Raw genomic sequence first — 135999 nt, 5'->3', positions numbered from 1 at the left:
AGAGTAGGAAAATGTTAATTATTTGCACACTCCTCTACGCAGAGTCTTTATTGCTTTCCATATTTGCATATTTGCATTTTTAATTCTAGGATTTCCCTCATTTCAGTAATGTAATTTGCTTTTCATCCAATAAAATGCATGAAGATTTTTCATGTTTTAAGGGCATGTTGAAGTATACCAAACTAGCCCTGTGATGAAATCCTACCAAAAAGAAAATGGCAATGAGCTAATTCTGAAGGCTGGGCTTCTTCATGTTCCCTTTAAAAAAAAAAATTTCAAAATAAAATAATTTGCCAGCATGCATCTAATTTACTATGTTTGTTTCATTTAATTATTTGCTTTTTGTTTCAGGTGCAGCCCTACGCACATTTAAGGAATCTCTATGAGCTCCCTTGCAAAGAGGGGCAAGACACAGACACTTAACATCTTTGACTTTATCATTTGATGTGCAAGAATAAAGCATGGCATTTTTATCATTTCATAATGTTTTCACATGATGTGCAATTCACCAATTCCACTTGAAATTTATCAAAATGGATAATTCAGTGAAGGATGTTGAGTTACTTGAACATGCTAAATGATGCTAAATGAGGCGTGAAAGGCAAGCCTAATCCTATACACAGTCCCCTGTCTATACATTGTGAGGTGAGTATAGAAACATTTTGTGTTTCAAGATGAAGAATTTTCTTGCATGAAGTACGACAACTAAAATGATGAGGGGCAGTTCATTTCTCTACAATGAACCCTTGTTTAATCCTTCTTTAAGCCTAAACACTTGAAGAACTTCTTTCATACTACCCCTGTCAAGAACCACCTCATATCGGGGCAAATGGAGGTAAGTTGACATTGAAGGAGAGTGAAATGAATGGAAATTTTCTTGCTCTCACTTGCATTAATCTTCAAGTTATGCTTTTACATTGAATTCATGTGGTAATTTAAGTGCCTAAGGATGACGAAGAGCGTTTCTTTCACTATCCTACACACTTATATCCTTTGCATAGCCCACTTGAGCCTGTGATTTTGTTTCTTTTAAACCCAGTTGGTGATCATCCCCCACACTGGGGCAAGGCAAGAGACGGATGAAGACCCTTGAAAGTTCGAGTGTCATTTAAAATATACTTGAAACACACATTGTGCGCAAGAACTAAAATCAAAATAGAACTAAGGGGCATGAAAAAGCAGTGTGCCGGTAAAAGCAAGGCCAATGCCCATGAAAAGAAAAGAGAAATGACTCGATGAATTGGGGGCATATAAAAAGTGATGTGCCTGATCGATGTGTATCATAAAAAAAAAAAAAATGATTTTGAGAAAAGATCTCCAGTTGAATAATCATTGGCATCAGTGATAAACTCTTGAGCCAATAAAGAAATCTGTCAAGACGACAATCAGTGGCGAAGAAAATTAGTGGTAATGTCAAGATGATCACCAACTCTTTACCCATTACACACATCTTTGAGCCTAACGATCCTTTCGTTTCTCAAACCCAAGAACCAAGCCTATGTTACGTCCCTTACAAAGTCTCTTCAGATTAAGGCACTTGAATTAACATAGGAATCCATATGTTTTAAGCATTGCTCAAGAAGTGCGAGCAAGATTATTTCTTTCTCATTTTGCAGGGTTCTTGACTTGTAAACCCGGAGATGATTTAATTGTTCTTTCAATAGCCTTGACTCAAAGAGTCTCTTTTGCTAAGCCATTGACCAAACCCACATTACAATCCTTGTCAAAGACCTCTCAAATTGGTAAGGTCGTACCGATTGCAAGAAAATTCGAACTCTTGTCGACAAGATGATGATAAGATTGAGTGATATATTCCCGCATCAATGGTCGGGACAAATAACCCCTCCTAAATGAGAGCGAGTAAAAAGCCTTTCACACCAAAAAAGCGTCTCATTTAGCATGTTCAAGAGATTCACACTATAACTGAAAATTATCCTTGTGATAATTTTTTCCAGTAGAAGCTTGATAAAGCCATCATTGAATTTTTCCTCAAAGACCAAAAATTGGCTTTGAAACCCCGAGTTTGTTCAGTCATCTTGGTGCTTGATGAGAATTCCAAGTACCCATTTATAAAATATTTTCAAATGTCTAGTGTGAACTTCAGATATTTGAACCCTTAAATGCTTGATGTGACTTCCAAGTGTTTGTCTTTCCAAATGTCCGATGTGACTTCCAGATGTTTAGTAAAATATTTTCAAATGTCTAGTGTGAACTCGAGATATTTGAACCTTTAAAATGCTTGATGTGACTTCCAAGTATTTGTCTTTTCGAGCGTCGATGTGATTTCAGATGTTCTGAATTTTTAAGTACTTGATGCAATTTCAGGTGCTTGGGATTTGATGAGAGTCCCAAATCCCCCAAAGATTTTCTTGATTCAGTTTGATTTAGGCGACCGTAGAATAGTACGGGTCCTAAAACAACATTTATTGCTCTAACAGCGACCGTAGAATGGTATGGGTCCCTGAAAGCAGTTTCCCATTCAGCGACCGTAGAATGGTACGGGTCCTGAAAATCAATTCTCCGTCAAGGCGACCGTAGAGTGGTACGGGTCCTCGACAACACCTATTCCCTATTTTAGGCGGCCCGTAGAATGGTACGGGTCCTAGAAAGTGAATCCCGTTCAGGCGACCGTAGAATGGTACGGGTCCCGGGAAGGTAAATCCCCGTTTAGGCGACCGTAGAATGGTACGAGTCCTAGACACAACCAAACACTGTCACACTGGGTGACCGTAGAATGGTACGGGTCCTGGGAAAACAGTTTCTTTGTAAAGTTATGTTACTATTTTAGGCGACCGTAGAATGGTACGGGTCCTGGACATGTAACACCGACTGCCTAGAACTACTCTATCCTTCTTGAAGGTAGGTTATTCTAGGTGCTTGGGATCTGATGAGAGTTCCAGATCTCTAAAGACTTTAAGCCTTTCAATTATCTCGAAAAGATTTCCAGATGTTTGTCGTCTCGTAGGAATCATTTCACACTCCGATAATACTTTTTGAATCTCCGATAAGTATGACAGTACGTGTTCTTCTTTGCATTTGCATTTCATTGAGCATAGACACATTGAGATTTACGTTCTTGACCAAATCATTGCATTTACATTGCATTATTACATGACCTTGCATTTCAAAAAGAATTAAATTTATTTGAAAAAGGGGTCATTAACATTTGCATATGCATTCCATATTCATTTTGCATTCATTTTGCATTTTGCATTTCATTGAGCATAGACACATTGAAATATATGTTCTTGACCAAATCATTGCATTTACATGGCATTCTTTATTGCATGACATCGCATTTATTTGAGTCCATTTCTTTCAAAAAAAAAAAAAAAAAAAAAAAGGTCATTACAATTAGCATTTGCATATTCATTTTGCATGGTTTAAATTTAGGTGTCATTTATCTTTGAAGGAAACCTCTACGAGCTTCCCTTCAAAGAGGGGCAGCTGTTGACACCTAATTTAGAAAATAAAAGATTAGAGGGAAATTTTGAAAAGAAATTTTGAATTCAAAATAATTCAACAGCCGGATTTTGGAGCCATTTCTTTGTTGGAGAAGTTGAGCGAAAATCTCCACCGGCGAGAGGTTGAGCAAAAATCTCCACCGGCGAAACAAACTCGAATTTTCGCTTTATAAATAGAGGGGTTCTTCTTCACCTTTCGGGGGGGCTTCTCTTCATTGTTCGTAAAAAAAAATAGCAAAGAGAAAAAGAGAAGAAGTCGACGTGAACAGGGAAAAGAGAGGAAAAGAAGAGTGGAAGAAAGAGAGAAAGGGGCTCGGTTCTTGAAGGAAAAAGGAAAAAGTCGGCGGAAGCTTTTTGCTTCTGCAGAAAGAGACAGGGGACAGGTGAGAGCAGAGAGAAGTGATGTGAGGGAGAGAGAAAAACAAAAATAAAGAAAAAGTTGTGCATCGTTCATCTTCCTCGTGAATTCCTCCCCTCCGCGAAGCCCCACGCCGCCGTTGCTTCCACGACCGCGACCACCGCCGTCCGCGAAGCCCCACGCCGCCGCGCTCCGTGCCCCACATCGCCGCGGTCCGAGATCTCCACCAGCATGCCTTGCGCCAGTCACCGCCACCCGTGAAGCTTCCGGCATGCTCGCTCGCTGCGCTTCCACGCCGACGCCCCGCAACTCGCCGACCCGCGTGAGCTGCAGCCCGAGAGACGCCGCTCCTGACTCGTTCCCTCAGCATCTCGTTGCTGGACGACGTGTTTCACCGGAGCCCCGGACCTCGAGCCTTTTCGCCGGCCGCTCCGTTCGACATCCGTTGCAGTCCCACCGACACCGCGTCTCCTCCTCGCCTGCATCCCGCGAGTCTTCGATCCCATTTTCCGCCGCCGATCTCTCGCCGGCGCACCAGCAACTAGGCACCGCCCCGTGCCACCTCTACCGCGCCCGCACGTTGTCCTCAGCCCGAACCGAGTTTCCTCGCCGTGCTCACCGCGCCGAAGTCCCCCGCAACCAACGAACGCACCGCACGACCTACCGCTGTCCTTGCTGCGCCTTGCCGCGCAATCACCATCTGCCGCCTTCTCTCGTTTTGCTGCGTGGTGTGGTTATCGCTGACTTCGCCGGACCTCCGACGACCATCCCTGTTCCGAACGGCGACCCATCACCGAACCACCAGCTGCTCCTCGCCATTCCTCGGTCAACCGTGAGTTAGACTAGGTGAGTTTTTATATTTGATTTCATGTTTTGTTTTTATTCTAACTTGATTTATTTTTATCATTAGGAAATTTGTCATATTAAGTTATGATAATAAAAAATATTGACCCGCGAGACGTCGGGTTAGATTTTTTATTATTTCGACTTTTTATGGCAAAATTCATGAATTACTTTGCATCATTGATTCATATTAAAATAATATGCCATTGATTTACATTGATGGATTTTTATTTTGGCGTGTTATTATTATTTGCTCATCACATATCATGCATCACATTAGGTATTTAGGTCTATACACATTTCACATTTAAAGCAATGCATTTTATTTTTTTTTAGATTCATATAAGATTAGGTTAATTTTTATTTAATAAAACAAAAAGATGAACCAAAAAATGTTATGCGTGCCATATGAGTTATAGTTTTTTTTTTAATAAAAAAGAAAATGCTAAAAGATGATCATCGCACCATTAAGTTGCTTTCTTTTTAATAAAAAGCATTATGTCATTAAAAAAAAATTAAAAAGATCATTTCATTGGTTAGTTAATAGGTTAATTCATTATTAATCTCATATCATCATTATTTAGCATAGGTTGCATATATGCATTAAAAATGAATCATCATTAAAATAAAATCATAAAAAAGCATGCATATAGAAATACCATGTCATTCATCCCATATCACGTAGCACATGCATATTTAGGATTATATAAATTAGATTGCATACATATAGTAATAAGTTTAAGTCATACCATATGAATTGCATCTCACATATCATTAAAGTAAAATCCATGCATATCAAATTTAGATTAAGATTGCATATAATTAATTTTTTTTCAAAAAAGGAAAAAGGAAAAATTAGTTGTCTTGTCATTTAGAAATCATGTTTAGGGCATGCATTTTTATTAGCATTTTTTTTTATGGAATGTTATTTTACTGATTGTGCACCCGCATGACCACCATTTGCATGTTAGTAATCTAGGTTTAAATTAATCAACATTGCCTGCAAAATATTTTTGAAATTAAAATAAAAGGTACCGAAAGGGCGTTAGATTAATCTAGCGTAATCATGTCCCCGGACCTATTGAATCTCTGGTTTGCAATAGTAAAGTATTCTCCCATACTTTACTTGGGTTTCTAACCAGCCCTAATTGGTTAGTGGCGGCTCCAAATTGAAATTGCATGTTTAAATGAATTAATTTCTATCAAGTCGCGATTGGTAGGACTTGGGAGGGTCCGAGCCAAGTCTTAGGACTTAGTAATCCATTAACCTAAACTTTAGGATTGCCCTGAAAATTTAGGTCGCGACAGTATGTTACAATAATAAATACGGTAATAATTACATGAGATAAGAATGGATTAATTCAAAATATCATTCAAATATTTGAATTAGTTCGTTACGGTAATAACTACAATAATAACTAAATGATAAAAGCATTAACTTAATTCAAAATATTTTGAATTTGAATGAGTTATGTGTTACTATCATTAACAATATGATATCTTGTTTGTCATCCAAAGATTGAAGGGCTTGAACCGAAAAGTGCAGCTTTGAGTGTAAGCTTTTTCAATCCTTCTTCGTAGTCGTAGACTGTACGCCTCAAACCAAATTCATTTGAGGGTTCAAACTTTAACTTTCCTTCAGAAAAGTAGGAAGCAACATGATTCAATATATTCACATTATAAAAGACCAGTTCATTGTTCCAGAATGACCCTTCCATGTGCCTTAAATGAAGAAGAAATACATTCAAAAATGGAAATAATATATAGCATAAATTCAAAATCCCAATAGTTGTTAAGATTATTTTAGATCAGTGCTCGAACTATTATTCACAATCAATTTGAAGAGGCGTATTTTTTTCCTATTTGTTTCTTTAATTTGAGATAATTATCAAAAAAGTCATAAACCTATTGTATTAGTATCAATTTAGTCGTAAACCATTCAGTTAGACCAATTTAGTCATAAACATTTTTACATTAGTAACAATGTAGTCCATTTGGCCAATTAGGTTGGAAATTGCCCACAATAGATTTTCTACTCATAGGACGAGTAGCATAATCTATGTCGCAATATGCTGACATCTCTTTATTGTTGTCTCGAGAAAATAATATTCCCAATACCGGACATTCTTTCAAGTATTTTATAAGCTTTAAAGCTACATTCATGTGAGACTATTTCAGGACATGCATGAATTGATTGAGAATTTATACTGCATAGCAAATGTCGGGTCTAGTCATGATCAAATAAATGAGTTTTCCGACAAGCCTTTGATAAGCATAAGGGTCCTTAAGCAAAGGATCCTTGTTTACGAGTGATGATCCTTTGTCATATTCAGCTATTGTCAACCTGACATCCTAGTCAATTGGAATAGCAACTGGCTTAAATCCCAACAATCTTGCTTCAAATAAAATTTCTAAGACAAATTTGCATTGGCTGCAATAGATGCTCTTATTTGACTTTGCAATTTCTATCTTGAGGAAGTATTTGGGAAATCCTAAATCCTTATTGTGAAATGTAGAATGCATGTACTTCTTAAATCTATCAATGGCAGATGCATCATTTCCCATAATGAGTATATCGTCCACATATACGAGTAAATAGATTGACGATGTACCTTGTCTCCATGTGAATAAAGCATAATCATGCCTAGATTGCAAAACTTTGTACTCACAAGTGCATCAATGAATTTGGCATACCATTGATGGGATGCCTATTTGAGCCTATATAGGGATTTATGAAGACAACACACATTATTCTCCCCTATCTACAAAATCCCTAATGAAGGCGCCAATCATGAAGAGTGGCAATAAAGAGGAAGGACCACATTGTGACTTCCTTTGCAACATGAGAGAAGGTTTCCGTATAATCAAATCCTTCTCTTTGTGTGAATCCCTTCGCAACTAATCTAGTTTTATAACGTTTAATAGATCCATCTACTTTGTATTTGATCTTTTATACCCATTTGCAACCTATCGTTTTTCGATGCGGAGTTAAGTGAACAATATCCCAAGTTTTGTATCTATAAGGGCTCACAATTCATCTTCCATAGACTATTGCCAACTAGGATCTCTAGTGGGCTCATCATATGATGATGGTTCCTATTGCTCAGAAATTTTGCTAATGTAGCACATGTGTTCGGGCGAGAGATAAGAAAAACTAACATAGGAGGAGATGGGGTATTATGTACTGGACTTGTGCAAAGAAGAGCAAATATAATCCATTGTCTATGTGGCTGGTGGAATTGTGCGACCTGAATGCCATGGATTAATTGGTATAGACGAAACATCATCCTATAAGGCGGAGGAGAATTACCTATCGAAATAGGTGACTCGAGAATATAGGTCTCTTAGATATTGCTAATGATGAATGAATGGATGCTTCATTTTTCGTTGCCTGTGCAGCCCTTGCTTCAATGTCAAAAGATGCTATAGGAGGAGACACCGGTGGAAGCATAATTACTAGTGCCTGTGGAGGATCATATTCACTTAAAAATAGATGATGAGATGTAGCAAGATCATCCTATTGATATGAAGGTGACTTATCTTGGAAAGGAAAAATATCTTCATGAAAATTGACATCTCTACTGACAAAAAAAGGCCCACTAAATGGATCAAGGACTAAATATCTTTTCTGTAGAGTAGGATATCCCATAAATATGCACTTCAGAGCACGAGGACCCAACTTGTCCCGAGGACCCACGGTAGACACATACCATAAGCACCCAAAAAACACAAATATGTTGAATATCTGGACGTTTCCCATATAATAATTTGAAAGGAAATCTTGCATTGAGAACACAATATGGCATCCGGTTGATTAGATAGGCGGCTGTGACCCCACACTCTCCCCAGAACATTTATGGAATTAAAGCTTGATATTTAAGAGCTCAGGCAACTTCTAATAGGTGAGGGTGTTTTCTTTCTACACTCCCACTTTGTTGGGGAGTGTAGACACAAGAACTTTCATGAAGGATTCCATTGGAAAGAAATAATGAAGAGCATTCGTGATTAAAAAATTCATGAGCATTATCAATGCGAATCCATTGTATGAATTTATTGAACTAATTTTTAATTAGGATGAAGAAGTTCTTGGGATTACAAAGTACTTGGACCTTGGATTGCATGAGAAAGACCCAAGTCGCTCAAGTATGATCTTCCACAATTGTAAGGAAAAATCGAGATCCATAACGGTGTGAAGTATGGTATGATCCCTAGATGTCCATGTATAAGAGTGAGAAAGCTTGATTAGCATGTGATGTGCTTTCTGAAAAAGGCATTCAAGACTATTTAGCTAATGACAAATAGGGCATTTGAGGTGAGGAAAAGCAACACTATGGCTTAAACGCCGATGAGATAAAGAGATATCTTTATTATTGTTAACATTTACATGAAATGCACTTATTTAAAAGAAAAGATGCAATATCAGAAGTCTTTAGAAATGTATCCCAAAAATAAAAACCCTCACGATTTCTACCTAAGCCCATCAGTGTCCTAGTTGAAAGGGCCTAAAAGAGATAGACATCGGAATAAAAAAAGACTCAACAAGAGTTGTCTTCACAATTTAGACATAGAAATGAGATTAAACTGGAAATCAGAAATGAATAAAACAGTTTTGAGTTTGATGGAAAAACTAAGTTGACATCCCTAATCTTAGTAACTGAAGTATCACTACCATTTGGAAGGCAAATGAAAGTATGAACTAAGGGCTTGGCAATTTTCGAAAAGAAACATTCATCGCAAACTATATGGTCACTAGCACCTAAATCAATAATCCATGCTTTATTTGAAATAGTAATCATCAAACCGTAAGAAATACCTGCATAACTGATTGTCTTGTCTTGATTCCCATTTGATTTAGAGTCCTCATAATTTGTTGAAGCTGGTCATTATTAAGAGGCTGATTGACCTTAACATTTGTTGCTACAAAAAAGTCTCGTTCTTTCTTATCTACCGGCTTCCCATGCAATTTTCAACAATTTTCTTTAGTGTGATAAGGTTGTTTGCAATAATCGCAAAATTTACCTTTACCTTTATTGAAAATAGCTTTGTACGATGGTGTGAAAGAATTCTGGCCATTTAATCCCTTCTAATTAGGTGCTGATGTCGCCAGTTTTGGGCCATCAGATCATGGTGCAGCAAGGATTAGATGTGAGCCATCTAATCTCACTAAAAGCCCTACATCGTCCGATTTGAAGAATGAATTTCGCATGTTCATTTGTCTCCCATGTCCTGGGCCATCTAATCGGGCAAATAAATCGTGGTCGTTCATTCGAGATTGAAGAAAGACATCATCTTCTTCCCCCATGAATCCCTAGCGCTGTGCTTGGGTTTCACAGAGGACTTCCATGGTCTTATGTCAACGCGGCCAATCATTGCTTCAGCAAAGCCTTGGCTGCAAGGACGACTCGGTCACCTATCTTGACATACTCCAACAACGCCAACCATTGAGATTCCTCTTGCATTGCAAGCTAGTATATGCGGCCGAGCGGGGAATGAGGTCCATGGCCAGGATCGACTCCGAAATGGTAAGTATGATTCGTTGAGAATAAGTAGAAATCATGTGACCTTCTCTCATTCTTTCATGGCTCAATATTGAGCTAAATTGCATTGAGAAAACTCCTACCAAGTTTTGAAGTTGACAACACTTTCTTGTTCTTGTTCTTGTTCTTATTCGAAGAATACTAGACTGTTGAAGCCATATCACAAACTTTTGTCAAATTTTATTTATTCCAGAAATTTTTCCCACTCTAATGTAATCCGACTGAAACCAAGTCTAGAACGAAGATATAATTAGACTTAGGATTATTGATCTTACGACAAGGATTCAAAGTATGAATGTTATAGTGATTTATCTTTAATATCTGGCTTTACGGAGAAGAATCTTACTTACCTTTTATAAATACATTGATGAAATCAATCACGAATTAATGAAATCAATCTTGAAGACAAGTTCCCTTTTTGGAGGCATCTACTTATGGAAACCTAAATTCGATTGTATGGGTGACTAGAATCAATCTACTTATGGAAACCTAAATTCGATTGTATGGGTGACCAGAATCAATGGATTTTCATCTTAATATTTAAACGACTACAAGATTTTTTTTTTTAATCGATTTTATCTAATGGATTGATTGGAAGAATTTCCTCTGGAGAATGCCAATGGCTAGAAAGGCGTAGAAGACTATTTAAGGAGGTCATTCAGTCCATTTGAGATAGTGCGTGAAAATTGAAATTCAAAAGTTTAAAGCCTTTCCAACCACTTGTTCTTCAATGTCAACACTTATAGATTGTATTCAAGAGAGAGAATCACATGAAGAGTGACTTAGTGAGAGAAAACGAAATCTTCAATTGAGTGTTTGCACTCGAACCATTATACTTCTCTATTAATATTTTAGTGAAATTTAGCCAGAAGGCTATCAACGTGAGAGAGTGAACATAGGCTTGATCTAAACTGAACTGCTATAAATCTCGTATGCAATTTTCTCTTTCCTTAACTCTTTTTAGCTTTATTCATTGAAATCTTCTTTTAAACTTCTCAAAATTCTAAACCATCTCTATTTGAGTTTGAATTTTCTTCAGAAGTCTGGTGGCACTTTTAGTCAGACTTTGACTCTTCCTCAGACTTTGCTCGCAACGTAATTTATTTTGCATTGAATTGTTAAATTTTTTAAAAACACCTATTCACCCCTAGGTGATAATACTAGCATTTTCAAAGTGGTCTCGGGCCTTTCTGACTTCCCCTCTACCATTTCAAGTTCATTCTAAAAGGCAAACAAATGGTAGAAGATGACCAAAATGGATAGATTTCCCTATTTGAGTTCCGATAGAGCTTGGGTTGAAAAAAAATTCGCTCGATCGAGCTTCCCATACATTTCTTGTAGGTTATCCCCAAATCTTTTGGTGTCTTTGGTTGATGGTATTCCGAACGCGACCTCCAATGTAAGGCAATTCCCGATCCAAGTCCACACCAACTGATTACATTTCCTCCATTGTCGAGCAAGTTGATCATCAAAAGGAATCGAAATGAAGCTATCCGAAAAACTATCTTTGTCTTTGGTCACCAACGCTCGCCAGAGCTCGCGACACCATACCGAGTAGTTTTCTAGTCCTGAGGGCTATTGTGCGACGAGGTGGAGCTCGAGTCCATCCGAAGCGGACATATACAATGGATCTCCAAGTTCCGGCCTCCCACCGATAAGACCTGAAAAGGGAAGAAATCGGGTCCATAAGTCGAGCAGGGATCTCCTACCAGACTTAATAGACCCAATCCATGGTAACCTGAAAATGACCAACCCGCTCCATATCCAGGGTCCACCCCAGCAACATGTGATGGGCTTTCTCCTGATCCACCATTTGCTTCGAGTTCTAAGGCTTGGATTATGGGTTGGGCCTTCTAGGTTCGTGTGGACTGGTACAAGCACCCATTGAACATTTGGGCCAGAAAAGAAAAATGTCCACGGTTAGACTGAGCTGCCCCTAAGACGTGCTCAATAGGACTTTGATTGTTCTTCATTGTCGGATGATCTTTTTTTGTTGTTCCGCAGGAATGTTGTCTCTTCTTCGATTGTTGATAGACTCTTCATCTTCTTGGGACACACTAGAAGTTGTGCTTTGGTTCTTCAGCATGGTACCCCCTGACTAAAAATTCTTCACAGGTCGGGTATTAATGATGCTGCCAAGCCAGGAAGATGAACCAAAATCAAAGGAAATTTTCTAGAAAAAGATGAAAAAAAAGGGTATAGGGGAAGCTAGATGGATGAAGGAGGCTCTAATATCATGTAGAAGTTTGGATGATAGAAAGAAGCATATAGTTTGTAGAATTTGTAACCCTTTCTATATCATTCACGAGTATAATTACATCACTATTTAAAATACAAGATGTCTAAATCTATAAGAAAAGAGAATATACAATAAATCAAATAAATGAATATTCCCCGCAATCGAGATCAGTTAAGATCATTATCTATCAGCACGAGATCAATAAAGATCACTATCTATTGGCAACAGTATCTTCAACAGAATGCGCACAAGACGGTCCATTTTATCACTAATTACAACTAGTCCATCGAGAGCTTCCTAATCCTAACCAAGCCGACAAGGTTTTTGTTCGTTCCTTCTCCTTCAGTTTTCATTTCCATGTTATCATTGACTGCAGAGAGATGCAGAGAGAAAGAGAGAGAGTTTGGTTTAGTCCCATTTGCCACGCCGTTTCCTCCATTTACCAACATGAACTTGAATTTCGTTTAAGAAAGTTTCCCTGGATTCAAAACTTCATTTACAAAGCCACCTGACGAACCATGGAAATATGTCGCCAGAGGCAGTAAATAATTTTTAATTAATGTGACATTAAAGTAATCGAAATGAAAGTTATGACACATAAATAAATATAGTATAGATATTATATCAAACTTTATTCCATTTGATTCGTATTTTATATTCGATTGTCACGTTATTTGTATGTCATGAATGGTTGCATCTAAGGGATTAAGTTAGCGTTGGTTTCACATCTTTTTTAGAGTTTTAGGCATCCATTGGTTTAATCTTTTCATACTTCATCATGGCAATGTGAATGCACTTTATAGTCAAAGTAAGGATGCATTTATTGGAAGGAAAACTTCATGATAAAGAAAAATACTTTTCGAGAAATCATTTTCAAGAAAAATGTTTTTCCTCTCCTAGTTAGAAGATTCATTTTCTTAACTTTAAGTATGTATAATTTCTTTGATCATAAATGGTTTTCCGTTGATTAATTATTTTTAGCAAACCAAATGCATGAGAATCCAAAAAAATAATATGTGGAAAGTTATTTTACTTAAACAAATACACAAGTTATCACCATGCTCCAAAAAAAAGAGGGATAATTATCCAAAAAGTCTTAAATACAATCCTAAACATTCTAATTATGCAGATTTAGTCCTAACATTTTAAAAATTTATCAATTTAGTCTTTCCAAATAATTTTGGTTTGAAATCTCTATCTTGGATGTTGGGCGGTCTACGTAGCATGACTAGCGTTAATAGGGACAATTTTTGTATTTAAAAAAAATTATGAAGTGAGAAATTGAGAAATAATGTTTTTTTTTCTTAACATCTCCTTAATTGACTCCATAAATCTCATATAAATTTTAAGACTACTTTTTTTTTTTTTACAAAAAAAAAATGTTACATTTCTAGAAAATATTTTCCAAGAAATCATTTTTTTAAAGATAATAGCAATATTTTCTAGTGTTTCACTAAAATTTGAAAATAAGATTCGAATAATATTTATTGTCATTTGGAAAGGAAAATCTTGCACGTGGGCAGTCAAGGAACCAAGCACGAATACTAGGATCCTATCCAACCTCAATGGGGGCAAGGCCACTTGCGTCTCGAGCAAGAGGGTAGGCACTAATCCCATGTGCACAGAAGTTGAAATCGAGAACCCAGTGCCCATGCATGGCTTCTTGGTGCCCTAGCCCAGGTCCACAAAGGTCAGGCCTGAAGCCCTGGTGTTCATGCTTAGATCCTTGGTATAGGGCTTAGGTCCACAAAGGTTGAGCATGGACCTTAGTGATCTAGGTCCACAATGCTCAAGCTTGGGTCACCAGCACACTAGTCTTAGTCCATGGGCACACCAATGTTTGTACTCGAGTCCCCAATGACCAAGCCTAACTCCTCGGCAAGTGGGCTCAAGTCCATCAAGGTTGAGCTCAAGACACTAGTGCTAGTGCTCGAGCAAGTGTTCATTGATGTTGAGCTAGAGTCTCGAACTTTATGAACTCAAACCTTGGCACCAAGAAGCCAAGCCCAACCTCGATAGACTTGAGGCCAAGCTTTTGTTGACTCGAGCTCGTGTGTAGAGGACAAGGGCACAAGCACCTAAGTCTCAACCCTAGCCTTAATGGACCCAACCTCAATAGACCTAGTCTAGATGCTAAAGATTTGGGCATCAACACTAGTGTCTTGGGCCCAGTCTCGATGGACCCGAGCATGGGAATAGGGACCCAAGCTTAGGCACCTTGGTCTTGGATGTCAAGAACCTATAAGGATGAGCATGTGGGACCACCCGAATCAAGGATTGCCCGGACCAAACCAAACCGACAAGTTTGGTCCTATGCCTAGAAGAATAAGTCTGATTGGTTCCATAAAAATGGAACTGGTGATTATCAACTCGGCTCCCAGTTCTAGGGGGAAGCGAACCGAACTAACTCTTTTTAAAAAATATATATAATTTCTTAAAAATAGCAATAAACCTTAATAGTAAAAACTCTAGTATTTTTTTAATTTTTTTTTACTGAGTGATCAATTCCATAGATCGAACTGGTTAGTCCGGTTCGGTTCCCGAGCCCTAGGATCTTTCGATCCGATTCCTAGTTTCCATTTCCTAGGCGGAATCAAATTGGATCGAGAACTAATCACCCCTAAGGATCTATGCCCAAGCGCAATTTTTTAATCCAAGCGTTGATATCTAGTCATATTATGGAAAATAATTTCATATTTTAATAAAATGAAATCATTTTTTTGGATTGAAGCATAGAATTTTTGTTAACCGAGAAAACATTAATTCATTTTCCTACGCGGTCCAAATACTAAAACAAATGAAGAAAATGTTTTCTGCAAAATAAACTAGCCTAAATCGACATTAGGTTTCGTTTTTAAACAACTTACCCTTTGTTTGGAAGCATGAAAATATTAGATAGGGACTTTGGTATGTAAAGAGATGAGGTGGTGAAAAGCCAAATTCCCTTATTTGGGAGGACTACCGAAAAATAAAAGGAACAAACATTTGCATTTGCCAAACGTTGCCCCAAAGCCCATTTACACTTTATTTGGCTTCGTTGTTATCTATCAGTATCAGACAAAACTGACATTTCACCTGGAAGCACCTTTTTATTTTATTTTATAATCTTTTTAATTTCCCTCCATTTTCGCACCAGTTCAATTTTAATCCTCAATCTTTCTTCACTCTCCCTTTGCACACTTCCAAACAATTAGAAGGAAAGTTAATTTCTTCACCTAATTTTTCTCTCCTACCTATTTTTTGTCTGTTAATATCTAAATTTTGCCTACAATTAGAGATTAATTTTTAATGCCTAAACAAAAATGATTTTCATTAAATTGCATAACATATAGGTATTAGGAGTGTTTGCATTAATAGTAATATAATTTATTAAAAAGTAACAAAAAAATTATCAAAAAAAAAGGAAAGTAAATTATTAATTAATTAAAAAATTATTTAAAAAGAAAAAGAAAAAAGAAACCGGGCCGGGCCGCGGCCCCTTCTTTTTTTTCCTGGCCCCAGCCCATTCTCTTTCTATCCCCTCTACCTTTTCCACTTGGGCTGGCCCATTTTTTCTTTTCCCTGGCCCGACCCTATTTCCTTCCTCTCTTTCCCAGTGTCACTCCAACGCCTCTGCAAGCGAAGTACGGGCCAGCCAAGCAAAGCAGGTGGTGGCGCGACCTGAGGGCCCGGGATCAGCTGGCCACGGCAGGCTAGCAGGAGCCATGCGCGCCCGCCGTCCGTCATTAAAAGCGAGAGAGGGAGCGTGGATGAGAGGGGAGCAAGGAGAGGGTAGTGAGAGAGAGAGAGAGAGAGAGAGAGAGAGAGAAATGGAGAGTGACCGAAAAAGGGAGATCCAGAATCCGCTTCAGCGCGACAAGAGTCCGCCTCAGCCGAGAGTTGCTTGTCTGTCCTCGACGTGAGCTTATATGCCTAAGCCGGCATCACCAAGCCGCGGCTTCCCTGTCGCCTGATTTCGAGTTTTTCCAGTGAGTTTGCCGGTTTTCGGTTCAAACTATCGATATCCGTGGCTCCCGGTTCAGGCGTGCGGGTCGACCGGGCGTAGTCTAATCTGCCGCCGCCGAGCCACGTTGGGACCCTCGGCCGACCCCCTGTTTTGCCCCTTTTTTGGGCTCGCTGGACCGTGCTTGATGACCGGTTCACGCGAGTGCCGGCCCCTTTCGTCTGTGTACTGTTGTTTTGGGTTGCTGTTTGTTGATGGTTGTGCGTCTTGGCGCAAGTTTGAGCCTCGGTCGGTTCGGTTTTCCCCGTTTAGCCAGTGTGCTCCAAACGTTCGGTGAAATGCCTAAACCAAAATTATTCAATCTAGCCTCACATTTTGACTTGTTTAAAGGGCATTTAAATTTGTTTTGCTCAGTACAAGATTATCTTATATATATACTGAGTTCGTTTCGGTCAGATTCCATTCCTACCAAATCGGCACCTCTCTTCTCTATTGTTCTGTTTTGCTCTGTGTCTCATGTTCGTTCCTGTTCCTATGGTGTTTCTATAATGCTCGCCGAGGACGACTGGAGTGAGTGGTGTTATTGTGGACGTTGGCCAGTCTAGATAAAAGTCCTTGTTGCATTAGCTTTCAGTTTTTAGTTGTCCGTAGGTTGTTGATAAACGGTGCTGTTGATGGTGTTCGCTGGTACGGGTGATAATCGTAGATGGGTCATGGCAGTGGCCAACCACAATGGCGGAATGCGACGTTCGGGTGGTAGTGTTCAACGAACAGCAATGGTAAAAGTACACGGGAAGGTGGGAGATTCAGCCTTCGAGAATATTGGATCTTGAAGCTAAGTGGTTTTTTAGGATGCGTTTGGCAACCGGCTAAATAGTGTTTGATTATGTTCTTTCGTTTTTAGAAGTAGACTTGAAACAAATTTCAATTTGGTAATTTTTTTGTTTCTAGAAATAATTGTTCCTGAAAATAAATTTGAAATAGAGTCGAAAAGTAAAAAAAAAAAAAAAAAGTTAATTTTTTGTTCTAGGAAATAATTTCAAAATCAGCCAACCAATTTTTTTTTTTTCTGTTATTATTTCCTTCTTGTTTTTCTTCCTTTTCTCTTCTTCTTTCACCGCCACAACCATTGACTGTCGTAGCCGTCGATCACCAACGATCGGCTAGGTGAGCTTTGTCAAGCTCATTGGAGGCTTTCGCATGGGCCTCCCCTGGCCACCAACGAGCCTCGCATAGTCAGGCGAGCTCGACCTCACGATGGCCTTGCGAGGTCAAGCCCTGCTAGCAACTAGACGAGCTCGACCTCACCAGATCTAGGTGAGATCGAGCCTCACCTAGCCCAGCTAAGGCTTGGCCAAGCCTTTCTGAGGGCTGGTGAGGTCACCGACTCTCATTTGGCCGATCACCAATCATCTCGAGGCCGGCGATTGGCTAAGAAAGAAGATAAAAGAAAAGAAGAAAAAAAAAGTAATAAAATTATTAAAAAAAATTAGAAGAAAATGGTTAGAATTTGTTCTTGGGAACAAAAAAAAAAAATTTTGATAAAAAATTGTTCTCCGGAACAAACCAAACACGCCCTTTGTAGATTCCAGCTGGCTTTAGTCTTTGAGGTACCTAGGCCAAGTGTTTTTTTTTTTAAGCAAGATGGATTCAATGCATTTAATTTCAATGAAATGGGCTTAGTGATTTTCTATCTGAATAGGCTTGTTTTGAATGAGCCCATTTGTGTCCATGGCTTGAAATCGAGAGCCTCCATCAGCCAATATTTAGACTGGGCCTTGGGGCCCGCCTTGGTCCCTATTTTTATGTAAAAAAATTAATTAGAATTTTTTTAAAAAATCCTGAAAAGTTAAAAAGTAGGAAAAAGGGAGTAGTTTTTCTAAATTTTAGCATTAATTCTTTTAGAATTAGTGCTTGGTTAACCTAGATTAGAATGCACATAGTTTAGGGATTCTAATAAACATTTAGGATTACTGTGGTCTTAAAAAAAAGGAAAAAATGTGAAAATCTATGGTAAAAAGTTGGACTCAAAATTGAACAAACTCCTAGGGCTTTAACAATAGGGTTTTGAATGTTTTTAAGGACAATCATTATAGTGCTATTATGCATTTCAATTTCATTTATTATTTAATTACTTTTTCTTTTGCCTCGTTAGGAATAGAACCTTAGGACTCGTCATTAGCAAGAAGGCTTATCTAGTACCAAAAGGACACTAATTGATTCATGCAATCAAAATCTTGACCTTAGATTCTCTAATTGAGTAGGAAGTGAAATATACTCTCATGCCTCATTTGGTTTCTAGCCGATCTCAATAACTTTTGACTCCTCATTTGAAATCCCTCATAATGTTAATATGACTTAACATTGAACATCCCAACGTCACGCAAGGTAAAGGCTTGAGAGAGCCCACACCTAATCAAGTCCCTTAGGCTCATTATTTAAGCACCACCCTAAATTTAGACAATTTTCCCTTCAAATGAAAAAGGTAGGTCATAGCATGCTCCCAAACATAGTGTTAATTTCATCTTTCCACCACACTTTCCCTTTCATTGCTTGTATTGCTTGAAAAAGTTTGACAATGGAAAATTTTTAAACTATCAATAACAATTTACGTCTAAATATTTTTGGAGGCGATGAAAATATTTTTTAAAGTTGTTTTTTATGTCAATATGCTTTGTTCTTCTATAATACTTTGGATCCTTCACATAGACAATGGCTGCTTGACTATCGTAATAAACTATCACCAGTATAGGAATCTTAGTGACAGTGGCTAAATTTTCCAAGAAAATTTTTAGTCATACTGCTTCTTGCACTGCGGCAGAGTATGCAATAAATTCTGTCTCCATCGTAGATAAGGCCGTACATGTCTGTTTCTTGCTATTCTAAGAAATTGCACATCCGTTGAGAAGAACACATATCCAGAAGTTGATTTACACTTATCGAGGTCTTCATCCCAATCAGCATCTAAATAGCTCAATAGGCATAAATCATTCCCTTAGTAATAAAGTCAATAGTACATGGTGCCTTTCAAGTATCTCAAGATCCTCTTCACTACTTTCTAGTGTGCTTAACCGGGATTTGATTGATATCGGCTTACCAATCCCATGGCATAACATATGTTGGGTCGAGTACACATCAAAGCATACATCAAACTTCTGACCGCACTAGTATAAGGAGCAGTTTCCATCACTTTAATTTCTTCTGGAGTCTTAGGATATATCTTAGTACTTAGGCTTCCACCTTGCATGACAGGGGTATCAATAGAACTACAATGCTGCATATTAAAATGCTCATGAATTTTCGTTATATAAGACTCTTGTGATAAAGCAAGGAGTTTCCTTGATCGATCTCTTTCAATATTAACTCTTAATTTATAAGCATCTTCTCCTATGTCATTCATTTCAAAATTGGAAGACAACCATTATTTTATGGGTGATAACCAAAATCTTGTCATTTACAGCCAATAGAATATCGTCCATATAAAGTGATAAAATCACAAATTTATCTTTGGACCGCTTGACATATACACAATGATCTTCTTCAATAATCATGAAACCAAAAGTGATTATAGCTCGATGAAAATGAAAATACCACTGTCTAGATGATTGCTTAAGACCATATATTGAGCGATGAAGCTTGCAAACTTTATGCTCTTGACCTTTAGCTATGAAACCTATTGGCTGCTTCATATAGATTTCCTCATCTAATTCTCCATTGAGAAATGCCATCTTTACATTCATTTGATATAATTCAAGGTCCAAATGTGCAACAATGGCTAGGATAAGGCGTATTGAGACAAACCTTACAACTGGTGAAAAAGGTTTCCTCATAGTCTATACTCTCTTGTTGAGTATAACATTTCGTCACAAGACGAGCTTTATACTTTTCAATGGATCAATCCACCCTTCGCTTAATCTTAAAGACCCACTTGTTTTCACTAGCCTTACAATTGGATGGTAGATCAACCAAATCACATACATAATTTGCCCTCATTGACTCCATCTCATATTTCAAAACTTTTTTCCATTCTTTCTTATTAGAGGATGAGAGAGTCTCTTGAACAGTCTTTGGCTTGGCATCGTCTTTTTGAACAATCATAAATGCTTCCCCTTCAATCTCAAAACAACGACAATGAATACTTTTATGATTACTTTTATGCAACTGAATTTCTCTTGAATTCAGTTCACAAGATGATGCAACACTTCCACTAGGTCTTGCATATTGAGGTAAATTTTCATTTCCGTCTACAACATCAGTGGGTGTGTTATTAGGGTCTTCCATTTCATATAATTGGAAGTCTTTATTAATCTCACCTCTATTAGGAAAATCGTTCTCCAAGAACGTGACATCTCATGACTCCATTTCGGTCACACTTCCATCAGCTTATTCACCTATGAACACGTATCATTTGAAGTGTTCTTACAAAGATACATTTCTTCCCTCTAGGACCTAATTTGTCATATTTATGATAAGAATCATGAACATAAGCTGCACATCTCCATGGACGTAGACTACTCAAGTCTAGTTTCCTTTTAGTCCATACTTCATAAGGGGTAGAAGTGACTGATTTTGAGGGCACTTGGTTAAGTATATAGGCATCAGTCAATAATGCATCTCCCCATTAGGAGATAAGTAAATTTGCTTGCGCCATCATAGACCTAACCATTTTCAATAAAATTCTATTCCTTCTTTCAGCTACCCCATTTTATTATGGAGTACCAAGAATAGTCAATTGTCGTACAATTCCCTTTTCATCATAAAGAGCTTTGAATTGCTCAAATAGATACTCACATCCATAATTGGTTCTCAATACCTTTATTATTTTGTTCAACTGATTCTCTACCATCGTTATATATCATTTAAAGCAGTCTAATGCTTCTGACTTATGGGAGATTAGAAAGACATAATTGAAACGCGTGAAATTATCTATGAAAATAATGAAATATAAGGCTCCATGCCTCACCCTCACATTCAAATGACCACAAATGTTAGAATGTATGAGTTGCAATGGAAATTTGGCTCTATTCCATTTCCGAATGGTTTTCTAGTTACTTTTCCTGCTAGACAATGTTCACATACAGGTAGATTAATATTAGTGAGTGACCCTAAAAGGCCTTTTCTAGCTAATCTTTGCATTCTTTGCAACGCAATATGACCTAATCTAGAATGCCAAGTACTTGCATCAATCTCAACATTACTAGAAGATGCAATTAAAGAAAAACAACCATCGACATTAATATTGTAATGATCATAGTCAATGTTTAACACTATAAAACCATTTGATACTTGACCTGAATCATAATAAATTGTTCCATACAAAATGTCAATATAATTGAGAGTGCTAGTATGAACACCTAGAGGGGGATGAATAGGTGTTTAAAATAAATCTTGGCAAATATATGCGGAATAAAATAAACTTCAAACAAATGAGTTAGGGAAGAGAATAAGAACACAGAAATTATAGTGGTTCGGCTTAATTCAAGCCTACGTCCACTCTCCCACGCTAACAGCCTTCTTGGCTGGATTCCACTATGCAATCAACAAGAGATTACAACTTTGAGTGCAAACACTTAGTAGATCACACTATCTCACTAAGTCACTCTTTTGGTATTTTTCTCACAATCACAAACGTTTAAGCTCACAAGAGACAAGTGTATGATCGAAGGTCGCTCAGACTTTGGAATTATAAATTCTACGTTCCGTCTCTTACTTGCTCATCGGTCATTCATCTCCTTAAATACTTCTCCACTTCCAAACTAGCCGTTGGGACGGTATCCCCAGAATCGTCTTTCAATATACCCATTGGACAGCTCTGTATCTAGAAGATTTGATAGCCGTTGAGTGACAAAGGTAGAATCCCAAATTGATTTTGATCGCCCATACAAACGAAATCTTGGTTTCCATAAGTAAAGCTTCTTCGTATAGAAAGTTCTTGTTTTCAAGATCCAATCGTCAATCAAATAGATTGAGTCAATCAAATCAATCTTGATGTGGAATCCAAACCAGATCACTAGCCGTTATATGATTGGGCTTGACTTACGTTCTGTCGAGTTCTGGATGTAAAGTCTGAGAGCAATAGACTTTACAATCTGAGTCTGAGAGCAATAGACTTTGCAATCTGAGTCTGAACATATTCTGCTTTTGAACAGATTTAGCTTTAAGGTCTGAACACCGTCTGAATAAGTTCAGCTCTAACATAGAGTCTGTCTTCTGATTCATCATTCACGTTCAGTCTGGAATTTGTCAGATTGAACAGACTTCTGATGTAGAACATACTTTGATACTAAAGTCTGGCAATCTTCAGACTTTGACACAGAAGTCTGGAAATCTTCAGAATATACTTTGGGCATATGTTACGTTCAGTCTTCTGGTCGTCTTCACACTTTGGCAATATCCTTTACATGTTCTATCATATGCATGGTCTATTACTTAACCATTAAACATGTTAGTAGCCTTTGATTTATTTTGTAATCTTCAAAACATCATAAGGGATTTCCCTAACAATAATCACCATGGAAATTCAATACATAACCTAAGCTAAGAATAAGAACTACGAAAAATAAGTTTCATCGAATATTTGGAGCATAAAGGACATCATGTAGAAATAGGTTTTGACCATCACGTAAAATTAATTTACATATGCCGATACCATTTACTTCAATTATTTAATTATTCCCAATATATATCTATCTTCTTCTAGACTGAATCCAACAATACTCCACAAATAATTCTCGGTCTCTAGCTATGTGATCTATTGCTATCGAGTCTACAGTCCGCATTAGATGAGTTTCAGCAAGCATTATTGTGCTAGAAGCAAAAGCATTATTTAAAGTAATAGAGTAATATGGTACCTCTTTCAGCTCAGTGCGTTCACGAGCAAAATGACCCACCTTGTCACAATTGTAGCACTTCATCTTGGCCTTGTCCTTCTTCCCACCACGCTTCTTACGTTGGAAGGTCTTAGCCCTCTTAGGTGCTTGATCAGTCTTCTTCCATTTGTTGTTAAATTGAGAATTTCTTTTGTGCTTGAAGCCCAAAATTTTGTGCGAACTCGATTTAGCAACATAAGCATAGGGAGAGGATCTCGCAGCCTCTATGTGCTCATCCTCTAATTCTAAATGATGCGCTATATCATTAAAAGTGACAATATTCTCATTATGCATCATATTGATATTCATATGCTTCAAATTGTCAAGAAGAGATCTTATAATAGCCTGAACTTGTTGTTCATTAGTGAGAAAGTGACCTGCCGACTTCAGTAGACAAATCATGTTTGACATCTCTCGAAGATGCTGCCTCATCGTTACATTTGAGCACTTTTGATATATATCAAACTTGATTGCGAGTCTCATCAGCTTAGTGGCAGATGTACCCCCAAACTTATCTTTCAAAGCAACTCACATAACTTGAGCTTTATCATAATTTTCAAACTCACACATGAGATCATCTTGCATACAACTCAGCAACGTGATGCGAGCAATGCTATTTTTCTAGTCGAACGACACTAAACTGATTTTTCTATCATTTATATACTCTGTGCCCGTATTTGAAATCTTAAGATTTTCATGATAATCAAGAGTTGCCAATGAGTTGAAAATGCACAATGTAACTCGAAAATAATCAACTATGGGTCAATTGTACTAAAAATTCCTAAAAGCTACCTAGTAGGTTAGGTCACGCTAAAATTGTGCCTAGTTAAAATTAATCGTGAATTTAAACCCGATTTCAAAAATTGAAAGTTCAGTCATGTCACAATTCATTTTAGGAACGTTGACTCATCCTCCAAAGATTTTTCTGCAAACCTGAGATTTCGGTGAAAAATCAAAGTTAGGTTATTTTGGATCGGGAAAATTAGATGGCGGTTTTTGGTCACATTTTTTGCCATCAAGTTGGTTCACTTGACGAGCAAAAATCATGAGATGGACGATGGCACCTTGGCTGATTTTATAGACTCCAATTTGAGCCAAATTGGAGGGGAATTGAGTGAAATTGGAGGCCAAATGCCACAAAATTCGTAGCTAAGGGATGCTGCAACATTTTGGACCATTTTAATGGCTTGTTGGGGAAGTTTGGGTGTACAAATGGTTGAGGATTGAAGGCTAAAGGTGGTGGGGGCAAGCAATGAGCACAATGGGATATTTTGGTTGACATTGAGGCCAATTGGGTCCCCCCTTACTTCAGCAGCCTTCTTTTTCTTCATTGGGCCTCATTTATCCATTGTTGAGGCATTTGAGAGCTTGAAAGAACCAGAGAACCAGCTAGTAGCCTCTCCTTGATCGTCGACCATCGCCCGAAGCCGCTAGACTAGTCGCACGCTGCCCACGGAGCCGTCCATGTGTCCCTCGTGCTCGCTTGCTCTTCCCACCTCCTACTCATGCCCAGCCGCCATCCTGAGCTGTCTAGGCCACCGTTGTAGTTCACCTGGCTGCCATCTGTCACCATCCGCCACTGACCTCTGCCAACCCATTTGGCTTGTTTTAGCTTAAGCCAAGCTCTGACCAGCCTTCTCGGCCCAAGAAGTAGAAGCCGAACCTCAGATGTGGGTTGAGGCTTCTAGGCCTGTTTTAAGGACTGTTTGGACTTCCGTTGGTGTCACCACAGGCTCAAGTGTTGATTACCTTCGTCGTGGACCCGCTAAACCGATGAGTTTACTTGCTAAACTATGCTTAGGGAGTTAATGACGTTTAGCAGATAATTAGTTTAGACTAAGTATGGATTAGGTGGTTGGTTAGTCTATATTAGTGATATAATTGTTTAATTATGCATGTTAGGTGGTTAGAATAGACTAATTAAGGGCTAATTAGATTGTATTATTTATCTAGATAAGTGCAGTAATTTTCTAGGCCCGTTTAGGTGGTTAGATTAACGTTTCCGGCCTAAGTTAGTATTTATCGTATTTAAATTGCATATTTAATTATTTTTGCTATTTATTTAATTATTTTATATTTTTCAGAAATTATACCAAGTATAGCTGATGACTGGAATTTCGTGCCAATTGTAGTGGTGTATTTAGTTTATGCAATTGAATGTATATTGTGCAAATTGACTGGTTATTGAAATTTTGGTTATTTACTCCAAAATTGTGAAATTTCGGTATTTAATTAGAAAATCACGGGTATCGGGTTTTGACACCGAAAATAGTTTTAAAGACTATATCAAACAATGTGATTTTAAAAAGGAAGGGTATCAATTTTTTTTTTGTTCAAATTGACCGTGTACCCATACACGATTATTTTACCGTGTGTTTTTAATATGAAGAAAATAGGCCAAATTCATTATTTTAATCGAGGCATTTGAGTGCAATACACGGTGTTCTTGGCTAAGATTGAATGATCGTGTGTTGGTTAAAAGAACTTGTCCCCGATGTACGTCGGGTAGACGTTGCCCCTATATGGGATGCTCTATCAATGGATGCTGGATCGTGGTAGAGGCCGGACTGAAGCTCCTTCGAGAATGCCATCCCCGATGTGTGTCGGGTGGACATTGCCATGCTCAAGGGATGAGGCGATTCCTGGTTATGCTAGAAGATCACTGAACATCGAGTAGGCCGTGCTCATTGGGCCGTGATAAAAATTGGAACACATGATTGAGTGAAACTGACACACCTGATTATAGGAAAAAATCGTGTAGCACGGTATGGGACGTGTTATAACGATTTGGCCTTATAATCGAGACCCCTGTGGCTATGTGAGGTGTGGCGTTCCAATTGATTGAGTATTATTACTGCTTATGTCTACAATATGAACTGTGCTGACATGCAGGGAGGAACTAAGGGGAGGTGAGTCTCTGTGGTTATATGGCTAGGCATATTTTCTTCCTAGTCGGAGTTTAAGGGGTGGACTTACGGAGATGTTGTCTCACCCCTTCATGGGCTCAATTCTTTTCAGGTCCGTAAATGGCAGTTCCTCCAGTGTGTTCTGGGAAGCCATGTCACGCCCCGATCCTCCGAGCACATGCTCATCCCTTCTTGGTCGATTAAGAGCGACGTCCCAAAACACATTGCCGACCCATTCTTTTTAGTACACATGTGAAAGCATATAAATATCTCTAAATAATAAAACAATGGGATAGGAAAGCAGGGCCAAACTTTTCAAACCATAACAAGTCTATTATAACAAAATGGGTTTATACACAAGACCAGACTAATTACAAAAATATCGGCTCAAAAAAAGGAACTGTCCTATGACTAACTAGCCATACAGGTTCACTGATTATGCTTCTTCCACCTTCCCAAACTCTGGGACTCTTAGCTCTCCATGGCCATCACCTAGGGACCTGGAAATGTTATCTCACAATGGGGTGAGACAACGTCTCAGCGAGTTCTACTTCTTAAGACCCAATTAGGAAAGAAAATTATGCCCTAAGGCTGCCTAAGCACAATCAAGTGTCAGAGGGCTTACCTTGGTCTCAGTTCTTTCCTGTAAGTCAATTTAAATCATAAATACTGACAATCACAGCTTCCAATGAAACAGATCGAACCATCGATCAATCGACTCAGTCGATTACATATCATCAAAACCACTACCCAGCCATCTCAACTATTCAATCTCACTTCTCAATCATGAATCATGGTCCTAAGAACACAACTTATCTTTAAGTAGTAATCACGGCCCAGTGGATGCAACCTTTAATAGGTGGCAGATCACGGCCCTATTAGGCACGTCCTCTATTAAGTGGTGAATCACGGCTCAATGGGCACGACCTTTAACATGTGGCAAATCATGGCCCGATTGGGCACGACCGACTCCAAATTCGATGGTTAATCTCGGCCCAACTGGCATAGTCATCCTTTGGCGGTTTTCTAGATCACTCACAACCTTTCACAATCAATTTCCAATTGAATATCGACATTAATCAATTTTGGGATAAATCCCTACATAATCGCCAATTCACTCAACTTTCATGATCCAGTGCTCAAATAGAGAGCACCACTGCAATCAACACAAAATTCCGATCACCAGCCATCCTGGTTGAATTTCTGAAAATAAATAATTCATTAAATAATTATGGAAATTAATAAATAAATACCAATAAATAGACTTAGGCTCAGAAAAGCCTAATTGGAAGCCAAAACGGATTCAGAAAATTACCGAACCACTCTAGTTAAATACTAGAGCTTGTCTAGGCTCTACTTGTACTAACTATCCACCTAACATGCATCGGTAAATAATTTAAATTCACTAATCTAGTCTAATCTAACCACCTAATCCATCTTAGCCTAAACTAATCAACTTCTAAACATAATTAACCTACTAAGCGAGGATTAGTGAGTGAAACTCATTGGTTTATTGTGAAGACCGGAATACCCCGATGATGGCGCGATGACGACCGAATTCCAAATTGCAGCAGCACCAACAGGCTTGGACCGGGCCTAAAATTAGCCTAACAAATCTCAGCCCAAGTTGAGATTTGTTCTTGATTTAGGCCGGGCTTGCTTTGCGGGCTTCAGCTGCTGAAAATGGCAATTTGTTGGGTTCCAAATGGGCTGAAATGGGCTGACTTCAATTTTGGTTTGTAGGGGAGTTGGGCTGCAGAGAGTTGGGTCGTTGAGGCGGGCTGAGGAAACAAAACGCGTGGGCTGCAGGTCTTCGTGGGCTGCTGTAGATTTGGGCTGAAGACACGTTACTGGAGAAGACCATGCGGAATGGAGTTGCTTCGGGTGTGGCAGACGGCGTGATCTGCTGGCAAGACATGAACGAAGATGCTGGACTGCTCGGTGGAATAAAACAATTGACGGTGGCTTCGCTGGCAGGGGAAATGGACGCTGGCTGCTTCGGTGCTGCGGGACACGTGGGGAGGGGTCAACCTTGGGGCTTCAAGGGAGAGAAGTTGATTGGTGGGACGTCTCGCAGAAGCTGAGCACGGATAGAAGTAAGATGCGTGAGGAGCTGAGTTGCGAATGAGAGAGGAGCGATCGAGGGCTAGGCTTTGCTGAAGAATTTGCCGAGTTTGATCGAGAAGTGGGCTGGTGTGGCTTTAGCAGAAGCTGGGAAGCGCGAGGACGATGCTTCGGTGGGTTGTGGACCGAATGGTAGAGAGCCAACGGAGGAGTCAACAAACCGGCTCTTCTGGTTGACTCTGGTGGATGCTTCAGTGGGTGAAGCTGCAGGAGATGGCAGCAAGCTGCCTTCGTGGCAGAGAAACAAGCGAAAAATTGAGCAGCTTCGATGGTTTGACGCTATGGGGAAAATGAAGAAAAGGCAGCACAGAGGGGGGGATCGGATAAGGGAGAGGGACGCCAGCTGAGCTTGTACGAAGAAGGGAGGAAAAGGGACCGGTGAAGTGTATGTTAGAAGATTGGGATCAAGGGCTTAAAGTGAATAATTTATCCTCTCCATTAACTCCTTGTCCCCTATTACTTCCCAACCAAATAAATCCCATAAATCCACCAAATTGATGCCAAAATGCAGCCCTCAAACCATAGCTCCGAATTTCACTAATTTTATACTTCAATTTCATCTTCAATTATCCAAATCGAGGTCCGATTCATTGAAGAAAAATCCCCAACAATTTTCTGTAAGTCCCCAACACTAAAAGGCTTGACTTGGAAGTCCAAATTTCCTTTAATTTGGCCCATCCGAATTTTCTCTAATTTTCCACAACGTCCGAAAGGGTTTTCTGTAAAAACCTCATAACTCCGAAATTTTTTTGGAGGATGAGTCAACGTTCCTAGAATAAATCATGACATGACAAAACTTTCAATTTTCGAAATCAGGTTCAAATTTGTTAATTTCAATTTGAATTGATTTTAGCAATACCTAATCTATCGGGTAGCTTTTATGAATTTTTAGTGTAATTGACCCGTGATCAATTTATCTCAAGTCACAATGTACTTCTTCGACTTATTGACGACCCTCAGTTGTCGTGAAAATTTCAAGGTTTCAGTTACAGATACCGGATACCAAAACGATAGAAAAATCGGTCTCGTGCCGATTGATGAGTATTTTGCAATAGTAGAATCACCTATACTCTGATCACATATCTCAATCAAATCAACCTATCTCCAATCTCTGATTGATTTCGACGATGTCGTAATGACCATTGTAGATCAATATAGTTGAGAAATCAATTCCTAGTCAAATTCTCAAGTCTATCGCATTAAAATCCCTTAATAGTTTCCCCAGATAATTTAGTTATCTCGTGAGTAATTAGCTCAAAGAATAGCACTATTGGCGCGTCGATGAAAAACCCAATTTATTTAATTGATTAAATAAATTCTGAAAATTCAAGCTGTCACAAGCCGATGGGGTATACGGAGTAGAGTATTGACGTCCCTATCCCCGGGAGTCCCTGGCTCCATGAGCTCATAATGACCACTATCTTGGTCGATGAGGGCTAATCACAGTTTGTACCTCATCGATTTAGGGTGTGGTTTTACTATGAGATCAATGGAATCATGGAAGGTCCCTTGTAGGGTTCCAACATCCCTACCGTTGTGATCAACGTCGTGGAAGACCCATATCCCCTGGAGGTCTCAAAGGTCTCGGCCAAAGAGTCTTGTGCCTAGTTAGCTGGGTGGCTCTTCTTTTTGGTTTAGACCTTTGTTTATAGTCTGGTGTTGTATATAAACTTAGCTTGTTTATGAAAAGTGTTTTGTGAAAATGGTATCCTGCTTTTCTATCACATATTTGTGTTATCTGGGGATTTTATTATACGCTTCGGCATGTGCATTAAAATAAATGGGTCGGCGATGTGTCTTGGGACGTTGCAATTTTATCAACCACCGAGGAATGTGCGGGCACTCGAGATTTGGGGCGTGACACATAGCCTCTTTATTCCATCAAGAATATGATTGACCAAAAAGAATTATTCTGACATTTTCCAATTAAATTCGACTAGCGTAGCTCATAAAACAAAACAATAAAAAAAAATCAAAATTTGCAAATTTGCAATATGAGGATGTGATTAAGTACAAAACATCATAAAAAATATATTTTTATATTTTACGATATTCTCTAAAGATTCATTATGTTTTATGGTAATCAACTACACACGATGTCATAAAATGCATTTTTATCTAATTTTTCAAAATTGCACCACCATTGTACGACATTTTATTGTAATTGAGTGCAATATATTGTAAAGTACAAGAAAATATGAAATTTAAATCCTACAATTACCATGGTATACAATAAATTTTGGACGATATGTCATAAGTTCAAAACTTAATAAAATGTGGATTTTTTTATCTATATATTATATATATATTATATATTTTAATTTTAATGTAAGCAAGTGAATGTCATAAGTTTCTTGTTTTATTTAATGACATATAGATATTGCAACATTTACCAAGAGGAGACGTTGTAAAATGTGGATTTCCATTATTAAAAAATCTAGATTAACTAAAAAAAGAAAGAAGAAGATCATATTGCAAAGTAGTTCATAGAGGAGGGATGGGATGAAGATTTAAATTCAAAAGAAGTAGTTAGGAGGAGCAAAGAATGGTTTCTAAATTTCATTTTCTTCAATGTGAATTTATTTAGTTTTTATGGAAAGAATCATATTACCTACAAACTTCTAGTAGCCATTTCTTATTGGAGTGAAAATTGTGGTCAACATGGCACCATTAGAAACTTAGCATAACAGTACCATCACCCTAGCAAAACTCTTTTAATTTCTTTTGAATTTTATGGTTAATTATGAATATGTCTGGCTTAGCTGACCATTCTCCATCCAATGACGGAGTGACGATTAACTAAGAACCCCACATTTTGGTTGGAAACCGGTTGACTTTTTCAACCGGTTTCTATCTTTTACCCTATTTTTCTATTTTCTTTTTTTCATATTTGAGGAGTTCTATTTAATATCTTAAATTTGTCAAATTTAAGTTCTCATGTCCTCATTCTTCAACCACAAACGCTTGAAACAATTTACTTGTTCTAATCCTTGCATCACAATAGAACTCGATTTTTCCTTTTGTTCTGGACTCGATATTCCCGTGTGATGTAAAGAATCTAGCGCTTCAAGGAGATGTAAAAAGATTATGATCGAGTACAACTTTTGTTATTTCCTACTTACGAGGCCTAACTAGATGTACTCTAACCATTGCTGGACAATTGCATTTTTTTTCTCGGTCTTGAATTAACCTACTTCTTTTCAACTTGTACCCTTGACAATTGCAACAAAGTACTGCACCACATTCTTCCTTGCTACCTTTTCTTTTGTATGTGTTTAACACTCTAATGCCAAATCCTGCTTCTTTAGCATAATTGTTATAAATGCATAAGCATCATCATAAGAATTAAACTTCATGCCTATGCAAGGTTCAATTTTCATGGTCTCTGGTATTGTGGCGCTTTCATGATTAGCATCTTCGGTTGCATTGTTCATCTTGTCCTCATCACCACCATTATTTTCATTGGCAAAGTTGCTTTCAATACGAACTCCATTAATCTGAATAAGATGTCATGAAAATATTAAGAATTATATGTCATACAAAGTAAAATTTGGACAACAATGAATATTCCTACTTTCTTGCAATAAGAAAAGTAGATATTAACGAAGTTTTCTTCATAGTTATGATTTATTCAATTGCGAAATCGTACAACAGTCAAAGTTCAAAGTGTACAAGATAATTACACATATTGTTAAAAAAAAAAGATAATTACATTCCCATTTTTTGAGTTATTAGTTTTTTTTTTAGTTGGGAATATATCTACATAATATTTTCTTTAGGCCAAAGAATAATACACACTATTTTAAAAGTTGCAATTCAATTCTTCATATATTTCTTATTATTTGAAAAATATTGTAGGATTTGTTTTTTATTATGTGAATATTATTACTTTGATTTGTTTCTCGATTTGAGCTTGCATAAAAAATTATATAAATCTTGGGAAAAAAAATAGAGTAAAAATGGAACTGGTTGAGGAAGCCAACCTTTCAAGAGCTGGATGTTAAAGAAGGGGGACATGAGAACTTAGATTTGACAAATTTAAGATAACAACTCCTTAAATATAAAAATAAAAATAAAAAATAAAAAAGGGTTAAAGATGGAAACCCACCCAAAGTATGTGGTTGAGAGAGTATTGTCGGCTAATCTTTTTCCATTATGAATCTACTTCTAAAATCCATATGAAGGTACGGGCAGGGAAACGATAAATGAAGCTAAGATTACAGTGCTGAAAGTGGCCCTTCCGCCAACCATGGATCAGAGTCTTTGCATGAATGGAGGAGAAGGAAGAGCTAGTTATGCCCAGAATTCCTTCGTCCAGGTCACTCACTCTCACTCACTCTCTCTCTCTCTCTCTCCACCCTCGTATCATACTGTGGTTGCCCACCGCCGACGCCTCATCCGGATCGGTGCCACCAGCTTGCCACCACGCTTGCCGGCACCGATCTGCAGGCTGGGCTCCACTGCTGTCAAGCTCTCAGCAAGTTCGGCATCACCATCAAGACCTTTATGATTGTGGAGGCGGTGCCGAGCCTCCATATCTGGAGGCTTGTTCCCTTCAGATCTGGAGGATTTTCACCAGCAAATCCAAACACAACTCTTTTTGAACCCAAGGCAACACCTACAACCTTCAGCCATGACTTGTTGTGGACCGAACCGCGATGGCCTACCTCACTCGACAATCATGTCATTCCGTCATATTCTTTGTTGTAATCACCTCTGAGACAGCAGAACACGCCTGAACCCAATCCAAAGTTTGAGCCTATTTGACATTCCTAATCGTTTCAATCAAAAGCGATGTAACTCACTTGCAAGATGTTGCTCTTTTTTTTCATAAACCTTGCAAGAGGTTGGTTTAAATACAAAAGAAAAATGAAGATTCAAAACATGCATATTATTGGTTTCAATGCTGTAACTGACTTGATGTCCATGCGCACAAATACAGAAACAGGTTATGTCCCGAGCAATGCCAGCACTGCAAGAAGCCCTTAGAGAGCTCTATCTAGATAGCTTCCCTGAATGCTTGAAATTGGCAGATTTGGTGTTAAATTTGTTAGACGCAAATTGCGCAACCCCAAGATCTCCATAACCAGAACAAGAACATGCACAATTGAGTAGAAAGATTAACGCACCTGGATCCATCGAATATAGAGCGGAAGCAGAAAAGGATTACCCACATATATCAAGGGGATCCACGCATCAAGTCCTTCTCCTCTATTGCCCTCCGTATCACTGGCTCAATGAGGCGGCCCCCTCACGTGTAGCGTTAGGTAAACGCCCCTTAGGTGAGGATACATGTGAGAATTAGGGTTAGAGGAGAGACTTGAGCACTATTTATAGAGTTTCTAGCCAGTCCCTCTCATTACGGGCCAGGCTCAACTCGGCCCACACTAAACCCCATATTTAGACTAATTAAGAAACCTTCTATCTCACCTTAGACCAACCCTGTTTTACGGTAGCCGTAAAAACAGTAAATTACAATATCAATTAATTTAGTCCACATTAGGAAAAACTCTTATAAAATTATATCTCGATTTTGAGTCTATATACGATACCCGATCCGTACAAAATATTTACATGCTGAAATAAGAAAAAACGTGCACGGAGCATTTGATGAAAAATGGCGCAGGATAGGAGCCGAAGGGATCCCGCCCATGATCTGCGCTTCGCGTTGGAAATGAAGAGGGACAATCCATGGGATTCTCCTTTGTCAGCATGAAATGAGGCCGAAGGGTTGATCGTCCAATTCTTCTACGAGCAATGCATGCACATGGCCATGTGCATGCATTGCTCGTAGAAGAATTGGTTGGTCAGCACATGTAGGCGCCGAACTCTCTCCCTCTCTTTGTTCAACTTTTGTGGGTTTCTTTTGTATTTTATTGATAAAGAAAGAGGGAAGGCAGAAGCTACTCTACGTGTCAGTGCATGCTGGTCATCCGAGAGCGTGGTCATCCGCTCACACGCTCTCATTAATTGCATGGAGGCGCATGCTTTGAAGATCGGCGCCGTTCTGACGATTCTGGAGTACAATATTATTTTGTTTCCTTCCCTTCCGCCGATAAATGGAGAAGACGTCTGGAGCTCGAGAAGCAGCGAAAGAATAGAGCTTCGCAGAGAGCAAAAGAAAAGAGCTCGAGAGAGAGCGAGAGCAAAAGAGCCCCAGAGAGAGTGAGAGGCTTGAGCTCCGAGAGGTTTGTGCAGAAGTTGAGTCCAGTGAGTGAGTTGAGTTATTAAACACTGTGGGTATCGGATATAAAGTAAGACTGGGAAACACTCGAGTGCATGTGTGATTGTAATCCTGTAATTCTTCGATTTATAGTAGATTGATTTGCTAGCTCTCCCCGTGGACGTAGGTTCCAACATTCGGACCAAACCACATAAATTTCTGATGTCCTTGTCCTTTTATTATTCCTCGTTTTATTTCAATCGATTTCTATAGCTCCCGACATAATTGCAAAATTCTGATCCGCTTTCGCTGCGACGCCGATTAATTACAACATTTGGGATGCTCTTCAGGTCCCAACGCACTGCTGTTTTTGAGGGAAATGATCGATTCCATTGATGCGATACGAAAGAAACTAAATAAGACGGAACCCACGTTTCAGATTTTCCTAAACGATCTCTTCGATAACGATTTCAACAACTTAATCAGATCAATCCCGAGCTTTTACGAGTAGCTGAGGGGAGAGAAGGGAGGAGATTTCGGGCCTTGTTTCATAACGGCAATGCCCGGGAATTTTTATGGGAGGTTGTTCCCCAACCATTCTCTTCATTTCATACATTCTTCATATAGTGTCCACTGGCGCTCTCAGGTTAGTTAGTATGAATTCACTTTAGATTGATTTGTTTGGTCTTCTTTATTTGCTTCATGCAAATTATGTTACTTCTGCACCTTATCAGGTGCCCGCCAACCTTGTTAGTGAGTTCGGATCGCCCTTAAACAAAGGCCATATTTATCTGGCAAGGATAACCCCGAAGAGCGTGTACGAGGCATACTTGGACCTTTTCAACAGGGACATGACTGTGTTCCTCAAGTCTCGTTCGGAAGAGCTAGTCCTTGGAGGTCGTATGATGTTCACAATGATCGGAAGAGATGCGAGTGTCAATTTGTCCGAGGATCAAGTCTCTAATATATGGGAATTGCTAGGAATGACAATAAGCGATATGGTCCAAGAGGTTTTACTCTCTACAATCTCCGTGTGCTTCCGCGCTAGTGCGTGCCTGCGTGCGTGCCCGTCGAATGCATTGTGTGAATTATTTCGCATAAGACTCTGTTTGATTGGTGTGGCCCAAATGACTCTGCTTCAAACAATTGCCGGTAAAAGGAAGCTCATAAGATTTTCATTACTTAGTTATGAATGGCAACTCCCCACGTGGTTTGGTAAATTGACACTCCAATTTCCACAGGATAACGGTAGTCTAGTAAAAATAGTTTTTAGTTCTGTCTACTGTTCTGGAATAATTGTTTTATGTGCAGTGCTCCGATTTATCATCGCTTTCTTCTCACCACCAATTTTTGGTCTTGTGCTTAAAGGGAATAATCGAAGAGGAAAAACTAGATGATTGCAACATGCCCTTTTACCTACCTACTCCTGAAGAAGTTAGATATGTGATTCAAAAGGAGGGCTCATTTGACATCACTAGGTTCGAAACATTTAAAGTCACCTGGGACGCCGAAATGGGCGACGGCGATTTACAAATGAGAGGCAAATATGCGGCAGCAACCGTTAGAGCGGTCTCAGAGTCCATCCTAACAACACATTTCGGAGAAGAAGTCATGGATGGTTTGTTTGAGAGGTTCGCTAGCAAAGTTTCACAGTACATGAAACTACATAAAGGAGAATATTTCAACATCCTAGTTTCAGTAAAGAACAGATGGATATCAACCCTCATGCAATCCAGTTAGCCCTTAACTCGAGTGAAAACAATGTCAAACATATGTAGAGATGTGTGTCATGGAATAAGCGAACTTTTCTTGGATGAGCGCACGAAACAGCTTTCAGTTGTTATCAAGCTTCGGAAATCAGTTCGGTTCTTATTGTATATTACCGGTAGATTCAAGCTTTGCGGGGTCAATCCCCCTCGAAGTTCACTTGATTGATCAATCAAGGAAGCCAGTTTACCAAAATAGTAGCAAGTGTTATAATATCAATAACGCAATCTGCATTTAGTTTATTATTCTCACATTCAGTTACTTTCGTTAACGTTTATTGTTCAATTTAAGTTGCACGATAATTGCCCACTGTATAGTGATTGCCCAAAGGGCACGATAGCATCTCGGTGCAAGACATTATATGAAGGTGCACGAATGGGGATATAAATAGGTCTAAGCCAAACTATCTAATGATCTAAAAGCACGCCCTAAATAAGTCTAAGCCAAACTATCTAATGATCTAAAAGCACACCATCGTGTTTAAGAGGGCGATTGGCTAGAAATACCCTTTCACCGACTATTCGACATTCGACAATTCAAGTTATCAATCAAACTTCATCAATGGCGAAAGTTAGCACAGAATTCTTTACATTTCCACTTTTGATCCAGATTATGCATGAGTTTTGTTCGTTCATGAATAATCGGGTTCTTCAATCCTTTTAGCTCCCAAACATTTGGTATCGGAGCTATTCATATCTTTGCCTTGATGATTTTCGTGGGGTTTTTAATTGAATTAAAAATTGGAGCTATATAAGGGCGAGAGAGAAATTGGCGATTCCAGCCAATTTCCAGCAACCCACGGCCCGGTTTTGGACCAATGAGATCGCACCACCATAGGCAACGAAAGCCCTAAATTAATTCGGCTTTATGCTGATCGCTGGAGGGGAATTCAGTGGTAGAAGTCATGTTGGTTAGGGTTTGCATTATTGATGAGTTTTATTGTTATTGGGCTACCCATGTTAGGCTAACCCAACCCATAACTCAAAAGAGCCCATAACCCACAATTTAAAGAAAATAATCGTCAAGGCAATTATTTTGAGGGTTACTTCTTTAAAAGAGAAAAGAACGTGTTTTTTTTTCTAAGTGGGGAACTATAGAATTGTGTATTCTAAAGGAAAAGAAGAAGAACAAAAAGGCCCTCTTCCTGTGAAGAAAATTGTTTGCACTCGATCTCTCTCAAGATGTTGCAATATGTCCATTTAATCTGTGAAAAAGAAGGCACGTTCCATTGTGTGATGTAATTTCCAATTAGTGATAAAGGTATTCCTAGGCCTGTTTTTGTATGCGGTTTGATGTTACTTGATAGTTTAAGTTTAGAATTTCGCAATTAATTTCCATCATTAGTATCAGAGCATGTGTTCATGTTTCCTAATCGTTTAACATGTTTAATAAACGAATTGTTGGCTAGAAATTGCAAAATGACGCTGATGAATGCTCCAATACGAAAAACCGACACCCGACCATACTATTCAGGGTCATTTCTCGATGTTCCTTGCATTAAAAATTTATTTTGAAAGTGTCATAGTTCTCTTTTAGATGAGAAAAATGAGTGGCAACACGTCGCCAACGGAGGTTGAATGCTCCTACATGCGTGGCTGGAAGGGACGATCATTGGCCCGTGCACGGCACACGCAAGGGACTCCCCCAAGCACGTGCTCAACACATGCATAGCAACTACTGGCACACACTTGCATGGATAATTACCTTTTTGCCTCTGCCACTTTCCGTAAAATTGTGGTTTGGCCCCACAACCAAACAAACCCAACTAACTCGTTGACTCGACCTTGCTAACCCCTTGACCTACATTCGCCTCCATCGTTGACCGTCGACCCAACGTTTTACAGGGGTTGACCATTGACCTAAAAAAAAATGCTAATGAATTGTATTATAGATTATGTGTAGTCCATTTTTTTTGTTATGCAATTGTTGTGGGAACAATGTTGCATTTTGTACGCACGCTTATATTCGTATGAATGGATGAACAGAATGCAAAAGTTGAAGGGCTAAGAGCGAAATTAATTAATTATCGGTGGAATGACGATAATATAGTGACATATATGGTCAATGTCAACGAGATGATACAAGAAATCATCTAGAATGGTTACCCTATACTAGACTTTGAGAATGTGTCGATCCTAAGGAACACTCTTCCATGTGAATTGCAAGTAATGTTAGATAGCCTATAGGAGGCTAACGTTGTTCCAGCTTATAAACAACTTACAATAGAGTTTCCAAGAGAATACTATAGGATTGAGGCAACCAAGACTTCAACCCTCAGGCTGAATGTAACTTGATACAAAATGAATGCACCATGGAGGAGACATAAGGGATCTCCAAGGATCTTTTCATGGTTCCCAATGTGACCGTAAAACTTTCAAAGGAATTTTCTAAGAAATTTGAAAAATCTTTCCCTATTTATGAGATAGTTGAGTATCATTGAATTTATTTATTTATTATTTTTCTTAGGTTGGTTTTAGATATCTTACTTGTAAATATCTCTTTCCATATTGATGTTGATATCGTTTTACTAGACACGTTACTTTGTGTAAATGGTATGTTTAATTAATTAAAGTTCAATCTTATTTGCATTGTATAGGAAGTTCAAGAAAGTTTTAGTGACTTTGGAGAACTTATTTTTGCTAGAGAAATCCCTTATGATGTTTTGAAGATAACAAAATAAATTAAAGGCTACTAACATGTTTAATTGTTAAGTAACAAGCTATGCAAATGTTAGAACATGTAAAAGAAATTATCAAAGTTTATACTTAGAAGAACCATAAGAGAAACTCTATGCTAAAGCTGAACTTATTCAGACTGTGTTCAAACATTAAGGTTAAATCTATTCAGAAGCAGAATATGTTAAATTTATGTCCAGATTGTAAAGTCTATTGCTCTTAGCTTTACATCCAGAATAAGACAAAACGTAACACAAGCCCCAAATGTATAATGGCTAGTGATCTTGTTTGGATTCTACATCAAGTTAAATTTGATTGACTCAATCTAATTTATTGACAATTAGATCTTGAAGACGAGAACTTTCTATACGAAGAGCTCTACTTATGTCAACCGAGATTTTGTTTGTATGGCAATCATAATCAATTTGGGATTCTACTTCTATCACTCAACAACTACCAAATCTTCTAAATACAGCTTTGTCTAATGGGTAAATTGGAAGACGATCCTCAAAATACTGTCCAACGGCTAGTTTGGAAGTAGAGTATTTAAGGAGATCAAGGACCGATGAGCAAGTAAGAGACGAAGCGTAGAATATAATTCAAAAGGCTGAGCGACCTTCAATCACACACTTGTTTTTTGTGAGCTTAAACATTTGTTATTGTGAGGAAATACCAAAAGAGTGACTTAATAAGAAAGTGTGATATACCACTAAGTGTTTGCACTCAAAGTTGTAATATCTTGTTGATTGCATAGTGGAATCCAATAAGAAGGTTGTTAGCGTGGGAGAGTGGACGTAGGCTCAATCTAAGCCAAATCACTATAAACCTTGTGTTCTTTTTCTCATCCCTAAACTCCTTATTTTGTAGTTAAAGTCTGAACTCGCTCAAAGTCTATTATTATTCAAACTCAATTTCAAAATCTGATCCTTAGTTAGACTTTACTTAAAATTGATTTTATTCCGCATTTATTTGACAAGGTTATTTTAAACACATATTCACCCCCTATAGGTGTTAATACTAGCACTTTCAATTGGTATTAGAGCTAAGTACTCGATTTATAAAAGTATTTTTACTTTTGAGCTAAAGATCTTCTATGACTAGTATCTTGGCACCAGGACTTATGGAAGGACAAAGCAACACCAGGCCACCATATTTTGACGGAAAGGAATACAATGTGTGGAAGAAGAAAATGAAAGCATTGCTAAGATCTATATATCCCTTGCAATGGGATGTCGTGGAAAAAGGAATCTATCCCATTGATGCATCTATATCAAATAAGAATTGCAAAGACAAAGAAACCAAACCCCCTGCTCCTATGTCTCGGACAGAGATATCCAAAAGAGAAGCTCTTGATGCAAAAGCCATTTATTCTTTATATTGAGCTTTGTCTTATGTTGAATATAATATAATTTCTTCATATGAAACAGCTAAGGAAGTCTAGGATAGACTTTATGTTACTTATGAAGGGACTAATCGTGTAAATGAGACAAGAGTAAATTTCCTGCTTGGCCAATATGAAACCTTCAAAATGAAGCCAAAAGAGTCGATTGGAGATATGTTCGATCATTTTACAGAAATTGTAAACAGTTTGGCGTATCAAGGTCATCCAATTTCTTCCCCAATGAAGGTCAACAAACTTTTGCAAGGTCTCTCAAAAGATTGGAACCATGTCAAGACCTCAATTCGAGAGATTTAGAGGATTATGTCACTCTCCGTTGATGAATTGATCAGCACTCTTCAATCTTATGAAGTGGAACAAATCAATGACAAAGATCCCAAATGTAAGAAGTCCATTGCTTTAAAATCTAATGCTAATTTTGATGATACAAACTCAAAAAAATGACATGGACAACGAAGAACTTGCTTTTATGATCAAGAAATTCAAAAAGCTGAGTGGAAAATGGAGGAAATTCAATGAAAGAAAACAATACAAGCAAAATGGCTAGAAAAGAACGATGAAAGAAGATGATGAATAAGGAAATATATGCTTGGTGGCACATTCAGACTCAGACTCAAATTCTGAATCAAAATCAGACTCAGAATCAAAGTCTGACTCAGACATAGACTTAGAATTCGATGAGAAAATCGAGATAAGCCATTTAAAAATTCCTATCAAAGTTTCAAAGTATATAAATGAGCTTTGCTTAAACCTCAAATCTTCTCTTAAAAGGATCTCCAAACTAAGAAAGGAGAATTCTTGGCTTAGACAACAGAATCTTTCTCGAAAAGAAAAGTTTGAAATTTTACAAAAAAATTCTACAAACAAAAGAAAATCGAGATTTACTTGTCAAGAAAATGATTATTTAAAGAAAGAATTTTCAAATATTACGACAAAATTTTCAAATGGTTCAAAAACATTAGAGCATATCCTTTCCATACAAGTACCTTACTATAATAAGTTAGGACTTTGTTTAAAAAAGGAAAGTGATTCTCTAATAGATTTTCCTAAAGTCAATGAGAGACTTAGACAAAGACCTCCTAAACTTGCTTATAAGAAGCATTTTCAAAGGATTTTTACAAAACCTATTGGTCGAAATGCCCTTAAGTGTTCAAATTGTGGAAATTCAGAACACTTTGAGAAAGAATCCTAAAGTCTGGAGATCTATTAAGAAAGATTATATGAAAACAACATACTCTACTAACTCTCATGGACCCAAGAAAATATGGGTACCAAAGAAATGATGAGCTATTTTTGCAGGAAATAAAGGAAAAGAAGAAATTGGTAAGGAATGTATTTTTTTTTTTTATTTGAGCACATAATTCTCATTATGCTTGATATTCGATATATCCTTGGTTGATTGAGATTTTATAATGATCATATTTTGTTTTATTGAAGAAAGAATCGTATGATTTGTTTTTGTGATTCGTGAGTTACGATTTGATCTAATATGTGTGATTGATTTGATATCTTTCTTAGAGATAATGCAAATTATTTTGTCATATTTTGCAAAATGAAAATCTGTTTTATGTGATATTAATTTATTGTGCAAAGATGTTCTTTCCTTAAATACTTTGTTATGATGAATTAAGAAAGAATATCTATTTATCTATGGAGATTTTCTATTTTACTCTAACGAAATGGAATGATCCAAATTGATGGATACCAAAAAGGAAATGAGTTGATTGCAGGAAATTCAATAAGGTAAGAATGATTACGAATCTACACAAATCATGGTGCAATCAAAAAAGTATCTCATGCGAAGATGGCAAGTTTGATTCGTAAAATCAAAGGAAGGAAGCTCAAAAACTCTCTTCCCTGTGCAAAGTTTTTGCAAATTATTGAGGAAATCCTTTATGTGTCGTACAAAAGGAGGAGAAAGCCCTTTTGGACTACTGTTTTTTCTCTTCCCTACTTGGTTATAGAGTGTATTGAGCGTATTTTAAAGCAATTCCTTTGGAAGGGTCCTACCCTTGGACGGGGCGGGGCTAAAGTTTCTTGGGAGGATGTCTGTGTTCCTAAGGTGGAAGGTGGTCTGGGTATTCGAAGGTTGAAGGACTGTAATAAAGCGTATATGCTTAAGTATATATGGATCTTATTCATAGATAAAGAGTCCCTTTGGTGTCGGTGGATACATTCAAATTTCTTAAAAAGAGAGAATTTTTGGGTCACGGCTATCCCAACAGTATGCTCTTGGGCTTGGAAGAAAATCCTTCAATTTAGAAGAAATATCAAGTTATCCTTCTGTTGGAGAGTAGGCAATGGTCGTTCAATCTCTCTATGGCACAACAATTGGCACCAGGAAAGCCCTTGGAGCCTCATCATCCCAGACTCTCTTATTCTTAGTTCGGGCCTTTCTAGGAAAGCAACGATGACAGACCTCCTTGCACCAGCAAATTGTGCATTCAGATCTCTATTGGAGTGTTGGGGCTTCTCCTTGCTAATCCTGGTTGATTCTCCTAACAGGTTCTCTTGGCATGAGTCCTCTTCCAGTTCCTTTTCAGTAGCCTCAACCCGGGAGGCATTAAGACCTGGAAAGAACTGTGTCCCTTGGGCTCACTTTATTTGCAATAATGCCATTGCTCCCAGATACCAGTTCAACCTTTGGCTGATTACCAAGAACCACCTTCCTACTCAGGTTTTACTCATTTCTCATGGAAGAATTGATTATGAAGTGTGTGCCTTTTGCAATTATGCTCCTGATTCGATTGACCATCTCTTCTTCGAGTGTCATGTTCCTGCGACGCTTGCTTTCTTTTGGGCGGGGAGATATAATCTTCCCTGGCGTAATAGGTTGTGGGTGGAGATTCTCCTTTGGGCTCTGAAATATTTATCTAGCAATGACTTCTTCCACTCTATTGTCCGTTTCTCTTTTGGGACCATGTGCCATCTTATCTGGAAGAAAAGGAATAGTATCATTTTCTAGGGCAAAGTGCTTGAGGTTGCGACTTTGAAGAATCATCTCATAAAAGTTGTCAGGGATAAAGTACTAACCTACAGCAAGGTGCCTGACAACTTGACCAATAGGAGGCTTCAACGTGGGTGGGGATTTGATCCTTCAGTCTTCGTTACTGGCTCGGCTGAGCTTTAATAGGATGTTGGGTTTGTTCTTTGCTAGCTTGATTGGTGTTGGGGTTTTGCTCTTGTCCTTCATCTAGACATTGTTGCACATGTTGCGCTTGTGCTATTTTGGATGTGTACCCTTTTGCTTCCTTCGAACTTGGGGCGTTCGCTCTTGTTGTTGCCGATTGTATCAGTTGTTCCTTCTTTCTTTTACACTAGCTCCCTTTCACTCAGTTTGCTTGTGTGCTTTTTGAGTGAAAGTTTGTGGCATTGGTCTTTTGTATAGTTGGCTTTTCCTCTTTCTATTCTATTAACCTTTACCCAAAAAAAAAAAAAAAAAAAGAGGAGGAGAAAGCAAATCCAAGAGAAAGGAAAGAATCATGATTATCTCAAAAAGGCAACAAATTGAGGGGGAGCATTGACCAATTTTGAAAAAGTCTTTTTGAATTGATCATGATCTTGATTATTATGGAAGGAAGGAAAAGGTAAATGTGTTAGAACTTATTAAGTTCTACGAAATTCGGTTAGTGCATCTTTTATTACCTTTTGTCATCAACAAATCTTTTATTGATATTATCATTTTATTATGACAAATGGGTCAAGTGAATTTTATAATACATCCATGATTTTTATTGGATATTTGCTTATACATATGATCGACGTGAGCTATATTGCATATCTTTAATATTGTATTTACTTTATTAAAGTTTTTTTTTTTTTTTTGAAATTGGGCAAGACATATTTATTATCGTTTCATATTTCTATGTGATACTATTTCCATTGTTATTGCTTTTTGATTATGACAAAAAGGGGGAGAGAATATAAATATGCATATGTGTTGATTGATTGATATTACTTATTGCATAATATTGAGTTGCGATTATTTTTCTATATATTGTTATGCTCAATCTATTTGCTGTCTTTTGATTCAAGTCACATTTTTTTGAAAATCTAAAATTTGATGATTGATTTATTAATATTTTAGAAAGTGTAATTACACCTGCATATTCAGATATTGTTTTGTCATTATCAAAAAAGTGGGAGATTGTTAGGAAAATCCCTTATAATGTTTTGAAGATGACAAAATAAATCAAAAGCTACTAACGTGTTTAATTGTTAAGTAATAGACTATGCAGATGATAGAACATGTAAATGATATTATTAAAGTCTATACTTTGAGGAATCAAAAAACAGACTCTATGCTGAAGCTGAACTTATTCAAACTGTGTTCAAACCTTAAGGCTAAATCTATTCAGAAGCAGAATATGTTCAGATTTACATCCAGATTCAGATTGTAAAGTCTATTGCTCTCAAACTTTACATCCAGAATGAGACAAAACATAACACAAGCCCCAAATATATAACAGCTAGTGATCTAGTTTGGATTCTACATCAAAGTTAGATTTGATTGACTCAATATAATATATTAACAATTAGATCTTGAAGACAAGAACTTTCTATACGAAGGAGCTCTACTTATGGAACCAAGATTCTGTTTGTATGGACGATTAGAATCAATTTGAGATTCTACTTCTATCACTCAACTATCAAATATTCTAGATACAAATATGTCTAATGGGTAGATTGGAAGACAATCCTCAAGATACTATCTAACGGCTAGTTCGAAAGTGGATGAGTATTTAAAGAGATCAAAGACTGATGAGCAAGTAAAAGATGAAGTGTAGAATTTATAATTCCACAGTCTGAGCGACCTTTAATCACACACTTGTCTTTGGTGAGCTTAAACATTTGTGATTGTGAGAGAAATACCAAAAGAGTGACTTAGTAAGAAAGTATGATCTACCACTAAGTGTTTGCACTCAAAGTTGTAATCTCTTATTGATTGCATGGTGGAATCTAGCAAGAAGGCTGTTAGAAGAGAGAGTGGACATAGGCTTGATCTAAGCTGAACCACTATAAACCTTGTGTTCCTTTTCTCATCCCTAAACTCTTTATTTTGTAATTAAAGTCTGAACTTACTCAAAATCTATTATTTTTCAAACTCAGTTTCAAAATCTGATTCTTATTCAAACTTTACTCGAAATTTATTTTATTCCGCATTTATTTGCCAATGTTTATTTTAAACACCTATTCACCCTCTCTAGGTGTTAATACTAGCACTTTCAATTTTTAAATAGATGATTATATTAATGATAATTTCAAGTTAGGAATTTTGGATGATGATTGGAGACAAAATGACATTTCGATTTTGAGACCTTATTTGAAATTATTCATTAATATGATTAATTGATACAAAATAGATGCAAAATAGATATATAAATGTTAGGCATTAATGATTTGTGCAAATATGTCTGAAATGTTCAAATATAATGGCTTCAGCTTCTAAGAATATAATGGCTAAACTGAACAAAGGAAATAAATTGAATGGCAAGAATTATGAGATATGGAATATGAAAATTCAATATGTGCTAAAAAACAAGAAGCACTAGAAGTTCTTAACCAAGTTATGAAAGAACTTAGGGATAAAAATACTGCACAACATGAGGGAGATAAGAATGTATTTGCTGCTTGGAAAAGGAAAAACTCAGTTACTCGCTTCACATTGCTGATTAGCATGGACAATGATTTTATGTGAGAGCTTATGCACTTTGAGAATACCGAAAATATGTGGGTAGCGTTGGTTACTAGATTTGGTCAAATGCCTTTGATCAAATTGAGATAGCTCACTATCAAGTTTGACTCATACAAGAAGTCTCATGGATAGACCGTGAAAAAATTTAAGGCGGATGTCAAATATGATTAATGAGCTAAAGGATGCTAGCCACATTCTAACTAACGAGTAGCAAGTGCAAGCAGTGATATGTTCATTGCCTTAAAGTTAGGAACACATGAAAGTGGACCTAACCCATAATGAGAACATCAAGACATTTGAGGAGTCTAAGCTAAAAGAGGATTGCCTCCTAGTGGCTAAGCTAAAAATATATATTAATTATGCCAGTTCTAGCTCACAAGGGGCTTCGAGCTTCAAGCGTAAGCGTATGGATTTGTTCAAAAAGTGGAAAGACAAGAGAGCAAGCTCTTCAGGTAAGAAACCAAGACTTGACCAACATAGGAGATGAAACATTCTTGTGTGAAGAAAATGTCAAAAGTGAAATGTTACAATTGTAATAATAGGGGTCACTTTGCTTGCAATTGTGGTGAGCCAAATAAGGTAAACACCCTTTGTATTCTTATGAGTACTACTTTTGTATCAAGTTCAGTTTTTTCTAATAAAATTTAATCATTTGTGAACTGTAGATTTAAGAGTAACAGACCATGTAGAGAATGATAGAGATGCCTTCATGGAGTTCTGATGAGTTTCAACTAGAATTAAATAGATCTATGTAGGGAACAACTCTAGAGATGAAGTAAAAAAAAAAAATTGGCACCCACCAATTAAATATGCGTGGTGGATACACTTTGTTCCCACATGACATATTATATGCTCCGGAAATTTATCGGAATTTAGTGTCTATTTTAGTAATGACTCGACTTGATTTGAATTTGAACTTCCATGATAGTAGTATGCATTTGTATTTGAGTATAAATTACTATGGTAGTGGATACTTTCTAGATCATTTTATTGTGTTGGATGTTGACTATATTAATGTTAATATTTGTTATTCCCTCTTCACGTCTTCTAATTCATATTATAATTATGTGAATATATGGCTTGTTAGACTTGATCATATTGGCTAATAACGAATTAATAGATTAGCAAAAGAAGGTTTATTGGGCAATATTTAAAAAAGTTGATTTGCCTATTTGTGAGCATTGCCTTGTGGGAAAAACAACAAGGAAACCATTTGGAAGATGAATAAAAGTTGAATTTCCTTTGCAATTAATCAATTCTAACATTTATGTCTAATAAATAGAAGAGCAAGGCATAAGGTTGTGTATTTCATCATATTTATAAATGAATGTACTCGATTTAGATATGTCTATTTGTTATCTCATAAATCTGAGACATTAAGTTGCTTTAAGAAATTTATGAGCCTAGTAAAAAACAAATTAAATAAGAAAATAAAAGCATTGAGATTCGATTGGGGTCGAGAATATTTATCTGATGAGGTCGGAAATTTATATGATGAAAAATGAGTAAAAAGACATTTTTCTATTTCGTATACTCCTCGACAAAATGATGTTGTTGAAAGGAGAAACATAACCCGTCTAGAAATGATTAGGTCCACCATGACGCAAGCTAACTTACCAATTGATTTTTGGGGTGATGCTTTGTTAACCGTTGCCTCTATACTTAACTAGGTGTATTCTAAATTAGTTACTTCTATAGATAGATAGAAAACTCTATTTGAGTTTTCTTAAACATTGGGGATGTACTGCCTATACTCACGAACCCTCTCATAAATATGGGAAATTTAGTCCTAAAGACAAAATAAGTATTTTCATTAGATTCTCAAAACACTCGAAATGGTATGTATTTATAAGTGAACAAGAAAGTGAGAGTATGATTGAATTTGAATCACAAAATGTTACATTCTTAAAGAATGAATTTCCTAAATAGGTGAAATGGGCGAAGACCATTGCCTATTTGAAACTTTGGATCAAGGTAATGAACTAAATGGAGTTCATCCAAGTGGAAGTAATGTGAGAAGTGATGAATTAAATTAAACTCAGTCTTAATTAAAATCACATGATGAGATGATATCATCATTATCTAATTCAACTGGGAGTTTAATGGAGAATAATGTGCATAGTGTATAATTTCACATATGATGAACTAGTCGTAAGAGCATTCCTCATCAACATTTGGATATTAAAAGGGAAACTTTCATAGTCGCTTCACAAGATGAAGATGAGCTAAGGAATGTAAATGAGGCTCTAAATTACCTTGATAAGAAAAATGAATACATTCAAGAAAAGAAAAAATTGAGTCAATGAAATCAAACTAAGTTTGAGAATTGGATGATCTTCCAAAAAGATGCAAGGCCATTGAAAACAAGTGAGTTCTCCAAATAAAATGCAAATTGATGGCTCAATAGAGAGATATAAGGCACGCATTGTGGTGAAAATGTATAATCAACAAGAATAAATTGATTTTGAAGAAACATTTTTTCTGTAATGAGATTTACCTCAATTCACCTTATTCTAGCAATAGTGACAAGTATAGATCTTAAATTTATCAAATGGATATAAAGACTACTTTTCTCAATCGAAAACTAGAAGAAGAAACTTACATGGAACAACTTGATGATTTTATTTCAAAAGGCCAATAACAAAAAGTATGTCGACTTTTAAGATTGATAAGCAGTTTTCGAGACAATGATATATACGTTTTCATAATGCCATAATGACATATAATTTTATAATGATTGATGAAAATCATTGTGTATATATCAAAAGATCCAAGGATCAATTTGTGATATTATCATTATATGTGGATGATATGCTAATTGCTAGAAGCAATATACAGTTTGTAAATACTATTAAGAGTTAGTTATCTTCTAGCTTCTAGATGAAAGATATGGGAGAAGCTACATATATTCTTAAAGCTTTCAAAGATTGTTTGAAGAAATCATTCTCTTTTGCTAAAAACATATATAAACAAAATTCTTAAATGATTCCATATGCAAGACTATAAACCTATAGATATTTATATTGCGAAAGGTAAATGATTGAACCATAAACTATGTCTCAAGACTTCACAAGAAAATGAACAAATGAAACGCATTCATTCTGCTAGTACTGTTTGAAGCTTAATGTACGTTATGATGTAAACAAGACGTGACATATATTTTGCAGTTAGAATGGGAAGTAGATACTAATCAAATCTAGGTCAAGCACATTGAAGTACCGTCAAAAGAATCTTAAGGTATTTGAAGGGTACTACTGATTATATGCTGAATTATTAAGGAAGAGATATGCAGTTTGAAGGCTCTTCAGATGTTGACTCGAAGGAGATTTAAAAGGAAATCTACCTTTAAATTTGTATTCTTACAGAATAATAGTGTCATATCTTAGAGTAGTAAGAAACAAATATATATAGTCTTATCCATGATGGAAGCCAAGTTCGTGGTAGTATTAGTTGAAGTACAAAAGGGTGTTTCGCTTAAAAGATTTTTGGATAATTTAGGTGTTACTAAGAATGCCGCAAGCTCATTGTTAGTTAATTGTAATAGCCAAGTAGCAATAACTTACATCAAGGATCTAGAATATAATTGCGAAACAAACATATATATACCAAGTACAATTTTGTCAAAGATATGATTGCACAAAAAGATGTAAACTTACAATACATATTTATACATAGAATGATAGTAAATCATATAACAAAGCCTATTCATAGAGATGTTTTTCATGGTCATGTAAAATCTCTAGGACTGTGCAGAGGTTGATATCTGAATATTGTAATTTCCTTAAGTGTTTACCATTGACGAAGCTTTCTATCATCGTTAATGCTTATCAATTTATTTGATATCTATGCATCTTGATACTTAGTGCATTATATTGAGAAAGTATGTCAAACAAATAGAAGATTAGCCCATTCACATGGACCATCATTTCTATTTACTATGTGATAAATAGAGATAAGACAATTCTAAATGTATTATCTATGAGATAATAAAGAGCTCAAGCTTAAAATATAGATGTCGCCTTAAATATTAGGTGCCCGGCAACTTCGTCAATGAGTTTGGATTGCCCTTAAATAAAGGCAATATTTATCTGGAAAGGACAAGCCCCAAGAGCATACTCGAGGCATACTTGGACCTTTTCAAGAGGGATATGACTTTGTTCCTCATGTCTCATTCGCAAGAGTTAGTTCCTGGTGGTCATATGGTGCTCACAATGATCGGTAGAGATGTGAGAATCAATTTGCCTGACGATCAAGTCTCTAGTATATTGGAATTGTTGGGAATGACAGTGAGCGTCAGGGTCCAAGAGGTCTCATTCTCTATTATCCCTGTGTTTTTGTGCATAGATGCGTACTTGGGTGCGTGCCTATCGAATGCACGTGCGTGAATTATTTTGCGTAAGAGTTTCTCTTGTTAATTGGCGTGGCCCGGAATGACTCTCTGCTTCAAACAATTGCTGGTAAAAAGAAGATTAGAAGAGTATCATTACACTTAGTTACAAATGGCAACTTCCCATGAGGTTAATTATATTGACAGCCCAATTTCCATAGAAAAAACTTACAATTAAGTGCCTATAACAGGAACTCTAAAAGCTTTACCTGAATCTTGAAAAAATAAAGGCAATCTAATATGATTTGTTTTTAGTTCTGTCTGCTATTCTGCAATAATTGTTTCATATGTAGTGCTTCGATTTAGCATCGCTTTCTTCTCACCAGGAATTTTTCTGTTTTTCTGTTAAAAGGGTCTAATCGAAGAGGAAAAACTAGATAATTGCAACATGCCCTGTTACCTACCTACTCCCGAAGAAGTTAGGCATGTGATTCAAGAGGAGGGCTCATTTCACATCACCAAATTCGAAACGTTTAAAGTCACTTGGGACGCCGAAATGGGCGTGGCGATTTACGATCGAGAGGCAAATATGTGGCAGCAAGCATGAGGACAATCGCAGAGCCCATCCTGGCAATGCATTTCGGGAAGGAGTCGTAGATGGCTTGTTTGAGAGGTTTGCAAGGAAAGTTTCACAGTACATAGAACTATGTAAATGAGAATATTTCAACATCCTAGTTTCAATGAACAGATGGGTGTCGTGCCTCGTGCAATCCATCTTTTAGCCCTTAACTCGAGGGAAAGCAATGTCGAACATATATATGAGCGTCATGGAGCAAGCGAACTTGTTTTGGGTGAGTGCACAAAACATTTTTTAGTTGTTATCAAGCTTCTGAAATCAATTTGGTTCTTATTGTATATTACCGGTATATTTGAGCTTGGCCGAGTCAATTCCCCCTGGAATTCACTTCATTGTTCAATCAAGTAAACCGGTTCATTAGTTGACTGGGCAGCATTGCATAGAAATATTAGCAAGTACCTTGAGTTTTTGATGCTACGGTGGTATGACTGATATTTGTTAAGATCCTTTTACGTCAGTCACCCACTGTTCATTTCGCTTATTCTTTCAATTTTTTTGTGTAATTATTATTCACATTCAATTTGAAGGGACATATACTTTTGATTTATTAATTTGTTTAATTTTGTAGGACATTTATATTTCCAACTTTCTTTTAATAGCGAAACATCTAAAATTATTTGAAAATACGAATATTGATAGTGCAATTGTAAATTATTTGTTCTATAATTTTTTGAGATTAAATCACCCTATTTCATTTAAAATGTTAAAGAGAAAGTCATAAGTCCAAGTCTGAAGTACTAAATAAGTGGCGCATGGAATGGGCTATACTTATTCTTTAGGTAAAAGTATCTTACACACAGATTTGATGGGTCAAGCAAACATCTTTTGCTTATAAACCATAGGACCACGGTGCGCCTAACACATCATGGTGAGGAGTTTGATCCTCATGCTAAAGACTAGTCCTCAGCCAGTGATCATTAGAATGACTACGAAGGGGCTCCCTTCTAATGATTAGTCCTCATGCTAAAGACTAGTCCTCAGCCAGTGATCATTAGAATGACTACGAAGAGGCTCCCTTCTAATGATTAGTCATCATGCTAAAGCTCAGTCTTCACCCCCTTTCAACCAGCCATAGGCGAGGGATGGCGAGTGGCAACTGACCACAAGTTAGGCGAGCGAGGGCAATGCCCTCACCAAATTGGTGCAAACGTTAGCGCTGATCATATCACGTAAAACGATCGATATCCACATTAGCAATGTTTTTTCTTCATATTAGCCACCATAAAAAATGTTCGGGATTAAATTAATAAAATTGAAAGTTTATGACTAAATTAGCTATTATACGATAGGTTTAAGACTCTTTAGATAATTTTTCCAAAAAATATATTATGGCAAACAAGTGAAACAAAATGCATACAAATGACATGGCAAATCCAACAACGAAAAAGTCGTAGCAAATGAGCATGTGAGTGATAAATAAATAAAAAAAGGCATGCCAATGACATGGCAAATCACAAAACGATATGACATGAAAAATGAGCAGAAATAAAATCAATACATGTGACATGGTAAATCTCGAGACAACATTACATGGCAAACGAGCATGGATATGGAGTGGCCAAATTTGTTTTTCCAATTAGCCCGATGTTTATTAAAATTGAGCCTTGTTATTTTCTTTCAAAAACTCGAAGAAGTAAGAAAAAAAAAGATTATGGGCATATATTTGTTTGCCATGAAGCAAGGCAATTACATTTTTCACTTTCCCGATAGAATTTTAAATATTATTTAAAATCTCCAAAAAAAAAATTTAAAAATTAGATAGAATTGGTATTTAATTAATAACGGAAAATTTATCCAAAAAGTCCTAAACTTGTTGTGCATAAACCAATTTAGTCCTAAACATTTTATTTGTACCAATTTAATTTTAAACTTTTAACGATTTACCAATTTAATTATAAACATTTTGATGATTTGCAATTTAATCATAAATCTTTTGAAATTTTTCCAATGTTCGTTCTAGTAAAAATCCACATAATAGGTTTAAAATTAAAGTGACAAATATTCAAAATATTTAGGATTATTGATATAAAAAAGTTTAGGACCAAATTGATAAATTGTTAAAAAATTCATGATTAAATTGACATAATTGAAAAAAAATAAAATAAATTAATTATCGTATAATAAGTTTATAACTTTTTAATAGTTCATATTCGTTTTCCTTGACTCTTGATCTAGAACACGTACTAAAATTGGACTAGAGTAATTACAGTCATTTGAAAATTAAGGGCGTGCATGGAAACGTTTCTAAGAAACGTTTCCGGCACACTTTTGTACGGAAAGTGTGCCCGGGAACAAAAGAACAGAAACGCGTTTGGTTGCGTTTTGTTCCACATTTTTTTGTTTCTGGAACGAAATAGGAACGAGAAAAAGAAACAAAAAAAAGTTGTTTCTCCGAAAAGAAACACTTCTTGGAAGAACAAAAGAACAAAAACGACTCTTCTCTCTCTTCTTCTTCTCTTCTTCTTTTCTTCTTTTTTTCTTATTTTTCTTTGGCCGGTCGCCGGCCTCGGCCATGGCCGGCGGCCGGCCGTCGAGGCTCGGCCTCGCCCAGAATCCGGCGAGGCCGAGCGTCGCCGGCCGGCCCCAGGCTCGGCGTCGCCGGCCCCCGCGAGGCTCGGGCTCGCCGGATCCGGGCGAGCTCGAGCTCGCCCGGCCATGGCGAGGCTCGGGCTCGCCGGATCTGGCGAGCCCGAGCTCGCCCGGCCAGGCGAGGCTCGGCGTTGCCCGCGCCGGCGAGGCCGAGCCTCGCCTTGGCCGGGCGAGCTCGGGCTCGCCAATCCGCGAGCCCGAGCCTCGCCATGCCGGGCGAGCTCGAGCTCGCCCGGATCCGGCGAGCCCGAGCTCAGCCGGGGCCGGCGACGCTCGGCCTCCGCCGGATCTGGGCGAGCCCGAGCTCGCCCGGCCAAGGCGAGGCCGGCGTCGCCCAACCACGGCCGGGCTCGGCCTCGCCGTGGGCCGCGAGCTCGCCGTGGCGGGCGAGGCCGCCCCCCGTCGGCCGGTCGCGGGAGGCCGGTGACCGGCCGAAAAAAAAAGAAAAATAAAAAGAAAGGAAAAATAATAAATAATAAAAAATGTTTAAAAAATTAAAAGAAAAAAAAAATAATAAAATTTAACCAAACGTGTTTTGTTCATTTTTTATTCCGGACCAAACGTTACCAAACGCGTTCTTTTGTTCAAAATTGTTCCCGAACGTAAACACTTTTTTTTTGTTCCGGGGAACAAAAAAGCACAGAACTAAATCCATGCGCACCCTAAGCCACCTCCGGCGAAAAGCGAACTCGTTGAAGCTCGACTAACGAGGTGAGACGGCTTCTAATCTGGCAAAGCAGAAGTTGACGGCACCGTCACTCTGGGCTTTCTGTTCCTTTTCTCTTTCTCTTTGTACTTTTTGCTTGGTCCTTTTATGCTTTTCGTACAGAGGCTCTTTACTCCATGAGATACGAACAACCAAAAGGGCTTTTCTACTCCTTCTCTCTTTCTCTTTGTACTTTTTGCTTGGTCCTTTTACGCTTCCACTTCAATCCGATCAATGTAGCACGTAACACAAAAGAACCAAAAAAATTAAATTTTACGAATTTACAGTGTAAGGATGTCATCGAGTACAAAACATTACAAAATATGCTTTTCTTTATCTACGATTTTATGTAAAGATTTATTATGTTTGATGGTTATCAAGCTTACATGATGTCATAAAATCCATTTTTATTTAATTTTACAATGTTGCATCACCATTGACGACATTTTAGTCGTAACTAAGTGCAACATATTATGAATTTCAAGAAAATGTGAATTTTTAATACTACGATTACTATAGTATATAATGGATTTTTTTATGGTAAGTCATAAGTGCTAAACTTTATAATTTTTTTTTTTTGTCTAGACCATTACTTAATTTTAATGTAACCAAGTGAATATCATAAGTTTCTTGTTTTATTTAATGAGATATAGATATCTTGACATCTACCAAGTTTGAAACGCTGTAGAATATGAATGTTTGTACTTTGTGAGAATTACGATGTTTCATTTAAGGGTGATCGGTTCCTGATCCGATCTAGTTCCATCTAGGAATCGAGAATTGGATTGAGAGGACCGGTTCCCAATTTTTGGGAGTGGGAACTAGACCGCACTGATCGGTCGGTGCGGTCCAATCTAGGTAGTTGTTGGTTCGAGAAGTCCCACATGCTCACCCCTAGTCTTCTTCCTTGTTTTCATCTATTGTTTCGCTTGCGAGAGATTGCCCTACCTGTCCAATTTGTTTGAGTGGTCCCCCTACCTATAAAAAATCATCTGAAAAATTAGGCCAATTATTTCACTGATTTTGGATCCCGTAACGAAATATCTTTCACAAAGTATTATATTTTATTTTTTATTAAAGGAAACTCGAGTACTGTGCTAACTTTGAACAGAGAGGGTCAAATACAAAAGAGGCTATATATCATATAATCCCAAATTTAAAGAAGTCACTTAATGTGCCTAACACGAGCTTAATACCAACAATAATCAATGTCAAAATCTAATTGACGGTCTCATCTAAACTCACTTTAACATAATAATGAAAGTCCATTAAAATTAAAGCGGTTTATATAATATCAAAGATGATTTGACAACACTGGATATTAACAAAAGCACTTGGAAAGCACCGCTTTCTAATAATTTCAAGGTCACAATTTCGAAATCTAATCAACGACTCCGGACAATGAGAATAACACCTAGTAAACACTAAGCTAGACTAAGCAAAGATAAAATGTAAGATAAAGTAGTTTTGTGTGTTGTTTGGGAGGCTTTCTATTGGATTGCCTATGGTATTTATAGGCCAATTTAGTAACCATCAATGATCGGTTGCTTCCTCCCGAAGAGTCACTCCATATTCCATGTTGAATTGCCTTATCCACATCTAGTTTCTGACTTGGTCAACGATGTTCTCATGGCTTGTCCAGTAAGAATTAACTAATTCTCTTGAATTTGGTGCCTTTTTAACCATTCCTGCCTAAATTCACCGTCAATGTTATTTCTTCAAAAGTGTCTCCTAGCTTCGACACATGGCAACCAACTACTTCACTATAGAATTATGTATCTTTGCTTGTATGTCCATAGAAATCTAGTCAAAGGATTCTTGAAATCCTTGACCATCCTTTGTTTTTAGAACCACTATGGGTTGGGTTGATGTAAATTATAGCCTATATGCAGCAACGGGGTGATTTTAGAGTTTTCTACCCCTCGTGGCTAGCACTTGTTTGTAGGGATATTTTTGGGTCTCAACACTACCCCTTAGAGAAAAACAAACTTTATTCAACCTTGATTCATGAGTTGAGACGGGACTTCCAATTGGGAAAAGCAAAAGCTAACTACACTGTCCCTCTTGGCCTTTTATTTCTTTTCTCTTTTTCTTTTTATTTTTATTTTTTGCTCGATCCTTTTCTCCTTTTGTATGTAACATTATATGGGACCATTGAGAAGGCAAATAGACCTTGAAAAGATTCAAACTCAGGAAATCTTGCTCTAATATAATGTGAGATATAATGAGACCACCGCTCGGCTATTCTAAAAATTTTAATTGTTAGGTTTTTTATTTTGTCCACGAGCTATTAGATGAAGATGTGATTCAATATTTAAATATTCTATCGATGCATAGCCTCTTTATTCCATCAAGGATATGACCAACCAAAAAGAATTATTTGGACATTATCCAATTAAATTTGACCAACGTAGCTCGTAAGACAAACAAATAAAAAAATCAAATTTTGCAAATTTATGATATGAGGATGTGAATAAAACATCATATATATATATATATATATATATATATATATATATATAAAGATTAATTATGTTTGATGGTAATCAAGTACACACAATGTCATAAAATGCATTTTTATCCGATTTTGCAATGTTGCACCACCATCGTACGACATTTTATTGTAATCGAGTGCAATATAGTGTAAAGTACAAGAAAATATGAAATTTAAATCCTACAATTACCATGGTATACAATGAATTTTGGACGGTATGTCATAACTTCAAAACTTTATAAAATGTGGATTTTTTTTATCTATATATATATATATATATATTATTTTTAATGTAACTAAGTTGAATGTCATAAATTTCTTGTTTTATTTAATGAGATACAGCTATTAAAACATTTACCAAGAGGAAACGTTGTAAAATGTGGATTTTCGTTATAAAAAAAAAGTATATTAACCGGAAAAAGAAAAGATCATACTACAAAGTAGTTCATAGAGGAGAGATGGGATGAAGATTTAAATTCAAAAGAAGTAGTTAGGAGGAGCAAAAGACCATACTGGTTGAGGAAGCCAACCTTTCAAGCGCTGGAAGTTGAAGGAGGACATGAGCGCGTCAACCCAACTGTTGACATTTAACCGACTCTCACTTAATCCAAGCGTGGGAGACTACTATACCCGCCTACCTGGTAGTAGTTAGAATCGAAGCTTTGATGTGGTGTCTACCTTCACCACCATGAGGCTCCCTAATTCCCTGTCTATCTTTGTCTTCCTGACAGAGAGGGAATAGGAGGACAGGCAGGATCTCTCACTCCAAGGTGGTTCTCTTGCCTATTTTCTCCGCAATCTTTTTAAGAACATGCTCAGGTCCGAAGCGCTGGATGTTGAAGGAGGACATGAGAACTTAGATTTGACAAATTTAAGATAGTAAATACAACTCCTTAAACATAAAAATTTTAAAAAAAAGGGTTAAAGATGGAAACCCACCCAAAGTGTGGTTGAGAGAGTATGGTCGGCTAAAATCCATATGAAGGTACGGGCAGGGAAACGACAAATGAAGCTAAGATCACAGTGCTGAAGTGGCCCTTCCTCAAACCATGGATCAGAGTCTTTGCATGAATGGAGGAGAAGGAAGAGCTAGTTACGCCCAGAATTCCTTCGTCCAGGTCACTCACTCACTCTCTCTCTCTCTCTCTCTCTCTCTCTCCACCCTCGTATCGTACTGTCGTCGCCCACTGTCGATGCCTCATCCAGATCGGTGCCAGCAGCTTGCCATCCCGCTTGCTGGTGCCAATCTGCAGCCTGGGCTCCGCTGCTGTCAAGGTCTCAGCAAGTTCGGCATCACCATCGAGACCTTTATGATTGTGGAGGCGGTGCCGAGCCTCCATATCTGGAGGCTTGTTCCCTTCAGATCTGGAGGATTTTCACCAGCAAATCCAAACGCAACTCTTTTTGAACCCAAGGCAACACCTACAACCTTCAGCCATGACTTGTTGTGGACCGAACCGCGATGGCCTACCTCACTCGACAATCACGTCATTCCGTCATATTCTTTGTTGTAATCACCTCTGAGACAGCAGAACACGCCTGAACCCAATCCAAAGTTTGAGCCTATTTGACATTCCTAATCGTTTCAATCAAAAGCGATGTAACTCACTTGCAAGATGTTGCTCTTTTTTTCATAAACCTTGCAAGAGGTTGGTTTAAGTACAAAAGAAAAATGAAGATTCAAAACATGCATATTATTGGTTTCAATGCTGTAACTAACTTGCTGTCCGTACGCACAAATACAGAAACAGGTTATGTCCAGGGCAATACTAGCACTGCAAGAAACCCTAAGAGAGCTCTGTCTAGATAGCTTCCCTGAATGCTTGAAACTGGCAGATTTGGGATGCTCTTCAGGTCCCAACGCACTACTAGTTTTGAGGGAAATGATCGATTCCATCGATACGATACGAAAGAAACTAAAAAAGAAGGAACCCATGTTTCAAATTTTCCTAAACGATCTCTTCGGTAATGATTTCAATACCTTAATCAGATCGATCCCGAGCTTTTACGAGGAGCTGAGGAGAGACAAGGGAGGAGATTTCGGGCCTTGTTTCATAGCAGTAATGCCCGGGAGTTATTATGGGAGGTTGTTTCCGGCTCATTCTCTTCATTTCATACATTCTTCATATAGTGTCCACTGGCGCTCTCAGGTTAGTTAGTATGAATTCACTTTAGATTGGTTTATTTGCTTTTCTTTATTTGATTCATGCAAATTATGTTACTTTTGCACCTTATCAGGCGCCCGCCGACCTTGTTAGTGAGTTTGGATCGCCCTTAAACAAAGGCCATATTTATCTGGCAAGGACAACCCCCAAGAGCGTGCACGAGGCATACTTGGACCTTTTCAAGAGGGACATGACTTTGTTCCTAAAGTCTCGTTCGGAAGAGTTAATCCTTGGAGGTCGTATGATGTTCACAATGATCGGCAGAGATGCAAGTGTCAATTTGTCCGAGGATCAAGTCTCTAATATATATGAACTGCTGGGAATGACAATAAGCGATATGGTCCAAGACGTTTTACTCTCTACAATCTCCGTGTGCTTCCGTGATAATGCGTGCCTATTGAATGCATCGTGTGAATTATTTCGCATAAGACTTTCTTTGTTTGATTAGTGTGGCCCAAATGACTCTCTGCTTCAAATAATTGCCGGTAAAAAGAAAAGGGCCACTCCTCATGAGGTTTGTTATATTGACACCCCAATTTCCACAGGATAAGGGTAGTATAGTATAAATAGTTTTTTTTAGTTCTGTCTGCTGTTCTGGATTAATTGTTTTATGTGCAGCGATCCGATTTATCGTCGCTTTCTTCTCACCAACAATTTGTTGGTTTTGTGTTTAAAGGGCCTAATCGAAGAGGAAAAACTGGATGATTGCAACATGCCCATTTACCTACCCACTCCTGAAGAAGTTAGGCATGTGATTCAAAAGGAGGGCTCATTTCACATCACCAGATTCGAAACATTTAAAGTCACTTGGGACGCCGAAATGGGCGATGACGATTTACAAATGAGAGGCAAATATGCGGCAGCAACCATTAGAGCGGTCTTCGAGTCCATCCTGACAACACATTTCGGAGAAGAAATCATGGATGGCTTGTTTGAGAAGTTTGCTAGCAAAGTTTCACAGTACATGAAACTACATGAAGGAGAATATTTCAACATCCTAGTTTCAGTAAAGAACGGATGAATATCAGCCCTCATGCAATCCAGCTTTTAGCCCTTAGCTCGAGGGAAAACAATGTTAAACATAAGTAGAGATGTGTGTCATGGAATAAGCGAACCTTTCTTGGGTGAGCGCACGAAACATCTTTGAGTTGTTATCAAACTTCGGAAATCAGTTCGGTTCTTATTGTATATTACCGGTAGATTCAGGCTTCGCGGGGTCAATCCCCTCGAAGTTCACTTGATTGATCAATCCAGGAAACCAGTTTATCAAAATAGTAGCAAGTGTTATAATATCAATAATGCAATCCACATTTAGTTTACTATTCTCACATTCAGTTACTTTCGTTAACATTTATTGTTCAATTTAAGTTGCACAATAACTGCCCACTGTATAGTGATTGCCCAAAGGGCAAAATAACATCTTGCTGGAAGACGTTATAGCAAGGTGTGCGAATGGGAATATAAATAGGTTTAAGCCAAACTCTATATTGATCTAAAAGCACACCATCATGTTCAATGGCAAAGGTTAGCACAGAATTCTTCACATTTCCACTTTCAATCCAGATTGGACATGAGTTTTGTTCATTCATGATAATTGGGTTTCGTCACAATGACGTCGGCTGGCGTGTGGTGAACACACAGAGCGATTACCCCCGCGTGTGGCTCACACGCTCCAGCGGTTGCCAGGGCGCGTGCAGCGCACTATGCCTACGCAAACCGCCTCAACACTAGGCCATTTCTTCTAGCCGTGCGTGGTAGCGCATCCGACAGCCCTCGAAGGCATATCACGGAGATGGACAAACCTTGATTGCCACATATTAAGTACTATCCCAAATTTTTTAGGAGTCCTTTGAAGCTCTGGAGTTCCGTTCGTTAAGAGGAGCATATTGTTTCAAGGGGAAAAAAGTGAAGAAACGTATTTCTCTCTGAAGAGCGTTACTATTCAGATATTCCCTTTTTTATTTTATATATTACAGTAACCACACTCTTTTATGGGGCCCTTCACTTATGGGCTGGGTTTTGGCCCAACATAGACGGATGGGCTTAAGTGTTGCTTGCGGTCATGCTTACTGGCACCATCCTTATCCCTTTTCAACTGGTTCCCTCAGCAGCCCATACAGCCTGGCCGTGATCATGGCCTCCATTGGCTGTCAAGGTCTCGGCTAGCTTGGCATCACCTTCAAGATCTATATGATGATGGATGCTGCACCGAGCCTCCAAACGCAATTATCTCACGTGCTGCCCAGATGATCGTCTAGTACATAATCATTCCTATTCACTCCAAACACCCGAGCCAGCAGTCGTAGGATTCTTTTTTTTTTTTAATTCACACCTCACAGGTATAACGCACCTGCAAGAGGTTATTTTTTTCCCATAAAACCTTACAAGAGGTTGGTTTAAGTGCAAAAGAAAACTGGAGATTCAAAACATGCATGTTAATGGTTTTGATTCTATAATTTACTTGCTTTCCATGCGCACAAACACAGGAACAGGTTATGTCCAAGGCAAAGCCTGTATTGCAAGAAACCCTAAGAGAGTTCTATCGAGAGAGCTTCCCTGAATGCTTGAAACTGGCAGATCTGGGATGTTCTTCAGGTCCCAACACACTACTATTGTTAAGGGAAATAATCGATTCCATCGATGCGATATGTAAGCAACTAAATAAGAAGGAACCCATGTTCTAAATGTTCCTAAACGATCTCTTCCGTAATGATTTCAATACCATATTCAGATCAATCCCAAGCTTTTATGAGGAGTTGAGAAGAGAGAAGGGAGGAGATTTTGGGCCTTGTTTCACAACAGCAATGCCCGGGAATTTCTATGGGAGGTTGTTCCCTAACCGTTCTCTTCATTTCATACATTCTTCATATGGTGTCCACTGGCGCTCTCAGGTTAGTGATTATTGATATTTAGCCTCCACATGAGTTCACGTTAGAATGATTTATTCGCTCTTCTTTATTTGATTCATGCAAATCATGTTACTTCTGCACCTTATCAGGTGCCCTGCAACTTCGTCAGTGAGTTTGGATCGCCCTTAAATAAAGGCAATGCCAAGCCCCAAGAGCGTACTCAAGGTATACTTGGACCTTTTCAAGAGGGATATGACTTTGTTCCTCATGTCTCGTTCGGAAGAGTTAGGGTACGTTTGGTTCAGCGTTCCCAATGGTCTTTGAGCCTCCAAAACCCTTTGAGAAAATGCTGGACTATTTGGCAACCATTTTAAAGTAGTTTTCAAGTGAAAGCTGTTGACACCTAAATTTTGATTAGGTTTTTAATTATGCCTTAATTTCCTTTATTTTCGGATAATAAATAAAAATAATAAAAACAACAAAAAATACCAAAACAAGAAAAAAAATACAAGAAAAGAAAACAAAAAAAGTAGCCAAAGGGGGCTGGGCCTTTGAGCCCGGTCCCTCCTCTTTTCTCGCGTAGGCCCCCCACGGCCTGGCCCACATGACCTAGCTTGGCCTCCTCTTCTCTCCTCTTGTCTTCTTCTTCACCTTTGTCTTCTTCCTCCATGGATGAACAACACGCGCAGGGAGCTCCGACGTGCGCGATGCTGGACGGAGAGACTGATGGTGACGGGACATGCAAGTGGGGGGGCTTGGAAGGGATGTCGGTTCGGCCACACTTAGGGCCGGTCCGCACACGCCGACCGGCGGCCAAACCATCATCGATCGTCACCCCTTTTCGCCTATAAATAGGCCCCCCGACGAAGGCCAAAAAAGGGAACAACGAGCACAGCCAAGAGAGGATCCAGGGTAGCTAGCTTCGATCGCTTCCTCTGAGAGACATTGGAAGAGGTCCGAGAGCCGGCCAACCCGAAGATCCAAATCTAGCCAAAGAAAATGATCGGAGAGAGTTGGCTCCGGTAGAGAGAGGCTAGGGCTGTGAGCAAAGAAGTCCAAATATGGGAAGCCGAAGACTTGCCGTCGTTGCCCCGTCACGACCACTGCCACCTACTGCTGTTCCCCACCCTAATGCCGTCGCAGTAGGCCTACTATCTCACTGACCAGCAACGCCGCTGTGTGGTATCCACACTGTGGATAGGTAACAAACTGCCGATCGACTTGCCATCACCACCATCACCGCCGTTGTCACTATCAAACCCGTCGTCGCTGCCACCGCTGCCGTCTGCTAAGTGACGTCTCGGTCTCCCTCACCAACGCCGCTAAGGAGCAAGGAGGAGGGGAGGCCAGGAACTGGGTCAATTCATGGGTTTGTCTAACCCGGTCCCTTTGTTTTCGGGTAGGGTTTTTCTGGGTCACGCTTGCATGCGTGGGCTGGGTAGACATTGGGTTGGAATTTTTTATGAAAGTGGGCCAAAGTGGGTTTGGCTTTTTTTTATTTTAAATAAAAAATAAAATCCCGGGCGGGCCGCGTTGCGTGCCCTGTGCGAGTTTCAAGTAGACAACCCTGGTCGGATCCAACCCGAGGATCCGATCCAGGTTGCCTTTTTAATATTATAGTATAAAATAATATTTTTAAAATAAAAAAATAAAAAATAATTTATTTTCTAGAAAAACCAAAAATATAAAAAAAAATATCCATATTTTTCCAAAAAAAGCCAAAAAGTCAGAATAAGCCAAAAAAATATATTTTTATTTTCAGAAAAAAGATCAAAAAATGAGAAAATGATCCAAAAATGTTTTTCTTCTACGAGATGCATGGAAAACCCCTCAAAAATCCAAAAGCCTTAGGGTTTTAACAAGATTAGGTACTGAAAGGGTATTAATGATTAACTAGTGTAATCAAGTCCCCAATCCTAATTTCTCTAGTTGCGCAGGAGCAAGTATTTCTCCCAATACTTCACTTGGGTTTCTAATCGACCCACCCCAAATTGATTAGTGGCGATTTCGTTTTAAAATTAACTCACAGGTTAAAAAAAATGAAACCATTAAGTCGTAAATTGGTGGATTTGGGAGAGTCCGGGCTACGCTTAATAAACATAGCCGAACCATTAACCTCCGCAAGGCGCCCGCCTCAATCGAGCACCGAAAAAAAAAAAAAAAAAAAAGAGGTCGCGACAGCTTGACGACTCCGCTGGAGACTTGAAGACTTAGGCTTTTTTTTTTAATCTTGTTTAAATGCTTTGCTAATTTGGTTTTCTTTCTGTACAGGTTAGTAGTTCTTATTTTATGATGTTAAAATAAAATATTCTGTGATTATAAAATGTTGTGCATGCTTTACTGTTTTCACACTACACATGACACACATAACCCGACCGCCGGACCTGGGCCACATAGGAAATCTAGGATGGTGTTAAGAAAGATATGGCTTCAAACGCAAGACTGCGCTGTAGAGGTTGCCTTTCTTTTCCCCGAATTTCTTTAGCTGAGGTTAAGAGGGTACGCTACCAACGCGAGACTGTGATGGGCGGATACCTTTTTAATTTCAAACAAGCCTTCTCAGTTAGAAATCGAACCGCACATCCCATGCGCATGTTCTTGTGTTTGCCATTTTCTTTAAAACCAAAGTAATTTATTTACTTTTGCTCAGTCTTTTTTATTGGCCCATGGCAATTTAGGGTAGGTTTTTTGAGTCCTAGTTTATATGCGATGGGAGAAGACAATATCCAGTTTACTCCCGCTCCGAAAGCGGAGCTCTTTAGATAGTGGGGCCAATTGGACCAATTTGCCCAGGAGTACATGAAAGCCAAAATCGGTCACCTCTTATCATTGTTCCAAATCTCTGTTCATCCTGAAGTCCTACAGGCCATGGCACATTTCTGGTGCCTAAGGATATCCACTTTTATGTTCGGTGGGTTCGAGCTAACCCCAACTCTGGAGGAATATAACATCATCACTTGAAAGTCTCTTGAGAATCGGCTTGTTAGGCCACCAACAGGCATTGACCCATTGCATGGGTTAGCATGGCTTTTAAGAACTGAAGTCCATGTTGTGAGGCGAACTCTTGAAAACAACCATAACACCTGCCCACTAGCATTTTTGATTGCCTGTTTTGAAAATCAACCCCATGACCCAAAAAAGTGAAATTTTCCTTCTAGTCTTTTTCAGGTTCATCATTTTTCCCCATCAAATAAACGCTATAAGTCCCTCAATGGCATGAGTGGTTGATCAGGTCTCGAGAGGGCAAAATTGTGTCAACATGATTTTAGCCGAAACGTTTTTGTCTCTTAATCATTTTAAAGAAAACACAGAAAAAATCATGCGAGCCTCCTTGGAAATTTTGCAGGTTTGGTTCTTTTCTCACCTAAGCGAATTTCGATGCCTCATGCAATCATCCGAAAATGATTTCGAAAATCCATTACAGAAATTTGTGATCCTAAAACCATATATTCCCAACCAAAGCTATTTTAACTGGATAAATTTCTTAAGAGACCCCACTCCTGAGACATTCCAATGGTGTGCTGGTTGGTATGAAAAGAGAGCTCGCTTTACTTACAAACGTAGCCATCCAATTCCATTGCTCGCCTCACCGGCGGCACTTCTTATTACCCATATAGGGTGGCTTGATAGTATGGAGCCCTTCAAGAAATCCCGCCGCTTTCCAAGAGAAAAATACATCCACTCCGTTTTACCCATCCAAGCTGTGACTACGCATTCGAGATTGGCATTATCGAGGAAACATGGAGCAAGTGCCATCGCAAAAGAATCGTGGTACCTGAAGGACTTGAGAGAGAAGAAAAAGCCCACCTCGCCTCTACGCCCTACATCCACAACCATCGTATCCCGACAAAATGGAAGCCATTGGTCCCTCACTCAATCAACGAGAGCAACCAGCATGAGCAATGCAAAGGGATTTGGGAATAGACTGGATACATATCTCAGAGCCAATCCAAAGAAGCAAGCATCCTCGCAAGAACAAGGCTCCCCGTCGCATATAAAATGGCAATCATGTGCCCCTTAGTGTTAATATTGTGAAAGTTTTTTCCCATTGTTTAGAGACTTTTGTTTAATATCTAGTATTTCATTATGTCATTTTAATTTCAAGTTTTAGATGTCAGAAGTTGGCGGTCTATAAATCCTCTTTTGATAAGTAAAAGCAGTTAGACTATTGCCATGGGTCAATCTTTGTCTACTTTCATGCTCATTCATGATTTTTGCGATACCAGGTAATTATGAATTGTCGACTATCAACCACCCGCGAATGGCCTCACATAATAGGGCCTGATCAAAATGATGTACAAAATCTTCTCGCCAACATTGAAGATGGCGTAGGACAGATGTCCATTGTCCTTTGACAACTCCCAAAGCAAATGGAATCCACTCAAATCAAACCCAACTCCGTAGCTGCTTTAAGCACCGTCATGACACCCGCGAATTTGCTAGAGAATAGCCAACACCATAGATAGTTTGAAAAGATCATGAAAAAGTTAAACCGACTGCAGGGGTAGAATCCCATGGACCTGTCCAATTACGCCGGCATTGAGATCCCTGAAGAGCTCAAAGCACCTGAATGCGAAAGGTATGCTGATACCTCCCTCCTAGAGACCTACTTACAAGCCTACTTGATCCGAAGGATGATTCAATCGTACCAATCAAGCTTGACTAGCCCCACCTTGCGATGGTACATTGTCAAGAAGATTAGTCCCCTTAAGACCTAGGGGAACTAATTCATATTTTCCACCAAGAATATAATATTGACATCAGCCCTGACATTGCCTTGCCCTATGAAGAACCAATGGTTGCGGAGCACGAGGAGCCGTTAGTTGCTAAGATAGGAGAAGAAGATGTCAATGAAGCCTAGCATGAAAAATGGGCGATTGAGCAACATCCTATTACTGAAAAGTTTCCCGCTGGGAAAGGCAAGGAGCCTGTGCACGAGGTCAAAGACATAAAGCCTGTTCAAGACTGGGCACAATAGGACAGCTCCCCAAGCTTACTGCAAGAGTTAAGGTCCAAAGAATACTGACCCTCATCAACCTAGAGAGGGAAGTAGAGAGTGAAGCTCCACTATCTCTCACTTCCCTTGACAAAGTCCAACTGGTGAAACGAAGGGCTTTACTCAAAAGGTCTAGACTAGAAGCCAAGAAAAGAAAGCATAAACAATTCAATTCAACATCTACCACTAAGTATAGGCAAAATTTGATAGCCAATGACCCACCGTGCCAAAACTTTGAGCACCCCTTCAGTACAATCTTGAAGACTACCAGTCCCTTGGATACAATCCCAATGACTACCAATGTTATAAATATGAAATCGGTCATTCATCATATAACTGCTACCTACCCACACATAGGGTCGAAAGCTTGTAAGAAGAGGGAACATCGTCCTTATCCGCTATGATCCCAATGAACTACTAAGCTTGTCACCTAACCATGAAGATAGCTTAAATGCCTCATCCTTGTTTGGTGATTTTGACCCGAAAGAAAGTAATGGGATAATCTCGGCAAAGTCCAGTTTCCCTGAACTAGAAAAATTCACCACTACAACGAATATGCAATGGGAAAACCAGTGGCCTGACCAGGATGCATCAAGCCCGTCTTGCACTCATAGGATCATGACCCCTAGAGAGATGTGGATACCTAATCTCCGCAAGTATAATGGAACGACTTGCCCCGTGGCTCATTGCAATATCTCCACGCTGAAATGAGTCGATACTATAGCTTGATGTCATTCGCAACTCGAGCCTTCCGAGAAAGTCTTACAGGGTCTGCATTACAATGGTTCATCACAGCAGATATCTACCTCATGAGAGATTGGAATGAGTTGTCTTTTGCATTCCTGCTTCAGTATCAAAGCCAGATTGGAACTTAACTGCCTTGCGAGAACTTGGTTCACTTTAGAAGAAGACCAATGGAGGATTTCCGAGCATATGCAAGGAGGTGGAAGGCTTTTATGATGCAAACCTACCCTCAATTGGCCGAAGAAGAAATGATGAAGTTGTTCATAGGAGCTTTACCTCGCAAGCATCGTTGTTTGTTACAGGGTTGCTCTTCCGTAGTTTCAATGAAGTGGTTCTCTCATGCGAATACTTTGAGTCTACTAGAGGCAAAGAGCTCTCAAGCGCTTGATTTCAGAGCCAACACTATCAAAGTGCTCTTTTCTCGTAGGATTTTTCATAGGTTTTGCTTGTTTTTATAATTTCATGTTTCTTATCATATCTAGTGTGCTACTGTTGCATTTTCTATTCCAATAATCTAATGTACGGTTCTAATATTTTGTTTTGAGATCATGAAGCGATATTCCAAAACAGCCTGGTGATACTATCCAATCATGAAAAAAAAATATCATCCAAGGAGAATATTGAGGGCTGGGCTTCCTCATGCTTTCTTCCCCCCAAAGATATATACTTTTGAAAAAAAAAGAATATTTCATTACCAAAAGCTTTTGTCAAAACAAGATGTTAAATTTAATCATGTTTGTCTTTCTGACTCACTCATTTTATGTCTTAGAATATCATCCCCTTTGACTTAGTGAGACAGGAAGCATTTGAAGTTGGCACATCGTGTGAACTTGCCAAATTCGAAGACACCCTTTCAAGGAAGCAGGGGCAAACAGAAAAGATCCCATTTCAAAAGGGTAAGTCTTATTCCCTTAACATAATATCAAAAATGACGTCCTCTCTTTTCTATCCACAGGAGATGAAGGATGGGACGTAATAGGCACATGCATACTATCGAACTTGAAGGATGCATAACATGATAGCTCAAGGCAGGATGTCACAAGTTCATTGATGGGACTTCCAGCTTCAACGAGCCAAGAAAAGAAATTTCTTATCTTCCTTTGAATTGACTACTATCAACAAGGAGGAAATTCATACAGTTGAAACGATCTCTAGCCCCTATTCATACGATGACTTAGGGCCTAGAAACCTCACTTCGTGCTCCAGGCGCATGCTCTCCCAAGAAGTAATTGCCATCAGAGAATTTGAGGTTTTGATTGTCCATCTCATATTCCATAGAAGCTTGAAGTACATGACTTTGCTCAATGCTGCTAATGGTTATATAGTTAAAGACAAAAGAAAATTCCATAGAAGAAAGGTGTTGAAGATGAATCAACGACCATCAATCATACATACATGGCCACAAATGAGGAAGGCCAATCAAAAGAAATGTCGAACTGTGTTGAGACAAAGATGCCGTCATTGACATTCAAGTATCCCTAGGAGTCAGCAAATACAAACTCTGGAGAAGAGTAATTTGGAAGCATTAGGATTCAAGAGCCAAACTTAATATTTGATTTGGGCAAATCAAGTGACCCGTATTGAATTCACCTGACTTCGTATAAAAGACATGTCATCCATAAGAAAATTAAGGAGAATAATTGACCTAACAAAATGATGGACGTAGGACTTCGTGTCCTCCTCTTACTCCAGGTCCACTCGATCATCTACAAACCAGGGATCACCATCATCTGCAAACTAGGAAAGATCACCTGATTGTCAAAGATGTGGAAAACAAATCAATGAGAGGGGCAAAAGCATAAAGGCCCGTCAAATCAAGGATCAGATTCACAACCTTGGCGGATCCTTCTTGTGTCATCTCTCTATTCATAAAGACAATCATCGACACCCATTTGTGAATAGCCCTTTTGATGTTCAGAACTCAACACATTTGTAAATACAATTCCACCAAGTAAACACCCCTAAAGCTGTTAATAGGGTTTCTTGAGTAAAAACCATTAATTTATTTTGAGAGTACAAAATCCATCATATTTGAAATGTTGCATGTGTTCTCTAAATGGAATTTTGCATGATGATTTTGTTTATCTAGATCACTGATTCCACTGAGGATTATCAAAATAGATAGCTGAATGAATAATACAAGATTGATTGAGCATGTTGGATGAGGTGCGTCAGAATGACGAAAGGCTAGCCATATCTTACACACAATCCCTCATCTATACACTTGTGAGATGAGTGCAGAAGATCCCATGACTGCAGGGTAAAGAGTTCTCTTGCGAATGGTACGATAACCAAAATAGTGAGAGACATTTCATTGCTCACCCCTTTGAGCTCCTTACACTGGTGAAATTTCTATCTTACCCCTGTCAAGAACCACCCCCACACTGGGGCAGATCGGAGGCGAAGCAGCGTCACAAGGTGAGAAAGGGGATAGAAATTTTCTTGCTCGCACTTGCATCAATCTTCGGGTGTCTTTATTGCATATGAACACTCACGTTAATTTAAGTGCCCTAGTATGACAAAGAGCAATTCTTTCTCTACGCAATTATATTCATTATACAAACCAATTGAGTATGTAATTTCACCCTCACATGGAGGCAAAACAGAAATTACTGCCATTTAAGCAGCATAACCCAGAGTGCTATCTGAAGATGAAGACTCAAGAGTCTAACAAAAGTGTCGTGCCTAAACCTGCCTAGGCCAGTTTCTCTAACAAAAATGAAAAAAAAAACTAGGGACATAAAAAAGCAGTGCACCTGGTAAGAGCAATGTCAATGCCTATAAATGAAGAACTGGAATGAAAAGTAGGGGCATAAAATAAAATAAAAAAACAGTGTGCCTGGTAAAAGCAAGGCCAATGCCCCCTAGTAAAAAATACAGCAAAGAAAAAGTTGTTGTAGTGGTCCAAAGAACCTCCATCTAACAGTGAGAAGAAAGACCGGTGACAAATGTCAAGACAGTCACCAACTCTCACCCTTTTACACTCGAGTCAAGTCTACATCGCGTCCCATTGTAAAAGTCTCTTTAGACTAGAGGCACTTTAATTAACGTAGGATTTCATATGTACATAAGCACCGCTCGAAGAAATACGAGCAAGATTACTCTATCTCCTTTCATAGGGTTCTTGACTTGCAAACCTGGAGATGATCGTGCGGCATTTCGTCCATCGGCTTCGACCTTGATGGTCTCCTTTGATGAGCCGCTGACCAAGACTTCATCGCAGTTTCGACAAAGACCTCTCACATTGGTAAAGTTGTACTGTTTGCAATAATACTCGGACCCCTATTGACATGATGACAGTGAGATAGTGTGGTCTTTATAAATTCTGCATCAATGATCAGGATAGCCTTTTCCATGAGAGTGAGCGAAAAGTCCTTTTAGGCTGAAGGTCCCTCATCTGGCATGCTCCAGACATCTACATTAAAGGTTCGGGTCCTGGAAAAGCGATTCATTGTCAAGGCAACTGAAGAAAGGTTTGGGTCCTAGACAAACCACTTATTACTTCAACAGGCGACCGAAGAAAGGTTCGGGTCCTGGAAAAGTAATCTCCTCGTGTCACTTGGTATATGCCTTGATACTTGCCAAACTCGGGGTTTACACCCTATCTTACTCACTCTCGGTAAGTAACCACAAGTATCTTCTTATCCGTATTAGTATGTGTAATGCTATATTGCTCTTTTCTGCATAGCATACTTTGCCCCAAATAAGATATAATCTACTGCATATACATAGGTATCAATTTGTCTTTGAATGCAACCTCTGCAAACTCAGCTTCAAAGAGGGGCAGCAATTAACACCTAAATTTTGATTAGGTTTTTAATTATGCCTTAATTTCCTTTATTTTCGGATAATAAATAAAAATAACAAAAAAAAACCAAAACAAGAAAAAAATACAAGAAAAGAAAACAAAAAAAAACAGCCAAAGGGGGCTGGGCCTTTGAGCCCAGCCTACCCAACCCCTCCTCTTTTCTCGCGTAGGCCCCCCACGGCCTGGCCCACATGACCTAGCTCAGCCTCCTCTTCTCTCCTCTTGTCTTCTTCTTCACCTTTGTCTTCTTCCTCCATGGATGAACAACACGCGTAGGGAGCTTCGATTCGCGCGATGTTGGACGGAGAGATTGACGATGACGGGACATGCAAGTGGGGGGGGGGGCTTGGAAGGGATGCCGATTCGGCCGCACTTAGGGCCGGTCGGCGCACACCGATTGGCAGCCAAACCTTCGTCGACCGACACCCCTTTTCGCCTATAAATAGGACCCCTCAACGAAGGCCAAAAAAGGGAACAACAAGCACAGCCAAGAGAGGATCCAGGGTAGCCAGCTCCGATCGCTTCCTCTAAGAGACATTGGAGGAGGTCCAAGAGCGGGCCAACCCGGAGATCCAAATCTAGCCAGAAAAGACAACCATAGAGAGTTGGCTCTAGTAGAGAGAGGCTAGGGTTGTGAGCAAAGAAGTCCAGATCTAGGAAGCCGAAGACTTGCTGTCGTTGCCTCATCACGACCACTGCCACCTACTGCCATTCCCTACCCTGATGTCGTTGCAGTAGGCCTACCATCTCACTGACTAGCAACGCCACCGTGCAGTATCCTCGTTGTGGACAGGTAACAAACTATTGATCGACTCGCCATCACCACCGTCACCGCCGTCGTCACTGTCAAACCCGTCGTCGCCACCGCCGTCACCATCTGCCCGGTGACGTCTCGATCTCCCTCACCAATGCCGTGAAGGAGCAAGGAGGAGGGGAGGCCAAGAATTGGGTCGATTCATGGGTCTGTCCCCCTCGGTTCCTTTGTTTTTCGAGTGGGGTTTTTCCAGGTTAGGCTTGCAACACGGGCTCGTCTGGGTTGCCTTTTTAATATTATAATATAAAATAATATTTTAAAATAAAAAAATAAAAAAAATAATTTATTTCTAGAAAAACCAAAAAAATCAAAAATATCCATATTTTCCCAAAAAAGCCAAAAATTAAGAAAAAGACAAAAAAATGATTTTTATTTTCAGAAAAAAAAAAAGATCAAAAAATGCTTTTATGTCCAAAAAATGATAAAATGATCCAAAAATGTTTTTCTTCTACAAATGCATGGAAAACCCCTCAAAAATCCAAAAGCCTTAGGGTTTAAACAAGATTAGGTACCGAAATGGCATTAGTGATTAACTAGTGTAATCAAGTCCTGGATCCTAATTTCTTTGGTTGCGTAGGAGCAAGTGTTTCTCCCAATACTTCAATTGGGTTTCTAATCCATCCACCCCAAATCGATTAGTGGCGACTCCGTTTTAAAATTAACTCATAGGTTAAAAAAATCAAACCATTAAGTCATGAATTGGTGGACTTGGGAGAGTCCGGGCTACGCTTAATAAACATAGCTGAACCATTAGCCTCCGCAAGGCGCCCGCCCTGATCAGGCGCCGAAAAAAAAAAAAGAGGTCCCGACAAAAGCCAACATTGGGAAGGCTGAAAGCCCAATGGTAGTATAGACTAGTTTTTAGCTTTCTGCATTAGGCCAAATACTGAAACTTATTCTTTTACTCCAAAACTATCCTCACTCATTTTCAAATTTCTAATTTTGATCTTCTTCTTTTTTTTAAATGCCAAAATAATGCTAAAAAAAAATCAAATATATATAAATGCTAAAAAAATTAAATATATTTTTTCTTTTTAAAAAAAATATTTATATTTAAAAAGTTGCATACATTATTTTTTTCAATATTAAACAAATAAAAATTAAAAAAGAAATCTGATGAAGGGTTTGGTTTTTTTAAATATATATGTATGTATTTGATTTCTTAGCATTATTTTCAAATTTATATTTAAAAATTTGCATATATTATTTTTTTTCAATTCTAAAAAAGAAATATTAAAAAAAAATTCGACAAACGATTTTGTCTTTTTTAAAAAAAAATTATATATATGTATTTGATTTTTTAGCATTATTGTGAAAAATTATATTTAAAAAGTTGCATACATAATTTTTTTTTTAAAATTTTAAGCAAATAAAAATTAAAATATTTAGATGAAGGGTTTGGTCTTTTTTTTTTTTAAATAATTATTTGTGCATTCGTTTTTTTAGTATTATTGTCAAAATTAATATTTAAAAAGTTTCATACATTATTTTTTCAATTTTAAACAAATAAAATTAAAAAAATTAATATTAATCACCCAAAAGCTTTTCAAATGTGTTTTCTACCAAATGTCATTTCTCTCAAAGTTGCTTCACAAAACATAGTTTGCCAAATGATATTTGCATTTACCTAAAGTCCTTTAGGCTAAACTGTTTTGCATTTTCCTAATGGGGTTTCAAAATGCTGAATCAAACGTACCCTTAGTCCCTAGAGGTCATATGGTGCTCACAATGATCAGCAGAGATGGAAGCGTCAATTTGCCTGACGATCAAGTCTCTAGTATATTGGAACTGCTGGAAATGACAGTGAGCGATATGGTCCAAGAGGTCTCATTATCTGCTATCTCTCTGTGTGTTCGTGCATAGATGCGTACTTGTGTGCGGGCCTATTTATGCATGTGGGTGAATTATTTTGCGTAAGAGTTTCTCTGGTTAATTGGCGTGGCCCGGAATGACTCTCCGCTTCAAACAATTGCTGGTAAAAAAAAGATTAGGAGAGTATCATTTCACTTTGTTACAAATGGCAACTTCCATGAAATTAATTATATTGACAGCCCAATTTCCATAGAAAAAACTTACAATTAAGTCCCCATGACAGGAAATCTAAGAACTTTACCTCAATCTCAAAAAAATAAAGGCAATATAATATGATTTGTTTTTTAGTTCTGTGTGCTATTCTGCAATAATTGTTTTATGTGTAGCGCTTCGATTTAGCATCGCTTTCTTCTCAACAGGAATTTTTCTGTTTCTCTGTTAAAAGGGTCTAATCGAAGAGGAAAAACTAGATAATTGCAACGTGCCCTGTTACCTACCTACTCCCGAAGAAGTTAGGCATGTGATTCAAGAGGAGGGCTCATTTCACATCACCAGAGTCCAAGCGTTTAAAGTCACGTGGGACGCTGAAATGGGCGACGGTGATGTACAAGTGAGAGGCAAATATGTGGCAGCAAGCATGAGGGCAAACACAGAGTCCATCCTGGCAATGCATTTCGGAGAAGTCATGGATGGCTTGTTTGAGAGGTTTGCAAGGAAAGTTTCACAGTACACGGAACTACATATAGGAAAATATTTCAGCATCCTAGTTTCAATCAAGAACAGATGAATACCATGCCTTGTGCAATCCATCTTTTAACCCTTAACTTAAGGGAAAGCAATGTCGAACATATATAGAGATGAGTGTCATGGAGCAAGCGAACTTGTTTTGGGTGAGTGCACAAAACATTTTTTAGTTGTATCAAGCTCCTGAAATCAATTTGGTTCTTATTGTATATTACCAGTAAATTCGAGCTTCGCAGAGTCTATCCCCCTTGGAATTCACTTAATTGTTAAATCAAGGAAACCAGTTCATCAATTGATTGGGAGGCATTGCATAGAAATAGTAGCAAGTACCTTGAGCTTTCTTATGCTACGGTGGTATGACTGATATCTGATGTCTTGCTTGTCATCCAAAGATCCTAGGGCTTGAACCAAAAAGTGCAGCTTTGAGCATTAACTTTTTCAATCTTTCATCAGGGTTGCTAAACTGTGCACCCGAAACTAAATCCAATTTAGGGTCCAAACTTCAACTTTCCTTAAGAGAAGTAGGACGCTACAAGAATCTATAATCACATCGTACAAGACCAGTTCACTATCCTTATATGACCCCTCCATCTGCCTTAAATGAAGAAGAAATACATTCGAAAAATGGATATTTGGTAAGATCCTTTTTCATCCGTGACCCACAATTCATTTCTTTTATTCTTTCAAATTTTTTGTGTAATTATTATTCACAATCAATTTGAAAGGACATATACTTTTCATTTATTAATTTCTTTAATACTATAAAGCATTCGTATTTCCAACTTTCTTTTAATAACGAAACATCTAAAATTATTTGAAAATATGTTTATTGATAGCACAATTGTATATTATTTGTTTTACAATTTTGGGGATTAAATTACCCTATTTCAATTTAAATGTTGAAGAGAAAGTCATAAGTCCAAGTCAGAAGTACTAAATAAGTGGCGCATGAAATGGGTTATACTTAGGTAAAAGAATCTTATAAACAGATTTGATGGGTCAAGTGAACATCTTTTACTTATAAACCTTACGACCATGATGCGCCTAACACATCATGTTGAGGAGTTTGATCCTAATGCTAAAAGGCAGTCCTCAGCCTGTGATCTTTAGAATGCCTATAAAAGGCTCCCTTCTAATGATCAATCCTCATGCTAAAGCTCAGTCTTCACCCCTTTCCAATTGGGCATAGGTGAGATATGGTGAGTGGTAGCTGACCACAAGCTAGGCAAGCAAGGGCCACAACACCCTCGCCAAATTGGTGCAAGGGCAACTCTCACCTGCCTCTCCTGTGGCAGGTTGCGGATGGCTGGCGATCAGCAGCCACATGCCAAGAGAATAAAAAAGGGGAAGAATAAAAGAATAAAAGAATAAAAATTTATAAAATTTATTTAGGTTAGCACTGATCATGCTAACTGATCATGTCATGTAAAACGATTAGCAGCCATGTTGGCAATGTTTTTTCAAATTAACTATTGTAAAAAATGTTTGGAACTAAATTGATAAAATTAAAAAGTTTATGACAAAACCAACCATTGCACGGTTTAAGATTTTTTAAATAATTTTTCCAAAAAATATAATATGGCAAACAAGTGAAACAAATGCATACAAATGACACGGCAAGTCCAACCCCCCAAAAAAAAAAAAAAAAAAAAAAGACATGGCAAAGGAGCAAGATAAAAAATGCGTACAGATGACTTGGTAAATGACGAGATGAGATGACATGGAGTTATAAAAGAAAAAAAGCATACCAATGACATGGCAAATCACAAAACGATATGACCTGGAAAATGCAGAAATAAAAATGAATACATATGCTATGGTAAATCACGAGACGATATTACATGGCAAACGAGCGTGTATATGGAATGGCCAAATTTGTTTTTCCGATTAGTCTGATGTTTATTAAAATCGATCCCTGGTTGTTTTATTCTAAAAACTCAAAAAGTAAGAAAACAAAAAAGATTATGGGCATATTTGTTTGCCATTAAGCAAAGCAATTACATTTTTCACTTTCCTGATAAAAATTTAAAAATATTACTTAAAATCTCTATAAAAAATTGAAAACTTAGATAGAATTATTATTCAATAAATAACAGAAAATTGTCCCAAAAATCCTAAACCTATTGTACAGAAACTAATTTAGTCCTAAACCTTTCAATTATGCCAATTTAGTCCTAAATATTTCAACGATTTATCAATTTAGTCATAAATATTCTAATCCAATTTAGTTTAAAACATCTTGATGATTTGCAATTTAGTCATAAATATTTTGAAATTTTTTCAATGTTCCTTCTAGTCAAATATCCACATAATAAGTTTAAGACTAAATTGATAAATTTTCAAAATTTTTAGGATTATTGACATAAACAAATTATTTAAGACTAAATTCATAAATCGTTAACAAAATTATGATTAAATTAATACAATTGAAAGGTTTTAAAATTTAATTGGTTACTATATAATAGGTTGAGGACTTTTTTTGGTTACTATCCCTAATAACAATGGTCCATATTCATTTTCCTTCATTCTTGATCTAAAATAAGTACTAAAATTGGACCGGAGTAATTACAAGTCATTTGAAAATTAAACCACCTCACTAACGAGGTGAGACATCACTTCTAATCTGGCAAGGAAGAAGTTGACGGCGCCGTCACTCTGGGCTTTCTATTCATTTTCTCTTTCTCCTTTTACTTTTTGCTTGGTCCTTATATCATTTTCGTATAGAGCCTCTTTATTCCAGGAGTTATGAACAGCTAAAAGGGCTTGTTCAGACGCTTTCCACTTCAATCCTGTAAAACAAAAGAACGAAAAAAAAATCAAATTTTTCGAATTTACAGTGTGAGGATGCCATCGAGCATAAAACATTACAAAATATGCTTTTCCTCTTTATTATATTTGATCGTTATCAAGTTTACATGATGTCATAAAATGCAATTTTATTTAATTTTGCAACGTTGCACCAACATTGACGACATTTTATTTATAACCGAGTGCAACATCATGAAGTTCGAGAGAATGTGAATTTTTAATACTACGATTACAATAGTATATAATGGAATTCTGATGGTAAGTCAAAAGTGCTAAACTTTTTAAAATGTGAATTTTTTACCTAGATCATTACTTAATTTTAATGTAACCAAGTAAATGTCATAAGTTTCTTATTTTATTTAACCAGATATAGATATCATGACATCTACCAAGTTTGAAACACCGTACAATGTGAATGTTTGTATTTTCTGAGAGTTATGAAATTTCATTATAATAAATTGGAGGGTAACAAGAAAAGAAAAACAAAAGAACCACACTGCAAAGTTGTTCATAGAGGAGAGACGGGATGAAGATTGAGATTCGAGAAAAGTAATTAAGAAACACAAAAAACGGTTTTTAATTTTCATTTTCTACAAAGGGAATTCTTTTAGTTTGTTGGAATTTAGATTGCACAAAATCATGATTTTGATATTGATGATAGTTTTAGGTTAATGATGTGCATGGAAAATTGTCCAAAAAGTAAGTAATCTATTGTACGGTGGCCAATTCAATCACAAACTTTTCAATTGCCTCAATTTAGTTATAAATCTTTTAACAATTTGTTAATGCAATCATAAACATGTCAATTGTGTCAATTTAGTTCTAAACATGTTAATGTTTTGCCAATTTAATCCTAAACCTTTGAACGAATTACCAACGTGGTCTTTCTGGTTAATTTTGATTAGAAATCACTAGCCATTCTACATAGCGCCACTAGATCTGACATGGATAATTTTTTGATTTTAAAAAAAAAATTCCTTATTTTTTATTTTTTTTCTTCAATGTGCTGGCGAGGTCGCCAGCCCCTAGATGAGGGCCAGTGACCCTCGTTGACCTTTGGGCAAGAGTTGTGAACCCTTGCTGATCACGAGCGAGGGCTCATGAGCCTTTGCTATGGCCAATAAGGGCGTTGTAGCCTCCACAAGGCGAGCCTTCACTAGATATAACATTGTGACCCTCACTTGTAGTCAACAAGGGCTTCACAGCCTTTGCCCACTGCTCGATAGCCCAACCAACCCAATTTAAAAAAGGAAAAGAAAGGAAAGAAATGAAAAAGTTAAAAATAATAATAATGATGAACAAAATTTCTTAAATTTAAAAAAAAAAAAATTATCTACATTAGCAATTTTTTTTGTTAAAATCAACTGAAAGGACTACATTGACAATTCTTTAAAAGGTTTATAACTAAATTGGTATAACTGAAAAATTTATAATTGAAATAGCCAATATACAATAGATTTATGATTTTTTGGAAAAAAAATAAATTTGTGGTATGTATTTGGTAGAGGATGGACATGGGCCAAGGTAGGATAGTTTAATGGTGATAAGCTTATAGACAATGGAATAGAGAAAATATTGTTTCGCAAAGATTAGATTAACAAAATGGTGTTACATAATTGTAGGACATATTGGTGTTGCTGGAGGGGTACAAGGGGTACAAGTCCCCTCACTTTCTCACGTGAATGAACAAAACCTTTTTATAAGCAATCTTCTCCGCCTTAGCATTACAACCGCCGTAGAAGATAGCACAACTTCAGCCAATTCTATTGTCCTTTTGCAGCCATATTTCAACCGACTTTCTTTTCTTCATTATTAACCTAGCTAAATATTTTTGACTTAAACTCTTCTTTGCTTGCTGCTCAAGTCCATCTAGTTTAGTCTAGACTGGACTAGAGATTTCTTTGTCAAAAAGGGATCACTAATTTACAACATAGTTTTTATGGAAAGGATCAAAGAACCAATAAAAATTCCCCTTCTATTGGAATGAAAATTGTGGCCAACATAGCACCGTTAGAAACGGCACCGGTCACGCTAGCAAGACTCTCTCTGAAATCCGTGCAGGCAAAAGGTAAATGGAGCTAAAATGCAGAGTACTGAAGGTGTCTTTTCCTCAAAACATGGATCATACTCTTTGCCGTGTTCTGTGAAATGTGGTGACTTGCTAAGTGGTCCTATGGTTCTCATTCTCGACCAGTCTATCAACAACACACGTTTAGCAAACAAATCAACAACACGCGTTTAGCAAACAACTTGACTTCCATTCGGATCGAACAATAGGATGGTCTTCTTCCCTATTCTCATCTATTGTTTCGCTTGCGGGATCCCACTACCTGTCCAGTTTGTTTGAGTGCTCCCCCTACCTAAAAAAATCATTTCAAAAATTAAGCCATCCCTAGAGAAAAACCAACTTTGTTCTACCTTGACTCACGACGTGAGACGGGACTTCCAACTGGGAAAAGGACGAGCTGACTACACTGTGGCTCTTGGCCCTCTATTTCTTTTCTCTTTTTCTTTTTCTTTTTAGCTCGATCTTTTTCTCTATTTCGTTTGTAAGATTTTATGAGATTATTAAAAAGGCAAATGGATCTTGAAAATATTCGAATATAATGTGAGATATTGTGAGATCACTGCTAGCTATTCTAAAAATTTACGTCGTTAAATATTTTTTTATTGGCAAGTTGTTAGATGAAGATGTGATACAATATTTAAATATTCTATCGGGGCAGAGTCCCTTTATTCCATCAAGAATATGACCAACCAAAAGAAATTATTCAGAAATTTTCCAGTGAAATTTGACCAACGTAGCTCGTAAAACAAAACGATAAAGAATCAAATTTTGCAAATTTACCATATGAGGATGTGATTAAGTACAAAGCATCATAAAAAAAATATTTTTTTATATTTTACGATATTATCTAAAAATTTATTATGTTTGATGGTAATCAAGTACACATGATGTCATAAAATGCATTTTTATATGATTTTGCGACGTTGCACCACCATTGTGCGACATTTCATTTTAATCGAGTGCAATATAATGTAAAGTACGAGAAAATATGAAATTTAAATACTATAATTACCATGGTATACAATGAATTTCTGATGGTATTTCGTAAGTTCAAAACTTTATAAAATGTGGATTTTTTTATCTACATTATTTTTTAATTTTAATGTAACCAAGTGAATGTCATAAGTTTCTTGTTTTATTTAATGAGATATAGATATTACAACATTTATCAAGAGCGAAACATTAAAATGTGAATTTTTATTATAAAAAAAAAAATGCAGATTAACCAAAGAAAAAAAAAAGATCATACTGCAAAGTAGTTCATAGAGGAAAGATGGGATGGATGAAGCTTTAAATTCAAAAGAAGTAGTTAGGAGGAAAAAGAATGGTTTCTAATTTTCATTTTCTTCGATGTGAATTTATTTAGTTTTTATGGAAAGAATCGTATTACCTATAAACTTCTAGTAGCCATTTCTAATTGGAGTGAAAACTGTGGTCAAAATGGCACCATTAGAAACTCAGTATAACAACACTGTCACGCTAGCAAAACTGTTTTAATTTCTTTTGAATTTACGGTTAATTATGAATATGTCTGCCTTAGCTAACCATTCTTCGTCAAATGATGGAGTGACGGTCAACTATGACCCCACATTTTGGATGGAAACCGGTTGAAATAACCGGTTTCCATCTTTTACCCTATTTTATTTTTATTTTTATGTTTGAGGAGTTCTATTTAATATCTTAAATTTGTCAAATTTAAGTTCTCATGTTCTCCTTCTTCAACAACTACTAGCACTTGAAAAGATTTATTTGTTCTAATCCTTGCATCATAGTGCAACTCGAATTTTCTTTTTGTTATGGAGTCGATATTCCTGCGTGATGTAAATAATATAACGCTTTGAGGAATTGTAAAACAATTATGATTGAGTATAACTTTTGTTATTTCCCAATTATGAGGCCCAACTAGATGTACTCTAACCATTGCTAGACAACCGCATCTTTTTCTTGGCCTTGACTTAACCAATTCATTTTCAATCTTGTACCTTTGATAACTACAACATTTTTCCTCACTACCTTTTCTTTTGTACGAGCTTAACACTCTAATGCCAAATCCTACTTCTTTAGCATAATTGTTATAAAATGCATAAGCCTCATAATAAGAATTAAACTCCATACCTATGCAAGGTTCAATTTTCACGTCTTCGGTATTGTGGCGCTTTCATGATTAGCATCTTCGGTTGCAGTGTTCATCTTGTCTTCATTACCAGCATTATTGTCATTGGTGAAGTTGCTTTCAACACAAACTCCATTAATCTAAATGAGATGTCAAGAAAAAATTAAGAATTATATATCTAAAATTATATAGATACAAAATAAAATTCGACAACAATGAATACTTTCTGCTTTCTTGCAATAAGAAAAGTAGAGATTAACGAACTTTTCTCTACAATTATGATTTATCCAATTGCAAAATCATACAATAATCGAAATTCAAAGCGTACAAGATAATTACACATTCTGCCAAAAAAAAAAAAATAGAAGAAGAAGAAGAAGAAAATTACATTCCTATTTTTTGGGTTATTAAGTTTTTTTTTTTTTTATTTGGGAGCAATATCTACACTATTTTTCTTTGGCCAGAGAATAATTTATACTATTTTAAAAGTTGCAACTGAATTATTCATATATTTCTTATTATTTGAATAATATTGTAGGATTTTTTTTTTTATTGTGTGAATATTATTTCTTTGATTTGTTTCTAAATTTGAGATTGCAATAAAGAATAATACAAATCTCGGAAAAAAACAAAAAGGAGTAAAAATGGAACCGGTTGAGGAAGCCAACCTTTCAAGCGCTAGTCGTTGAAGAAGGAGGACATCAGAACTTAACTTTGACAAATTTAAGATATTAAATAAAACTCCTCAAACATAAAAATAAAAATATATATATTGTCAAAGATGGAAACCCATCCTAGGTCCGTGGTTGACGGATCACGGACAGCTAAGCTTTTTCCATTATGAATCTACTTCTAAAGTCCATATGAAGGTTCGGGCAGGGAAACGATAAACGAAGCTAAGATCAGAGTACTGAAAGTGAAAGTAGCCATTCGTCAAACCATGGATCAGAGTCTTTGCATGAATGGAGGAGAAGGAAGAGCTAGTTATGCCCAGAATTCCTTCGTCCAGGTCACTCTCTCTGTCTCTCTCCCTCTCTCTCTCTCTCTCTCTCTCTACCCTCGTATCGTACTGCCGACGCCTCACCCAGATCGGTGCAACTAGCTTGCCATCACGCTTGCTGGCGCCGTCTAAATTGCTTCTTGACTGGCTCCCTCCCCAGCCCATATGGCCTTGCAAGTTCTGGCCTCCACTGCTGTCATGGTCTCAGCAAGTTCGGCATCACCATCGAGACCTTTATGATTGTGGAGGCGGTGTCTGGAGCCTCCAGATCTGGAGGTCTGGAGGCGGTGCCCAGCCTCCAGATCTGGAGGCTTGGCCCCTTAAGATTTAGAGGCTCACGGCTATTGAGGAGATGGAACTCAATACACGTCGAGCTTCGGCAAGGTGACTAGCCCAATACCCATGCCGTCATGCTTAGAGAGAGAGACCCTACTGGAGAGGGGTCGTCATTCGGCTTGGCAGTTGCGCTCGCGGTTGTCATCTTTGGCTGTGGTGGTCACAGGCGTTGTGATGACGGCAAAGGCTGAGCACAGATGGAGAAGATTTAGGTTGTTGTTGCTTCGGGTTGGCGAGAGATTAATCTGGTGTTGTGTGAGCCTACCTTACCAGGTCAACTTCCACTTTATGCGTCTTTCGCACCAGTAAATCCAAACTCAACTCTTTTTTGACCTTAAGGCAAAACGCACAGACTTCAGCACATCTAACGCATTCGGCTTGGCAGTCCACATGTTGTGGACTGAACCGCGATGGCCTACCTTACTCGACATTCGCATCGTTTCATGAAATTCCTTGTGATCACCTCAAAGACAGCAGAACACGCCCGAGCCCATTCCAAAGTTTGAGCCTATGTCACATTCCTAATCATTTCAATCGAAAGCGATATATATAACACACTTGCAAGTGGTTGCTTTTAATTCATAAACCTTGCAAGAGTCTGGTTTAAGTGCAAAATGAAAATCGAAGATTCAAAATCATGCATGTTATTGTTTTCAATGCTGTAACTGACTTGATGTCCATGCGCACAAATACAGAAACAGGTTATGTCCCGAGCAATGCCAGCACTGCAAGAAACCCTTAGAGAGCTCTATCTAGATAGCTTCCCTGAATGCTTGAAATCGGCAGATTTGGGATGCTCTTCAGGTCCCAACGCACTGCTGTTTTTGAGGGAAATGATCGATTCCATCGATGCCATACGAAAGAAACTAAATAAGACGGAACCCACGTTTCAGATTTTCCTAAACGATCTCTTCGATAACGATTTCAACAACTTAATCAGATCAATCCCGAGCTTTTACGAGGAGCTGAGGAGAGAGAAGGGAGGAGATTTCGGACCTTGTTTCATAGCGGCAATGCCCGGGAATTTTTATGGGAGGTTGTTCCCCGACCATTCTCTTCATTTCATACATTCTTCATATAGTGTCCACTGGCGCTCTCAGGTTAGTTAGTATGAATTAACTTTAGATTGATTTGTTTGCTCTTCTTTATTTGATTCATGCAAATTATGTTACTTATGCACCTTATCAGGTGCCCGCCAATCTCGTTAGTGAGTTCGGATCGCCCTTAAACAAAGGCCATATTTATCTGGCAAGGATAACCCCGAAGAGCGTGTACGAGGCATACTTGGACCTTTTCAACAGGGACATGACTGTGTTCCTCAAGTCTCGTTCGGAAGAGCTAGTCCTTGGAGGTCGTATGATGTTCACAATGATCGGAAGAGATGCGAGTGTCAATTTGTCCGAGGATCAAGTCTCTAATATATGGGAATTGCTAGGAATGACAATAAGCGATATGGTCCAAGAGGTTTTACTCTCTACAATCTCCGTGTGCTTCCGCGCTAGTGCGTGCCTGCGTGCGTGCCCATCGAATGCATTGTGTGAATTATTTCGCATAAGACTGTTTGATTGGTGTGGCCCAAATGACTCTCTGCTTCAAACAATTGCCGGTAAAAGGAAGCTCATAAAATTTTCATTACTTAGTTATGAATGGCAACTCCCCACGTGGTTTGGTAAATTGACACTCCAATTTCCACAGGATAACGGTAGTCTAGTATAAATAGTTTTTTTAGTTCTGTCTACTGTTCTGGAATAATTGTTTTATGTGCAGTGCTCCGATTTATCATCGCTTTCTTCTCACCACCAATTTTTTGGTCTCGTGCTTAAAGGGAATAATCGAAGAGGAAAAACTAGATGATTGCAACATGCCCTTTTACCTACCTACTCTTGAAGAAGTTAGATATGTGATTCAAAAGGAGGGCTCATTTGACATCACTAGGTTCGAAACATTTAAAGTCACCTGGGACGCCGAAATGGGCGACGGCGATTTACAAATGAGAGGCAAATATGCGGCAGCAACCATTAGAGCGGTCTCAGAGTCCATCCTAACAACACATTTCGGAGAAGAAGTCATGGATGGCTTGTTTGAGAGGTTTGCTAGCAAAGTTTCACAGTACATGAAACTACATAAAGGAGAATATTTCAACATCCTAGTTTCAGTAAAGAACAGATGGATATCAACCCTCATGCAATCCAGTTAGCCCTTAACTCGAGTGAAAACAATGTCAAACATATGTAGAGATGTGTGTCATGGAATAAGCGAACTTTTCTTGGATGAGCGCACGAAACATCTTTCAGTTGTTATCAAGCTTCGGAAATCAGTTCGGTTCTTATTGTATATTACCGGTAGATTCAAGCTTTGCGGGGTCAATCCCCCTCGAAGTTCACTTGATTGATCAATCAAGGAAACCAATTTACCAAAATAGTAGCAAGTGTTATAATATCAATAACGCAATCCGCATTTAGTTTATTATTCTCACATTCAGTTACTTTCGTTAACGTTTATTGTTCAATTTAAGTTGCACGATGACTGCCCACTGTATAGTGATTGCCCAAAGGGCATGATAGCATCTCGCTGGAAGACATTATATGAAGGTGTGCGAATGGGGATATAAATAGGTTTAAGCCAAACTCTCTAATGATCTAAAAGCACACCATCACGTTTAAGAGGGCAATTGGCTAGAAATACCCTTTCACCGACTATTCGACATTCGACAATTCAAGTTATCAATCAAACTTCATCAATGGTGAAGGTTAGCACAGAATTCTTCACATTACCACTTTCGATCCAGATTACACATGAGTTTTGTTCATTCATGAATAATCGGGTTCTTCAATCCTTTTAGTTCCCAAACATTTGGTATCCAAGCTATTCATATCTTTGCCTTGATGATTTTTCGTGGGGTTTTTAATTGAATTAAAAATTGGGGCTATATATGGGCGAGAGAGAAATTGGCGATTCTGGCCAAAATCGGGCAACCCACGGCCCGGTTTCGGACTAGTACGATCGCACCACCATGGGCAACGAAAGCCCTAAGTTAATTCCGCTTTATGGTGATCGCTGGAGGGGAATTGAGCGGTAGAAGTAGTGTTGGTTAGGGTTTGCATTATTGATGGGTTTTATTGTTACTGGGTTACCCATGTTTGGCTAACCCAGCCCATAACTCAATAGCCCATAGCCCACAATTTAAAGAAAATAATCGTCAAGGCAATTATTTTGAGGGTGACTCTCTTTCTAAATGGGGAACTATAGAATTGTGTATTATAAAAGAAAAGAAGAAGAACAAAAAGGCCCTCTTCATGTGAAGAAAATTGTTTGCACTCGATCTCTCTCAAGATGCTACAATAGGTCCATTTAATCTGTGAAAAAGAAGGCACGTTCCATTGCGTGATGTACTTTCCAATTAGTGATAAAAGGTATTCTTAGGCCTGTTTTTGTATGCGGTTTTGACGTTACTTGATAGTTTAAGTTTAGAATTTTGGAATTAATTTCCATCATTAGTATCAAAGCATGTGTTCATGTTTACTAATTGTTAAACATGTTTAATAAATGAATTGTTGGCTAGAAATCGCAAAATGAGACCGACGAATGCTCCAATACAAAAAACTGACACCCGACCATACTATTCAGGGTCATTTCTCAATGTTCTGTGCATTAAAAATTTATTTTGGAAGTGTCGTAGTTCTCTTTGAGATGAGAAAAATGAGTGGTAACACATCGTTGAATGCTCCTACACGTGTGGCCGGAAGGGACGGTCATAGGCGCATGCACGGCACACACAAGGGACTCCCCCAAGCATGTGCTCAACACATACATGCGGACTGTAGACACATGTATAGCAACTACTGGCACATGCGTGGCACACACTTGCATGGATAATTACCTTTTTGCCCCTACCACTTTCCGTAAAATTGCGGTTTGGCCCCATGGCCAACCCAACCCGATTGACTCGTTGACTCGACCCTGCTAACCCCTTGACCTACATTGGCCTCCATCGTTGACCGTTGACCCAACCTTTTACATGCGTTGACCATTGACCTAAAAAAAATGCTGATGAATTGTATTATAGATTATATGTAATCCATTATTATTTTTTTTTTGTTATGCAATTGTTGCAGGAACAATGTTGCGTTTTGTACGCACGCTTATATTCATACAAATGGATGAACATAATGCGAAAGTTGAAGGGATAAGAGCGAAATTAACTAATTATCGGTGGAATGACGATGATATAGTGACATATATGGCCAAGGTCAACGAGATGATACAAGAAATCATCTAGAATGGTTACCCTATACTGGATTTTGAAAATGTGTCGTTCCTAATGAACACTCTTCCATGTGAATTGCAAGTAATGTTAGATAGCCTATAGGAGGCTAACGTTGTTCCAGCTCATAAAAAAACATACAATAGATTTTCCGAGAGAATACTATAGGATTGAGGTAGCCAAGACTTCAACCCGCAGGCTGAATGTAACTTGGTACAAAATGAATGCACCATGGAGGAGACATAAGGGATCTCCAAGGATCCTTTCATGGTTCCCAACATGACCGTAAAATTGTCAGAGGAATTTTCTAAGAAATTTGAAAAGTTTTTCCCTATTTATGAGATAGCTGAGTATCATTGAATTTATTTATTTATTATTTTTCTTAGGTTGGTTTTAGATATCTTAGGTGTAAATATCTCTTTCCATGTTGATGTTGATATCTTTTTACTAGACACGTTACTTTGTGTAAATGGTATGTTTAGTTAATGAAAGTTCAATCTTATTTGCATTATTTGTAAGAAGTTCAAGAAAGTTTTAGTGACTTTGGAGAACTTATTTTTACATAGATGACTATATTAATGATAATTTCAAGTTAGGAATTTTGGATGATGATTGGAGACAAAGTGACTTTTCGACTTTGAGACCTTATTGAAAATTATTCAGTAATATGATTAATTGATGCAAAATAGATACATAAATGTTAGGCATTAATAATTCATGCAAATATATCTGAAATGTTCAGATATAATGGCTTCAGCTTCTAAGAATATAGTGGCTAAACTGAACAAAGGAGATAAATTGAATGGTGAGAATTATAAGATATAGAATATGAAAATTCAATATGTGCTAGAAAAAACAAGAAGCACTAGAAGTTCTCAACCAAGTTATGGAAGAACCTAGGATAGAAATACTACACAACATGAGAGAGATAAGAATGCATTTGCTGCTTGGAAAAGGAAAAACTCAGTTACTCGCTTCACATTATTGAGTAGCATGGACAATGATGTTATGCGAGAGTTTATGCGTTTTGAGAATGCCAAAAATATGTGGGTAGCGAACATATTCCGAAAAGCCAATTTTGTCCTCTCGTAGGTACTGTTCACGCGGTTCCTCTCTATTGCGTTCTCGCTGGTATTGTTCATCCGGCTAGTGTGCTGCTCATTCCTGGAGTTATAGCCATCCGTTTTGGTTGAAATTTGGAGGGTAGGTTCCTCTCACCTGCCTCTTCATCTCCACCGAACGAATTTGTCTAGTTTCACCTATAGCTCCAGATCTCGCAATCCTTAGGTGGTGTGTGCGAGCAGCTCGTCTGGTTTGCTTGCTGCATGGAGCGGGGGTCTCGGCTGGTTCTTGGGCCCGTGCATTAGAGGGTAGGGTTGCCTATAGCTCCTTCATTGTTCCTCCAAGCCATTCCTCCTCTCTCAACCCACAATCCTAGGTTCGGGGCTTAGGGGCTCGCAAATTGAGTTATCTCGCCTTCTGTTGATTCGACCGTGGGCTTTGATTCTTGAGGGTAGAGGCTTCGAAGATTAGTAGGCCTGGTCTCCTTTCTACCTCTCTCGAAGCTTTACTCCTTCCTTCCCTTGTTTTGGTCTTATATCTCGAGTTTCCATGAACGGGCTTCTCCTGTTCTTCTTGCGAGTCGAGCTAGCTAGTGCAGCCTACTCAATGGTCTGTTGGGCCTTCTCAGATCAAGAGCAACTAGCTTCTCTCTCTCCTTGGTGCCGTTAAAGTCTCCTAGGTACTCCGTTCTACACCGTATGGCTTTTTTGTTGTGATCGTTAGATTGCATTCAAGGTATTTATGAAATGGCCTTAACCACGATTGGCATGGCTAGTATGTCCCGCGAGGCTTAGCCTTCTACGGCAACATCTTAGGGCCGGAACCCCTCGGTCCCTACTCTGTCTGGCCCTTCCAAGGTTGACCAAGCTGATCGAATCGGTAAGTGCCAAGGGCTTGCTACAACCCCTCCCCATGCTGGTCGTTCTAGAAGGCGAAGCCGAGCGCGGTCCTCTTCCAAGAGACCGAATGGACCTGTCCGTGATCTTGGGAACCAGAAGGCATCCCCCACTCGCACTTGGGCAAATGTGGGCAAGCTCGCTTCCAAAGGTTATGACCTTGTCTAATATCCCCCCCCACTTTTGTGGACAATAAGCCCGTTGTTCACCTTGCGGAGGAAGTATTGGAGGCATTTGATTCGAAGTGGCACGAATGCCTTATTGGCTATTATGTTGGGAAGAAACTTCCCTTCTAACTCACCGAACAAGCCTTGGTGTGAACATGGGGCTCGAAGTTAGTGGAGGTTATGCCGGATAATCAATGATTCTTTTTCTTCCACATCTCGGACCCGGAGTTCTAAAGAAAGATCCTTGAAGATGGACCTCTCACGGTTGCAAGGATTCCCCTCATTTTGTAGCAATGACAACCCCTCTTGGACTTGAAGAAGGATAAGCAAACCGCCGTTCTGGTGTGGATTAGGTTGAAAAACCTTCCGCTTGATCTATGGTCAGCTCCAGCTATTGGGGGAATTGCTAGTGCCGTTGGTAAACCTCTCTATGTTGACCAACGCACGGAGTAAGGAAGATGCTCTCCTTTGCGAGGGTTTGTGTTGAAATCTATGCAAATCAACCGAGGTGTTCCTCCGTGGATGTTGTTTTGAATGGGATTATACGCTCGATTGCAATTAATTTTGAGTGGAAACTTGTTGAATGCCCCTCCTGTGGTACATTCGGGCATATAAACGAGACTCCAGCTGCTGTGGCGGTCGAAGAAGAAGTGGGGAGATGACCTCAGCCCTCCACCGAACCTGCTACCCCTATTCAAGCATCCAAACCTGCCCTTCAGCCCTCCACCGAACCTACCTCAGTTGTTGTTAGAAACCCTGAGGAGCCGCAACTTCGCTAGTATGAGGTTAAAGGGAAGAAGAAAAAGGCACCGAATGAAGGCTCCTCTTCCTGTTTGCTCTCCTCCTCAGAAAGGGGAAGCCTACCTTTCCTCAAGGAGTCCACCTCGGAGAAGGATATTGCCCCCTACCACAGCATGCAAGGCATTGAGGAGTGTCAGGGGGTCGAAGTTGGTATCCCACCCTCATGGCCCTATTAAGGAGGACCCCAACTCAGTTTCAGAGATTCCCGCCACTCCTGAGAAGGTGTTGGATCAAGCTGAAGCCTCTAACTTCGGTTTGCTTGGGGCTGCTAGGGAATTAGAAGTCTCAGATAACTACTCTGAGGATGATTTGCTCTTGCTTCTGCCTTCCCTGAGAGCCCCTCCCTCTTCAAGGATGGTGGATACTATCCACGAGAAGCTTGTTGCTCTTGATCCAACTCCCCTTTCATCTGAGGCTACGACGGTTCCGGTGGCCAATCGGCCGAATAAGCCATATAAGCGGAGGTAGGCCTCCGCTCCTCTTTCAGCTCGGCTACGTCTTTATATCTAAATATATATTTATTTATGTTCTTCGGTTTTTGGAATGTGAGGGGTCTTATGGACACTCTTAGGCAAGCTGAGGTTAAAAACCTTGTATATACTAAAAAGCTTTGACTGGCTGGTTTGTTGGAGACCAAAGTTCCCGATGCCCTCTTTGGTTCCATTTCTAATAGATTGGTCTCTAGATGGAATTGCGTGACTAATTATGAATTCTCTCATGGGGGTAGAATTTGGATTGGTTGAAACCCTTATTTGGTGACCTTTGAAGTGATTTCTTCCAATAGTCAAGTGATACATGGCAGGTTGAGATTTCTTATGACCGGCATTTACTATTATGTCTTTGTGGTATTGCTGAGCATACTTTTGTAGCCCGTAGGCCTCTGTGGGTAGACCTAGTATAGTGGAGTTATGTGTTTCAATCATCCGCTTGGCTAGTGGCAAGAGATTTCAATGCTATCAGAGATCCTTCTAATCGGATTAGGGATTCTAACACTTGGATTCCTAGTTTTGATGACTTCAATCAATGCTTGTTTTAGTCTAAGCTAGAAGATCTTTGATATATTGGCTTTCGCTTTACTTGGTCTACTTCCTCCGGGGCTAACCGCAAGGCTAGGAAAATCGATTGAGTGCTTGTAAATGCCAAATGGAGCCAATATTTCTCTTATTCAGAAGCTTCTTTTCTTGTGTCTAGTATTTTTTATCACACGCCTATGGTGGTTAGAATGATGCAGCTGGTGTTTTCTAGAAGACCTTTTAAGTTCTTTGACTTCTGGACCAAGCACTCGTCTTACCATAGCATTGTCTCACAAGTTTGGGAGACTCTGTGTGTTGGTGTACCTATGTTTAGGCTGGTGAGTAAAATGAAAGTTCTTAAAGGCCATTTGAAACAGGTCAACAGAGAGTCTTTCTCTAATATCTCTAAGAGGGTTGCAGCAGCGAGAAGTGTTCTTAGGCTAGCCTAGGTTGGCTTGTAGCATGATCCATCTAGTGAACTTATTGCTGATTTGGAGAAGACTCATCGGAGGACCTTATTAGAGTTGAGGAGCTAGAAAGAGTCATTCTTTAGGTAGAAGTCCAGGATCAGGTGGCTTAAAGAAGGTGATTGAAATACCAAATTCTTTTACTATTCCGTTAATAGGAGACAACTAAGAAACACGATTCTTTCTGTTATGGACAGTTCTAGGAATATTATCTCTAAGCCAAGTTTGGTGTAGCAGACTTTTGTCTCTCATTTTCTGGAGCTCTTAGGATTGGAACCCTTGTCTTCCAGCCCCTCCTTGCGGGATACTCGAGAGGTCATACGATGCCCTCTTAGGGATGATCGGATCAAATTCCTCTCCCATCCGTTTACTAATGTGGAGATTCATGATACTTTGTTCTCCTTGCATTGCGGGAAGGCTCCAGGGCCAGATGGTTTTGGTATCAAATTCTTTAAGCACAATTTGGAGTTGGTAAGACCTTTGGTCACTTAAGCGGTTAAGGATTTCTTTATCATGGGGAGACTTCTCAGGGAAATTAATAATACAATTCTGGTGTTGATCTCGAAAGTTCCTAATGCGACGTTAGTCAATTATTATAGGCCTATTGCCTATTGCAACACCTTATACAAGTGCATTACCAAGGTCTTAGCTAATCGGATTGTCGCAGTCCTTAATGATATTATTAGTCCGTATCAAAATGCTTTCGTTAAAGGCAGGTGTATTAGAGAAAATATACTTCTTGCCCAGGAGTTATTTATTGGCTTCAATCTTGATCCATACGAGCCTAAGTGTGTGGTGAAGGTGGACTTTCGGAAAGCTTATGACATGATGGACTGGGACTTTCTTGAGATGGTGATTTATGCTTTTGGTTTCTCGGATCATTTTATTCGGATTATCATGGTCTGTGTTCGCACTCCCAAGTTTTCAATCTCCTTGAATGGAGAACTTCATGGGTTTTTTCCTAGTGGCAGGGGCCTTCGCTAAGGGGATCCGATATCCCCCTACCTATTCACCTTGGTTATGGAACTATTTTCTGGGATCCTAAGTGCGCGGGCCAATAAACCAAGTTTCAAATTCTTCTGGAGATGTTAGACTTTGGGTCTCTCCCACCTCTTCTTTGCAGATGATGTTCCCTATTTTGCAGTGCCGACTTGCCTTCCATATCTCTCTTGAAAGATGGTTTAAATACCTTCTCTGCATGGAGCGGTCTTAAGCCCAATTCAAATAAGAGTGAGGTTTTTCTTGCTGGAGGAACGGCAGCTCTGCGTAGTGAGATCCTCCTTGCTCTTGGTTTCATTGAGGGCATTCTGCCAGTGCGGTACTTAGGACTTCTGATTATCTCCTCCGGCTCGAAAAGGCGGATTGTGTCTCCTCGGTTGATCGTATAACCAACAGGGTTCAATCGTGGACTCAACGCTTCCTCTCCTTTGTTGGTCATCTTTAGCTTATCAGGTTAGTTCTGCATACAATCCAAGCCTATTGGGCGAGTGTTTTTACCATCCCTGTTGCTGTGCTGGATCGCATTGAGCAAATCTTGAGACAGTTTCTCTAGAAGGGCCCCAGACTAGGGAGGGGTGGTGACAAGGTCTCCTGGGATGATGTTTGCTTTCCGAAGGAGGAAGGTGGCGTAGGGATTCGTCGGTTGAGGGATTACAATAAAGCAGCTATGCTGAAACACATTTGGATCCTGTTTATGGACAAGGAATCCTTGTGGTGTAGGTGGATCCATTCAATATTCCTGAAAAGGAAGAGTTTCTGGATGGTTAAACAACCCACCTTTTGCTCTTGGGTGTGGAAGAGAATCCTCCATCTTAGGACGGACTTTCGGCATTCTTTTCACTGGAACATAGGGGATGACCATTATGTGTCCTTCTGGTTCGATAATTGGCACCCGAGAGGCCCCCTCAACCTTTTATTTTCAGACTCCTTGATCTATAGTTCTGGTTTACTCAAGCTCGCTACTGTGGAGGATCTCTTCTCACCGATTGGTCAGTCCATTCGAACAGTACTAGAGTCTTGGGAGCAGCCCCTCCCTTTTTTATCACAAGTACCAGATCGCTTTACTTGGGTAGGAAGTACTTCCGATTTATTTTTAGTGGCGTCGGCATGGCACCTAATTAGGACGAAGAAGCCTCGGGTCAAGTGGGCTCTTTGATATGGAATAATGCTATTACCCCCAAGATATTACTTCAATCTCTAGTTTATCACCAAGAATCGACTTCCCAACCAGGTCCTTCTTTTATCTTATGGCAGGATTGGAGATGCGGTTTGTGCTTTTTGCAAATTGATGCTGGATTCAATTGATCATCTGTTTTTTGGTTGTAGCATTACAGCCAGTTGCGCATTTCTTTGGGTGGCTCGATGCAACCTTCCTTGGCGTAATAGCAGTTAGGCCGACAACCTTCGCTAGGTTTTGAAATCTTTACCCGATAAGGACTTCTACCACTCCATTGCTCGGTTTTCCTTTGAAGCGTTGTGCCATCTCATTTGGAAATACAGGAATGAGATGCTTTTTAGGAACCTTACATTCACGGTCTCAGCCTTGAAGAATCACCTCATTAAGTTGGTTAAGGATTAGGCCTTGACTTTTACAAATGTGGAGGATAATCCAAGAAACAAAAGACTTCAATGTAGCTGGGGGATTGACCCTTACATCTTTCATTCATCCTCGGTGGTTACTTAGGAGTCTATTGCGGAGTGTCTACTGCATGGGATTCTTCTCTTCCTCTGGCTACATCCTACCTTGTTCTTGGTTGCCGCTTTGGGCTCTATCATTTTTGTGTTGGGTTTTGGGCTTGGGTTTCCATTGTTTAGCTAACCGGTCCGCCTTCTTTTGTTTTGGTCATTCTTTAGGAGGTGGCCGTCTTTGTGCTGTTTGTGCCTTCTAGCTTTTGCCTTGTTGGATTTTCCTTTATTTCGGCACCCTTCCACTCATTATTCCTTGTTCGTTTTGAGTGTAAGCTTTGGTGTTGTTTGCTTGTACATATTGGCTAAACTTAATACAATTACCGTTCAAAAGGCTAAGAACAAAAGGTATGTTGACTTTTAATACTGATAAGCAGTTTTCAAGACAATGATATATACGTTTTTATAATGCCATAATGACATAGAATTTTACAATGATTGATGAAAATCATTGTGTATATATCAAAAGATCCAAAGATCAATTTATGATTTTATCATTATATGTGGATGATATGCTAATTGCTAGAAGCAATATGCAGTTTGTAAATATTATTAAGAGTTGGTTATCTTCTAGCTTCTAGATGAAAGATATGGGAGAAGCTACATATATTCTTGGAGTAATGTTTTCAAAGATTGTTCGAAGAAATCATTATCTTTTTTGGTAAAAACATATATAAAGAAAATTCTTGAACGATTTTTACCAAAAATAAAATAAAATCTTGAACGATTCCATATGCAAGACTGTAAACTCATAGACATTTCTATTGCGAAAGGTGAATGATTAAACCATAAACTATATCCCAAGACTTCACAAGAAAATGAACAAATGAAATGTATTCCTTCTACTAGTGTTGTTGGAAGCTTAATGTATGTTATGATGTGTACAAGACGTGACATATGTTTTGCAGTTAGAATGGGAAGTAGATACTAATCAAATCTAGGTCAAGCACATTGAAGTGCCATCAAAAGAATCTTAAGGTATTTGGAGGGTACTGCTGATTATATGCTGAGTTATTAAGGAAGGGATATGCAGTTTGAAGGCTCTTCAGATGCTAACTAGGGGGGAGATATAAAAGGAAATCTACCTTTGGATTCGTATTCTTACTAAATAATAGTGCCATATCTTAGAGTAATGAGAAACAAATATGTATAGTCTTATCCACGATGGAAGCCAAGTTCATGGTAGTATTAACAGAAGCACAAAAGAGTGTTTGGCTTAAAAGATTTTTGGATAATTTAGGTGTTGCTAAGAATACCGCAAACTCATTGTTAGTTAATTGTGATAGCCAAGCAATGATAACTTACATCAAGGATCCGAAATATAATTGCAAAAACAAACATATATATACCAAGTATAATTTTGTCAAAGATATTTTTGCATAAGAAGATGTAAACTTACAATACATATTTATACATAGAATGATAGTAAATCATATAACGAAGCCAATTCCTAGTTTTCATGGTCATGTAAAATCTCTAGAACTGTGCAGAGGTTGATGTCCAGAATATTGTAATTTCCTTAAGTGTTTAACATTGATGAAGCTTTCTATCATCGTTAATGCTTATCAGTTTATTTTATATCTATGCATCTTGATACTTAGTGTATTATATTGAGAAAGTATGTCGAACAGATAGGAGATTAGCACAGAATTCTTCACATTACCACTTTCGATCCAGATTACACATGAGTTTTGTTCATTCATGAATAATCGGGTTCTTCAATCCTTTTAGTTCCCAAACATTTGGTATCCAAGCTATTCATATCTTTGCCTTGATGATTTTTTGTGGGGTTTTTAATTGAATTAAAAATTGGGGCTATATATGGGCGAGAGAGAAATTGGCGATTCTGGCCAAATTTGGGCAACCCACGGCCCGGTTTCGGACCAAAGCAATCGCACCACCATGGGCAACGAAAGCCCTAAGTTAATTCAGCTTTATGGTGATTGCTAGAGGGCAATTGAGCGGTAGAAGTCATGTTGGTTAGGGTTTGTATTATTGATGGGGTTTATTGTTATTGGGCTGCCCATGTTAGGCTAACCTAGCCCATAACTCAAAAGAGCCCGTCAAGGCAATTATTTTGAGGGTTACTTCTTTAAAAGAGAAAAAAATGTTCTTTTTTTCTAAGTGGGGAACTATAGAATTGTGTATTCTAAAGGAAAAGAGGAAGAACAAAAAGGCCCTCTTCCTGTGAAGAAATTATTTGTGAGACATCCTGATTTTCAAGTCTGATTTCGATAAGACGAGTTGGACTTTTCATCGACATACTTATAGCATTTTTCTCTGAGTTGGCCACTCACGAGTTGACTAGCCTATCGAGTGAAGCCGTTAAGTAATCTAAACACAATAGACATGAGAATTCGACCAGGAATTAACTGTTCGATCGTGCTAATCTGCAAGGGTCATTACGGCACTGACAAAATCGATCAGAAACTAGAGCTAGGTCAATTCAATAGAGGTGTGTGATTAGTGCGTGGGTGATCTCACTTAATTGAAAAATTTCTGTCGAACGGCACTAGATTGATTTTTCTGTCATTTTCGTACCTTGTATCCGTATTTGAAATCTTGAGATTTTCACGACAACTGAGAGTCGTCAATGTGTTGAAGATGTACATTGTGGCTCGAAAATAATCGACCACGGGTCAATTGTATTAAAAATTCATAAAAGCTACCTAGTAGATTGGGATGCGCTAAAATCACGTTGAATTAAAATTAACTGCGAAATTGAACTTGATTTCAGAAATTGAAAGCTCTGTCATGTTACGATTCGTTTTAGGAAAGTCGACTCACTTTCCGAAAAAATTTCGGAGATTTTGGGATTTTTACAGAAAATCAATTTAAAAAACGAATGGAAATTCGGTTTAGCTCATTTGAAGGGAATTTCGACTTCTAAGCCGAGCTACTTGGATGATAGGAATTTGTGGAAGTGTGTGGGATTTTTCTTCAATGAATTTGGACTTCAAATTTGAGAATTTGAGGATGAAATTGAAGTTTAAACTAAGTGAAATTCGGAATTAAGGTTGAGGGGCTATATTTTGCTATCAAATTGGTTAATTCTTGGATTATGTTTGTTGGAAAGTATTAAGGGGACAAGGATTCAATTGAGGAGATAAACATGTTGACTTCTTTCCCCCAAGCCAGCTGCTCTCCACGGACGCAGCTTCTCTTTCAATTTCCACGGAGCCCCTTCCTCCACGTTGCGAAGACCGCTGCCTCGGTCTCCTTCGTGCACCTCTCCTTCGTTGCCGACGCTAGCAACTTCTGTTTTACTTTTATTTTCCCTTCAGTTCATCCCTCCATCCTCGTGTCTTCTTCATACGATCCCAAATTTCCCACTCATACGCCCACTTCAATCCACGCTTCTCTTCTCTGCGACCGAAGACCGTCGCTTCTTTGCCACGTTCGAGTTCCACTCTCTGCGACCGAAGACCGTCGCATGTGAGTGATAAATAAATAAAAAACGGCATGCCAATGACATGGCAAATCACAAAACGATATGACATGAAAAATGAGCAGAAATAAAGTCAATACATATGACATGGTAAATCACGAGACGATATTACATGGCAAATGAGCATGGATATGAAATGGCCAAATTTGTTTTTCCAATTAGCCTGATGTTTATTAAAATTGAGCCTTGTTATTTTCTTTCAAAAACTCGAAGAAGTAAGAAAACAAAAAAGATTATGGGCATATTTGTTTGCCATGAAGCAAGGCAATTACATTTTTCACTTTCCCGATAGAATTTTAAATATTATTTAAAATCTCTAAGAAAAATTTAAAAATTAGATAGAATTGGTATTTAATAAATAACGGAAAAATTATCCAAAAAGTCCTAAACTTGTTGTACGGAAACCAATTTAGTCTTCTACTGATTTTGTTTTAAACTTTTAACGATTTACCAATTTGATCATAAACATTTTTCAATTTAGTTTTAAACATTTTGATGATTTGCAATTTAATCATAAATCTTTTGAAAATTTTCCAATGTCCCTTCTAGTAAAATATCCACATAATAGGTTTAAAATTAAATTGGCAAATCTTCAAAATATTTAGGATTATTGACATAAATAAAATTTTAAAAATAAATTGACAAATCATTAAAAAATTCATGATTAAATTGACATAATTGAAAAAAATTTAAGATTAAATTGATTATTGTGTAATAAATTTATAACTTTTTAACAGTTCATATTTGTGTTCCTTGACTCTTGATCTAGAACACGTACTTGGACCAGAGTAATTACAAGTCATTTGAAAATTAAGCCACCTCTGGAGAAAAGCGAACTCGTTCAAGCTCGACTAGGTGAGACGGCACTTCTAATCTGGCAAAGGAGAAGTTGATGGCACGTCGCTCTGGGCTTTCTATTCCTTCTCTCTTTCTCTTTATACTTTTTGTTTTTGGACAAGCTTTCTCTTTGTACATTTTTTTTTTTTTTTGGTAAGGAATTATTTAATTTTTTGGTAAGGATCTCTTTGTACTTTTTGCTTAGTCCTTTTATGCTTTTCGTACAGAGGCTCTTTATTCTTTTCTCATTCCATGAGTTACGAACAACCAAAAGGGCTTTACCATCGCACTGAGTGGCGCTGCTGGTTTCGAGCTTTCTTCCCTTCATAAATGGGAGAAGTTCGAATCCCCAGCACATCGCAGGTGGACTTACCCACTTCACAGGGGTGGTGGGTTTCTTTGTGGGCCTTAGGATTTGCCCGCCGGTTGTCGGCTTACGAGTTTCCTGGGTCATCGAAAAGAAAAACAACCAAAAGAGCTTTTCTATTCCTTCTCTCTTTCTCTTTGTACCTTTTTCTTGGTCCTTTTATGTTTTTCGTACAAAGGCTCTTTATTCCATGAGTTACGAACAACCGAAAGGGCTTTTCTATTCTTTTTCTCTTTCTCTTTATACTTTTTGCTTGGTCCTTTTATGCTTTTCGTACAGAGCCTCTTTATTCCATGAGTTAAAACGACCAAAAGGGACTATCCAGGTACTTTCCACTTCAATCCGATCAACGAAGCTTATAAAACAAAAGAACCAAAAAAATTAAATTTTACGAATTTACAGTGTAAGGATGTCATCGACTACAAAACATTACAAAATATGCTTTTCTTTATCTACGATTTTATGTAAAGATTTAGTATGTTTGATGGTTATCAAGCTTACATGATGTCATAAAATCCATTTTTATTTAATTTTACAATGTTGCACCACCATTGACGACATTTTAGTTGTAACCGAGTGCAACATATTATGAAGTTCAAGAAAATGTGAATTTTTAATACTACAATTACTATAGTATATAATGGATTTTTTTTATGGTAAGTCATAAGTGCTAAACTTTATAAAATGTGATTTTTTTTTATCTAGATCATTACTTAATTTGAATGTAACCAAGTGAATGTCATAAGTTTCTTGTTAAATACTTGTTTTATTTAACGAGATATAGATATCGTGACATCTACCAAGTTTGTAACGCCATACAATATGAATATTTGTATTTTGTGAGAATTATGCTGCCCTTTCTTTCAAGAATTGGATTGAAAGGACCGGTTCCCAATTTATGGGACCGGGAACCAAACCGCACCGATCGATCGGTCTGGTCGAACCTAGGTGGTTCCTGGTTCGAGCGGTCCCACATGCTCACCCCTAGTTTCATTATAATAGTGATGCGGGAGCATCCAACGTAGCTCCACTCACCCCATCACGCATCAAAATATGATAGTCTTTTTCACTGTTCTCATCTATTATTTTGCTTGCAGGATCGCCCTACCTGTCCAATTTGTTTGAGTGCTCCCCCTACCTATAAAAAATCATCTGAAAAATTAAGCCACCTATTTCACCGATTTTGGATCTCGCTACGAAATATCTTTCACCAAGTATTAGATTTTGGTTTTTATTAAAGGAAACTCAAGTTATGTGTTAACTTTAAACAGAGATGATCAAATAAGAAGGAGGCTATATATCATATAATCCCAAATTTAAAGAAGTTGCTTAATGCACTTAACACGAGCTTAATACCAACAATAATTAATGTTGAAATCTAATCAACGGTCACATCTAAACTCACTTTAACATAACAATGAAAGTCCATTAAAATTAAAGCGGTTTATACAATATCAAAGATGATTTGACAACACTAGATATTAACAAAAGCACTTGGAAAGCACTACTTTCTAATAAGTTCGAGGTCACAATTTTGGAATCTAATCAATGACGCCGAACAATGAGAATAACAACTAGTAAACACTACTCCTAGATGGATATGAGGACACAACGTCGAAATCTAATTGATTACATTGGACAATGGTAATAACACTTAGTAATCATTGTTCCTAGATGGATATGAGGACACAACGTTGACATCTAATTAATGACGCTAGAAAATGTGTTAGCACTAGAATCTAATCAACAGCGTACCCGGAACATAGACATTCGCCGGAATTGAATCTACGATGGGGATCTTAAGCTACAACTAAGCTAGACTAAGCAAAGATAAAATGTAAGATAAAGTAGTTTTGTGTGTTCTTAGGCTTTCTATTGGATTGACTATGGTATTTATAGGCCAATTTAGTAACCATCGGTGATCGGTTGCTTCCTCCTCAAGAGTCGCTCCATATTCTATATTGAACCGCCTTATCCACATTTGGTTTTTGACTTGTTCGATAATGTTCTCATGGCTTGTCCATTGAGAATTAACTGATCCTCTTGAGTTTGGTGCCTTTTTAACCATTCTTGCCTAAATTCACCGTCAATGTTATGTCTTCAAAATTGTCTTGGCTTCGACACGTGGCAACCAACTACTTAATTATAGAATTATGTATCTTTGCTTGTATGTCCATAGAAATCTAGTCTAAGGATTCTTGAAATCCTTGACCATCCTTTGTTTTTAGAACCACTATGGGCTGCGCTGATGTAAATTATAGCCTATATGTAAATTTATGATATGAGGATGTGAACAAAACATCATAAAAAAACATATATACATATGTATTTTATATTTTTCGATATTCTCTAAAGGTTTATTATGTTTGATGGTAATCAAGTACACATGATGTCATAAAATGCATTTTTATCTAATTTTGCAACGTTGCACCACCAATGTACGACATTTTATTGTAATCAAGTGAAATATATTGTAAAGTACAAGAAAATATGAAATTAAAATCATACAATTACCGTGGTACACAATGAATTTTGGACGGTATGTCATAAGTTCAAAACTTTATAAAATGTGGATTTTTTTAATCTATATATATATTTTAATTTTAATGTAACTAAGTGAATGTCATAAGTTTCTTGTTTTATTTAATGAAATATAGATATTGCAACATTTACCAAGAGGAAATGTTGTAAAATGTGGATTTTCTTTATAAAAAAAATGTAGATTAACCAAAAAACAGAAGAAGAAAAGATCATACTGCAAAGTAGTTCATAGAGGAGAGATGGGATGAAGATTTAAATTCAAAAGAAGTAGTTAGGAGGAGCAAATAATGGTTTCTAAATTTCATTTTCTTCAATGTGAATTTATTTAGTTTTTATGGAAAGAATCGTATTACCTATAAACTTTTAGTAGCCATTTCTTTTTGGGGTGAAAATTGTGGTCGATATGGCACCATTAGAAACTTAGCATCACAGTACTATCATGCTAGCAAAACTCTTTTAATTTTTTATTTTGAATTTACGGTTAATTATGAATATGTTTGGCTTAGCTGACCATTCTCTGTCAAATGACGGAGTGACGGTCAACTAAGGACCCACATTTTGGTTGGAAACCGGTTGACTTTTTCAACTAGTTTCTATCTTTTACCCTATTTTTCTCTTTCCCTTTTTAATATTTGAGGAGTTCTATTTAATATCTTAAATTTGTCAAATTCAAGTTCTCATGTCCTCCTTCGTCAACAACCAACACTTGAAACGATTTATTTGTTCTAATCCTTGCATCACAGTGCAACTCAATTTTTCCTTTTGTTCTGGACTCGATATTCCTATGTGATGTAAAGAATTTAGCACTTTAAGGAGTTGTAAAATGATTATGATCGAGTACGACTTTTGTTATTTCCTACTTATGAGGCCTAACTTGATGTACTTTAACCATTGCTGGACAACTGCATTTTTTTCTCAGTCCTAACTTAACCTACTTCTTTTCGATCTTGTACCCTTGACAACCGCAACAAAGTATTGCACCACATTTTTCCGTGCTACCTTTTCTTTTGTATGAGTTTAACACTCTAATGCCAAATCCCGCTTCTTTAGCATAATTGTTACAAAATGCATAAGCATCATCATAAGAATTAAACTCCATGCCTATGCAAGGTTTGATTTTCATGTTCTCTGGTATCGTGCTGCTTTCATGATTAGCATCTTTGATTGCATTGTTCATCTTGTCTTCATCACCACCAGTATTTTCATTGGCAAAGTTGCTTTCAATACGAACTCCATCAATTTGAATGAGATGTTAGAAAATATTAAGAATTGTATATCTAAAATATATAGATACAAAGTAAAATTTGACAACAATGAATACTCCTAATTTCTTGCAATAAGAAAGGTAGAGATTAACGAACTTTTCTCCACAGTTATGATTTATTCAATTACAAAATCGTACAACAATCGAAGTTAAATGCGTACAAGATAATTACACATTCTGCCAAAAAAAAAAGATAATTAAATTCCTATTTTTTGAGTTATTAAGTTTTTTTATTTGGGAATAATATCTACATAATATTTTCTTTTGGCCAAAGAATAATATACACTATTTTAAAAGTTGCAATTGAATTCTTCATATATTTCTTATTATTTGAAAAATATTGGTGGATTTGTTTCTTATTGTGTGAATATTATTATTTTGATTTGTTCTCAATTTGAGCTTGCAATAAAGAATTATATAAATCTCGGCCAAAAAAGAAAAAGAAAAATAGAGTAAATTTGGAACTAGTTGAGGAAGCCAACCTTTCAAGCACCGGATGTTGAAGGAGGACATGAGAACTTAGATTTGACAAATTTAAGCTATTAAATACAACTCCTTAAACATAAAAATTAAAATAAAAAAGTTAAAGATGGTGTTGTACTTAATTAGTATGTCCATGATGGGGTGCGATTGAAACGCACCGTTTCGTCTTGATATACTACATTGAAATACACCTTTTGAAAAGATGTGATGGAGTCATATAAAAGACTCCTAAAGACAAGCGTTGGCATGGTGAGCAGAATGTACGCTTAGAGAAATTCCTCTCATTTTCTTGTCCCCTTTCCATCAAAAGAAAAAGAAGGCATTCCATTTCTTCTTTACAAGAACAATTGGCATTTACACTGTGGAAATCTGATGTTTTCCTTGTGATTACATTCAAACCAACGTGAGGTAATATTGTTCGTGATTCATCCACAATTCAACGATCGTTCTGAGGTAAATTGTTGACTGCGCATCGGAAATAGGTAAGTCGTCTTCCGCCGACTTGAATTCCTACATTGGTATCACAACCAAGTTGTGATTTCTGCCTTGTTTTTCATCGAATTTTCTCGTTTACCATTTGATATCGAGATCAAGAGTATGAAATCTACACTGTTTGGATGCTTATTCCTTAGAATTGCTATTTGAATCGTTGAAAATGAACCGAAGCAAAGAACGGGTTCGGGGTCGCAAACACCTGTATGGTTTTTGGCCATTTTTCGAAATACTTTTTCGGCCAAAATAAATTTTTAAACGTATAAGGTGAAAGTACTTGTCGAGACGAGTTTGACGATGAGTAGAGCATCACCAGAGGACGCCGGATGTGCCTACACGTGTGGCCAGAAGCTACTGTGCGTGGGATACACGCACCTGACACACTAGGCATGCCAGCACATGAACGTCACTCATGCGTTGACGAAATCACGCGTGCTAACGTCACCGTGACGTCATCGAGACGTCATCCAACAGTCGATAACTGCCGGATGACGTCATCGCCGGCAGAGTTGGCCGGCCGGTCACCGGCACAGTTGGCCGGCCAATTGCTAGCCTGCGATCGACGGCCGAGACCCGACTCGTCGGGAGACCCGACCCAATCCGACCGTTGACCGGTCAACTGGTCGGACCGATGGACCGGTCAGGTGGTCAAATCGATCAGACCGGTTGCCGGTCGGACTGGTCGGACCGGCGAGGAGCCGTTTGGCTTGCTCGCACGTGCGTCACACGTGCCGCACACTCAGGTGGCACGTGTGGGCGCGTGTGAACTCTGATTGGAGCGTGGTTGGTGGCATTTGGTTTGTATTATTGAGCTCTACACTGTGGTATAATTATTTTATACTTTTGAGTTTTATAAATGTATAAAAATGTATACATAACCCTAAGTACGCGTATTTTTAGGGTATAAATGCATAGTTTATTCATTTGTAGCTTGTATTTTCTTATGTTTTAGGAAATACAGTAGCTAGCCTATATGAAAATGATGTCATATATGTTGTGTAGAGCTTGGTTCAATGGTATTATGTATATAGTTTAATATACTTGTAATTTTCTAGTTCAAGAAAATTCGAACAATGGTAGGAAATCCTTGTATTTCCGTTCCATGTTGAATTTCGGTTTTGATTGTAGTTGCAGCATAACTATTTTTTGTACGTTGGTTCACATTATGTTATGTTTTAATGTTAATGGAAAAATGTAAAAAAGTACATGTGGTCATGTAATTATTTTTTATAGTGGAAGTTCGTAGGTTGGTAGAATTCGAAGGAGTTCTCACCTAGAACTTAAAATTTGCACAAATTAAACTAATTAATAACAATAGAACAATCGTACATAGGAGCTAATTAGGAACATAGTGAACTTTTCGTTTCTGTGTCTTTTGTTGAATTATCATTAATTTGGTTTGTCTTTGCTGCAAATTAATGTGTGTTACTCTAAAAAGTGTGCTAATATTGATTCTACGTTTATTATATCAATGTGTTATAGCAATTGATTATGGCTTCGGCATCCAAGACCATAGTGACTGACCTTAATAAGGGTAAGAAGTTAAACAGTGACAATTATGATATTTGCCACCGAAAGGTTCAATACATCCTTAAGAAGCAAGAGGTTTTGGACACTCTCAACCACACCATAGATGAACCTGAGCATGGAACTTCAGCTCAACATAGGAGATATCTAGAAGCTTATCAAGCTTGGAAAAGGAAAATAGCATTGCTTGCATCACGTTGCTAAGTTGTATGCAAGATGATCTCATGTGTGACTTTGAAAGTTATGATAAAGCTCAAGTTATGTGAGTTGCCTTGAAAGATAAGTTTAGGGATACATCTGCCACTAAATTGAGGAGACTCGCCATCAAATTTGACACATACTGAAAGTGCCCAAATGTAACGATGAGGCAGCATCTTTGGGAGATGTCAAATATGATTGTGAGCTAAAGTCGGTAGGTCACTCCCTTACTAATTAACAACAAGTTCAGGCTGTTATAAGGTCTCTTCTTGACAGTTGGGAGCATATGAACATTAATATGACGCATAATGAGAATATTGCCACTTTTGATGACATAGCGCGTCATTTGGAAATAAAGGATGAGCGCCTAGAGGCTGCGGGATCCTCTACTCATGCTTATGTTGCTGAGTTGAGTTCGCGCAAAGTTTCAAGCTTCAAGCACAAAAGGAATCATTAATTCAACAACAAAGGAAGATGATTGATCAAGCACTTAAAATGGCTAAGGCCTTCCAACATAAGAAGCGTGGTGGGAAGAAAGACAAGACCAAGATGAAGTGTTACAATTGTGGCAATATGGGTCACTTTGCTCGCGAACACACTAAGCCGAAAGAGGTACTCTGTTACTCCATTACTTTAAGTAATCCTTTTGTTTCTAGCACTGTAATGCTTGTTGAATCTCATCCAATGTGGACTGTAGACTCAAGAGCAACAAATCACATAGCTAGAGACCGAGAAGCATTTGTGTAGTATCGTCATATACAGCCTGGAAGAAGATGGATATATGTTAGGAATAACTCAAGAATTGAAATGAACGGTATCGGCACATGTAAATTAATTTTACGTGGTGGTTAAAACCTATTCCTACACTATGTCCTCTATGCTCTAGATATTCGACGAAACTTGGTCTCCGTACTTGTTCTTCTTAGCCTAGGTTATGTATTGAATTTTCATGGTGATTGTGTTGACATTTTGTGTGGAACGGTGTATTATGGTTCGTGTCATGTATCGAATGATTTTATGGTGTTAGACATTGACTATAATTAGTACAATTTAATGTCGATGGTTGTTTTTTCTTTAATTGCATCTTTTAGTAATGTTAAGATTGATGCAAGTACTTGGCATGTTAGATTAGGTCACGTTGGGTTGCAAAGAATGCAAAGATTACTAGAAAAGGCCTTTTAGGGTCACTCATTAATGTTGAACTACTCGTATATGAACATTGTCTAGCGGGAAAAGCAACTAGAAAACCATTTGGTAAAGGGACTAGAACCGAATTTCCATTGCAATTCATACATTATGACATTTGTGGTCCTTTGAATATGAGGGCGAGGCTTGAAGTCTCATCTTTCATCACTTTCGTAGATGACTTCACGTGTTTTAGTTATTATTATTATTTTTTTAATCTTTCATAAGTCATAAGCATTAGACTGCTTTAGACAATATAAAACGATGGTAGAGAATTAGTTGAACAAAACAATAAAGGCATTGAGAACCGATCATGGACGTAAGTATCTATCGGAGCAATTCAAGGCTTTTTGTGATGAAAATGGAATAGTACGACAATTGACTATTCATGGTACTCCATAACAAAATGGGGTAGCTGAGAGAAGTAATAGAACCCTATTGGAAATGGTTAGGTCTATGATGACATAAGTAAATTTACCTATCTCTTATTGGGGAGATGTGTTATTAACTGTTACCTATGTACTTAATCGAGTGCTCTCAAAATCGGTCGCTTCCACCCCTTATGAATTGTGGACTAGTAAAAAACCAGACTTAAGTAGTCTACATCCATGGGGATGTGTAGCTTATGTTCATGATTCATTTCATAAATATGGCAAATTATGTCCTAGAGGGAAGAAATGTATATTTATAAGATCTTTAGAACACTCAAAAGGGTATGTGTTTATAGGTGAACAAGCTGATGGAAATGTGACCGAAATAGAGTTACGAGATGTCACGTTCTTGGAGAATGATTTTTCGAGTAGAGGTGAGATTGATAAGGACTTCCAATTATATAAGATGAAAGATCCTAATAACACACCTACTAATGTTGTAAAGGGAAATGAAGATTTACCTCAACATATAAGATCTAGTGGGAATGTTGCATTGCCTGGCGATCTGAATTCAAGAGAAATTTAGTTGCGTAAAAGTAATCGTAAAAGTATTCATCATCATCTTTTGAGGTTGAAGGGAAGTATTTATGATTGCTCAAAAAGATGATGTCGAGCCTAAGATTGTTCAAGAAGCTCTTTCATCCTCTAATAAGGAAGAATGGAGAAAAGCTTTGGAAGATGAAATTTAGTTAATGGAGGCAAATCACGTCTGGGACTTGGTTGATCTACCACCCAATCGCAAGGCCATTGAAAACAAATGTGTCTTTAAGATTAAGCGAAGGATAGATGGATCCATCATAAAGTATAAGGCTCGTCTTGTGTAAAGATTATACTCAACAAGAGGGTATAGATTGCGAGGAAATCTTTTCGCCAATTGTAAGGTTTGCCTCAATATGCCTTATCATAGCTATTGTTGCACATTTGGACCTTGAATTACATCAAATGGATGTAAAGACGACATTTCTTAATGGAAAACTAGATAAAGAAATCTATATGAAGCAACCAATATGTTTCAATAAAGTATGCAAGTTTCATCACTCAATATATGGCCTTAAGCAATCATCTAGATAGTGGTATCTTCATTTTCATTAAGCTATAACGACTTTTAGTTTCACGATGATTGAATAAGATCACTGTGTATATATCAAGCGGTTCGAAGATAAATTTGTAATTATATCATTTTATGTGAACGATATTTTATTGGCTGAAAATGATAAGATTTTGGTTATCACCATAAAAGAATGGTTATCCTCCAATTTTGAAATGAAGGACATGTGAGAAACTGCTTATATATTAAGAGTTAAGATCGAAAGAGATCGATCAAGGAAACTCCTTGTTTTATCACAAGAGTCTTATATAATGAAGATTCTTGAGCATTTCAATATGCAATACTGTAATCCCATTTATACCCCTGTCATGCAAGGTGAAGGCCTAAGTATTAAGATGTGCCCTAAGACTCCAAAAGAAATTAAAGTAATGTAAATTGTTCCTTATACTAGTGTGGTTGGAAGTTCGATATATGTTATGATGTGTACTCGACCCAACATATGTTGTGCCGTGGGATTGATGACTGATATCAATCAAATCTTGGTTAAGCACACAAGAAAGCAGTGAAGAGGATCCTGAGATACTTGAAAGACACCATAGATTATCGATTTTTGGATATGCGTTCTTGCTTAATGGAAGTGCAATTTCTTAAAATAGCAAGAAACAGACATGCACGGCTTTATCTACGATGGAGGTAGAATTTGTTACATGCTCTGCCACAGTGCGAGAAACAGTATGGCTAAAACGTTTTTTGGAAAATTTAGTCACTATCACTGAGGTTTTAAGATCGGTGATAGATTATTGTGATGGTCAAGAAGCCATTGCTTATGTGAAAGATCCAAAGTATCATGAAAGGACAAAGCACATTGACATAAAGAACAACTTCATTAGAGATATAATAACGCATAAATAAGTGATCCTTCAATACATTTTAACCAATAGAATGGTTGCTGATCCATTTACGAAAGTTGTTCCTAGAGACATATTCTTGACCCACAAGATGTCACTAGAATTGCGTAGAATGTGATATGTGTTATTATAGAGGATCATTAGTTTATGTATATGTGGACATATGTATTGTACTTATTTGTTTATTAGTGACTTGATGTTCTTTCAATAAGTACAAATCCATTATGAGACTAGCACATACACACATATATTATTGAAAAGTATGTCAGTAGGTAATGATTGGCTCACTCACACGAGCAATCACCTCAAGTGTTATAGTTAGCATGTTGAGATGAGGTTTTATGTACAAATAAATGCTGAAGAGCAAGTTTAGTACATAAAATAATATGTCGCATTGATTGGAGTCAAGATGAGGTCTGTGATTTGTTATAATTAGACCGAGCATGATAGTCTCATAATTATGTATGCCTGTAAAATGCCGGATGTGAGTTATTAATTGGGCACTATAGAAAGCGAGCTAATATAACATTCGAGCTAAACATGAGTACATGAGAAGTACGTGACTATGTTTAGGCTAAGATCCGTATAGTGAATATATTTAATAAATAACATACGCTCTTATAGAAAGAGAAATCCACTATAGCATGTAATTCGTACTACGTGTGTATTGTACGATCAATAAGGGAATGTGAGTAAAATTATCCCTATTTACTCATCGTGTGAGCCCTTGAGGTAATTTATAATTTATCTCATTTTGTGCCATATGTAACTTCTAACTATGTTCTAGAAGTGAAATATCAATGTTGCTACTTTAGCATGTTACCGGCGGCCATGAATAGATATGGCCTTATGGGACGTGTCTAGGAAAGTAGTTGTTCTGAAATGGAGAGAGACATGAGTGCGAAGGAAGATTATTGTTGTTTTAAATCTATCACATGTATTTACTAGTTAACCAATTATATCGATTTATGTGGTTGCGGATATAATTGTAAATACACGGTGTTTTGAGAATAGTCAAGTATAGCCTTTAAGAGATAGGTATACTTGGATTGATGTAACCAAATATGTCTCGGGCACTGTGAGACATCGATTATTTATTTCTTTTCGGGGTTATAGCCATTATTTATTTATTTTTTGTAAAAGGTTATATCCATTATTTCATCCTTAACAGGTTCATAATTTGAGCTCCCAAGTGTAGGTGTACTCATTAGTCACACTACTTATTTGCTAGTATGAATTGTTTTGTAAAGTTGATGAATGTTGAATGCCTTATACTCTTGAAAGAGCGCTATCAAGTCCATCATGTTTGAGTGGGAGATGTTGTACTTAATTAGTACATCCATGATGGAGTGCGATTGGATCACACCGTTTCGTCTTGATATGCTACGATGGAAAGACACCTTTTAAAGGGTGTGATGAAGTCATATAAAAGACTCCTGAAGATAACCCTTGGCATGGTTGGCAGATTGTATCCTCAGAGAAATTCCTCTCATTTTCTTGTCCCCTTTCTATCAAAAGAAAAAGAAAGCGTTACATTTCTTCTTTACAAGAACAATTGGAATTTACACTGTGAAAATCAGATGTTTTTCTCGTAATTACATTCAGATCAAAGTGAGGTAATATTGTTCGTGATTCATCCGCAATTCAACAATCGGTCTGAAGTAAATTGTTGACTACGCATCGAAAACAGATAAGTCGTATTCTACTGACTTGAATTCCTACAGATGGAAACCCATCAAAGTGTGTGATTGAGAGAGTATGATCGGCTAAGCTTTTTCCATTATGATCTACTTCTAAAATCCACATGAGTTGAGACGAGACTTCTAATTGGGAAAAGGAGAAGCTAACTACACTGTTACTCTTGGCCTTCTATTTCTTTTCTCTCTCTCTCTCTCTCTCTCTCTCTCTCTTTTCTTGCTCAATCTTTTTCTCCTTTGGTATGTAAGATTATATGGGACCATTGAGAAGACAAATAGACCTTCAAAAGATTCAGGCAAATAGACCTTGAAAAGACTCAAATTCAGGAACTCCTGCTCTAAAATAATATGAGTTACAATGAGACCACTGCCCAGCTATTCTAAAAATTCTAACTATTAGTTTTTTGTTTTTTGGTCTGCAAGCTATTAGATGAAAATGTGATTTAATATTTAAATATTCCATCAATGCATGGTGTGACATCCCGAATTTCTGATTCTATTTTCAATTGAATGAGTTGGGCTTTTCATCGACGCACCTATAGTTCTTTTCCCTGAGCTAATCACTAACGGGATAACTAATCTATCTGATAAAGCCGTTAAAGGATTTTTAACACAATAGACTTGAGAATTTGACCAAAAATCGATTGATCAACCATGCTAATCTGTAAGGGTCAATACAACACTATCAAAATCGATTAGCGATCGTAGATAGGTCGATTCGACTAAGGTATGTGATTAAAGTATGGGTGATTCCACCTAATTGCAAAGTTCTAGTCGAACGACACTAAACTGATTTTTCTGTCATTTATGTACCTTGTGCTCGTATTTGAAATCTCAAGATCTTCACAACAATTGAAAGATGCCAATGAGTCGAAAATGTACAATGTGACACGAAAATAATCGACCAAGGGTCAATTGTACTCAAAATTCCTAAAAGCTACTCGATAAGCTAGGTTACGCTAAAATCGCGCCCAGTTGAAATTAACCATGAATTTAAACCCGATTTCAGAAATTGAAAGTTTTATTATGTCACAATTCATTTTAGGAACATCGACTCATCCTCCAAAGATTTGTTTACAAACTCGAAATTTCGGTGAAAAATCAAAGTTAGATTATTTTGGATCGGGAAATTAGATGGCCGTTTTTGGTCACATTTTTTGTCATCAAGTTGGTTCACTTGATGAGAAAAAATCATGAGATGGACGATGTCACCTTGGCTGATTTTATAGACTCCAATTTGAGCCAAATTGGAGGAGAATTGAGTGAAATTGGAGGCCAAATGCCACAAAATTCGTAGCTAGGGGGCGTTGCAACTTTTTGGACCATTTCAATGGCTTGTTGGGGAAGTTTGGGTGAACAAATGGCTGAGAATTGAGAGGTGAAGGTGGTGGGGGCAAGCAATGAGCACAATGGGACATTTTGGTTGACATTGAGGCCAATTGGGTCCCCCCTTGCTTCAGTAGCCTTCTTTTTCTTCATTGGGCCTCCTTTATCCATTGTTGAGGCATTTGAGAGCTTGAGAGAACCAGAGAACTAGCTAGTAGCCTCTCCCTGACCGTCGACCACTGCCTGAAGACGCCAGACTAGTCGCACGCTGCCCGCGAGCCATCCACGCGTCCCTCGTGCTCACGTGCTCTTCCCGCCTCCTACTCGCACCTAGTCGCCGTCCCGAGCTACCCTGGCCACTGTCGCAGTTCATCTGGCCACCATCTGCCACTGTCGAGCATCGTCGTCACCCGCTACAACCTCCGCCAACCCGCTTGGTTTGTTTTAGCCCAAGCCAAGCTCTGACCAGCCTTCTCGGCCTATGAAGCAAAAGTTGAACTTTATCTGTGGGCTGAGGTTTCTGGGCTCGTTTTAAGGCTCGTTTAGACCTCCATTGGTATCGCCGTAGGCTCGAGTGTTGATCACCTTCACCGTGGACTCACCGGCCCGCTAAACCGGTGAGTTTACTTGCTAAACTCTACTTAGGGAGTTAATTACATTTAGCGGATAATTAGTTTAAACTAAGTATGGATTAAGTGGTTAGTTAGTCTAGATTAGTGATCTAATTATTTAATTATGCATGTTAGGTGGTTAGAATAGACTAATTAAGGGCTAATTAGATTGTACTATTTATCTAGATACGTGTGGTAATTTTCTAGGCCCGTTTAGGTGGTTAGTTTAACGTTTTCGGCTTAAGTTAGTATTTATTGTATTTAAATTGCATATTTAATTATTTTTGCTATTTATTTAATTATTTGATTTTTTCATAAATTATACCAGGATAGCCAATGACTGGAATTTCGTGCCGATTGTAGTAGTGTGCTTAGTTTATGCAATTGAGTGTTGTTATATTGTGCAAATTGACCGGTGATTAAAATTTTGGTTATTTATTCCAAAATTGTGAAATTTCAGTATTTAATTAGAAAATCCTGGGTGTCGGGTTTTGACACAGAAAAAAATAGTTTTAAAGACTATATCAAATAGTGGGATTTTAAAAAGGAAGGGTATCAATTTTTCTGGTTCAAATTGACCATGTACCCACACACGATTATTTTACCGTGTGTTTTTTATATGAAGAAAATAAGTCAAATTCACTATTTTAATCGAGGCATTTAAGTGCAATGCACAGTGTTCTTGGCCAAGATTGAATGATTGTGTGTTGGTTAAGAGAACCCGTCCCCGATGTACATCAAGTAGACGTTGCCCCTATATGGGATGCCTTATCAATGGATGTCAGATCATGGTAGAGGTCAGACCGAAGCTCCTTTGGGAATGCCGTCCCCAATGTGTGTCGGGTGGACATTGCCGTGCTCAAGGGATGAGGCGATGTCTGGTTATGCCAGAAGACTGCCGAACGTCGAGTATGCCGTGCTCATTGGGCTGTGATAAAAATTAGAACACATGATTGAGTGAAATTGACGCGCCTGATTATGGGAAAAAATCATGTAGCACACAGTATGGGATGTGTTATAACGATTTAGCCTTATAATCGGGACCCCTGTGGCTGTGTGAGGTGTGGCGTTCCTATTGATTGAGTATTATTATTGCTTATGTCTGCAATATGAATTGTGCTGACATGTAAGGAGGAACTAAGGGGAGGTGAGTCTTTGTGGTTATATGGCTAGGCATATTTTCTTCCTAGTTGGAGTTTAGGGGGTGGAATTACTAAGACGTTGTCTCACCTCATCATGGGTTCAATTCTTTTCAGGTCCGTAGATCGCAGTTCCTCCAGTGTGTTTTGGGAAGCCGTGTCACGCCCCGATCTTCGGAGTATGTGCTTATCCCTCCTTGGTTGATTAATAGCGATGTCCCAGAACAAATCGCCGACCCATTCTTTTTAGTACACATGTGGAAGCATATAAATATCCCCAAACAATAAAACAATGGAATAGGAAAGCAGGGCCAAACTTTTCAAACCACAACAAGTCATACATGGGTCTCGATTTTAAGGAATTGTCCTATGACTAACTAGCCATACAGGTTCGTTGATTATGCTTCTTCCACCTTCCCAAACTCCGGGACTCTCGACTCTCTACAGCTGTCACCTAAGGACCTGAAAATGTTATCCCACAACGGAGTGAGACAACGTCTCAGCAAGTTCTACTCCCTAAGACTCGATTAGGAAGAAAATTACGCCCTAAGGGCTGCCTAAGCACAATCAGGCATGAGAGGACTTACCTTGGCCTCAGTTCCTTCCTACAAGTCAATTCAAATCATAAATACTAACAATCACAGCATCCAATGAACAAATTGAACCATTGATCAATCGACCCAGTCGATTATATGTCATCAAAACCATTTCCCAATCATCTCATCTATTCAATCTCACTTCTTAATCATGACTCAATGAGCATAGTCTATAAAATTCTCAATCATGAATCACGGTCCTAAGGACACAACCTATCTTTAGATAGTAATCATGGCCTAGTGATGCAACCTTTAATAGGTGGCAGATCACAACCCTATTAGGCACGACCTCTATTAGGTGGTGAATCATGGCTCGATGGGCGCGACCTTTAACAGGTGCCAAATTACGGCCTGATTGGGCACGACTGACTCCAAATTCGGTGGCGAATCTCGGCCCAACTAGTACAGCCATACTTCAGCGGTTTTCTAGATCTACTCATAACCTTTCACAATCAATTTCCAATTGAATATCGACACTAATCAATTTTGGGATAAATCCCTACATAATCGTCAAGTCACTCAATTTTCATGATCTAGTGCTTAATTAAATAAACAGAGAGCACCACTGCAATCAGCATGAAATTCCAATCACCGCCATCCAGGTTGAATTTTCGGAAAATAAATAATTCATTAAATAATTATGAAAATTAATAAATAAATACAAGTAAATAGACTTAGGCTCGGAAAATCCTAATTGGAAGCCGAAACAGGTCCGAAAAATTACCAAACCACTCTAGTTAAATATTAGGGTTTGTCTAAGCTCTACTTGCACTAACTATCCACCATGACGGTGGCATGACGGCGGCCGAATTCCGAATTGCAGCGGCACCAACGGTTTTGGACTGGGCCTAAAATTGGCCCAACAAATCTCAGCCCAAGTTGAGATTTTTTCTTGAGTTGGGTCGGGCTTGCTTCACGGGCTTTAGCTGCTGAAAATGGCAATTTGCTGGGCTTCCAAATGGGCTGAAATGGGCTGACTTCAATTCTAGTTTGCAGGGGAGTTGGGCTGCAGAGAGTTGGGCCGTTGAGGCGAGCTGAGGAAACAAAACGCGCGGGCTGCAGGTCTTCATGGGCTGCTGCAGATTTGGGCCGAAGACATGTTGCTGGAGAAGACACGAACGAAGATGCTGGACTGCTCGATGGAATAAAACAATTGATGGTGGCTTCGCTGGCAGGGGAAATGGAAGCTGGCTGCTTTGGTGCTGCGGGACACGTGGGGAGGGGTCAACCTTGGGGCTTCAAGGGAGAGAAGTTGACCGGTGGGACGTCTCGCAGAAGCTGAGCACGGATAGAAGTAAGATGCGTGAGGAGCTGAGTTGCGAACAAGAGAGGAGTGATCGAGGGCTGGGCTTCGCTGAAGAATTTGCCGATTTTGATCGAGAAGTGGGCTGGCGTGGCTTCAGCAGAAGCTGGGAAGCGCGTGGACGATGCTTCGGTGGGTTGTGGGCCGAATGGAAGAGAGCCAGCGAAGGAGTCAACAAACCGGCTCTGCTGGTTGACTCTGGTGGATGTTTCAGTGGGTGAAGCTGCAGGAGATGGCAGCAAGCTACCTTCGTGGCAGAGAAACAAAGCGAAAAATGGAGCAGCTTCGATGGTTTGACGCTATGGGAAAAATGAAGAAAAGGCAGCACAGAGGGAGGGATCCGAATTTCACTAATTTTATACTTCAATTTCATCTTCCACTATCCAAATCGAGGTCCGATTTCACTGAAGAAAAATCCCAAACAATTTTTTGTAAGTCCCCAACACTCAAAGGCTTGGCTTGGAAGTCCAAATTTTCTTTAATTTGGCTCATCTGAATTTTCGCTAATTTTTCGCAACGTTCGAAACAGTTTTCCGTAAAAACCTCGGAATCTCCAAAAAAAATTCATAGGATGAGTCAATGTTCCTAAAATAAATCATGACATTACAGAACTTTCAATTTTTGAAATTAGGTTCAAATTCGCGGTTAATTTCGATCTGAATCAATTTTAGTAGCTTTTAGGAATTTTTAGTGCAATTGACCCGTGATCAATTTATCTCGAGTCACAATGTACCTTTTCGACTCATTGATGACCCTCAGTTGTCGTGAAAATCTCAATATTTCAATTACAAGTACCAGGTACCAAAACGATAGAAAAATCGGTCTAGTGCCGATTGACGAGTATTTTGCAATCAAGTAGAATCATCTATACTTTGATCACATATCTCAGTCAAATCAACCTATCTCCGGTCTCTTATCGATTTCGACAGTGCCGTAATGACTCTTGCAGATTAACATGGTCAAGAAATCAATTCCTAGTTGAATTATCAAGTCTATCGCATTAAAATCCCTTAATGGCTTCCCCAGATAGTCTAGTTATCTCATGAGTGATCAGCTCAAAGAATAGTACTATCGGTGCATCGATGAAAGGCCCGATTTATTTAATTGAAAACAAATTTTGAAAATTCAGGCCGTCACAAGCCGATGGGGTATACGAAGTAGAGTACTAACGTCCCTATCCCCGGGAGTCCCTAGCTCCATGAGCTCATAATGACCACTATCTTGGTCGATGAGGGCCAACCACAGTTTGTACCTCATCGATTCAGGGCGTGGTTTCACTATGGGATCAATGGAATCAGGGAAGGTCCCCTACAGGGTTCCAACATCCCTGCCGTTGCGATCAACGTCGTGGAAGACCCAGATCCCCCGGAGGTCTCAGAGGTCTCGGCCAAAGAGTCCTATGCCTAGTTAGCTGGGTGGCTCTTCTTTTGGTTTAGATCTTTGTTTATAGTCTAGTGTTGTAAATAAACTTAGCTTGTTTATGAAAAGTGTTTTGTGAAAATGATATCCTGCTTTTCTATCCCATACTTGTGTTGTTTGGGAATTTTATTATACGCTTCCGCATGTGTATTAAAATAGATGGGTCAGCGACGTGTCTTGGGACGTTGCAATTTTATCAACCACCGAGGAATGTGCGCATGCTCGGGGTTTGAGGCGTGACACATGACCTCTTTATTCCATCAAGGATATGACCAACCAAAAAGAATTATTCTGACATTTTCCATTTAAATTCGACTAGCGTAGCTCGTAAAAAAACAATAAAAAAAATCAAAATTTGCAAATTTACAATATGAGGATGTGATTAAATACAAAACATCATAAAAAATATTTTTATATTTTACGATATTCTCTAAAGATTCATTATGTTTGATGGTAATCAACTACACGCGATGTCATAAAATGCATTTTTATCTAATTTTTCAAAATTGCACCAGCATTGTACAACATTTTATTGTAATCGAGTGCAATATATTGTAAAGTACAAGAAAATATGAAATTTAAATCCTACAATTACCGTGGTATACAATGAATTTTGGACGGTATGTCATAAGTTCAAAACTTAATAAAATGTGGATTTTTTTATCTATATATATATATATATATATATATATATATATATATATTAATTTTAATGTGAGCAAGTGAATGTCATAAGTTTCTTGTTTTATTTAATGAGATATAGATATTGCAACATTTACCAAGAGGAAACGTTGTAAAATGTGGATTTCCATTATAAAAAAGTGAAGATTAACTAAAAAAAAAGATCATATTGCAAAGTAGTTCATAGAGGAGAGATGGGATGAAGATTTAAATTCAAAAGAAGTAGTTAGGAGGAGCAAAGAATGGTTTCTAAATTTCATTTTCTTCAGTGTGAATTTATTTAGTTTTTATGGAAAGAATCATATTACCTACAAACTTCTAGTAGCCATTTCTTATTGGAGTGAAAATTGTGGTCAACATGGCCCCATTAGAAACTTAGCATAACAGTACCATCACACTAGCAAAACTCTTTTAATTTCTTTTTGAATTTTATGGTTAATTATGAATGTCTGGCTTAAATGACCATTCTCCATGAAATGACGGAGTGACGATCAACTAAGGACCCCACATTTTGGTTGGAAACCGGTTGACTTTTTCAAACGGTTTCTATCTTTTACCCTATTTTTCTATTTTCTTTTTTTCATATTTGAGGGTTCTATTTAATATCTTAAATTTGTCAAATTTAAGTTCTCATGTCCTCATTCTTCAACCACAAACGCTTGAAACGATTTATTTGTTCTAATCCTTGCATCACAATACAACTCGATTTTTCCTTTTGTTATGGATTCGATATTTCTGTGTGATGTAAAGAATCTAGCGCTTCAAGGAGATGTAAAAAGATTATGATTGAGAACAACTTTGTTATTTCCTACTTATGAGGCCTAACTAGATGTACTCTAACTATTGCTGGACAACTGCATTTTGTTCTCGGTCTTGAATTAACCTACTTCTTTTCGACTTGTACCCTTGACAACTGCAACAAAGTACTGCACCACATTTTTCCTTGCTACCTTTTCTTTTGTATGAGCTTAACACTCTAATGCCAAATCCCGCTTCTTTAGCATAATTGTTATAAATGCGTAAGCATCATCATAAGCATTAAACTCCATGCCTATGCAAGGTTCAATTTTCATGTTCTCTGGTATTGTGGCGCTTTCATGATTAGTATCTCCGGTTGCATTGTTCATCTTGTCCTCATCACCACCATTTTTTTCATTGGCAAAGTTGCTTTCAATACGAACTCCATTAATCTAAATAAGATGTCATGAAAATATTAAGAATTATATGTCATACAAAGTAAAATTCGACAACAATGAATATTCCTACTTTCTTGCAATAAGAAAAGTAGAGATTAACAAACTTTTCTCCACAGTTATGACTTATTCAATTGCAAAATCGTACAACAATCGAAGTTCAAAGTGTACAAGATAATTACACATTCTGTAAAAAAGAAAAAGAAAAGATAATTACATTCCCATTTTTTGAGTTATTATTATTTTTATTTGGGAATATATCTACATAATATTTTCTTTTGGCCAAAAAATAATACACACTATTTTAAAAGTTGCAATTCAATTCTTCATATATTTCTTATTATTTGAAAAATATTGTAGGATTTGTTTCTTATTGTGTGAATATTATTACTTTGATTTGTTTCTCGATTTGAGCTTGGATAAAGAATTATATAAATCTTGGGAAAAAATAGAGTAAAAATGGAACTGGTTGAGGAAGCCAACCTTTCAAGAGCTGGATGTTAAAGTAGGGGGACATGAGAACTTAGATTTGACAAATTTAAGATAACAACCCCTTAAACATAAAAATTAAAAAAAAATGGTTAAAGATGGAAACCCACCCAAAGTATGTGGTTGAGAGAGTGTTGTCGGCTAAGCTTTTTCCATTATGAATCTACTTCTAAAATATGAAGGTACGGGCAGGGAAACGATAAATGAAGCTAAGATTACAGTGCTGAAAGTGGCCCTTCCTCCAACCATGGATCAGAGTCTTTGCATGAATGGAGGAGAAGGAAGAGCTAGTTATGCCCAGAATTCCTTCGTCCAGGTCACTCACTCTCTCTCTCTCTCTCTCTCTCTCTCTCTCTCTCTCTCTCTCTCCACCCTCGTATCATACTGTCGTTGCCCACTGCCGACGCCTCATCCGGATCGGTGCCACCAGCTTGATCACGCTTGCCGGCACCGATCTGCAACCTGGGCTCCACTGCTGTCAAGGTCTCAGCAAGTTCGGCATCACCATCGAGACCTTTATGATTGTGGAGGCGGTGCCGAGCCTCCATATCTGGAGGCTTGTTCCCTTCAGATCTGGAGGATTTTCACCAGCAAATCCAAACGCAACTCTTTTTGAACCCAAGGCAACACTTACAACCTTCAGCCATGACTTGTTGTGGATCGAACCGCGATGGCCTACCTCACTCGACAATCATGTCATTCCGTCATATTCTTTGTTGTAATCACCTCTGAGACAGCAGAACACGCCTGAACCCAATCCAAAGTTTGAGGCTATTTGACATTCCTAATCGTTTCAATCAAAAGCGATGTAACTCACTTGCAAAATGTTGCTCTTTTTTTCATAAACCTTGCAAGAGGTTGGTTTAAGTACAAAAGAAAAATGAAGATTCAAAACATGCATATTATTGATTTCAATGCTGTAACTAACTTGCTGTCCGTACGCATAAATACAGAAACAGGTTATGTCCAGGGCAATACTAGCACTGCAAGAAACCCTAAGAGAGCTCTGTCTAGATAGCTTCCCTGAATGCTTGAAACTGGCAGATTTGGATGCTCTTCAGGTCCCAACGCGCTACTAGTTTTTAGGGAAATGATAGATTCTATTGATACGATACGAAAGAAACTAAATAAGAAGGAACCCATGTTTCAAATTTTCCAAAACGATCTCTTCAGTAATGATTTCAACACCTTAATTAGATCGATCCCAAGCTTTTACGAGGAGCTGAGGAGAGACAAGGGAGGAGATTTTGGGCCTTGTTTCATAGCAGTAATGCCTGGGAGTTATTATGGGAGGTTGTTTCCGGCTCATTATCTTCATTTCATACATTCTTCATATAGTGTCCACTGGCGCTCTCAGGTTAGTTAGTATGAATTCACTTTAGATTGATTTATTTGCTTTTCTTTATTTGATTCATGCAAATTATGTTACTTTTGCACCTTATCAGGCGCCCGCCAACCTCGTTAGTGAGTTTGGATCGCCCTTAAACAAAGGCCATATTTATCTGGCAAGGACAACCCCCAAGAGCGTGCACGAGGCATACTTGGACCTTTTCAAGAGGGACATGACTTTGTTCCTGAAGTCTCGTTCGGAAGAGTTAATCCTTGGAGGTCGTATGTTGTTCACAATGATCGGTAGAGATGCGAGTGTCAATTTGTCCGAGGATCAAGTCTCTAATATATATGAACTGCTGGGAATGACAATAAGCGATATGGTCCAAGAGGTTTTACTCTCTACAATCTCCGTGTGCTTCCGTGCTAATGCGTGCCTATTGAATGCATCGTGTGAATTATTTCGCATAAGACTTTCTTTGTTTGATTAGTGTGGCCCAAATGACTCTCTGCTTCAAATAATTGCCGGTAAAAAGAAAAGGGCAACTCCTCACGAGGTTTGTTATATTGACACCCCAATTTCCACAGGATAAGGGTAGTCTAGTATAAATAGTTTTTTTTAGTTCTGTCTGCTGTTCTGGATTAATTGTTTTATGTGCAGCGATCCGATTTATCGTCGCTTTCTTCTCACCAACAATTTGTTGGTTTTGTGTTTAAAGGGCCTAATCGAAGAGGAAAAACTGGATGATTGGAACATGCCCATTTACCTACCTACTCCTGAAGAAGTTAGGCATGTGATTCAAAAGGAGGGCTCATTTCACATCACCAGATTCGAAACATTTAAAGTCACTTGGGACGCCGAAATGGGCGATGACGATTTACAAATGAGAGGCAAATATGCGGCAGCAACCATTAGAGCGGTCTTCGAGTCCATCCTGACAACACATTTCGGAGAAGAAATCATGGATGGCTTGTTTGAGAAGTTTGCTAGCAAAGTTTCACAGTACATGAAACTACATGAAGGAGAATATTTCAACATCCTAGTTTCAGTAAAGAACGGATGAATATCAGCCCTCATGCAATCCAGCTTTTAGCCCTTAGCTCGAGGGAAAACAATGTTAAACATAAGTAGAGATGTGTGTCATGGAATAAGCGAACCTTTCTTGGGTGAGCGCACGAAACATCTTTGAGTTGTTATCAAACTTCGGAAATCAGTTCGGTTCTTATTGTATATTACCGGTAGATTCAGGCTTCGCGGGGTCAATCCCCCTCGAAGTTCACTTGATTGATCAATCCAGGAAACCAGTTTATCAAAATAGTAGCAAGTGTTATAATATCAATAATGCAATCCACATTTAGTTTACTATTCTCACATTCAGTTACTTTCGTTAACATTTATTGTTCAATTTAAGTTGCACAATAACTGCCCACTGTATAGTGATTGCCCAAAGGGCAAAATAGCATCTTGCTGGAAGACGTTATAGCAAGGTGCGCGAATGGGAATATAGATAGGTTTAAGCCAAACTCTCTATTGATCTGAAAGCACACCATCATGTTCAATGGCGAAGGTTAGCACAGAATTCTTCACATTTCCACTTTCGATCCAGATTGGACATGAGTTTTGTTCATTCATGATAATCGGGTTTCATCACAATGACGTTGGCTGGCGTGTGTGGTGAACACACGGAGCGATTACCCCCGCGCGTGGCTCACACGCTCCAGCAGTTGCCAGGGCGCGTGCAGCGCACTATGCCTACGCAAACCGCCTCGGCACTAGGCTATTTCTTCTAGCCGTGCGTGGTAGCGCATCCGATAGCCCTCGAAGGCATATCACGGAGATGGACAAACCTTGATTGTCACATATTAAGTACTATCCCAAATTGTTTAGGAGTCCTTTGAAGCTCTGGAGTTCCGTTCGTCAAGAGGAGCATATTGTTTCAAGGGGAAAAAAGTGAAGAAACGTATTTCTCTCTGAAGAGCGCTACTATTCAGATATTCTCTTTTTATTTTATATATTACAGTAACCACACTCTTTTATGGGGCCCTTCACTTATGGGCTGGGTTTTGGCCCAACATGGACGGATGGGCTTAAGTTGGCTTAAATTAAAAACCCATCAGTGTTGCTTGCGGTCATGCTTACTGGCACCATCCTTATCCCTTTTCAACTGGTTCCCTCTGCAGCCCATACAGCCTGGCCGTGATCATGGCCTCCATTGGCTGTCAAGGTCTCGGCTAGCTTGGCATCACCTTCAAGATCTATGTGATGATGGATACTGCACCGAGCCTCCAAACGCAATTATCTCACGTGCTGCCCAGGTGATCGTCTAGTACATAATCATTCCTATTCACTCCAAACACCCGAGCCAGCAGTTGTAGGATTCTTTTTCTTTTTTTTAATTCACACCTCACAGGTATAACGCACCTGCAAGAGGTTAATTTTTTCCCATAAAACCTTACAAGAGGTTGGTTTAAGTGCAAAAAAAGAAAACTGGAGATTCAAAACATGCATGTTAATGGTTTTGATTCTATAATTTACTTGCTTTCCATGCGCACAAACACAGGAACAGGTTATGTCCAAGGCAAAGCCTGTATTGCAAGAAACCCTAAGAGAGTCCTATCGAGAGAGCTTCCCTGAATGCTTGAAACTGGCAGATCTGGGATGTTCTTCAGGTCCCAACACACTACTATTGTTAAGGGAAATAATCGATTCCATCCATGCGATATGTAAGCAACTAAATAAGAAGGAACCCATGTTCTAAATGTTCCTAAACGATCTCTTCCGTAATGATTTCAATACCATATTCAGATCAATCCCAAGCTTTTATGAGGAGTTGAGGAGAGAGAAGGGAGGAGATTTTGGGCCTTGTTTCACAACAGCAATGCCCGGGAATTTCTATGGGAGGTTGTTCCTTAACCGTTCTCTTCATTTCATACATTCTTCATATGGCGTCCACTGGCGCTCTCAGGTTAGTGATTATTGATATTTAGCCTCCACATGAGTTCACGTTATAATGATTTATTCGCTCTTCTTTATTTGATTCATGCAAATCATGTTACTTCTGCACCTTATCAGGTGCCCTGCAACTTTGTCAATGAGTTTGGATCGCCCTTAAATAAAGGCAATGCCAAGCCCCAAGAGCGTACTCGAGGCATACTTGGACCTTTTCAAGAGGGATATGACTTTGTTCCTCATGTCTCGTTCGGAAGAGTTAGGGTACGTTTGGTTCAGCATTCCCAATGGTCTTTTAGCCTCCAAAACCCTTTGAGAAAATGCTGGACTGTTTGGCAAACCATTTTAAAGTAGTTTTCAAGTGAAAGCTGTTGACACCTAAATTTTGATTAGGTTTTTAATTATGCCTTAATTTCCTTTATTTTCGGATAATAAATAAAAATAATAAAAACAACAAAAAATACCAAAACAAGAAAAGGAAACAAAAAAAGTAGCCAAAGGGAGCTGGGCCTTCAAGCCCAGCCCCTCCTCTTTTCTCTCGTAGGCCCCCATGGCCCGACCCACATGACCTAGCTCGGCCCCCTCTTCTCTCCTCTTATCTTCTTCTTCACCTTTGTCTTCTTCCTCCATGGATGAACAGCACGCGCAGGGAGCTCCGACGCGCGCGATGCTGGATGGAGAGACTGACGGTGATGGGACATGCAAGTGGGGGGGCTTGGAAGGGACGCCGGTTCAGCCACACTTAGGGCCAATTGGCGCACGCCGACCGGCGGCCAAACCATCGTTGACCGTCACCCCTTTTCGCCTATAAATAGGCCCCCCGACGAAGGCCAAAAAAGGGAACAACGAGCACAGCCAAGAGAGGATCCAGGGTAGCTAGCTCTGATCGCTTCCTCCGAGAGACATTGGAAGAGGTCCGAGAGCCAGCCAACCCGGAGATCCAAATCTAGTCGAAGAAGATGACCGGAGAGAGTTGGCTCCGGTAGAGAGAGGCTAGGGCTGTGAGCAAAGAAGTCCAAATCTGGGAAGCCGAAGACTTGCCGTCGCTGCCCCGTCACGACCACTGCCACCTACCGCTGTCCCCCACCCTGATGCCGTCGCAATAGGCCTACTATCTCCGACCAGCAACGCCGCCGTGCGGTATCCTCACTGTGGACGGGTAACAAACTGCCAATCGACTTGCCATCACCACCGTCACCGCCGTTGTCACTGTCAAACCCGTCGTCGCTGCTGCCACTGCCGTCTGCTCAGTGACGTCTCGGTCTCCCTCACCAACGCCGCTAAGGAGCAAGGAGGAGGGGAGGCCGGGAAGCTGGTCGATTCATGGGTTTGTCGACCCGGTCCCTTTGTTTCCAAGTAGGGTTTTAGAGGTCGGGGCATGCGTGGGCTAGGTAGACATTGGGCTGGAATTTTTTTATGAAAGTGGGCCAAAGTGGGTTTGGCTCTTTTAAAAAAAAAAAAATCCCGAGCTGGGCCCGCGTTGCAGGCTTGTCTGAGTTTCAAGTAGACGACCGGGTCGAGATCCCACCAAGGATCCGATGCAGGTTGCCTTTTAATATTATAGTATAAAATAATTTTTTTAAATCAAAAAATCAAAAAATAATTTATTTTCTAGAAAAACCAAAAATATAAAAAATATCCATATTTTTCCAAAAAAAGCCACAAAGTCAGAAAAAGCCAAAAAAAATGATTTTTATTTTCAGAAAAAAAGATCAAAAAATGCTTTTATGTCCAAAAAATGAGAAAATGATCCAAAAATGTTTTTCTTCTACGGATGCATGGAAACCCCTCAAAAATTCAAAAGCCTTAGGGTTTAAACAAGATTAGGTACCGAAATGGCATTAATGATTAACTAGTGTAATCAAGTTCCCGATCCTAATTTCTCTAGTTGCGCAGGAGCAAGTATTTCTCCCAATACTTCACTTGGGTTTCTAATCGACCCACGCCAAATCGATTAGTGGCGACTTCATTTTAAAATTAACTCATAGGTTAAAAAAATCAAACCATTAAGTCGTGAATTGGTGGATTTGGGAGAGTCCGGGCTACGCTTAATAAACATAGCCGAACCATTAGCCTCTGCAAGGTGCCCGCCTCAATCGAGTGTCGAAAAAAAAGAGAGGTCGCGACAGCTTGGCGACTCCGTTGGGGACTTGAAGACTTAGGCTTTTTTTTTTTTTAATCTTGTTTAAATGCTTTGCTAATTTGGTTTTCTTTCTGTATAGGTTACTAGTTCTTTTTTTATGATGTTAAAATAAAATATTTTGTGATTATAAACTGTTGTGCATGCTTGACTGTTTTCACACTACACATGACACACACAACCCGACCGCCGGACCTGGGCCGCCATAGGAAATCTAGGATGGTGTGAAGAAAGATACGGCTTTGAACGTGAGACTGCGTTGTAGAGGTTGCCTTTCTTTTCCCCGAATTTCTTTAACTGAGGTTAAGAGGGTACGCTGCTAACGCGAGACTGCAATGGGCGGATACCTTTTTAATTTCAAACAAGCCTTCTCAGTTAGAAATCGAACCGCACATCCCATACGCATGTTCTTGTGTTTGCCATTTTCTTTAAAACCAAAGTAATTTATTTACTTTTACTCAGTCTTTTTTATTGGCCCATGGAAATTTAGGGTAGGTTTTTTGAGTCCTAGTTTATATGCAATGGGAGAAGACGTTATCCAGTTTATTCCCGCTCCCAAAGCGGAGCTCTTTAGATGGTGGGGCCAATTGGACCAATTTGCCCAGGAGTACATGAAAGCCAAAATCGGTCACCTCCTATCATTGTTCCAAATCTCTGTTCATCCTAAAGTCCTACAGGCCATGGCACATTTCTGGTGCCTGAGGATATCCACTTTTATGTTCGGTGGGTTCGAGCTAACCCCAACTCTGGAGGAATATAGCATCATCACTAGAAAGTCTCTTGAGAATCGGCTTGTTAGGCCACCAACAGCATTGACCCGTTGCATGGGTTAGCACGGCTTTTAAGAACTAAAGTCCATGTTGTGAGGCGAACTCTTGAAAACAACCATAACACCTGCCCACTAGCATTTTTGATTGCCTGTTTTGAAAATCAACCCCATGACCCAAAAAAGTGAAATTTTCCTTCTTGTCTTTTTCAAGTTCATCATTTTTCCCCATCAAAGAAACGCTATGAGTCCCTCAATGGCATGAGTGGTTGATCAGGTCTCGAGAGGGCAAAATTGCGTCAACATGATTTTAGCCGAAACGTTTTTGTCTCTTAATCATTTTAAAGAAAACACAGAAAAAATCATGTGAGCCTCCTTGGAAATTTTGCAGGTTTGGTTCTTTTCTCACCTAAGCAAATTTCGATGCCTCATGCAATCATCTGAAAATGATTTCGAAAATCTATTACAGAAATTTGTGATCCTAGAACCATATATTCCCAACCAAAGCTATTTTAACTAGATAAATTTCTTAATAGACCCCACTCCTGAGACATTCCAATGGTGTGCTGGTTGGTTTCATGAAAAGAGAGCTTGCTTTGCTTACAGACATAGCCATCCAATTCCATTGCTCGGCCTCACCAGCGGCACTCCCTATTACCCATATGGGGTGGCTCGACAATATGGAGCCCTTCAAGAAATCCTGCTGCTTTCCAAGAGGAAAATACATCCACTCCGTTTTACCCATCCAAGTCGTGACTACGCATTCGAGATTGCCATTGTCGAGGAAACATGGAGCAAGTGCCATCGCAAAAGAATCGTGGTACCTGAAGGGCTTGAGGGAGAAGAAAAAGCCCACCACGCCTCTACGTCCTACATCCACAACCATCGTATCCCGACAAAATGGAAGCCATTGGTCCCTCACTCAATCAGCGAGAGCAGCCAGCATGAGCGAGCAGAGCTTATGCAAAGGGATTTGGGAATAGACTGGATACATATCTCAGAGCCAATCCAAGGAAGCAGGCATCCTCGCAAGAACAAGGCTCCCCGTCGCATATAAAATGGCAATCACGTGCCCCTTAGTGTTAATATTGTGAAAGTTTTGTCCCATTGTTTAGAGACTTTTGTTTAATATCTAGTATTTCATTCTGTCATTTCAATTTCAAGTTTTAGATATCAGAAGTTGGCAGTCTATAAATCCTCTTTTGATAAGTAAAAACAGTTAGACTATTGCCATGGGTCAATCTTTGTCTACTTTCATGCTCATTCATGATTTTTGCGATACCAGGTAATTATGAATCGTCGACTATCAACCACCCGCGAATGGCCTCACATAATAGGGCCTGATTAGAATGATGTACAAAATCTTCTTGCCAACATTGAAGATGGCGTAGGACAGATGTCCATTGTCCTTCGACAACTCCCAAAGCAAATGGAATCCACTCAAGTCAAACCCAACTCCATAGCTGCTTTAAGCACCGTCATGACACCCGCGAATTTGCTAGAGAATAGCGAACACCATAGATAGTTTGAAAAGATCATGAAAAAGTTAAACTGGCTAAAGGGGTAGAATCCCATGGACCTGTCCAATTACGCCGGCATTGAGATCCCTGAAGAGCTCAAAGCACCTGAATGCAAAAGGTATGTTGATACCTCCCGCCCAGAGACCTACTTGCAGGCCTACCTAGTCCGAAGGATGATTCAATCGTACCAATCAAGCTTGACTAGCCCCGCCTTGCGATGGTACATTGTCAAGAAGATTAGTCCCCTTAAGACCTGGGGGGAACTAATTCATATTTTCCACCAAGAATATAATATTGACATCAGCCCTGACATCGCCTTGCCCTATGAAGAACCGATGGTCGTGGAGCACGAGGAGCCGTTAGTTGCTGAGATATGAGAAGAAGATGTCAATGAAGCCTTGCATGATAAATGGGCGATTGAGCAACATCCTATTGCTAAAAAGTTTCCCACTGGGAAAGGCAAAGAGCCTGTGTACGAGGTCAAAGACACAAAGCCTATTCAAGACCAGGGCACAATAGGACAGCTCCCCAAGCTTACTGCAAGAGTTAAGGTCCAAAGAATACTGACCCTCATCAACTGGTGAAACGAAGGGCTTTACTCAAAAGGTCTAGACCAGAAGCCAAGAAAAGAAAGCCTAAACAATTCAATTCAACATCTACCACTGAGTATAGGCAAAATCTGATAGCCAATGAGCCATCGTGCCAAAACTTCGAGCACCCCTTGAGTACAATCCTGAAGACTACCAGTCCCTTGGATACAATCCCAATGACTACCGGTGTTGTACAGATGAAATCGGTCATTCATCGTATAACTGCTTCCTACCCACACATAGGGTCGAAAGCATGTAAGAAGAGGGAACATTCGTCCTTATCCGCTATGATCCCAATGAACTACTAAGCTTGTCACCTGACCATGAAGATAGCTTAAATGCCTCATCCTTGTTTGGTGATTTTGACCCGAAAGAAAGCAATGGGATAATCTCGGTAGAGTCCAGTTTCCCTGAACTAGAAAAATTCACCACTACAAGGAATATGCAATGGGAAAACCAGTGGCCTGACCAGGATGCATCAAGCCCGTCTTGCACTCATAGGATCATGACCTCACGGAGAGATGTGGATACATAATTTCCGCAAGTATAATGGAACGACTTGCCCCATGGCTCATTTGCAATATCTCCATGCTGAAATGAGTCGGTACTATAGCCTGATGTCATTCACAACTCGGGCCTTCCAAGAAAGTCTTACAGGGTCTGCATTGCAATGGTTCATCACAGTAGATATCTACCTCATGAGAGATTGGAATGAGTTGTCTTATGCATTCCTGCTTCAGTATCAAAGCCAGATTAGAACTTAACTGCCTTGCGAGAACTTGGTTCACTTTAGAAGAAGACCAATGAAGGATTTCCGAGCATATGCAAGGAAGTGGAAGGTTTTTATGATGCAAACCTACCCTCAACTGGCCGAAGAAGAAATGATGAAGTTGTTCATAGGAGCTTTACCTCGCAAGCATCGTTGTTGGTTACATGGGTTGCACTTCCGTAGCTTCAATGAAGTGGTTCTCTCATGCGAATACTTCGAGTCTACTAGAGGCAAAGAGCTCTCAAGTGCTTGATTTCAGAGCCAACACTATCAAAGTGCTCTTTTCTCGTAGGAGTTTTCATGGGTTTTGCTTGTTTTTATAATTTCATGTTTCTTATCATATCTAGTGTGCTATTGTTGCATTTTCCATTCCAATAATCTAATGTACGGTTCTAATATTTTGTTTTGAGATCATGAAGCGATATTCCAAAGCAGCCTGGTGATGCTATCCAATCATGAAAAGAAAATATCATCCAAGGAGAATACTGAGGGCTGGGCTTCCTCATGCTTTCTTCCCCCCAAAGATATATACTTTTGAAAAAAAAAAGAATATCTCATTACCAAAAGCTTTTGTCAAAACAAGATGTTAAATTTAATCATGTTTGTCTTTCTGACTCACTCATTTCATGTCTTAGAATATCATCCCCTTTGACTTAGTGAGACAGGAAGCATTTGAAGCTGGCATATCGTGTGAACTAGCCAAATTCGAAGACACCCTTTTAAGAAAGCAGGGGCAAACAGAAAAGATCCCATTTCAAAAGGGTAAGTCTTATTCCCTTAACATAATATCAAAAATGACGTCCTCTCTCTTCTATCCACAGGAGACGAAGGATGGGACGTAATAGGCACAGGCATACTATCGAACTTGAAGGATGCATAACATGATAGCTCAAGGCACGATGTCGCGAGTTCATTGATGGGACTTCCAGCTTCAACGAGCCAAGAAAAGAAATTTATTATCTTCCTTTGAATTGACTACTATCAACAAGGAGGAAATTCAAACGGTTAACGATCTCTAGCCCTATTCGGACGATGATTTAGGGCCTAGAAACCTCACTTCGTGCTCCGGGCACATGCTCTCCCAAGTAATTGCCATCAGAGAATTTGAGGTTTTGATTATCCATCTCAGATTCCATAGAAGCTTGAAGTACATGACTTTGCTCAATGCTGCTAATGGTTATATAGTCAAAGACAAAAGAAAATTCCACAGAAGGAAGGTGTTGAAGATGAATCAACGACCATCAATCATACATACATGGCCACAAATGAGGAAGGCCAATCGAAAGAAATGTCGAGCGTGTTGAGACAAAGATGCCGTCATTGACATTCAAGTATCCCTAAGAGTCGGCAAATACAAACTACGGAGAAGAGTAATTTGGAAGCATCGGGATTCAAGAGCCAAACTTAATAGTTGATTTGGGCAAATCAAGTGACCCGTGTCAATTCACTGACTTCGTATAAAAGACATGTCATCCATAAGCAAATTAAGGAGAATAATTGACTGACAAAATGATGGACGTAGGACTTCGTGTCCTCCTCTTACTCAGGTCCACTCGATCATCTACAAACCGGGGATCACCATCATCTGCAAACTAGGAAAGATCACCTGACCGTCAAAGATGTGGAAAACAAATCAATGAGAGGGGCAAAAGCATAAAGGCCTGTCAAATCAAGGATCAGATTCCCAACATTGGCGGATCCTTCTTGTGTCATCTCTCTATTCATAAGGACAACCATCGACACCCATTTGTGAATAGCCCTTTTGATGTTTAGAACTCAACACATTTGTAAATACAATTCCACCAAGTAAACACCCCTAAAGCTGTTAATAGGGTTTCTTGAGTAAAAACCATTCATTTATTTTGAGAGTACAAAATCCATCATATTTGAAATGCTGCATGTCTTCTCTAAATGGAATTTTGCATGATGATTTTGTCTATCTAGATCACTTATTCCACTGAGGATTATCAAAATAGACAGCTGCATGAAGAATACAAGATTGATTGAGCATGTTGGATGAGGCATGTCAGAATGATGAAAGGCTAGCCATATCTTACACATAGTCCCCCATCTATACAATTGTGAGATGAGTGCAAAAGATCCCATGACTGCAGGGTAAAGAGTTCTCTCGCGAATGGTACGATAACCAAAATAGTGAGAGGCATTTCATTGCTCACCCTTTTGAGCTCCTTATACTGGTGAAATTTCTGTCTTACCCCCGTCAAGAACCACCCCCACACTCGGGCAAATCGGAGGCAAAGCAGCGTCACAAGGTGAGAAAGGGGATAGAAATTTTCTTGCTCGCACTTGCATCAATCTTCGGGTGTCTTTATTGCATATGAACACTCGCGTTAATTTAAGTTCCCTAGTATGACAAAGAGCAATTCTTTCTCTACACACTTGTATTCATTGTACAAACCAATTGAGTCTGTAATTTCACCCTCACATGGAGGCAAAATAGAAATTACTGCCATTTAAGCAGCATAACCCAGAGTGCTATCTGAAGATGAAGACTCAAGAGTCTAACAAAAGTGTCGTGCCTGAACTTGCCTAGGCCAGTTTCTCTAACAAAAATGAAAAAAAAAAAACTAGAGACATAAAAAAGCGGTGCACTGGTAAGAGCAATGTCAATGCCTATAAATGAAGAATTGGAATAAAAAGCAAGGGCATAAAAAAAAAAAACAGTGTGCCTGGTAAAAGCAAGACCAATGCCCCCCCAGTAAAAAATATAGCAGATAAAAAGTTGCTGTAGTGGTCCAAAGAACCTCCATCTGATAGTGAGAAGAAAGACCGGTGACAAATGTCAAGACAGTCACCAACTCTCACCCTTTTACACTTGAGTCAAGTCTACATCACGTCCCACTGTAAAAGTCTCTTTAGACTAGAGGCACTTCAATTAACGTAGGATTTCATATGTACATAAGCATCGCTCGAAGAAGTACGGGCAAGATTACTCTATCTCCTTTCGCATGGTTCTTGACTTGCAATCCTAGAGATGATCGTGCGGCATTTCGTCAATCGGCTTCGACCTTGATGGTCCCCTTTGATGAGCCGCTGACCAAGACTTCATCGCAGTTTCGACAAAGACCTCTCACATTGGTAAAGTTGTACTGTTTGCAATAATACTCGGACCACTATTGACATGATGACAGTGAGATAGTGTGGTCTTTATAAATTCTGCATCAATGATTAGGATAGCCTTTTCCATGAGAGTGAGCGAAAAGTCCTTTTAGGCTGAAGGTCCCTCATCTGGCATGCTCCAGACATCTAAATTAAAAATGAATGTTGTCTTTCAAAATCTTCCCCAGTGGAATTCGAATGATGCAAAACTAACAAAGTTGTCATGCATGAATTCCATTTTGAACTTATGAATTTATAGCATATACAATCATGTGTGCTTATTGTGCAAATAGCAGACATGCTCTCAGAGATCGGAGATATTGCCAAATAAGCATATCCCTATCCCATTTGTCTTAAAGTACCTACCACTATCTAGGTACTCTCTTCTTGACACTCGACCTATTCGAGTCGTCTCTTGAGTTTGGGTGCTTGCAACTATCTAAGTATCCCCTTGTCTTTGAGTACCCACCACTTGCCGGGTACTCCCTCTTATCAACACTCGACCTGTTCGAGTTGTCCCCAAAGTATTGATACCTGCGAACGTCCAGGTATCCTCTAAGAATTTGTACTTGTGATCATCCAAGTACCCCTTTGATACATGTGTTAATCCACGTATCCTCCAAGAGTTTGTACTTATGATCATCTATGCATCCTTTCGATATCTGTAAGCAATCCGGTATTTTTTAGCATCTAGTACTTGTGATCATCTAGGTACTCCTTCAACGCTTATGAATATCCAAGATACGTCTTCGACATTCCCAATTACCAAGAGGTGGGAGACCTTCATGAATATGCGAGGTACATTCTCGATATTCCCAATTACCAAGAGGTGAGAGACTTTCATGAATAGGCGAGGTACGTCCTCGATATTCCCAATTACTAGGAGGTGGGAGACCTTCATGAATATGCGAGGTACGTCCTCAATATTCCCAATTATCAAGAGGTGGGAGACCTTCTTGAATATGCGAGGTACGTTCTCGATATTCCCAATTATCAGGAGGTGGGAGACCTTTATGAATATGCGAGGTACGTTCTCGATATTCCCAATTACTAGGAGGTGGGAGACTTCATGAATATGCGAGGTACGTCCTCGATATTCCCATTTACTAAGAGGTGGGAGACCTTCATGAATATGTGAGGTACGTCTTTGATATTCCCAATTACCAGGGGGTGGGAGGAATATACGAGGTACGTTCTCGATATTTCCAATTACCATGAGGTGGGAGACCTTCATGATTATGCAAGGTACGTCCTTGATATTCCCAATTACCAGGAGGTGGGAGACCTTTATGAATATCCAAGGTACGTACTCGATATTCCCAATTACTAGGAGCTAGGAGACCTTCATGAATATGTGAGGTACGTCCTCAATATTCCCATTTACCAAGAGGTGGGAGACCTTCATGAATATGCGAGGTACGTCCTCGATATTCCCAATTATTAGGAGGTGGGAGACCTTCATGCATATGCGAGGTACGTCCTCAATATTCCCAATTACTTGGAGGTGGGAGACCTTCCTGAATTGCTCTAACAGGCGACCGAAGAAAGGTTCGGGTCCTGGAAAAGTGATTCCTCGTCAAGGCAACTGAAGAAAGGTTTGGGTTCTAGACAAACCACTTATTGCTTCAATAGGCGACCAAAGAAAGGTTCAGGTCCTGGAAAAGCAATCTCCTCGTGTCACTTGGTATATGCCTTGATACTTGCCAAACTCGGAGTTTACACCCTATCTCACTCACTCTTGGTAAGTAACCACAGGTATCTTCTTATCCGTATTAGTATGTGTAATGCTATATTGCTCTTTTCTGCATAGCATACTTTGCCCCAAATAAGATATAATCTATTGCATATACATAGACAAAATTTAGGTATCAATTTGTCTTTGAATGCAACCTCTGCAAACTCAGCTTCAAAGAGGGGCAGCAGTTAACACCTAAATTTTGATTAGGTTTTTAATTATGCCTTAATTTCCTTTATTTTCGGACAATAAAAATAACAAAAACAACAACAAAAATACCAAAACAACAAAAAATATACAAGAAAAGAAAACAAAAAAAGCAGCCAAATGGGAGCCCAGCCTGCCCAAGCCCTCCTCTTTTCTCGCGTAGGCCCCCCACGGCCCGGCCCACATGACCTAGCTCAGCCTCCTCTTCTTCACCTTTGTCTTCTTCCTCCATGGATGAACAACACGCGCAGGGAGCTTCGACGCGCGGGATGCTTGACGAAGAGATTGACGATGACGGGACATGCAAGTGGGGGGGCTTGGAAGGGATGCCGATTCGGCTGCACCTAGGGTCGGTCGACGCACGCAGATCGGCGGCCAAACCTTCGTCAACCGGCACCCCTTTTCGCCTATAAATAGGGCCCCTCAACGAAGGCCAAAAAAGGGACAACAAGCACGGCCAAGAGAGGATCCAGGGTAGCCAGCTCCGATTGCTTCCTCCAAGAGACATCAGAGGAGGTCCAAGAGCTGGCCAACGAAGAGATCCAAATCTAGCCAGAGAAGACAACCATAGAGAGTTGGCTCTGGTAGAGAGAGGCTAGGGATGTGAGCAAAGAAGTCCAGATCTGGGAAGCCGAAGACTTGCCACTGCTGCCTTGTCACGACCACTGCCACCTGCTACCATTCCCTGCCCTGATGACATCGCAGTAGGCCTACCATCTCACTGACCAGCAACGCCACCGTGCAATATCCTCGTTGTGGACGGGTAACAAACTACCGATCGACTCGCCATCACCACCGTCACCACCGTTGTCACTGTCAAACCCATCGTCACCGCCGCCGTCGTCGTCTGCCCGGTGACGTCTCGGTCTCCCTCACCAACGCCGCAAAGGAGTAAGGAGGAGGGGAGGCCAAGAATTGGGTCGATTCGTGGGTCTGTCCGACCCGGTTCCTTTGTTTTCGGGTGGGGTTTTCAGTCGGGGGCACACGTGGGCTGGGTAGACATTGGGCTAGAATTTTTTATGAAAGTGGGCCAAAGTGGGTTTGGCTTTTTATAATAAAAAAATCTCGGGCCGGGCCTGCAACGACCGAGTTTCGAGTAGACAACCCGGGTCGAATCCAACCCGAGGATCCGATCGGGTTGCCTTTTTAATATTATAATATAAAATAATATTTTTAAAATAAAAAAAATCAAAAAATAATTTATTTTCTAGAAAAACCAAAAAAAATCAAAAATATCCATATTTTTCCCAAAAAAAAAAGCCAAAAAGTCAAAAAAAGCAAAAAAAAAAAATGATTTTTATTTTCATAAAAAAGATCAAAAAATGCTTTTATGTCCAAAAAAT

The 135999-nt window shown here is 38.6% G+C and overlaps 5 protein-coding genes across 9 annotated transcripts; all 5 read left to right on the top strand.

The window, feature by feature from the left end:
* Nucleotides 1–35005: 35005 nt before the first annotated feature.
* Nucleotides 35006–36186, top strand: LOC120296110 (7-methylxanthosine synthase 1-like). Its single transcript, XM_039317765.1, has 3 exons — nucleotides 35006–35092; nucleotides 35181–35456; nucleotides 35815–36186. The coding sequence occupies exons 1-3, from the start codon at nucleotides 35006–35008 to the stop codon at nucleotides 36184–36186; spliced, it is 735 nt and encodes a 244-aa protein (XP_039173699.1).
* A 22557-nt stretch (nucleotides 36187–58743) lies between these two features.
* Nucleotides 58744–60071, top strand: LOC104429257 (caffeine synthase 1-like). Its single transcript, XM_039318264.1, has 2 exons — nucleotides 58744–58885; nucleotides 58974–60071. The coding sequence occupies exons 1-2, from the start codon at nucleotides 58799–58801 to the stop codon at nucleotides 59346–59348; spliced, it is 462 nt and encodes a 153-aa protein (XP_039174198.1). The 5' UTR covers nucleotides 58744–58798; the 3' UTR covers nucleotides 59349–60071.
* Nucleotides 59721–74710, top strand: LOC120296109 (7-methylxanthosine synthase 1-like). The gene is made up of 4 exons (XM_039317764.1): nucleotides 59721–59860; nucleotides 61632–61791; nucleotides 61899–62039; nucleotides 74369–74710. The coding sequence occupies exons 1-4, from the start codon at nucleotides 59721–59723 to the stop codon at nucleotides 74708–74710; spliced, it is 783 nt and encodes a 260-aa protein (XP_039173698.1).
* Nucleotides 74711–82472: 7762 nt separating this feature from the next.
* Nucleotides 82473–85271, top strand: LOC120295269 (7-methylxanthosine synthase 1-like). The gene is made up of 4 exons (XM_039316270.1): nucleotides 82473–82665; nucleotides 83688–84092; nucleotides 84181–84456; nucleotides 84818–85271. The coding sequence occupies exons 1-4, from the start codon at nucleotides 82597–82599 to the stop codon at nucleotides 85187–85189; spliced, it is 1122 nt and encodes a 373-aa protein (XP_039172204.1). The 5' UTR covers nucleotides 82473–82596; the 3' UTR covers nucleotides 85190–85271.
* Nucleotides 85272–119671: 34400 nt separating this feature from the next.
* LOC104453310 (7-methylxanthosine synthase 1) lies at nucleotides 119672–122222 on the top strand. Of its 5 annotated transcripts, none has more exons than XM_039316809.1 (5): nucleotides 119672–119846; nucleotides 120728–120887; nucleotides 120976–121251; nucleotides 121351–121416; nucleotides 121579–122217. In XM_039316809.1, exons 1-5 carry the CDS (start codon nucleotides 119800–119802, stop codon nucleotides 121921–121923), a joined length of 894 nt encoding a protein of 297 aa, XP_039172743.1. In that variant the 5' UTR covers nucleotides 119672–119799; the 3' UTR covers nucleotides 121924–122217. The 5 variants fall into 5 exon arrangements, with proteins under 5 accessions (XP_039172743.1, XP_039172744.1, XP_039172739.1 ...); XM_039316805.1 differs by having other exon boundaries at nucleotides 119674–119846; nucleotides 120484–120887; XM_039316807.1 differs by having other exon boundaries at nucleotides 119674–119846; nucleotides 119961–120887.
* The last annotated feature ends 13777 nt before the right edge of the window (nucleotides 122223–135999 follow it).

This window comes from Eucalyptus grandis, chromosome 7 (assembly GCF_016545825.1).
Source record: "Eucalyptus grandis isolate ANBG69807.140 chromosome 7, ASM1654582v1, whole genome shotgun sequence".
In the NCBI taxonomy this organism is placed as follows: domain Eukaryota; kingdom Viridiplantae; phylum Streptophyta; class Magnoliopsida; order Myrtales; family Myrtaceae; genus Eucalyptus; species Eucalyptus grandis.
Note: the sequence above shows the minus strand (reverse complement) of the source record. Positions and strands in the feature narration are given on the sequence as shown.

Bases quoted from the DNA above. Each gene is read 5' to 3' on its own strand.
- LOC120296110 (XM_039317765.1), top strand. From the start codon at position 35,006: ATGCCCGGGAATTTTTATGGGAGGTTGTTCCCCAACCATTCTCTTCAT. The intron at 35,093-35,180 runs GTTAGTTAGTAT...GCACCTTATCAG, and splicing joins GTGTCCACTGGCGCTCTCAG to GTGCCCGCCAACCTTGTTAG. The intron at 35,457-35,814 runs GTTTTACTCTCT...TTGTGCTTAAAG, and splicing joins TAAGCGATATGGTCCAAGAG to GGAATAATCGAAGAGGAAAA.
- LOC104429257 (XM_039318264.1), top strand. From the start codon at position 58,799: ATGCCCGGGAGTTATTATGGGAGGTTGTTTCCGGCTCATTCTCTTCAT. The intron at 58,886-58,973 runs GTTAGTTAGTAT...GCACCTTATCAG, and splicing joins GTGTCCACTGGCGCTCTCAG to GCGCCCGCCGACCTTGTTAG.
- LOC120296109 (XM_039317764.1), top strand. From the start codon at position 59,721: ATGGGCGATGACGATTTACAAATGAGAGGCAAATATGCGGCAGCAACC. The intron at 59,861-61,631 runs GTACATGAAACT...TACCATATTCAG, and splicing joins TTTGCTAGCAAAGTTTCACA to ATCAATCCCAAGCTTTTATG. The intron at 61,792-61,898 runs GTTAGTGATTAT...GCACCTTATCAG, and splicing joins GTGTCCACTGGCGCTCTCAG to GTGCCCTGCAACTTCGTCAG.
- LOC120295269 (XM_039316270.1), top strand. From the start codon at position 82,597: ATGGATCAGAGTCTTTGCATGAATGGAGGAGAAGGAAGAGCTAGTTAT. The intron at 82,666-83,687 runs GTCACTCTCTCT...GCACAAATACAG, and splicing joins CCCAGAATTCCTTCGTCCAG to AAACAGGTTATGTCCCGAGC. The intron at 84,093-84,180 runs GTTAGTTAGTAT...GCACCTTATCAG, and splicing joins GTGTCCACTGGCGCTCTCAG to GTGCCCGCCAATCTCGTTAG.
- LOC104453310 (XM_039316805.1), top strand. From the start codon at position 120,558: ATGCTTGAAACTGGCAGATTTGGATGCTCTTCAGGTCCCAACGCGCTA. The intron at 120,888-120,975 runs GTTAGTTAGTAT...GCACCTTATCAG, and splicing joins GTGTCCACTGGCGCTCTCAG to GCGCCCGCCAACCTCGTTAG. The intron at 121,252-121,350 runs GTTTTACTCTCT...TTGTTTGATTAG, and splicing joins TAAGCGATATGGTCCAAGAG to TGTGGCCCAAATGACTCTCT.